General features: G+C 42.3%; 1 protein-coding gene across 9 annotated transcripts; it reads right to left on the reverse strand.

Annotated features, from left to right (window-relative positions):
• Positions 1-24,350: 24,350 nt before the first annotated feature.
• On the reverse strand, positions 24,351-116,500 carry ARMC3 (armadillo repeat containing 3). Of its 9 annotated transcripts, none has more exons than XM_077154026.1 (21): positions 116,124-116,495; positions 113,006-113,054; positions 111,707-111,844; positions 111,125-111,185; positions 96,385-96,502; positions 85,719-85,844; positions 79,856-79,924; positions 79,449-79,624; positions 77,693-77,887; positions 70,182-70,365; positions 63,344-63,496; positions 63,137-63,242; positions 52,249-52,498; positions 51,075-51,211; positions 50,274-50,442; positions 49,102-49,202; positions 48,295-48,396; positions 47,832-47,927; positions 30,156-30,356; positions 28,354-28,516; positions 24,351-24,666 (listed from the first exon to the last, which is right to left on the reverse strand). In XM_077154026.1, exons 3-21 carry the CDS (start codon positions 111,808-111,810, stop codon positions 24,457-24,459), a joined length of 2,721 nt encoding a protein of 906 aa, XP_077010141.1. In that variant the 5' UTR covers positions 111,811-111,844; positions 113,006-113,054; positions 116,124-116,495; the 3' UTR covers positions 24,351-24,456. The 9 variants fall into 9 exon arrangements, with proteins under 9 accessions (XP_077010141.1, XP_077010187.1, XP_077010174.1 ...); XM_077154072.1 differs by lacking the exon at positions 111,707-111,844 and adding an exon at positions 95,503-95,653 and having other exon boundaries at positions 116,124-116,494; XM_077154059.1 differs by lacking the exon at positions 111,707-111,844 and having other exon boundaries at positions 116,124-116,494.
• Between the last annotated feature and the right edge of the window lie 27,679 nt (positions 116,501-144,179).

Raw genomic sequence — 144,179 nt, forward strand, 5'->3', positions numbered from 1 at the left:
GTGGTACTCGTGACCTAGCTGCTGGGGCATTCCTCGGACACGAAAGACACGCCGGGGCGTCTTCCTGACCACAATCAGTGTTGTACCTCAGCCTGTTTCTACTGCCATTTACAAGTTTGCAGGACTAGGGGGCAGTGAGGGGCTAGAAAGTCATTTAGACACATATATAGGTAGAATTTGCTACCTCTTTTCCAATTAGAAAATCCTGTGCTAAAATGAGCAATTTAAAATAATGAAGCTCCGAGAGGCTAAAAAGCCTCATGCATTGCTACTGAATTGTTGCATTTAGATCTTAACCTTTGGCTTTACTTTGTTTGAAACATCTTAGGCATACAGATATCTTAGACATATTTGGCCTACAGAATAAGAGAAAAAGGAGCTGTGTGTCTCTTTATTTGGCTCTAACTCTCCCACTGGGAAGGCGATCCATTTCTTAATTTAGTGTCAACCTCGTTTCTAGTGATAATTGCTCTACTACAATAAGAGGCTCAAATGGAAATTCCAAGCATTATTAATGGATAGTCTTTAATTCAGAAGTTCTCAAAATTGAACCTCTCCTTCTGTGATACTTGAAGGTGCTGGTTCATTTTTCAGGAGTGAGTAGTATCTGCTGTGTCTCCTGGGACACAGCTACCAAGAAAAAAGTCCAGGCCCGCCCAAGTGGAAGAGTTCTTTAGGCTCCAGGCCAGCACTTCTCATAAGTGTTGCCCCCAGACTAGCAGTAGGACCACCTGGTCTGTGTCAGAAATGCAGATTCTCAGGCCTCAGCCCAGACCTCAACCAGAACAGGTGGGTCCAGCACTCACCAGGGCACAGGGGTGCCAATGAACAAGGAAGCTGCACAAGCCCTGCTCTGCTCATCTAGTGTGTGGGCAAGTGCTTCGAAGTGAAGCTTCCTGACAGCAGCGAGCAGACTTCAGCTTCCTGCCCCGGGCTCTGTCCAGGGATTGGTGAATGGCAAGGTCCTCTTTGGGGATAGAACATTGAAGGCCACTTCTCTTGTAAAGCAGCTTGGGTTTGGGGCGCTCAACTGCTCGGTGTGGTTAACCATGTCAGTGAAGACCTAACTATTTACAATTAGACAGCAGGGACAACAAATTGGGTGGTGAGCTGCCAACCTTCTGGAGAGATAGCTAAGCATGCTTATGGCTTACAGTTGGGTACCCAGCCATGATGAAGGCATACACTGCAGAGACATACTTCCAGATATGTTTGCATGGCACTTTATGCCTTGATCTTCAATAATCTGATGCTCCAGACAGAAGTCTCTTAGCACTTGAACCACCCACTCTTGTCTACTCTCTATTTCCGAGTGTGCCTTAGACACAGCCCCCGGGGTGCTCCCTTCAAAGGTACGTCCATGTCTGCATTTTACCACGGTTCCTATAACATCATGACAAGAACCTTAAAAGATGAATGTGCAATTGAAATACAAGTACTGACATCAGAATTCTCATAGATCTTTCTGGGTCTTAACCTCCGGCAACAACAGAAAGAATGTGCATACCCAGCCTGGCCAGGAACAGTCGTTGCCCTTCCTTGAAATTTCCTCTGGTTGACAAGATGCACCGTTACCCAGGAAAATTTGGGGCCAGTGTATAGCAGCCCTGCCCGCCTCCCCTGGACAACCCTCCACTCCCTGTGCCTGGGAGCAACTGCCACCTCCCTGTCCCCGCATGGCCCGTTCTTCCTCCTGGGCAGGTGTGGGAATTGTTCTTTTTTGGGAAATGTTGGCATGTCTCTTAGTTTCCCTATTGTCAGGGACCTCAAGTGAAATAGATTCAAATAAGGCAGCATGTATCAAATAAGACCAACAGGTAATTTCTGGTTGCAAGAACTACCTTAAAAATCTTGCATATGTATGTCCTGCACTGTCCAGAACTTTTAAGCCTCTATTAAGGGTACCTTAAAAAACGTCTAGTTGGAAATATCATCCCCAACTGTAGCTGAGAGGCTTCCCCGTCTCCAAGAAGGAGCACCGGTGGTGAAGGGAACCCTCCGTCCACCTCATACCTGTCCTAACATCTGTTAAAACTGCGCCGGTTCAGTAGCGCGTGGGCCACTGGTAGGAGAGAGGTCGTCGCAGCCTCCATAATTTTTCTCATGCATTAGGACATGCACAAATTGTCTCGTGCATGTCCTCCTAGAAAGTAACAAGGATCCATTTCAACTTTGTGAGGGCTCACTGTCCGACATGCACAGGAGTCGATGCCCTGAGACTAAGACTTAGAGAAAAGAAAGAACTTTAATGCACCGCAGTGGAGACAGGAGTGACTGCTCGGATCTGGTCTCCGAGCTGGAAGTGCTTAGAGTTGCTATTAGATTAGACCCAGGGAGAGGGATAGAGATATTGGCACGTGGTGACTGGCCAGTCAGCATTCAGGGTACGGATTGGACCAGGGCTCTTGTGATCGGCTGTGCACACATTCAAACCAAAGGTTGCAAATTGGCCGATCAAGCCTCTGAACTAACTGGGATAGCCTTATCTGGCTGTAAAGGAAGCATCTGGTTACTGCAAGGCTGTAAATCACTTGGCACATAGAGAATGGAAGGAAATAAGTTAGGGAAGTAGGCTACAGCGCAGTTATCAGTTAATACAAATAATAACCATAGTAACAAGCAAAGGAATGGACATAAGCTAAACAAACTGGTTGTGAGGGGCAAGGAGAGCCTCTGGTGATAGAAGTGTTCTAAATCCCTCAGTTAACAAAGCAACTACAAGGACAAGGAAAAATAAGCTTAAGACAACAACTACAATTACAAGCAAAATCCACTGTAATCAGCGGTTACAACCTGAGTATCTCCCTAAAGGAAGTGGGAGGTGATAATGGGATGGGTTGATTTCATAATAGTTTTCATCCCCTTAGAACCACTCGTGATTCTTAGGAACAAATTTTAATCAGAAATCGGAAGGAACTTCACATTTAAAAATGTTTCATTACTTGATAGGTGTAAATGTAATATTACTTGATAGCGAAAACTTACAGAAAAGCACAAAGAAAAGGCAAATATCACTGGAAACCTTGCCATCTAAGAGAGACACACTGTGAATATTTTTTTTGTATATTGTTCTTTGTCTCTTGGAAAGAATATTAACTTTAGACACTGTGCTTTCCAGGCATGAAAATAGTCACCTTAAAATTGTGGCAATTTAAAAGTTCCTCCAAGGTCGACTATCTCAGGGCTGAGCTCAGACCTACGGGGGAAGGGAGGGCAGGGGAGGGGCTCAGGACCACTCACATGCAGATGCCAGAGCAGCGGCCCAGAGCCCAGAGTGGCGGCAGAAAGCTCACCCCAGAGTCACATTTCCTTCACCAGGGTTCAAAGATAGCCCCTTCATTGCTTTATGCCAAATGCACCCTAAATTTCAGGAGCAGAGTGGGGTTCCCCATGTCCTCCCAGGACTGCAGCCCACTCTACCTGCTTTACCCTGGGGGAGGGTGTGGCCATTTCCTGGACCTTGGACTTAGAGAAGGCAAAGCCTGAGTGGAGGGCAGGGAGGGTGGGCACAAATCCACTGGCAGCTGCCTGGCTGTTATCCTGGCCTGCTGTGGGCTGCAGAGGGGACACTGATAGCACCTGCTGACCCTGCCGTCCCCAAGGCACAGCATGCAGGTGCCTCATGTCTTACCATCCCCTTTGCCAGAGTGGACAGTAAGATGCCACCTCTGAAGTCAACACACCTAGTGGGAAGCAAGGCCCTGCCACTCTAATCAGGATAGAAGTCCTAGCTGGTGAGGGGTTACCGGCCATCCAGCCTCAGGTTTCACCTGTCAAGGGGAAGTGACCTATTGTCTCCCACAAAGGATTATGGAGGATTATAGAGACGCTGGAATGAGCAGCGTCTGTGAGCATCTGACAGCGCCCAGCAGGTAAAATGGCACAGAGGTGTGGTGGTAGCCCCTCAGGTGGGGTCTGGTGCCCTTTTCTTCCTCTAAAGTCATATGCTCCTTTGGGTTTTCATCTGCCATGTTGATTTGTTGAATCCTAAATAACCAGGCCGTTCTGGAGACAGGTGACACCTAACCTCGTGCGGCATTCATCCCCGGACCATGATTTCTATTCCAGGTATGATCTTTTGCCATTTTCTTCCTGTACCAAGATAAAGGCACAGGAGCTGTTGGTCCTCAGGTTGGGCAGAGAAAATCCGTGTTCCGCATATTTAATCAATTTATATTCAGATGGGGATGTGCAAGGCCAGCTCCACAGAAAGGAGTGGCATGGCCAGCTGGCCCCAAATACATGGCTGGGAAGTGGACAAGTTAGCAGAGTTCAGTCCAGCCAGCAGCTTTATGAGCAGCTGTACTTCCCAAGCCAGAGGACATGGCTGGACCTGTGAAAACAGAAATCCTTTAAAGATGGAATTCAAGATCCAGGGCCCAGAAACACTGTGCCGCAGAGAAGCCAGCCTCTCTCATTTGGCGTGAGAGTGCTGGGGCAGGGAGCTCACCTCACGAGCAATCTGTGCAGGCTGATGGCTGGGGAAGATGCCTGTTTAAGCCTAAGAGGAGGGAAGAGTGAGCATATTCTCCAGGGGACAATCTGCCCACGGGGTTCAGTAACATGCATTTTGGCTCTGGACACAGGCATATGTAGTGGACTAAATGCTTTTGAAAGAATTCCCAAATTATATTCCATCACTGAGAAGCCACTTTCTCTCCCTGAATGACACTGTGGAAGATGCCACCACTATCCCCAGGCCTCGACCCCTCTCTAGCAACACTCCCTTTGCCCTTGAGTATATGCGTTTTTCCCACTGAAGGGGGTTGCATCTCCCCACCCTTTGCTTTCCTGTTTGGCCATGTGACTGCTTTGATGAACAGAATGAGGAATGGGTGACAGTGTACCCGATCAAAGCCCAGGCCTTAAGAGGCTCTGAGGTTTGCATTTGCCCTCCTGTGACTCTGTTGTCCCCGCCAGAAGACCATGTATCAAGAAGGCTCTCTGGCCCCAGAGGAGTAGAGAGTTACTCCTACTCCAGTAGGGCTGGGTCAGTGAGGCCCGCCTACAGTGGCTGAGCCTCAGTTTACCCACAAGCATATGAGCTAAATAAATGTGCACAGGTTACCTGCCACTGAGATACAGGGGCTGTTTGTTGCACAGCAATGGCTGACTGATACACCCACCCAGCATGAGGCTAGAGTTGGGAAAGCAGAGAAAATGAGAAGCAAAAGAAAAGCCCATTCCTTCTACTGGAAGAATGTGGGTAGTTGGAGAAGAAGTAAGGTAAGGAAATCAAATACCAGGCTTCTTATTTTCTCCTCGTTCTTGAGGAAGAGGAGTCGGGAAGGCTGAAAACAGCCCTGTAGATTTTGGGAACCTGTGAACATCGGAGCCAGTGGCCCATTTTCTGGCAGGCCATGAGCCTTCTGGAGATGCTGCCTACAGGCCAGGGAGCTCTCCCACAGCCCAGCCTCAGGGGCGGGAGGCGTCCAGGGTGGGGAGGCAGGGGCCGGGGGCAGTTGCTGCTCCTGGCCCTCCACAGCCTTCCCGGAGTTCTAGGGCACCTGGGACTCACTGTTTGCCCCAGTATGGGGACACAGAGGTGCTGAAGGGGTCGGCAGGCTGGCAGAAGCCGGGTGTAGAACAGAGAAGCCAGAGAACACAAGGAATTTGTGCCCAGAGGCTGGTGGTTGAGAGCCGGTGCCAACACGCCGTTTCCTCCACCCTCAGAAATGGCCGGGAGAGCAGCCAGGCCTCAGGGCCCCCGTGCGGCCCAGGGCCACCAGACACCATCTTGGGGAGGGGTGGGGGGCGATATGGGAGAGAAATCCAAGACCTTGAGCATTTACTTGAAAGAGACTGAGTCACCCAGAAAGACATATGCAGTGACAAGAGGCAACTTGGACTCCCTCTCTGCTCCCCTGGGGATGGTGTCAGTGCCCTCGGATGATTAAAACAGTTCCCGGGGGTTGTTTTTTCCTCCTTAGAACCATACTCCTTACAGTATGTTTTCTCTATAGTCCCCAAAAGGCATCGAATGTAAGATTTTCATTCACGAAGAGAGTCTAAAATGCTGTAACCTGCCAGGGACTTCGGCACACACCTGCTCTCTGCCGGTGAAGACAGCTCCCTCCGGCCGCCAGCTGTGGGCAGCTCTCGCAGACTGGCTGGGGTGGGGCAGGCTCTCCTGTTAGGAGAGACTGTGTGCTGTTATCCACATGCCATGGAACCAAAAGGACATTTTCACAGCAGGGAGAACAGAAGCAGAGTCCCAAGTGGATTTCGGATTCTTGTGCCAATGTCCTATCTCAGTTCCCCCACCCTAGTCTCACGATCCAGTCAAAAGCAGTGCCTTGCATATCAGCCTTTATTTGGCCAGTGTCATCTGAGAATGCAATGGGGTGATTTGTGGTGGAAGAGATGTGCTAACTGGGCCCAAAAGCCACCCAATACCCTAAACGTCACCTGCTCCTGTGAGGTTGGAAAGCCTTCTGAGCCTTCTGGAAAGCTCTCCTTTCAGTTTTGGAATGCCATTTCTTGGTTGCAGCTGGTGGTGCTCTTAGAGCAGACCAGACACCCTGGGAAAGAAAAGGGACGCCCTGGCATGTTTTTCCAGCCTGGCTGGGACTAGTTCGCCCTCCTGCCTGCCTGCTGAGTCTGGGGGCAGTTCAAAGAGGCCAGGGGCTTAGCAAAGACAGGACAACCCCTGGACTGACTGGATTCTCAAGGAATAGCTTCACACAACAAAACAAACTACCTGTCAGCTCTACCTGTTTGCCAGAGCTGCTATGACACAGCACACCTAGCATGGATTGACTTAAACAACTGGAACTTATTGTCTCATGGTTTTGGGGGTGAGAAGTGCAGCATCCCGGCATCAGCAAGGCTTGCTGCCTCCCGGAGTCTGGGAATCTTCAGTCTCTCTCTCCTTGTGTCTTCTCTGCTGGTTTCTGCTGACCTCTGGCTCCTACCGCCTGTGTTCAAATTTCCTTTGCTCATAAGGCTTCCCGCCACAAGGATGAAGTCCCACCCTGGTTCCATTGGCCCCCTGTGAATAGGATCTATTCATACGGGAGTCCACACCCTAACCAGTAATAACATCTCCAAGGTCCAATTTGCAATGGGGTCCCACCCACCAAGCATTTGCCAAGCACCTGCCAGGCAGCCAGCGTGCTGGGGTCAGGGGGTACATTTGCTGAGTATTCCCTCAGAATCAGTTTTCCAGGCAAAATGTGGCATAAACCATGACACCTCCTTCTCCACACAGTGGTTTTTGACTTAAGATCAGCTCTTGTTGTGGACACCTGAGTTTTGGGTCTTTAAACCGATGCTCCATTTTAGTTTATGATGGACGCAGTTCTTGTAACTTGCTGCAAAAGAGTGGTACACTGAAGGGATTTGAGGCACGTGGGTCCCACTGAGATGTTTGGCCTTGGCAATTGGGAAGGGGTTTTCAGGGGCTGGCAGGATCTCCTCAAATGTACCGGAAGAAGGTGGCATGGGGCCGAGGACTGGGTCCTGGGAGGCATTTGGGTGAAATACAGGCCCTGAGCTGAGCAGCCTCTGCACAGACTGCAGCCGCGTTACCCCTGTGCATTTGTCTCCCTGAACTACAGCCTCCCTGTCTGTTCCAGCCGCTAATTACAAATGCAGAAAATAGCTAATTTGCAAAGGCATTGTAAAAAATGGAAAATCTGCGTAATTTAAAAGCAGCTCTCTGTTGGGTTGTTCATGTTTTACACACTCCAGAGAGAAATTGCTCTCTCCCGTTTTGAGAAACGTCCCTGGGTTCAGCCAGTTTCTGGTCTGGCCTGACAGGGAAACAATGTCCTATAAAGCTGCAAAGGAGGAGGAGCTGGCCCCAGGGATGGGATGGGACACTCCGCATCTGCTTCTGCCCAGGGAAAGGCTGGCCTCTGTGGTGTCGATCCAGGTTGACAGTCTGCAATGATTTCTGCATTATTTGACCACTTCAAGGAAATATACAACATGGACACTGTATAAAGAGTCCAACTCAGACCACAGTATCAATTATTTTCTTTGCAACTAGGCCAGTTATGAAATAATACGGATTATTACGGATTCTCTTAGTAAGGAGATCCACAAAGGTAGGTGCTCATGCTGGGTGTACACTCACGCTCTCTTGTCTTCCTCTCCTCCCCACCTCCTCTGCCTCAACTCGTCCTTCTAACATCTTCCAATTCCGACTGATGAGGACCTTAGAAATCACCCTTAGTGGTAGCAGCGAGAGACAGCAGAAAGCGGGGGCAGTGGAGTGAGGGGCTGTCCGGCCTTAGCCCCCTTCTCCTAGGTGTGGAGTGGGAGCTGCCATTTGGCTCATGGGTTGCTGCAGCCACTGAGTGGGGTGGGGTGGGTGGTGCCACCAGGCCTCAGGGCCGAGACCCGAGCCTTACGCATGCACAGGGCCAGCCTTCCCTTCCACACCCAGTGAGTGTGCTAGAATGCTGCTTGCATTGCTCACGGCACCACCACTCTGCATGAGTGAAAGCAATAGTGACCCTGTGTTCTATTCTATTCCTCGGTGCTCCATCCGTCCCGAGTAAACGCCCACCCGGCCGGGTCTACGCCATGTGTGCTCATGTCTGTACAAACTTAGGAACTTTAGTTTCCATAACCCATGACACTGTCTTTGGAGTGAGTCAAAGTGGCGAACAGGTGGTCCCAGGGCCTGAACCCCTCCATCCAGGCTACGGACCAGGGGTCTGGGTGAGGCTTGGCCCTCATCATGGAGGGAAGGGCAGGGTCCCTGGCCCTGCTTTCCAGGGGTTTCTGACTACTGTGGGAATCCGGCATTGAGGTGCAGACTCCTTTGGCCCACAGAACCCAGGAGGTGTGGGTCTTTGTTTCCTGTGGTTCTTGTCACCGAAATGCCTTCTCTCCCAGTTCAGGAGGCCACAAGCATGAAACCAAGATGTTGGTGAGGTTGTATCTTTCTGGAGCCTTCTAGGATGAATCTGTTCCATGCCTCTCTCCCTGACCCAGGGGCTGCTGGCAACCATTGACCTTCCCTGGCTTGTAGCTACATCACTTCAATCTCTGCCTCCGTTGTCACATGGCCTCCTCCCCATGTGCCTGCATGCCCAGAGTTCCTTCTACTTACAAGGATGATACCAATCAAAAGTGGTGGGTTCTCTGCCTGCTGTGCTCAATGACCAATTCTTAGACACGGGGGTTTCAAAGAGTGAGGTTACTGGCAGGTGCGGTGCAGGAGATCAAACAGCCTATTGGCCTAAAAAAATCTGTCTCCCCAAACTGCAGTAATTCTGATAGTTTTATAACATCAAAAGGACGGGCAGGTTTTAGGATGATGAGCACACTGCCCCAGATAATTAGAGGTGATCTAATTCCTGAGCAGGCACAGATTGAGCACAAGCTTATTCACAGAAGGTATATAGGAAAATGGCCCCAATATGATGCTGGGCCTGATTTTAGTATTATAATGAGGTACAGGTGACGTGCAGGTTTAAGTCTAAGCTACTGCACATGTCAGGCGGGCCCATTTTGGTTGGGTCCAGCTTCGGTTCTCAAGATAACTTTGGACTTGGGGTGGGTTAGCTCTGGGCTGACCTAAGGCCCTTCATTAATAAACCTCAGGGGCTGTCTTTGGTGATCAGAAGACTCCAAAATTGGCAAACTGGATAAAATGGGTTCAAGGGAGGGTCAGTCACAAGGTTTTCACAGTCACAGGATAAAAGTGCTGTGGTTATACAGTTATCATCAGAGATCAGGCAACTGGGCCACAGTTCAGCAACCTCAGGCATTTCCCTTTGATCATTTTACAATCTACGAGAAAATAAGAAAATAAGAAGAGCATCTCTATAATGATCCAGCCTCCGTAATTATTTGTTAATTCTTACCCCTTGGTTAAAGGCCACCAACCCCTGGATTTAGAACCCACCCAACCCAGTGACTGCACCTTAAATAATCGCGTCTGCCAAGAGCCCCATTCCTAATAAGGTCCCATGCCGAGGCTCTGAGCAGACAGGAATTTGGGGAGACACTACTGAGCCTACTTTGTGTTAGAGAACATCCCAAACAAGAAAAACTGGCACTGAGGAAAAGGAATCAAAGCATAAAGCACTTCCCCACTCAAAGAGAATGATCCTCACTCTCCCTGGGTATGCTTACAGTTCCCTAACCTTTTCCGTGTAAAGGAGAAAACTGGCAAAACAAGAAACGGAGCCTCTTTCTAAAGGGGAAAATGTTGACCACTCACCCTCAAACATAAACAATGAAGGAAATTAAGTAAACCAAAGGAGATTTGTTACTCTTCACCTATAGAACCAGGTCCCTCATTTTTACCCAGGAGCTTTCAGTGGAAAAGAGTATTTTTCAAATTGTATTTATACGTTTACTTCGTGGAATAGGTGTAGCTTCGTTTTATTCAATCGGTAGGTAGTTCAAGTTCAACCCTGCTCTAATTTGCCAGCTGCCAGAATGCAATACACCAGAAATGGAGCAGCTTTTCAGAAGGGGAATTTAACTAGTTGCAAGTTTACAGTTCTAAGGCTGAGAAAATGTCCCAATTAAAACAAGTTTATAGAAATGCCCAATCTAAGGCATCCAGGAAAAGATACCTTGGTTCATGAAGGCCGATGAAGTTCAGGGTTTCTCTCTCAAGTAAGAAAGCACATGGCAAACACTGGGTTTCTCTCTCATATGGAAAGTCACATGGCAAAAATGTGCTTTCTATTTCAAGAAGCTTCCTGGGAGGGGTTTTCCTTTTTCATGTCCAAGGGCCACTGGCTGGTGGACTCTGCTTCTCATGGTGATCTCATTCTCTGCTCTCTCAGAATCTCCTTTCTCCAAAATGTCTCCTCTTTTACAGGATTCCAGTAAAGTAATCAAGACATGTCTCCATCTAATCTAGCTAAACAACCACTCTTGATTGAGTCACATCTCCAGGGAGATGATCTAATTAAAGTTGAAAACATACAGTACTGAATAGGGATTAGAAGCACTGGCTGCCTTTACAAAATGGGATTAGGATTAAAACATGGCTTTTCTAGGGTACATACATCCTTTCAAACCAGCACATTCCACCCTCTGGACCCTAAAAAAGACATGCTTTTCCCATATATAAAATACATTAATTCCATCACAATATCAGAAATCCTTGAACCATTTCAGTAGCAATACAAATGAAAAACGAGGTTAGAAACAGTACAAACTCCTATCAAAGTTAGTTACAGGCTTGGTCTGTTCTAAGGCAAAATTATGCTCTGGCTCTGGACCTGTGAAACTTAGAACAAGTTATTTGCTGCCAACACACAAAGGAAAAACAGTCATAGGATACATATACCCATTTCCTTAGGGAGGAAGGAACACAGAGGTCACCAGACCCAACAGTTTCGAAAGCCTGCAGGGCAAAGTCCATTAGATTTCAAAGTCTGAGAGTCATTTATCTTTGGGGCTTTAGAAAGCGGCAGTCTCACCCTCTCCAAGGGCCTACACAGAGGCCTGCCTCTCTCTGAACGCAACCCTGGGAGACACTGGGGAGACCACCTTTTTCTTGGCTCCACCTTCTCCAAGGATCGGGGCCACACCCGGGCTCTCTGCCATCTCCGGGGCACACACTCAACCCCTCCATGTGGTGGCAGCCAGGCTCTCCCTAAACCCCAAGGAATGTGCTTCACCCTCTCCAAGGCCTGAGGCGGCATGACTCTTCCACTACAACCACGTGGAAGGCCCATCCTCTGTCTTTGGGGTAAACTCACCCTCTCCACGGGCTTGGGTGGGTCCACTCTCCTGGCCCGAGGCTTCTTGACTTCAGACCTCAGCCTCCACGGTTTTGCTTCTGAAGTTATTTTTCCTCCAATGTGTCCCTTCTCTGAACCCCTCAGTCCAGACTGGCAGTGATTCTCTTTATAGAGACCCCGTAACGGTCTCATTGGCTTTCTTTGCAGTAGCCTTGGATTGTGCCCGTCAGACATAAGGAGTTTCCACAAGTCTTTCCTGGATAACTCCAGGTCCCGTCCTGGCTTTCTCTGAAACGGCTGACTGGTTCCACATTTGGTTAAATTCCCCCACAGGGCTCTATTCTCTGGGGTTTCCCCTCCTGGAAGGACAGAATTTTCCAGAACATCAATTTCTGGTTTCTTTGTACCCAAGAGTTCAGTTCTCAGCTTATCTCTTTCATGTCGCATTTCACTATCAGCTGTGAGGAGAAACCAGGCTGCACTTTCCACATTCAATTTGGAGATCTTTTCTGCTAAATATCCAAGCGCATGGCTTTTAAAATCTGCCTGCCAGCCAAAACCACTAGTTAATTTTGCCAGATTATCTGCTATTGTAAAACAAGGATTGCTTTCCTTCCAGTTTGAAATAACACATGCCTCATTTCTGCCTTCCTTCCAGTTTGCAAGAACACGTGCCTCATTTCTGTCTAAGGCCTTATCAGAAGTGTCTTCAGAATCCACATTCCGGCCAACAGTCTCTTCAAAGCATTTTAGGCCTTCTCTATCAAGGTCCTCGCAACTCCTCCAAAAGCTTCCCCTTATCCATTTAAAAGCTGTTCCAACATGTCTGGTATTTGCAAACCACAGTAGCACCCCACTCTCTGGTACCAAAATCTGCTCTAGTTTGCTAGTTGCCAGAATGCAACATACCAGAAACAGAACGGCTTTTGAAAAGGGGGATTTAATGAGTTGCAAGTTTACAGTTCTAAGGCTGAGAAAATGTCCCAATTAAAACAAGTCTATAGAAATGTCCAATCAAAGGCTCCCAGGTAAAGATACCTTGGTTCAAGAAGGTCGATGAAGTTCAGGGTTTCTCTCTCAAGTGGAAAGGCACATGGTGAACACAGGGTTTTTCTCTCATCTGGAAAGCATGTGGCAAACACGTCATCAGCTAGCTTTCTCTCCTGGTTTCCTGTTTCATGAAGCTCCCCGGGAGGGGTTTTCCTTCTTCATCTCCTTCTCATGGCTATGTCATTCTCTGCTCTCTCAGAATCTCCTTCTTCCAAAATGTCTCTTCTTTTATAGAATTCCGGTAAACTAATCAGGACCCTCCTGGAATGGATGGAGACACGTCGCCACCTAATCCAGCTAATCAACCACTCTTGATTGAGTCATATCTCCAGGGAGATGATCTAATTAAAGTTGCAAACATACAGTACTGAATAAGGATTAGAAGAAGCAGCTGCCTTTACAAAATGGGATGAGGATTAAAACATGGCTTTTCTAGGGTACGTACATCTTTTCAAACCGGGACAAACCCCATTTGAAAAAACATAATTGTAGGCATTGAACAGAAGTTTGGGAGCTTTCCATGAGCTTTGATGCTCGCATTTTCATGTATTGGGGCACAGACACTGCAGGACCCATATGCAAAGCTTTCTGAGTGTCGCGGCAGGAAGAGCCCCCTGTTGCCGCAGCTTTGAGCTTAATACAGACGGTCCAAGCCCCACCAAGAGGGCGCCCCGGGCCATCTGGATGTCAGGACTTCACCTAAAGCGAATTAAAAAAAAAAAAACCACTTTAAAAAGCAAATTGTACTTCAAACTCCCATCAGTCGTTCTGGTGTCTCATCCTTCTCACTGGGCTCCTGACCTGGCAGGCGCTTTCTGGGTGATTAGCAAATGTGCATTTCAACGCCCCCCACTCCCCACCCCCAGACCAGCCCTCACCCCCTGCCTCGCCCCCCTGTGCTCTAAATGGGGTGTGTTCCGCCCTGCCCTGGTCTGCGCCTCCATGGGCTTACTTCCGGTGCTTCCTGCATTTTGTACTTAAAATGTTGCTGCGGGGTAATTTTCTTTAATAAGCGTCGGTGATTACCTGAGAAATATGTCAGAGAAGTTTATCAGATCAGACAGACTCAACTCTATGTCTGGTTCCTAAGAGTGGCTCCTTAGGGGTAGGGGGTTGGGGGTCCTGGGGCACCCATATCCTCCCAGGAGGCAGCCAGCTGGGAGAGGGTCCTGAAGGACGGCTCGCCATCCCCCTGTGCCCAGCTCAGACCTGATTTCCACAAATTCCAGGGGGTCTGGGGTCGCAAGATCTCTCTTCGGTCTCAGCTAGTGTTTGGGGGCTGGGGTGACACATCTTGTCTGGTCCCGTAAGACCCAGCGAGAGGGCTCAGCGCCTCAGGGAGCGTGACACTTTTGAGTCCTTTTGGGGACAGAGTGGCTGCCCGGATTTGTGCCCTGTGCCTTTGGGCACCGCGAGCGTGGCCAGGTGGGGTGGGCTTTGTCTGGAGCCCGGGGGCCTCTGAAGGACAGTGAAGGGACCAGAGGATACAGTACACCACGTGGCATCCAGGATTGTGGGCTCAGCATTTTTTTAAAGGCCCTAGAGGATTAAAGTGTTAATCATGCTTGGAGCATCCTTCTGTGGTACTGGGAGCGAGTGTTAGTTGCTTCTTTATGCTGTCTACATGCACATAACATTCTCTAGCGACCAGAGTGCATTACTTACAGAACAGTAAAACGCTAGTTCTTTTTAAAGCCCTGCATTCTGTCAAGAGGTAGCAGGAGCTGCTGTCCGGAAGGGCCTGGGACGGAGCCCCCTTTGGCTGGAGCCCTGTCCCCAGCTCCAGAGCCCCGGCACCCCCAGCATCCCCAGGCCGTGCACCCAGCAGCATGGGGCCCCGGGGGAATGTCTGCTCCTCCCCACGGGAGACCCTCCCTTTCTGCAGGATGCAAGGAGCGCCATCCCTGCCCTCCACCCCTACCCTGTGCCTGCCTTGCAGGGCTGTGAGGCCTGAGTGAGTTCGCAGCTGTCCTTGACTATGGTACCAGCTCCTAGCATGGTGATTTATGGGGCTATTTGGTGGCAGGTAATTGCCCATCAATATCCTATTTATCACCCAGCTTGTCACGGGTTGTGGCTTGTGTTCCACAATGCCAAGGCTTTTGAGCATGGGCCAAAGACTTAAAGCACAAATCGAGGCCTGCCCGGAATCAGTAGGTCCAGGCTCTTTTCTCCACAATTGGAATCGTCCTGCTCTGCTTTCCTCTGACCAGGCGGCACGACAGCAGCGTCAATCCAGGGCATGGGGGCTGCTCACTGTAAATGACTGTGGACATGTGGAGGCCCCTCCTGCCCCCAGCTCTTCTCCCACAATACCCTTCCAAACGTCTGCACTCTCTGCTGGAGGCATGAAGAGAATTCTCCATATTCAGCCCCTCGAGTTAAAAATACACTTATGTAGGTTAACTGGAAAGAAATATAACAAAACACAGGTACCCCGTGGTTGATGGAAAAACTGGTCCTTTCGTATTTGCTCTATTTCTGTATCATCTACAATGAGCAGGTGTCACTTTTATGTTGGAGTAAAACAAAGGGAAAAATACAAATGAATGCATTTGATACATGTTCACTGGTATTTGAAATTCCACTATTACAGAGTCATTTATTTGGCTTATTTTTATTCTTTTAAAAGACAGATTCTCTTAAGAGGTGTCTTTTATAGCAACGCTGAAGGATCCCCCTTCTTCGGAGAAGCCTATGGAATTGGGCACCAGGCTGACCAGGTTCGGAAGTGCCTGGGAGAAAGGGATGGATGGTGGGTTGGAAAACCAGCCTTGCCTACGCCCCACCTCCCACCCCACAGCTTACCGGGGCGCAGCCTGGTGACCCAGCCCCTCCTAAAGTACAAACTCCAGGCACCACTCTTGGCAGTGTGTAAATTCCTGAAAGGTGCAGCTGCTGTCTGGGACCAGATCTGGAAGCTCTTGGCCTTCCAGCCCGATCCTGCCCTTGAGGCTCAAGGTTCCCGACCAGAAGCCAAAAAGCCGCCTCCACCGGCCCCGACTGTGCAGGAAGGAGAGGCAGAGGGCCCTGGGGTTTCCCCACAGCAAGTCCCCGCTCCTGACACGAGGTGTAGGAAGTGGTCTTCCTTTTAAGAAAGAAGCCTTTCATCCCAACTCCTCAGCTTGTCACAAACCATTTGGGCAGCTTTTGCTACTCCTGTTTTCGGGTGCTAGAGTGGGAGCTGGGAGCCCATCCCTGCACTCCACAGACCCCAGGGGGGAAACTAAGAGCAGAAGACTTCCCAGGGTGTCGGGCAGGCAGCGGGAAGGACTGCTCTCTGTGCATCCCTGCCCATTTTTATTCCATCTGAAAATCTGTGCCAGAGATGCTGCTGAGGAGAGCGAGCATTTACTAGGCACTGCCTCTGTGCCAGGGAGTGTTTTAACCGCAGCAGTCCTCGTCATCCGTATCAGCCCTATGAGAAGGGAGCTATTAGCACTGCCGTTTTCCAGACAAAGAAATGGAGGGTCAGCGAGCAAGTTGCCCAAGACCATTCACACCCCACCCCAATTAGAGGGGCCGGATGTGGCCCTGAACATGTGGGGCCGGCCCTGTGCCCAAACCACCAGGCACGGGGCCCCCCATCACAGTACCAGCCGATGGTCAGGTTAGGTTTTGCTTCCATGTGAGCAGAGAAGTCTTTTCATTTTTAGAAATTATAATGGAATACCTTTCCAGGCATTATGCTAATTATAATTACTAACCAGCTACATCAGTAACTAGGAGACTAGGGAGTGAGTGATTCTGCAGCTTGAAAGCGGAGGGTACACATGAAAACCACACAGACCAGCCTGAGAATAAACACAGCACACTAGCGGGCGGGGGCCTGCACACAGCCCCGCATCTCCATGCTCTCGAGGACGGGGGTTGTTGGTGGTTAGATATCATCCAATGGCATGAGCATATGAAGAAAAGGGGGGACAGCCAATTTGATCCTGTCCCCCACTCAGCAAACCATGATACCCACATCGCAAAGCTTTAAGCTGGTGGCATCCCTGCAGCTGGAACATTCAGTAGACTTGGTGGCCTCCTACGGGGACAGCTCAGACCTTCCAGACAATCCAATCACAGACGCTGCTTTATTGAATCCATGCACTTTTTTAAGTTTGGTTGGTGTTTTTAAAAGATTGGAGAGCAGTCCCTGGAAAAGCTCTACTTCGGAGCACTGGTCAGGAGCCCGTCTCTGCCTCACATCCCAGACTCAGCCCAGGCTCTGCGTCCTGCCGCACGGGGTCCCCACTGGCCAGGCCAACGCTGGCCTCCGGAAGCTGCCCTTGGGCCCCAGCCTGGTGGACGGCGAGCTCGGGCCTCTCCCTGCCTGCCTCCCCAAGCGGCCTTAGCGCTTGCACGATGGCAACAGAGCGATGGGGAGACTAGAACTCAGCCTGAAAGGAATGAGATGGCTGGCGGTGAGAGGTTACAGAGGCTTCCTGTTTCCCAATTTCTGTCCTGTAGGATTTCACGTCTGCCAGCTCGCCCTTGGAACGGAGCCCCAGGCCGCTGGTTTGCGTAGAGCACGTGAGAGCATGCGCAGAGGGAGTGGCTGCAGGCACTTGTTAGGGGCAGTTAACTCTCCCAGGTGCTGGTGCAGCTGTGCCCTCGGCTCCTGCGCCCAGCCGGGCCCCTGCTGCTGCTGAGTTTTGTGACACTCCTTTTGGGAGCCAGGAGTTTCCTTATTATCTCTGAGAGGGACCCTGAGGTCTATTGTGGGCCATTCTCAGCTCTCTTTTTATTATTACATTTTACTATCATCTTATTTAGGCAGGGAAAATACTAACCGCATAAGGAAAACCTCTTCCTTTCACCCAACAGTTATTATTATTATTATTTTTTGCTCTCATCCTAATCCTCAAAGAAGTGAGTGATTGCACGTGAGGGACACAAGCAAAGCTCTCTATTCTGTAGGAGACTAGGTGCCAGTGTGTTTATGTCTCTCTCTCTCTCACTTGTAGTGGTAAAATGATATGAGAAGGCAATTTTCTGGGAGGCTAAATAAATGAAATCACACAGCTAGAAAATTGTATATGCAGGATAATGACAACCAATGAGCTGGCAGATAAATGACTTGATAAAACAGATAATATGCACTGCTCGGGGGGTTTCCAATTTTTTCTGAAAGTAACGACTGTGGAATCAAAGGGAAAGACAGACACTTGCTAAGATTTTTCAAAGAGAGAAACCCATAAATAAACTGATTGGACTTCAGTTGATTTGAATGTCAGATCTCTAAGTACTTAGAGAGAGCGCTGTTTGTTTCAGCTGTTCTCATCACCATGATTAATGACTCCTTAAAAGTGCCGGATGCCATTTGTGTGCCAGCTGTTCTTCTGTAAAACAAACCGGGGACTTCTCAAGATAATCAGAGTCTGACTGTCTGCGGGCCTGGGGGGCTGGTCCCTAAGAGCTGGGAAAGGGAACTGGTGGCTCTGAGCTCACGGCTGAAATAGACCTGAAGCAGAATGCTCATTTCTGGCGACTTGTCAAAACAAGGGCTGGTTCCTCCCAGGCTCTGGTTAGTGGAAAGCTGTCAGCCGATCTGGAGCCATATATATATTGCTAGCAGGTCAAAAAGAACCCAAGTAGTCGTGACTACACAAACTATTAGTATTTGTAAAGGCAAGCATGCAAGATGAGTCATTCCAAAGCCCTGCCAAGCCCAGCCGAGCAGTGGACCCAAACCACAAGCCGTGAGAAGTGACACTGGGTCCTTTCTGAATTAAGCAGCTAAATACAGGGTACACCCCGTGGTGGACAGGGGGTTGGTGAGGCGGAAAGAACCTATGCAGAGTGAGGAATGGATTCCAGCCATGAGTTCGAGACACGGCGAGGACCGCTGCATTTCCACTTTCGGTTGTGCAAATTCAGCGGCAGCTGTGCACTCATTGTTCCACTTACCCTGAAAGATGAAGGAAAGTCAGTGCCTAATCAGCCCGGCGAATGATCTCCTCTACCACACGCCCACTTTCAAGTTGGCCAAATAGGCCTGCTAGCGTAAGGTATAAAAATGGTCAACAAATAGTTTGAGTGTTGCTCAGGCTCAAATCTTGTGCCAGTACCTCTCGTAGTAAGGTATATGTGCCTGAGAAGTTTTTGGTCCCACTGGAGGAGATGAGAGAATGCAGCTGATGATTGTCAAATGCTTGCTATGCTTAGCCCTGTTCCAGCTCATTGTGACGTGATGACTCTTTACACACAAAGAAACCAGGGCATTTGTCCAAGATCCCACAGCTAAGAGGGGCAGAAGCAGGACTCAAGCCCAAGTGTCTCTTCTTCCAAAGGCAATGGATTTGCTGAGCCATTACCCCATACAGGCACATCAGGAAAATAGCAAACCTGGGATGAAAGTGTATGAGAAAATGCTAGAAGGAGCACCAAAGGCAACATTACAGAAGGTCACGAGTAGGGTAAGAGGCATCAGGGAAGCTCTGAGGAGAGGGTAAGTCTTGATTTGAATTTGGTCTTGAACTTGTAGACAAAGGATGTGCAGTATGGTGTTGAGGATAACAACCATATGTTCTCACAAGTACTCCTTTAGTGCTGCCAGAGAAAGGAAACTGTCCTCATGAGCTGCTGAGTCCATCAACTTCCATGTCTCATACAGAAATATATTATTAGGGATACTGGCTAGGGTAAGCTCACCCTGACCATGGCTCTATCAGTCACCCCCTTTAATAGATGAGACATTCCATACAGCCTGTGTACTGTCAGGATCGAGGAAGCTGTTGGGAGACAATTTCCATGGATCTCTTTTTTTTCTGCTTTAAAATCATAAGCCTAAGCAAAGCTTTGCTAGAGATCTATATAATAATGCTAAGGCATTAAAAATAAAGAAGGGTGCTTCTCAGCCGTGTGTGTTGAAGTAGATTATTCTGGGGTAAGAGGAAAGAAAGTTTTAGTTTTTTAAAAGTCAACTTTTGGGTAAAAATTTCTAACTTGAGTGATTGTCTTAGCTGACTGCTGGTGAGCTCCATCTGAATATGTGGGAGTGGCGGTAACATTTAATTTCTCAAACCGTATTTCCCCCACCTTCTAGTTGGTATGAAACGATGCTCAAAGAGCCTGTGATGGGATATAAGATTGTGTTGTAAATTGATTTTTCAAATCAACTTTGTATGAAATCACCCTTACAAGATCTTATCCTTCTTTACTGCCTAAGCCAGGACTAGAATTGGTTCTCCTAAAAGTTGGGTATGTTTTTTTTTTTTAATTAGAAATGTCTTCTATAGGTGGCCTTTTAGATTATACCTAAGTTCATACTTGGAAAAAATCATCTGCTATTGTTTCACAGTCATGATTGGTTGGTTAAGCATTGCCCAGTGCAATCACATCTAACATTTACTTAAATCTGATGCCAAACTGATTTCCTAAACTTCAACAGGAAACTAGTGTTGCATGAGCTATTAATATATGTTCCATTCAAATTTTTAATTTCTGGAGGCAGTGTAAACTAATAGACTTAACAATGTTTCATTTGTCAATCTGCCTTTATGTTCCAGACAAAAATGCCAAGACATTACTTAGAAAATGTGGCATGGGTACGCTGACCATTTGGCTGCATTTGCCAACCAAACATGTTGGCTGTTTGACCCCTGGCCTATACTATTGTCAGTTTTCTTCAACATTCATAGTTTAAAAAGTCTAGGCAGTCTTTTATTCCTGTAAAATGGGACTTTTTAATCTTATTGTTACTTCAAGTTAATAAATCAAGATTATGGTCCTCACACTTGGGCAACATTAACAAAAAAAAAAGAAGGGTGCTTTTAAATACTAAAATTTAGACGGGTGATTTGACACTATTGTAGTGCTCTAAGAATAAACCAACAATGACATTTTTTTTACAGTTTTTAGCCACATATAGTTTATTCTACTCCTGGCATTCCAGTTAAGAACAAACAGTATTTGAATTATGGTGTTTTCCTGAGTTTTTTGAGGGAACAGGGGCCCTCTCCTCCTACCCTCTACCTCTTATCTTCAGGCCAGCGTTGCTGGCAGGGGAGTGCTGGGGTGATATCTCGCTGAGAAACAAGTTACTGTTTATAAAAATTCCATCTCAATAAAAATAAAAGGCCAGTATATGATTTTGCATATCATTTTGAGCTTCTAGCTGATTCCTTGACAAGGAAGTAATATACTTGAAATCTGATGTGCCCTCACGGCGAGTGCAGTGCAAACTCAAACCTCCATCCGAGAGGCCTGTCTGGAGGCCACGACACCCATAAAAAGAATTCTAATTACCTGGCCGTGTCTCCACTTAATGAATAGCTATTTTCTGAAGTTAGACACTCATTTTGATGAAATGTTTTGATCTCCAGGAGAAAAACATTCGCTTGTGATTCTGACAGAGGAACAGCTAGAAGTTACTTTGCCTGCATTGGCTGACCCTCTGCAGATGGTAGCTTGCACCTCCAAGGTCCCGGCCACTGCCCCATGTGGCCCAGGCGCTCTCTGATCAAATGGCCTGCCACCCCAGGCCAGCATCTCATTCCCCAGGGAGGGCCCTAGCACGTGCTCTTCCCACTGTCACGCCCAAGGAGGTCACGTATCCCAGAGGGAGCCTTACAAAGTCGAGGCACCCCTGGGCCGGGTCTGTGGGTGCTGTGGGGGGCACCGAGATGGGGGAGTGTTGCCACATTTAGATGCTCTATTCAAATACATTTGTCTTTGCCTATTTTACAAGTGGATTGTCTTTTATTAAAAAAGTTATTAATAAACACTTTTCACTTATTAATGATATTAACACTTGTCTGTTCCAAACACTGCAAAATTTTCTCTTGGTCTATAATTTGACACTATGCTTTGCTTATAGTATATCTTCCTGATCAAGAATTTGAATGTCTTATGGAGTTAAATTTATCAGATATGTCCTTTATGGTTTCTGGTTTATCTGTGATATGTAGAAAAGGCTTCTTATTTCCAAGACTATAATTCCCCATTACCAAATATGCTATTATTTTCCCCACTGGGCAGAAAAGTCTCTTTTTGCCAATACTAAATTTATCAACCTATCTAATCTGTGTCTGGGTCTTAATTTTTCAATTTTTATGTCTGTACCATACTGATCAACTGATTTTTGCTTTTAAATATATATTCTGATAATGGATGGAATGAATGCTTCCTTATTCATCTATAGCAAAATATTCTTGGTATCCAAACAAAATCCTTCCAGATAAATTTTAATGTTGATTTATCAAGTTCCAGGAAAACATGTAATGGAATTCTGATTAGACTTGCATTAAATGTATATATTAATCTAGGAAGGACTGAGATCCTTATACTGTCGAGTCTCCCGCCATGTGTTCCCATCATGGAACATGGCATGCACATCCATTTATTCAGGTCTCATTACGATTTTGTAGTTTCTCTTGCATTTTTTTATTACACTTCTTTCTAGGTATTTTATAATTTTTGTTGTTATTGCAAATGGATTTTCTTTTTATAACAAATGGCAGGCTATTAAATGTCATGGCTTTACGTCTAACTGACAACACAGAATGGGTGAATTTCAAGGACCTGAAAATACAATTTCAAACACATTACTCTTCAATAAAATCTAGTATGGTTGATACAGACCGCCAGACTATGCAATATGGCTGAGAGAGACACTATTTACAGAGAATTGTCTCAAAGATCCAAAAAGTCTTTGGCATGCACCAGAGGGAAAAAATACGTCTTCTCCCTGGACCCATCTCAGAAGCTATGTGTAGACCTTTTACTGAATTCCACTTCGATGTTTGGCCATTGGCACATGAAAACTCTTTTCAGGACTCACTGGGAGATTGTTTCTAAGGATATCTTCTACATTACATTGTGTCATCTCTAGGAAGCTCCCAAGGAGAAATTCCCCTGGTCTTTGTTCCTCCTGAGAGATTGTTTTGTGCTTTTATCTAGTGGATGCTAGAAAACTTGGTGGTCCCAAGGCCCAAGCCTTCCACCTGGGTTGCTGGAGAGCTTCGAGCCAAATGTCCACTCCCCTACAGCAAATGCATCAGGTTTTCTTGGGGCCAATTTGAAGTCTAAGCTTATTTTCGACCTTGTTTAACTTTTTTTTCCCACACTTATGCCAGATTTTTATTTATCTTAACTTTTTACCCTTTATATATCTGTGTAATCTCTTCTAAATGTTTTCTGGATCAAAACAGCCTTGAAAAGGATTCGAAGGTCTGTATCCCACAGTCCGTGTTGTTGTGATTTCATGAAAACACATGAGAAATATAATTACCACATCATCTGAAATAAAGAACTTTATTCTAAAGTAAAGAATTACATCTTTTTAAACTACAGCTCAGTCGACACAGAATAATGGTCACCTTAATTTCTAAAATCCAACTCACTTTAAAATACTTTCTTGGAAACTGGTGAAGCAGGTGAACTTCTGACTTAGAGCCTGACTAGGAAAGAGCTATCCCATGAGAGTCATCATATTACTAGTGTTTGTTTTACCATTTGAAATGCTTGTGCCCTGTTTTGAGTTCAGTACCTGTCTTAGTTTGCCAGGGCTGCTGTAACAGAGCCATTCCTAGGGATGTGCCATTTCACAGTTTTGGACACTGGAAGTTCAAAACCAAGATGGCAGCAAGATCATGCTTTCTCTGACACCCACAGCACTATGGTGGTGGTTGGCCGGCCATCCTTCAGGCAGTCCCTGTTGCCATTACATGCCATTGCTCTCCCTGTCTGTCTCCTAATCCTGTGTCCAAATGTCCTCTGCTATAAGGACTCCAGATGCACTGGGTGAAGGTCCATGCTCATTCAGCTTGGCTTCATCTTAACTAACGATGTTTTTAAAGATCCTCTTTACAAAGGGTTCAGATCCGCAGGACCGGGGCTTAGGACTTGAACTTGTCTTTGTAGGGGATGTGATTCCACTCAGAAAAATCCTGAAAAGGTACTTCCTCTACAAACTTTACTCTATTTCTATTTTTCAAAGGCTTCTCAAAAAAGAATTGTTAAATTATATGAAATTTAAAATATTTTTTTCTCCCAGCATTAAATATGTCAATGCAAATCAGAACTGTTTCCAACTGAAGGTATATTTCAAGTTAATATAGGCAAAGGAAAACACTTTATTTTAATTTTTTTTTATTTGCATGGGCAGGCACTGGGAATCAAACCCAGGTCTTCAGCACAGCAGGTGAGAACTCTGCCACTGAGCCACCACTGCCCACCCAGGAAAACACATTTTAATGGAGATTTTTTAAAGAAATACTTTTAGCTTTTTAAAAAATATGAACAAAATTTTTTTAGAAAGGCGTTTGTGATACTGAAATAGGTCTGTCAATATTCAGGCTATCAATACTCTTACTTTGTGAAAGTAGAACAAGGTTAACCGAAGACATTGCAAACTACTGAATGTATCGAGCCAGGTGTTCCTGAAGGCTTCAGTGCATAAACAAGGACAGTCCTGAAGCCACAGTGCCATCCCGGGAACAAGAGCTCAGCGTTTTTACACGCGATTCCTAAAGGACACAGATGCGCCTTAGGACGCTGTGGGTGGACGGATTTTGACAACCTTAAGCTTTGCATGAGGGGCAGTGAGCCTAATAATGGCCGAACGAGGCAGCAACCTCTTGCAGAAGTCTGGAATCAGAAGCACAACCAAGTTCAATCCAAGTTATCTCATGTCTACACAGAGAGAACATTTCAAGTACTTTTATTTAAAGGAATGGACCACTGATGAACAGCATGTAATGTGAACATAAGGAATTTCTTCTTCGAAACCCTGTTGTGTTCATTTGACAGCTTAAAGGAATCGGTAAAGTTCTGCCTCTCTACTTTTTACCTTCATCAGTTCACCAGGATGGAACATGAGGTCCACGATGAACACTTCGGGAGGAGGTAGGCACCCAATCATCCCCTTACGAGATCCGTCCATCAGCTTGACTTCATTCCAAGCTCTGCCATACTCCCCCCGGGCCAGAGAGCAGCCGATGCCAATTCTATCCGCCAGAGCCTGTGGGAGAAACACAAGAGGAGGCGGGCGGAGAAAGATCCTTAGTGTTAAAACCCACCTTGGTTGAAGGTGAAATACGCAACTCATGCCCAGAAGTGCTTAGATAGGAGGGTGTAAAATATGGACTATTGTGACAGGAATCAGCAAAATGGAATAATCGCTTCCTTGCTCCTAGAGAGTCTGCAGACTGAAGGCCTCTGTAGGGCCTTCTGGGAAGTGGCATTTTTCAGGCAGTTATACTGAAATGGTGATAGGCAACCAAACGGACAATGGTGTTGAGAGAAGCTATTCCAGGGGCTGTCCATTATGAGTGCATTTATCAACCTTTCCACACGTCGAGGCTGCTCTTTGGGTGTGCTGTGCATGGGGCTGAGTGGAAGGACCAAACTTGTGAGGATCTATCTCCAGCCAACTTCGTCTGTGTGGTGCAGACGAGGGCCTGAGCAGAAAAGCAGAACAGCAAGCCAATGCTCCATCTCAGGTTGCCCCCTGCCACCCCATCAGGGGCTGCCATGCTCCTTGGAAGTTGCCTCTGCAGTTCAACCCCAGATTATCCCTGATTTTGAGATTATCAAAAAGATAACTTTAAAATAATCTGGAAACTTCTTAGGCACATCATGTGGGTAAGAGCTGGCTTGGAAGTCAGACTGCTGGGGTTTGAAATCCAGTTCAGCTGCTTCCAGGTTGAGTCACCTCAAGCAGATGATTCAGAGGATAAGAGCGCCACTGCCTCACAGGGCAGCGATAATGACAAATGCGTTAAAACAGAACAGGTGCTTAATGAGAGTAAACATTAGACGAGACTAGAGGACAAGAATCAGGTGTTTTACCATCAGCATATTTAAATATTAATCTATCTTGTTGACTCTTTACTAGGTACCGCTGCCCTGGGCTGTCTGGGAACGGCCAAGCTGGCTAAGCCATGCTGTCATTTTCGGGGTCTTTCCCTCTATCTGCTCTGAGACTGCTTGGGGAGCAGTCAGCCAGCTAACAGATGCCGCGCCTGGACACGCGGCACCCACAGTCTAGTGGGGTGGAAAGGCAAAAATAAGTATGTGATTCCAAGATTTCTGCCCAAGAAGCACTTACTGATCTTTTACTCCACAGCAAAGCAGTTTATATCATCAAAACAGCCCTGCGAAATGGATACTACCGGCTACCCCATTTATAGACAGTGAAACTGAGGGTAGAACTCTTCCCAAGGTCACAGGAAGTGGGTATGAGAAAGGGGAGCCAGGGAGCCTTCTCCAGAGCCTGCGCCCTTAACCTCGCAGTGACACCCCCTGTGACGGAAGGTGAGTCAGACCCCACCCAGGGGTCTCTACTTCCTTTGTGAGGTGGGACACAGGGTATTTGCTTAGAGGAAAGAGGGAAGGATGAAGAAGGGGCCGGGAGAAGGGACAGGTGTAGGTGCAGCTGTGGAGGGGACAGGGAAGGCCTGTGAAAAGGAGCTGGGAGAGGCAGCCAGGCCGCTTGTGTCCACTGCCTCGGGGGCGCCAGGATGTGCAGCTCCCCTGCTCGAGGCTTGTCCTGCAGCCCGAGTGCAAGCGGGGAAAGGGCGGGCGGCTGCATGGCTCTGGGGTTGGCTGGCAAGGCAGAGGGGTGCAAGGATGGGGGGTAAGGAGATGGGGAAAATTGGGGAGCAAATTATCAGGACTGTGGACGATTTACTGAGGCTGCTGGGGGCGGGGGCAGGGTAAAGCAAAGGAGGTGCCCACAAGCTGAGGACCTGGAGGAGAGGAACAGCGTGTGCAGGAAGATGGGGAGAGCGGCAGATTTAACCCCTTAGTGTCGGCGTTGGGGGTCTCAGAGGTGGGGGCTTCTGGGTGGAGGTGTGAAGGTGTGGGGGGAAGCCGATGACCTCAACTGGGCCTAATGGGCTTGGGGCACCCATGGACACTGAGGTGGAGCCAGCCAGAGGGCAATCAGATCTGCAGATGTGGGATCGGGAGAGGTTTGTGGGATGGGGAAAGATCTGGGAACCTGAGGCAGTAAGGTATATTTCAAGGCCATATGAGAGGACAACCTCACCCTGTGAAGCCCCTAGGGGGTGAAAAGAAGGTGCCTGGTCAGGCTCTTGTGGAATCCCAGCATTTAAGAGAAGGGTAGGAAAAAATTGGGATTGAGAGGAAGAGGCAAGAAGAGAGGGAAAAAAATCAAAGAAAGAGAATGGTCAATGACAAATCCTTTAGACATATCAGGACAGACAAGGCAATCTCTATGTTCCTTTTCAAGAGGGTTGGACTAGATGCCAAGCTGCAATGTGCCAAGGAGACAGGGAGCGATGTGCCAGGGACTGTCAAGGAATGCAGAGAATGTCAAGGAGTTTGTTGGAAATGAGAATTGTCTAGGGAGAGAAGCAGCGTGGGAGTTTCTCAATCGGCTGGTCGTGGGTTCAAATCCAGCACCCACTCTGGTTGACCTTGGGTAAACTTGTTGTCTTGATAGCAAAGCTGGTGATTTCAACCTCTGGCATTTCTGAGACCACCTACGTGTATTTCCCAAGAGCCTGGGGGTCATGGTAAGAGGAGTTATCGTGGAGTTGTTACCGGTAATTCTGAGGAAAGATTTATAGTTTCTTTTTAAAGACTGTAGACTTAAGCATATTGGGATGCCCGAGAGGAAATAGCTGGAGAGATTTAAGACAGGGATGAAGGAAGAATTGATAGAGCAAGAGGAAACCCAGGGAAGCGGAAAAGGCTGGCACTTGGACTCTAAACAGAATGAGCTTGGAACAGGCGGCAAGACATGTGGATACAATGAAATTTATAGGTATTTAAGAGAGGCAGGAATTTCACATAGCCTATAGCTCAGAAAACATTTTCCCAGCTTCTAGTGCGGGCCAGACTCCTCAGATCCGGGGCTGCCGGGCCCGCCGTTCCGTCCCCCTGCTCTTCCCGCAGCGCTCCCCACCTATGCCATCACCCCCAAACCCGCAGGCCGTGTGGTCGTTCTCAGGCGTCCTCACGTCACGCCCGGCAGCCCCCAGCCCCCGCTGCGGCTGCCTCCCGGCTCGGCCTCTCCCCACAGCCGCACACGGCGGCCTGAGGCCCGGCCATCCGCACCTCCCCCGCCTCGGCCCTGCGCACTTATTCCCCAGCCCGCGGCCTGGCAGGTCCTTCAGAATCGTGCCGCGCCTTCCTCCAGGGCGACCCCTGCAGCCTCCCCGCCACGACCCTGCTTGGAGGTGGACGGTCCAGCCTCTCCTCCCCCCAGACCTCCTCCTCCTGCGTCTCCGCAGGGACCGCGGCCCCCGGGCGGGCGGGACTTAGCATGGGCCGTCTGCTGGGTTTACGGGGCTCTCCCCTCCCTCGGCCCGGCGAGGGCCCCGGCTACACCCCTGCCTATCCTGAGCCTCCCCCACGCGCCTCTGTCGCCTCTGCACCGTCCAGCCTGACTCAGGTCCCCCTGGGGTGCAGGACTGTCACTTCGGCATCTCTACGCTCCCAGCCCCGGACCCGGGCCCGGCCACAGGAGGGCACAGCCAGTGTGCGAGGAGCGGGCGAGCGCCTCAAGCCGCGTGGCAGTCATATGCATACAGATGCTACAGCAAACATAAATAAATCTAAATTACAGGATTAAGCCTACGCATTTAATTTAAGCCTTAGTAACTGGCTAACTCCAACATGGCAAAGATAAAGCATTTTTGCCATTTAATAGTGAATAAGGTAAAAACACGCTGAATACCTTGAAAAGCAAAGCTCGATGATAGAAGATTCCTTTCCTGATCAGTCCAATCGGTACTACATTGGATTTAAGCTGAAATTTTAGTTCACTTATGTGAAGTTCCCAGCTGAATTCATATAGTTTATCTCTGGCAATTGGGCCACCCATTTTTTCTGCCACATACCTGTGTCAATTACATTGAGATTAAATTAATCAAGTTTAAGATCTCGCAGTGGATGCTTTAAGTATATGTACAATTATGTGCACTAACTCCATTCCTTCTGACTTTTATTTTACTTTTTAACTTTTGCTTATTATAAGCCAGTTAACTACGCATACTGCATTTGAACTCGGTATATAAACTGCAAGTTCAGCAATTCCATTCAACCCAAAGGAAAGAAGCAGATGCTAATTTTCCCAATATTTATAATGAAATGCAAACCATTATTACATTAAACTTGTGCCAGTGCAGTTTTAAAATTATATCTTACACTTGAAAACTATTTTTAAATGTTTTACTCTGAGGTCCAAGGTTTTGAACTACCATAGGCATCTGAACTTGGAGACAAAGACCAGCACACAGAGTGTTTTCCCATCAGAGCCACAACAAGTTTCAAATTTTATGATTTTAGTTTTTCTTTTATAATTCTTTTTTTTTTTTTTTTTAACTTAGAGGAAGACATGGTATTTACATGCCCTGAAGTTAGCGGAGAGAGGAAGTGATGAAAAGGGGAAAAAAGAAACCGTTGGGGAGGGAATGGGCCAGTGTCAGGTTTTTGCCAAAGAAGTTGGGGGACACACAGCCACAAAAATCCTTTGTCAACTGAGGCCACGGCCCTTTCTGAGTAAAGGCAGAATCGCCCACTTTAAAAGAAGGGTGGCTCTTGCTGGTGGGAAGCTAAGTGGTGATAGGCACAGGTAAGGCAGGGGAGGACGGGTGGGGAGGGGGCAGGAAGACCCATTGAAGCGGCCCTCCTGGGAGGAGCTCAGGCCCAGTGGCAGCTCCTGACTGCAGGGCTGGTGTAGAGTATTTCTGATGGGAACAAAGCAGGAGAAGAGATGACAATGCTGAAATGAGCTCAACTGGGGTCGATGCTTCCTCCCAGGTGGGGCTGGCAGGCAGCCGGCAGTGGGCAGCGGACGCCCATGTCCAGGTCTGGGTGGGGTCCCACAGGCTCCCACGTAGCTCCCCACCCGGCCGCTCCCCAGACCAGACACGGGCCCAGCCTCCACCATGATCCCAGGCCCTTACGATCACCGAGTCAAATGGAGTAGGTGCTCTAATGAGAAGGCAGCCCGTGGGCTCACAGAGGCAGTCACCTCTGAGGAGAGTCACACCACCGCCCAAAGGAAACTAGAATCCCAAAGATCCAGACCTAGAACGAGAGGTGAGGGCTGTTTGCATGCCAGAGCAGCTCCTGAGTTTGCAAATACTTCAGTGTAGGGATTATTTAAATTGTCAGCATCCCATCTACACAAAGAATGACTTAGACTTCAAACTGTTAGCTCATTCGTAACTTCTCCAGGATGCCATGCTTTGAATGGGGGCTTAACTAGAAAAAAGGATTTGAGTATTTTTCTCTAAGGAATTGGCACATCCTAGCTCTGATTCTTAATGGAAAGAGGACTTAAAAGAGGCATTCAGAACTTTTTCAATTCATTGTGTCTCTGCTTCAGAATCAGACTTACGGTGCTTTAGATGTTCAATTTTATTAGGGTATACTTACCTGAAAATTGCCTAAAAGATGTAAACCACTAAAATGAAATAAATAGTAAGTGTTTAATTTGGAAATTTAATGTCCACGTATAGACAACCAACTTACTTTGCAAGAGTCACGATCTGTTCCCTGATATTGGTCACTGGCAGAATTGTTTTGGTCACTTCATACACATAAAAAGAGAATATAGGGTCAGAGGGAGGATACCACTCCTTTTCAGGGCTTCCTTCTCCAATTACTTTGGGAACCAACATAACTTCTTCCTCCTCCTTCAGTTTTTCGTCTTCTTTTTTTCCTCTGCCTTTCCTTTAGGAGTAAAGACCAGCAAACAAAATCACATCTACTTAACAAATGAACAAGCACCACTGAGGTCTGGTTAACCTGAAGAACATCACGAAATAAGGCATTTCACACCTCAAGAACAATATAAATGCACATGATCATTACAGGGTTTTATTGGAGAGCATCTGAATGATGCAGGAGAAGCCCATTTGCAAGAGAACACCACACGACTGAGGTACGTGATTAGAAGCCTATGACACTACCGCATAGCTGCACAGCATATGTCTGGCACATGGTAGATATGTAATAAAATATTTACTGAATTGGAAAAAACAGTTGCCTCTTTACGGAGCCTGCGTCTGTCATATATCATGTCTTGTTTCAGTTGAAACCTTCTGCAAGATTCTGCACTATTTTTCTTCCTCACTATTTTTAATAAAAAATTATCCAAAACATGAAAACAAAGCAGGACAGCACATTATTTCCATGACATACAGGGGTGAAGACTCACTCAAGATTTAATTGGGGATATATTTAGTTCTTTTCTTAACAAAAATGAAATATACTCAGTAAACAGTTCAAAATACTATTAATTAAAAGTTCCACACTTGGAGAAGTTATTAGATGGTATGTAAATGTTCGTCTGATAGAGAAGCCAATAATTTCTGCCCAATGAAAAAGATACTCTCAATGATTATTGACAGTTTATTGTCCTGTAGAATATTAACCAGTTTTAATGTAACTCAGAAACCCTTACCTAAAAGATTCCTTAATTAAACTGCATATAAATACATATTTCCTCAAGTGTTCCTTGAATCAGACATAGATTTTACTGTTCCCTCATTAATTAATGGGCTGAATGAAAACAAAGATATGGGTTCTCATCCCAGCTAACACGGAGTAAGTGCATGCCCCCTGCCTCCCCCACCGAGGGCAGCCATCAGACCCGGACGGAAAGCATGTGACAGCTCTTTGAAGACCCTGAAAAGTAAACAGTAGCAGAAGAAAACCAAATGAGCTGATGGTGAGTTTATCTTTTTATTTTCCTCCATTAGTCCCAAATCAGGCAGTTGGCATCAGCGCAGATGGAAGGAGCTCGAAGAGAAGCCGTTGTGAGAAGCAGGGAAAAGGAGTGGAGAAGCCCCTGATGGTCTGGTTCTGTTTTTCCTTAGTTTTCTTCCTGCTCTTATGCCCTAGTCCCTAAGGAGTTCTGAGACAGTGTGGCAGTGGTGGAGTTGGGGGTCTGTTCAGTCCTCCTGATATTTGGCTGTAGATGAGGATGCAGCCATACAAATATGAGGCAGGGCGGGGTGAACAAGTTCTCTGGTGGAGAGGCCAAAAGGGGTCACCCCAAGGAACCGGAGAAAGCCAAGGAGAGCACGGAGAGGGAGGAGCTCAGGAAAGTGGCCCCTTGAAGCAGGTGACACACTCTAGGCTTGGCTGTGAGAGCCTGCGTGGACTTTGAGAGGCCAGCTATAGGATATGCCCCCATGCAAGTCCAGCCTGGAAGCTGGTGCCCAGGAAGGACCCATCCAAGTAGCACAAGAAGGGCTCCAAAAGGGGACAGACATTGGAACCCAGCCTTTAGAAAGCTGGTTGGTGTTTGCAGCCTGAACCCAATTGGGTCAACCGGTTATGAAAACATGTGCAAAAATGCAACCTTCTTCTTAGCATGGAAATAAATCCCATAACATAATATTTCAATCCAAAACTACACAGAAAATGAATACACAGGAAAATCTCAACTCACGCAGAATAAGGCAATTGGCGTAAATCAACACCAAGTGGCTAACAGACAGCTGAGACCAGACATATTGAAATGAATGGACAGCTAGAGAGTTTTGGCAATAAATAGAAGATAAAAAGAAGAACAAAATAGAAAAACAGAATTAAAAACAAAACTCTTTAGATGGGTTTAATAGCAGAATGGAGATAATGGAGGAAAGAATCAGTGGACTTGGAGACAGATTAGTAAAAATTATTCAACCTTAACAATACAGAGAAAAAAAAGTTTGAAAAAATGTGGCTGAGTCTCAGGAACCTGTAGTACGATAACAAAAGGTATAACATTGGTGTAATCAAAGTCCTAGAAGGGAAGGAAAAGAGGTATAGTACAAAACAAATATTTGAAAAAAATGGGCTGAAATTACTTCTCCAATTTGGTTAAAGGTATAAACTTACACATTCAAGAATTTCAATGAATGCAATGAGATATCTACCAAAATATCCATACCCACACACATCAAAATAAAGCTCTTTAAACCCAAAGACAAAGTAGATGAAATGATTGTCTATAGAAAATCCCATGGAATTTAACAACACCTCCTGGAAGTAATAAGTAAGCCCATCAAGGTCTCAGGATGCAATATCAGCATGCGAAAATCAACCACATCTGTCTATAGTGACAATGAACATGTGGAAACAAAAATTAAAAACACAGTATCACTTGTGATTGCTCCAACTCCAAAGAATAATTAGATACTTAGGTATACACTTTTAAATATATGTATAGGATCTGTTGAATGTTAAGAAATTTTGATGAAAGAAATCAAACAATGCCTGAATAGTGAGATATACTGTGTTCAGGTATTTGAAGACTTGACATATTGAAGATTTCAATTCTCCCTCAAAATGATCTGCCAATTTAATGCAATTCCCATAAAAATCCCAGCAAGGTATTTTTGTAGACATAGAAAAAAAACTATTCTAAAATGCATAGGAAAATCACAGGACTTGAATAGCTAAAACAATCTCGGCAAAGAAAAATAAAGTAGGAATCATGTTACTTGAAAATGTAATTTGTTTCTTTACTGTAATATCTTTGGGTTTAACATTAGGGTAATGTTGGTCTCATGAATTGAAAGGAATTTCCTTCTCTTACATTTTTTAGAAAAAAATGTATAAAATTGGTGTTAATACTTTAAATATTTGGTTTTATAATTTGACAATGAAATAATCTGGGCCAAGGGTTTTCTTTTTCTAGAAGGCTGTAACTATGAATTCAATTTCTTTAATAGTTATATGACTATTCATGCTTTCTAATCGATCTTCAGTAAATTTTTGTAGTTTGTAGGTTTTTTTTTTTAATTTTTTTATTAATCAAAAAAAAGAAAAGAAATTAACACAACATTTAGAAATCATTCCATTCTACAAATGCACTCAGTAATTCTTAGTATCATCACATAGATGTATGATCATCATTTCTTAGTACATTTGTATTGATTTAGGAAAAGAACTAGCAAAACAGCAGAAAAAGATATAGAATGTTAATATAGAGAAGAGAATTAAAATAATAATACTAATAATATATATATATATAAAAAGAAAAAAGAAAAAAACAAAAACAAAAGATACAAACACACAAACAAACAAACAAAAAACCATATTTCAGGTGCAGCTTCATTCAGTGTTCCAACCTAGTTACATTACACTTAGGTATTATTGTGCCGTCCATTTTTGAGTTTTTGTATCAAGTCCTGTTGCACAGTCTGTATCCCTTCAGCTCCAATTACCCATTATCTTACCCTGTTTCTAACTCCTGCTGGTCTCTGTTACCAATGATATATTCCAAGCTGATTCTCGAATGTCGGTTCACATCAGTGGGACCTTACAGTATTTGTCCTTTAGTTTTGGGCTAGACTCACTCAGCATAATGTTCTCTAGGTCCATCCATGTTATTACGTGCTTCATAAGTTTAGTCTGTCTTAAAGCTGCATAGTATTCCATCGTAGGTATACACCACAGTTTGTTTAGCCACTCGTCTGTTGATGGACATTTTGGCTGTTTCCATCTCTTTGCAATTGTAGATAATGCTGCTATAAACACTGATGTGCAAATGTCCGTCTGTGTCTTTGCCCTTAAGTCCCTTGAGTAGATACCTAGCAGTGGTATTGCTGGGTCGTAATCCATTCTGCCATTCTATGTCTTTTGATTGGGAAATTCAGTCCATTAACTTCTAGTGTTATTACTGTTTGGATAATATTTTCCTCTACCATTTTGGCTTTTGTATTATATATATCATATCTGATTTTCCTTCTTTCTACACTTTACTCCATACCTCTCTCTTCTGTCTTTTCGTATCTGACTCTAGTGCTCCCTTTAGTATTTCTTGCAGAGCTGGTCTCTTGGTCACAAATTCTCTCAGTGACTTTTTGTCTGAGAATGTTTTAATTTCTCCCTCATTTTTGAAGGACAATTTTGCTGGATATAGGAGTCTTGGTTGGCAGTTTTTCTCTTTTAGTAATTTAAATATATCATCCCACTGTCTTCTAGCTTCCATGGTTTCTGCTGAGAAATCTACACATAGTCTTATTGGGTTTCCCTTGTATGTGATGGATTGTTTTTCTCTTGCTGTTTTCAAGATCCTCTCTTTCTCTTTGACCTCTGACATTCTAACTAGTAAGTGTCTTGGAGAACGCCTATTTGGGTCTATTCTCTTTGGGGTGCACTGCACTTCTTGGATCTGCAAATTTAGGTCTTTCATAAGAGTTGGGAAATTTTCAGTGATAATTTCTTCCATTAGTTTTTCTGCTCCTTTTCCCTTCTCTTCTCCTTCTGGGACACCCACAACACGTATATTTGTGTGCTTCATATTGTCATTCAGTTCCCTGATCCCCTGTTCAAGTTTTTCCATTCTTTTCCCTATAGTTTCTGTTTCTTTTTGGAATTCAGATGTTCCATCCTCCAGTTCACTAATTGTAGCTTCTGTCTCTTGAAATCTACCATTGTAGGTATCCATTGTTTTTTCCATTTTTTCTTCTTTGTCCTTCACTCCCATAAGTTCTGTGATTTGTTTTTTCAGATTTTCTATTTCTTCTTTTTGTTCAGCCCATGTCTTCTTCATGTCCTCCCTCAATTTATTGATTTGGTTTTTGAAGAGTTTTTCCATTTCTGTTCGTATATTCAGCATTAGTTGTCTCAGCTCCTGTATCTCATTTGAACTATTGGTTTGTTTCTTTGACTGGGCCATATCTTCAATTTTCCGAGCGTCATCCATTATTTTCTGCTGGTGTCTGGGCATTTGATCAGATTTCCCTGGGTGTGTTACCCAGCTGGTTGAAAGCTTTTTCTGTGAAATCTCTGGGTTCTGTTTTTCTTTTCCTGCCCAGTAGGTGGCGCTCGTGGCGCTGGTCTGTCTGCACGGCAGTCGGCCCGGGAAACCGCGCGTGGAGGCGGGGGTCGCTGGCCGCCGTGGCTTGGGAGAGTGCCGGTCCTAATTGCCCAGCTGGCCCGAAACGCCAAGCGTGATGGGAGGGCCCCGCTATCCAACGTTCCCAGTCAGACCGGGGAGCCACGTGTGTGGAGGGGACCCCAGTCGCCAGCCACCCCGGCCGGGAAAACGCGTGCCCCTCGGGTATCTCACCGCAGCAGATTCTCCCGGGCGTTCAGCAGTTCCAGAATGGGGTACGCTGTCTTTTTGGTCTCTGTCCGTGACTCCGGGAGCTGTTTCGTATTGTTTCTGTTTCTTTAGTTGCTTTTCTGGAGGAGGAACTAAGACCCGCGCGTCTTACTAAGCCGCCATCTTCTCCGGAAGTCTAGTTTGTAGGTTTTGATGAATTGGTCTACTTCATCTCAATTTCAGAACTAAAGTGTTCAAACCATTCCTTTATTATCTTCTAATGTATGCGAGTCATCAGTGATAATCCCTTTTCATTCCTAAACTTAGCCATTCGTTTCTTATTTTATTCTTTGTCAGTCTTATTAGAGGTTTATTGACTTTATTGACCTTTTTAAAGAATCAGCTTTTTACTTCATTGAGTTTTCTGTTGCTTTTTTGTTTTAAATTTTATTAATTTCTGCTCTTTGTTATTTTCTTACTGATGCTGTGCTGGGTTTATTTTACTTTCTTTTTTCCTGATTTTTGAGGTAGGAACTTAATATTGAGCGGAGACCTTTCCCGTTTCTAACGTAAGCATTTAGTGCTATCAATTTCCCTTTTGCCACTGTTTGTGCTGCATCTGCATATTTTGATACGCTGTATTTTTTAATCTCTATTAAATTTATGGATTATTTAGAAATGTGTCATTCAATGTTTATGCATTTAGAGATTTTCTTGTCTTTCTGTTATTGATTTCTACTTTGCCTCTTTTATGGTCAGAGAACATATTCTGTATGATTTTAACTATTTTAAATTTGTTGAGGTTTGGTTTATGGACCAGGATACAGCTTATTTTGGTGAATGTTCCATGGAGCACTTGGAAAAACTGTTTATCTTGCTGTTGGGGTGATGTGTCCTATGTATTATGTCAATCATATCCTGTTAGTTGATGGTGTCACACACATTTATAACTTTGCTAATTTTCTGCCTAGTAGTTCCATCAGCTGCTGTGAGTGGAGTGATGAAGTTCTTAGTTATATTGTGGATTATTCATTTCTCTTTTCAGCTCTATTGGTTTTTGCTTCTTGTGATTTGATGTTCTGCTGTTCGGCATATATACACCAGATCTCTTGTTTTCCTCGTGAATTGATCATTTTATCATTACATAATGTCCTTCTTTGTCTTTAATACTTTTTTCTCTGAAGTCCACTTTATCCACTTTATCACATAGTAAGATAGGCAATCCTGCATTTATGGATTAGTGTTTGCATGATGTATCTTTTCCATCCTTCTACTTTCAACCTACCTATGTCAGTGAATTTTAAGTTTTTCTAAACAGTGCATAGTTGGATCATGCTCTCTTTTCTCTTGTTTTCTTTTTGTAATCCATTCTGTCAATCTTTGTCTTTTGATTGGTTTAATTAGGCCATTTATATTTATCATTGATATGTTAATGCTTAATTCAGTCATTTTATTATTTGTTTTATATTTGTTTCTCAAGCCTCTTGTTCTGTTTTTCTTTGCTTGTCTTCTTGTATATAGTTGAACATCTTTTAAGATTCCATCTTGATTTATTTAAAGTATATTGAGTGTATCTCTAATAAAGGTTTACTGTGTTATAGCAGTATTACAATGTGTGTGTGCACGCACGTGTGCGTGTGTGTGTGTGTGTGTGTGTGGCTTACCACAGTCAACCGATATCAAAATTTTACTATGTGGAGTATGGAAATCTCAGTTCCATTCAGGTTCCTTCTCTCTTTTCAAATATCACTGTCTTGAGTATCACATGTCATTTATAATTTTTTCAATCATCAAATGTGAATTATAAAACTCATGAGGAAGAGGATAGTTTATTAGGTACCCCTATTCCTACTCCTTCTGTTCTTCCATCTTTCCTTACTAATCCTCCCAGATTCTTTAATCATTTATTTTGTGTTTCAAGAATGCTTTTTAGCCAGTCTGTAATGGTAGGTCTGATAGCAATAATTCTAATCTGAGAATGTCTTTATTTCCCCATTTATAATTTTGTCAGAGAATTTGCAGTTGATTGTTTTCTTTCAGAACTTGAAAAATGTTGTGCTATCCCCTCTGGCCTTCACGGTTGCAGATGAGGGATCTCCGACACTCAGATTGGTGCTCCACTATCAGTTTTTTGTGGGTACTTCCAAGATTTTTCATTTGTCTTTAGATTTCAGAAGTTTAGTTGTCATGTGTCTTGGTATGGACTTCTTTGGATTTATCCTGTTTGGTGTTTGCTTTACTTCCTAATCCAAAGGTTTACATCTTTTGCAAAATTTGGGAAATTTTCAGCCAGTATTTCTTAGAATCCCTTTCAGTCCCACTCTTTCTTCTCTTCTTCTGGGACTCTTTAATTGTATTGGTCAGGATTCTCCAGAGAAACATATCCCACAGGGGACACACACACATACATATAAATATTAGGAGATTTATTATAGGAATTGGCTTATTCAATCGTGGGGATTGGCCAACTTAAGGCAGGCCACAAGTTGGGACCTCTGATGAAGATTTTGATGAATTCCTCAGGAGAAGCTGCCTGGCTGAAGTAGAGATAGAAATTCCTCTTTCTGAGTGCTGAAATCATCATTCTCCCTTTAAGGCCTTCAACTGATTGGATGAAACTTCTCTCAGTACTGAAGGCACTTTCTTTGGTTGGATTTAGATGTAATCAGCAATACATGCAATCAACTGACTAATGATTTGAGTACTTAAAATACCCTCACAGTGATGATGAGGGCATGGCTTGCTTGACCAAACAACTACAAACCATAAACAAGTTGACACATGAGCTTAACCATCACAACCCACCCCTTGTCAACTCAGCACCCGTACACATCCTTACACCATATTGAATCAATAAAAACAGTAGCACTAATGATTTTATCTAACATAATTCAACTGTCCTCCATATAACCAAAAACTAACTTTATCCCCAGAACAGGTTGTAAGTCCTTGGGAAATAGTCACTCTTACACTGATATCATGTAACTTAAATACTATGACATAAAGTTAATACAATTTATATGCTAAGGGGATAAGATAGGGAAGAAAACAAAGATACCTCCTTTATGTGTATCTATATATATACACACACACACACATATATATATATACAAGCATATTCATAACCATTACAGGTCTCATTTCTGTAACTGGTCATAGTTCATAATTGTCACTACCTTTTTCCACTGCCCATTCCATATTCACTTTACTCTCAGCAAGCACTTCAGCTGGTCATGGTTCATTGGCTGGTGGGGTGACCCCAACCTTCACTTCTAAAAGCTCAGGGCCATTGGTAGTCCTGTCTGGGTTCGATTGTTGTAGTTTTCTATTGACTTTAATCACAGGGCATGGTAACACTAAGAGATGCCCTAGGAGATCTCCTGTATTCCAGGTAAACTGTTCTTTACCTCCAATGTGTAGTTGCAGTCCTATTTCTGCTTGATAATCAGAATCAGTCACCCTTGCCAGTACAGTAATCCCATCCTTTGCACACTGATTCAGAGGCATGAGGACCCCAAAGTGGCCAGATAGCAGTCTTAACTTTTAATTCAATGGAATTATTGTTGTATCTTCTGGTAGGAGCACTCCTCTTTTTGGAACTAAGACTTGTAGACCAGCAGAGCTTAAGGTTTCAGGGACAAGAAGCAAAAATTCTCCTAGTGGATCGCTAGGGATGATAGTGAGTGGTGCCCCTCCCATTTCCACCCTTGATTCCTGAACCCATGAATCCTGGCTAGAGGAGAAACAGCACCATACAGTGGAAACTGATTCAGAGCATTCATAGCCTCCTGCAGAACACTGCCCAATCCCTGCAGGTATTGCCACCTAGTTGGCACCATAACTGGGTCTTCAAAATGTCACTCCACTGTTCTATCAACCCAGCTGCCTCTGGATGGTGGGGAACATGCTAAAACCAGAGAATTCCATGAGCATGTGCTCATTTCTGCAGTTCATTGCTGTGAAGTGGATTCCTTGATCAGAAGCAATGCTGTGTGGAAAACCATGACAATGGATAAGGCATTCCACAAGTCCATAGATGGTAGTTTTTACAGGAGCATCATATGCAGGAAGGCAAACCCATATCCACAGTATGTGTCTATTCCAGTTAGAACAAATTGCTGCCCTTTCCATGATGGAAGTGGTCCAATGTAATCAACCTGCCACCATGTAGCCAGCTGATCACCTCGGGGAATGGTGCCATATCAGGGACTGAGTGTGGGTCTCTGCTGCTGGCAGATTGGGCACTCAGCAGTGGCTGTAGCCAGGTCAGCCTTGGTGAGTGGAAGTCCATGTTGGTGAGCCCATGCATAACCTCCATCCCTACCACCATGACCACTTTGTTCATGAGCCCATTGGGCAATAGTAGGAGTAGCTGAGAAAAGAGGCTGACTGGTATCTACAGGACGGGTCATCTTATCCACTTGATTATTAAAACCTTCCTCTGCTGAAGTCACCCTCTGGTGAGGATTCATGTGGGACACAAATATCTTCATGTTCTTTGCCCACTCAGAAAGGTCTATCCACATACCTCCTCCCCAGACCATTTGTCACCAATTTTCCAATCAATTGTTCCTTCCAAGTCCCTGAACATCCAGCCAAACCATTAGCACCAGTCAGTATACAAACAAACCTCTGGTCAGTTCTCCTTCCAAGCAAAATGAACAACCAGGTGCACTGCTCGAAGTTCTGCCCACTGGGAAGATTCCCCCTCATCACTGTCCTTTAAGGACATCCCAGAAAGGGGTTGTAGTGCTGCAGCTGTCCACTTCCGGGTTTGCTTGCATATCATGCAGAACCATCTGTAAACCAGGCCGGAGTTTTCTCTTCCTCAGTCAACTGACTGTAAGGAACTCCCCAAGAGGCCACAGCTCTGGTCTGGGAAAGAGAAGGCAATGGGGCAGGAGTAGTGACAATGGGCATTTGGGCCTCTTTCTCATGTACACTTATGCCTTCAGGATTTCCTGCTTGAGCCCTATCTCTTATATACCATTTTCACTTTTTTTTTGTATGCTGTATGGTGGGAGTCACATTTCATTATTTTTCCATGTGAAAATATTTTTCCTTATTGCAGCACCATTTGTTGAATTTTTGTTTGTTTGGGTTTTTTCATTTGTTTGTTTGCTTGTTTGTTTGGGAAGTGCACAGGCCAGGAATTGAACCCAGGACTCCTGCAGGGCAGGTGAGAATTCTACCACTGAACTACCCTTGCACTCCTATTTTATGATAGAGTGCTGCTGTGCCCAAGTTTTTGGTTTAGTGGGTCATATAACACCCAGCAACTCAGGTTTCATGGTAACTTGGTGGCCCATGGTTAAGCATTGAGTCTCTACTAAGGCCCAGTAGCAGGCTAAAAGCTGTTTTTCAAAAGGGTAGTAGTTATCTGCAGCAGATGGTAAGGCTTTGCTCCAAAATCCTAAGGGTCTGTGTTGTGATTCTCTATGGGGTCAAATAAAGGCTCCAGATAGCAGATGCTATTTGCCACAGACACTTCCAGCACCATTGGATCTGCTGGATCATATGGTTCAAGTGGCAGAGCAGCTTGTACAGCAGCCTGGGACATGTCACAGAACCTCCTCTTGTTCTGGACCCTACTCAAAACTAACAGCTTCTCTGGTCCCTTGGTAAATGGGCCAGAGTAGCACACCCAAATGAGGAATATGTTGTCTCCAAAATCCAAAGAGGCCAAGTAGGCATTATGCCTCTTTTTTGGTCAGAGGTGGGGCCAGATGCAACAGCTTATCCTTCACCTTCCATTATATTGATATCATGCTGACTGGAACTAGTGAGTAAGAAGTAGCAACTACTCTAGACTTATTAGTAAATCATTTGCATGTCAGGGGATGGGAGATAAATAAAAAAAAAAATACAGGGGTCTTCCACCTCAGTGAAATTTCTAGGTGTCCAGTGGTGTGGGGCATGTTGATGTATCACTTATACTAGTGACATTTTGGGCCTCCTGGAATTAGTGTCACTTCTGAGCCAGTGTCTAATAATCCCTAAAATATCTGCTAGGTTGAGGTTGAGAAAGGCAGTTCTAGGTAGCCTTCTCCTGTTAGGTAGGGGGGATGTAATACACCCCGCTCTGGGGCTGTTCCTCCAGTTCTGGGGTCCCAAGCCAGTTTGCTGCCCTATTTCAGAGTTCTCCTTGGTTGTCTCTTGTATTCTTTCCAGGGTTTAGAGTTGCATTTAGCAGAAAGGCACCGGAAGAAAAGGGTCTATGCCATCTTGTCCATATTGGAAGTTGCCAATCGATTTTTTTTTTTTTCCATGGGCAGGCACCAGGAATCGAACCCAGGTCTCTGGCTTGGCAGGCAAGAGGTCTGCCGGCTGAGCCACTGTGGTCCACCCACCAATTGATTTTTGACAATGGTGGAAAGAGAATTCAACGGAGAAAAGACAATTTTTCAACAAATATTACCTGAAAGATAGGATGTCCAAATGCCAAATGAACACCAACCTAAACCAACACTTTATACAAAAACAACTTAAAACTGATCACAGACATAAATAAAAAACCTAAAAATAGATCATTTACAGAAGAAAACCTTCTTGATCTGGTATTAGGCAAAGAGCTCTGAGTCATGACACCAAAACCACAATCCATATGAGAAAATATTGATAAATTGAACTTAATCAAAATTAAAAACTTTTGTTCTACAAAAGATAAAGCTAAGATAATGAAAAGACAAGGTACAAACTGGGAGAAAATGTTTACAAGTCACCTATCCAACAGAGGACTTATACCCAGGATATGCAGAGAACTCTTATACCTGAACAGAAACAAATGATCCAATTTAAAAATGGGTAGCACAAGACTTGAACAGATACCATCAAAGAGGATATAAAGATGGCAAATAAACACAAGAAAAAAAATCAACATTCTTAAACCATAATTGAAATGCAAATTAAAACTATGTACTAGAATGGTTAACATTTATTTATATATATATATATTATTTTTATATATATATTTATTTATATATATATAAAGCTATATCTTTATATATATAAAGAGAGAGAGAAAGTGTCAAGGACTGGCAAGGATGTGCAGAGAGAGACCATGTCAAGCGCTGGCAAGGATGTGGAGCCCCTGGAACTGTCAGACGTTATTCGTGAGAATGGAAAATGGTATAGCTACTCTGGAAAAGTTTGGCAGTGTCTTATAAAGTTAGACATGGAGCTACTAAGTGGCACAGAAATCCCACTCCTTAAAGAAAGTAAAAGTGCGTCCATGCAAAAATCTGTATATGAATGTTTATAGCTGCTCTAATCACAAATGCTCCAAACAGGTCAATGGATATTCTCTAGTATTTCCATGCAGTAAAATAAGACTCAGGAATTAAAAGGAATAAACTACTGATACACATAGAAAATGGAATGAATTGCAAAGACGTTGTGGTGAGTGAAAGGAGCCAGTCTCAAAAGGTTGCTTTCTGTATGAATAAACTACAGCAGTGGAGACAGACCAGTGGAGAGATTTCTGGGGAGATGTAAATGTTTTGTGTCTTGATGGCGATGATGGTTCACAGAGTGATACATTTGCAAAATGCATAGAACTGCACCCAAAAGTCAATTCAAGAGTATGTTAAGTAAAAAAATAAAATAAACTTTGTTATGTATGCATTTTTTATTTGCATGAGAGTTATGATTTTACTTTGACACAAATCATATGTCATAACTGTAGATGGAGAAAAAGTTTGCTATTGATTCACTTCCTCTGACTAACCCTAGTTACAATGCTATTAGGGTTTGCTGAGCCAGAGATTCCACTTCCTTCTCCACGCCCCTAACTTACCAGCTTGCCATAAACTTGAACAGTTGAAATGTCAAAGGAGGCACTCGTGATTTTGTAAAAAGGCCTCTGGGTCCGCCCATAATGTCTTATCTGTCATTTGCACCTCGGTAAGGTTCACATTATCTGACCTTTGCCAAATGATCACGCTAGCTGAGAGCAGGAATTGAGAAAAGAGAGTAGAGACAGCACACCCTCTAGTAAGTGGGTGCGGGGGTGGGGGTGCTGGACTGGCAAGCCCTCTGCTGAGCAGCTGTGCAAGGGAGCCACAGAACGTTTCAAAAGGAAGATGAAGAGCCTCGGGGCTCGACAGCTGGGCCAGGGCACAGCCTGACTGTTTTAGCTTTTTTCAGCATTGGCTTCTTTTCCTTACTAATTATCATGGTGCAGGTATAATAAGTAATACTTTTAACTAAAGGATTTAAGTAGCAAAAGGGCACATGATAAAGATGCATTCCCCTTTTCTGGGCTGGAGATGCCTGGCTTACCCGCAGTCCCAGGACAGGGGCCCCCCCGAGCAGCACGGCAGAAGCAGCCTCTGATGCCGCCAGCACGCCTGGCGGACCTCAGTTTTGCACTTCAGTTCCTCCAGTTTAGCCAATGATATGTAAATAAACACTTCATTTTAGGGTTGTAAAGAACTGTTTCTTTACCTAAATAGCTACTGCATTCTCCCTTTAAATATGGTGCTCCCTGCGAAATGTGCCAGCATTTTAGAGGCCAGATTTCTTATGGTCTTTTTATTATAATAGAGTCTGACAATACTAGAATTAAGCAGAAGCTTTTCTTTTGCTATTCCCTGGGACCAAAGAACTTATAATAAGGCATCTGTTACCCGGTAATGAAAACCAAGCAGATGGGGCTGGGCCAGCCTGGCCTGTGAATCTCCTAAGTCATGAATTCAAGTACAGAGCATTCTACCCCTTTACCAGTAAATTACAGGTGGAAATTAGTTATCTTTAAATCTTACTTGAAGCACAGAGTGGGGTGGAGGTGGGGGGGATCAGCTGAAGTCCGTGTGCATTCTTTTTTATTTCTTTTAAGAAAACAGTGGAAAAATAAATCTCTTGATTGCTGTTTGCAAACTGCAGAAAACTCAGTTGATCACAACTAATACCAGAAGTTTTATATTGGCTAATTAAACATTACATTCAGTGAAGCTACGTAAAAGAGATAGCCTAACCATGTCTCATGAAATGCACCAGCCATATATCAGGATAAAATCTCTAATAAAAAAATTAAGATTCCCTAAGCATGTCACTTTAACTCCTTCCTGCTTTTACAGAATAAAGTGAACATGTGTTGAGATAAAGTAATATTTTGTAAATTCGGAACTGGCATTAGGCAGGTCAGTTGATACAGCAGGAAGCAGGGGTGGGTTTGCCAATTCTCTAAAACTGTGAGGTAGCTCTGCAAGGCTGGGGAGCTCCCCTCCCACGGCTTCTCAGAGCCCAGGATGCAGAAGCAGGGCTGCCCGGCACTGAGTGAGCCCTGGACCAAGAAGGAGGAATCACGGGCCTTGGAGAAGATTCTGTCTGGTGCCCCAGGCTAACGCTGAGGGGAGGGCCGTCTTATTGAGTGATTAAAAGGAAATAATTTCCTGGAACTCCTGAGCGGTGGTTTCCTGCCACTATAAATACAATTGTTTCACTTGGACTTCTTCCCCTGAAGCTGCCAGGGGCGTTCATAAGGACTTCAGCACTTGAATTTCATTTCTAAGTGAAAGTGGAAGCAAACACTTGGGAATTACTAAACTAACTCCTTGAAAATTAATCCTCAGAAAGAATATACATTTATGCTCAGAGACAGCTGAACTTTTTCCTCTCTGGCAAAACTACCTGAGAAAACAGGGAATGACTGGGAATTCAAACCCCTGAGTATGGTTTTCCATGTTCATGGGGGGTAGGTGGGCAGAGTGAATTGTCAGGGTCAAAATCATATACTGCCATTCTCAAAGTTTAATCAGGTTATTCTTTTTGTTACCACCAACTATTTGAATATATAAATTACAGGGCATTATTGGTGGCATATATGGAGATAGGCAAGTCATGAACCCAGCCAACAGGGAGTTTACAATTAGAGGGGGAGATACGGGCATGTTAAAAAAAATACTAGGCAGCATGCAATAAATTCCAGATGCATGATAAAGATAAGAAACACAGGGAATTCTGTGTTGCAAGAAATCTAGTCCAATCAGGTGGCCTGGCCAGCTGGAGGGAAGGGGTCCTTGTTCGACGTGGGCATGGGATTTGTCCCAGACCCAGAATGGTAGAGAGTACTATGTGCCTGTGTGCACGTGGGCGCGTGGGTGCCTGTGTAGGAAAGCATATGTGCATGGATGTGCATATGTGCGCGTATGTGTGGACATGCATACCTATGTGTGCCCCATGTACATATGCACGTGTGTGTGGCTTAGTTTATTGTCTGCCTCCTCACTAGAATGTAAGTTATGCGAAGGCAGAGAATTTTGTTCACTACTCTATCACCAGCACTGGGACGATTCTTGGCACACGGTAGGTGCTAAATATTATCGTTGCATACAAGGATAAATTCAAGACAGAGAAGATCAGAAGGTATTTAAGTGTGACTAAGAGACAAGAGCTGCTTCTGAAAGTCTTTTGAAACTAGTTAGTCAAGATTTGAGGGGGGAGGAAAAAGACAATTAAAAAGCAATACCTTTTCTGAAAGACTGGAAGCTGGCTGGTCCAGACTAAGAGCTGGATTCAGTGTTGGGATCAGGGAGAAAGTGGGCTGTGGGCAGTTCCCATGATGTGGTGACCGTATGGGATGGTGGAGATGGTAGCATAGGGAAGAGGGGAGGAGGAGGTTTGGGAGCTGCGGAGAAGGAGGACTTCAGCTGGGAACATACTGAGCTTGAGGCGCTCTTGGGAAGCAGATGGAGAGAGCCAGAGGCACCTGGACGCAACCCAGTGGCCTCGGGGAGGGGTGTGAACGGCAGCCTGGACTTCGGTGGGAGCTGAGGCCACCCTGAGAGGTGACGGACAGCCTGGGCCTTTGCAGGAGCTGGGGAGAAAGCGAGAGGGGCTGAAAAGGAAGGTGCTCATCCACAGAACACGGTGACATGGGTCCAACGGGAAACAGCAGTGAGGACTCCCAAATGTGGGAGAAGATGATTAATACCTAAGATCTCAGCACACCAAGCCGGGGCTGCCCGCAGGTCAGTCTGTGCTATCCACAAGCCAACAGCCTGTTCTCCATCACAGAAGGGCTGCCCCCTCTCTTTCCCTCAACAGTGCAGGAGCTGTTAGAAAAATGAAATAATAAAGAGCCAGAAGGGGGAAGAACCAAAGATCAAAGCTGATGTGTAAGTCATCACATCAGAGGGGATGGGGTGGTTGGGTGACAGGTGGAAGGGGGCCCCGTGGCGCTGCAGTTGGTGGCCGGCCCCGGGGGCCAGACATCTGCCTCTGAGCCCAGGAACAGAAGCCACCCCCACCCACTCCCTCCGTGGATACCAGGAGACACTGCCAGGCTTCCAAATGGTAAGATTCTTTTGGAATTGGGGTCAGATTTGGTCCCACCACAAGCCAGTCACATGGGATCTGCAGTGGTGGGGGAGGCAGGAAGGAAAAGAGGCCAAAGTTGGATGACAAAGCAACCTGTGAAGGAGGTCCCAGGCAGGTGGAGAGGGAGAGAGACCCTGCGGTAATGACCTTTATTTCTAGCTCCTGTTCCCGGGAGCTGGCTGCATTTCCTGCACTGGGTTCAGGGGGGTTCCTTCCACCTCCTCGCAGGAGTTCAGTGGATTTTGGCTCCTGCAACCATGTTTACTACGATAAAAATAACAATCATAGCCCAAGTTTGTTGAGTGTCTGCCATGTGCCAGGTACTGCTCTCTGCATTTTATGTGCATTAACACTGAATCCTTGCAACAACCCTACAGCTGGAGCCCATTTTAATCTCCATTTTACCGATGAGGAAAATGACACAAAGAAAGGGAAAGTGACTTGCTCAAGACAAAGTGGTTTTTCAGCCTGTCGAAAAGAAGCAACCATCTCCTGCAAAAGTCCAGAATTCTCTGCTCCTGAATAAATATCAAGTGCTCGCGAATGCCAGCCAAATGCTGCGCTGACCCTGTCTGCAGGACTTCAGAGACCCTGTGCTTTCATCCAAAGACAGGAGGAGAAATTTTGTCTGGATAACTTTTAAAAAGACAGGGAGACAGAAAGAACGTTGCTCCGTAATTGCATCTCACGAGTCTTGCTTAGTTCAACATCCGGATTCCAGAGGAAAAACTCCGTTCGTAGTTGAAAGCCACCTCCCCTCGCACTCCCTGTCACCACCTTTCTGGGTAATAAAAAATAACGGGATTAGGATTAGGAGGAGAATATAATACCCATTTCCCTACCTTGATCCTTTTTCTTTAGTGGCACTTTTGCTAAGAACAGTATTTCGTCCAGAAGTTGGTTCTGATTTCTCTTCGGTGGGAGACACAAATCCGGCACTAAAATGACAACCACTTCTTCTCAGTTTGAAATAATGCACAACCAGTTTCAATCATATGGAAAATACCAGTGGACTACATTTGCATGGCAGCCTATCATTTATAAGGTGTCCTTCCATCACCCCTGCGGGGCCGGGGAAAGGGACGTCAAAGCATTGACAGAAAAGGAAACAGAGTCTGCTGCTCACAGACCCCCACGTCTCCAGGTCTCGCTGGCTGCCCACAGCGGACAAGGTGAGGCAGGCTCCCTGGCTCCCTTCCCATAAAAGAATAAAATGCAATTTGCCCAAATCTAGAATCTAAAAGTTGGCTACTTCCAAATTAAGGGATGAACTATTGGAGTACAGATGAATATGAATTTTCTCACTTGGCCTTTTCTTTACTCGTTCTTCTTAAGGAAGAGGAAGAAGAAATACTCCGTCCATAACCAGTATCTGATGATCTATCTTCCATAGAGAGTGGTGGAGAACTAAATTTGCACACATTGGAAAAATGTACAAATTAAAACAACTTAATTTACCGTATTGGCCTTATCTCACACAACACTTTTTTTTTTTCCTGAAAATCATATTGTTGAAGGTAACTTGCGACTTGTTATTTCAAAGGCAAAAAGAAGAGGTGAATATAAGACAGAAAGAACTTTATAAAGCTTTCCAAGAGCTAAGACAGGAAATATTTTTATAATATATATATATATAATACAAATAATGTACATATATAGATGTCTATATGACCGTTGCATGAAAGAAAGCCAAAGCTTTACTTCTGTGCTCTACTGTTGACTTAGTTCACAGAGAATGCTGAGTTGCAGTGATAGGACAACACACAGCTCTGTAGGCTCGTAGACATACTTCATTTGGTTTGTTCATACTTGTGCTTTCCTCAATTAGCACGTATCACCTGGAGAGTAAGAGGTCCTGACTGTGGAAATACATTTGGAACTGACTGGAAACATGCAGCCAGAGGAAAGGGGCAAAGCATACGCTGAATTCGTAGAGAGGTGGTTCTGTTTTCTTTACGGGGTCCAGGCTACAAGCTTAGGGACCAGGACTCATCGTCATGCTCACTCTACATGCAGGGGGAAGAAGAGTTAACATGCCGAGAATACTGACATATTCTCATGTTGATGGACGAACAAAAAAGTACATGCTCCCCTGTCCCCCCAACGACTCACACTTCAGAGGATTTGCTGTTAATTAAGAGGACTGCCCGTAGATCACTTGGTTCTTGTAAGGAGAGCTCCTTCAAAGGCAAAAGCTTGGTGCCAGGATTAATCTGTAAGATAATTTAAGGGATTGAAAGTAACATCTGCAGAGGTGTTCACTGATAAAATATGTCTTAACAATTTGAGACGTCTAATGTACACACACACACACACACACAGGTCGGGGGGAGAGAGGTAGACTCTGGACTGGAAGGGCAGAAGCAGGAAGCTGAAGGTCCAACGGACTGGCGGATACCCTTGCCCTTTCTCGGTCTCGTTCCCCTTTGCCCAGCACCTCTACTGCTTTGTTCACACCACATTCATCGGCCTGGCTCCTGAGAGAGTGTGAGTGTGTAAGCCCCTCCAGACGCCTAAGGGAGAATTTACTGTCTGTAAATAAGTAATACTGAAACAGCCCACCATGCGCTCCCCGCCCCCTCCACTCCTCCCCCTTGCATACTTTCTGTCTGATCTCGCGGACTTTGGGCAGCCCTTGGTTTTTTTTTTTTTTTTTGAAGTCTGTGGCTTGTATCTGTTGCCTAGTTCTGCTTAAAATAGGGTTTGTGGGTTTCTTCTCTTTTTTGCCCACTCTCCTCGTTGCTTTTGGATGATTCCCAGAAGGGGAAACATTGACTTAAGCAACCACATTCAAAAAGTCCTCTCGATTATCAGGCCCAGCTTCCTGTCTCTCTCAACATGAGCACAACACTCCACTATAAGGCATTTTAGAAATCACAATCCTAAGTGCAACTAAGGAAAATAAGTCTTCATTAAATTTTTGAACCCAGTATTACAACTTGATTAATTTTAATTAGATGATAAAATGGAAAGCATTTCTATTTCCATGCTCATTACTAACACTAAGCCTTAGAAGTAGTAAAACCCCAAACTAAAAATGCTCCTTCTTTTAGACCTTCTACGAAATTTGAGGCTAGCATTAGAAAGCCAATTTAATTACAATTAATCATATTCTAGCTAAAACAGCACAAGATGAAAAATTGTACAGCTAGACAAAGGATCAAGTGCTGAGTTCTAAATTTCTGTCCATAAAAATACAAATGGTTATGAGCTTGCAGTGTAATGGCATTATGATTGAAGAAAAAAGTTGTTAAACATACATACAAATAAGTGCTGCCACTTACCCGGCCATAATCATAGAATCCATCAGTAATTATGTTACTTGATGACAAATAGCCAGTCTGACTGTATTTCAGGGAAAGGTTGTTGTTGAGCAATTTGTTGTAAGCTATCTCACTGTATTTATTTTTTCGACTTACTGATAGATTAATTTCTTCGAGGATATCTAAAGCCCTGTCAATAAGAGCAAAGAGCGTTATTTGCTTTGGGTAAGCAATCGCACGTGAAGTTGACATCTCTATCCCTACTGAACGAAGAACTGAGATGGGGAGCTGAAAGTCTCCTCTGGCCTTTTGGACAACATAATACTGACAGAACTATGAGAACAAATCAGCCCTTTTTAAGGACATATGGCATGGAGTAACTCATGCCAACCGTTGAAAAGGTGAAACAGAAGCTCAGACAAATAAAAGTTCTTTGCGAGATTTAGCCACGGCCCCCAGGGCTGTCAGCTAAGCAGGCAATACATGTGGAGAGCAGAAATGGTCACAAATGAGCACACTGCGGAGGACTCCGTCGGAATTCCCATGGACGGGTTTGGGGTGGGTGGAAAAGACAAATGCTGTCACGGCATGTCCATTTATCTGGGCCTGGAAGGTGGAGCGACAAAGGGGATTGCGTTGGCTTTGGCAAAGGAGAGCGGTTGAGAAGCATCTCTCAAGATGGGAAAGAGGAAGAAGTGTGGGCCACCACCTTCGCCAAGGAGGCAGAGGGTATGGGGAGGCCCTTCAGAGGTGGGGAGAGCGGAGGACAGCGGGGAGGCTGTGCCCGCCACCGATGCCAGGACCAGGGCGCGGCCCGCTCACCCCAGGCGGCACAGCTCCACCGCCACGAGCTCGTCACTGGCGCAGACCGCCACGGCCCAGCTGGCGTGCCGCCTGACGCGGTCGTCCTTGGAGCGCAGGAGGTCCACGAGGGGCTCCAGGCCGCCGGCAGCTCTCAGCTAGAAGCAGGAGACAGGCCTGGGTGTGCCGAGAGCACGGAGCGCAGGCATTCATGCTTAGAAACATCTCACTCTTCGATTGTGGGAGGTTTTAACCATGTAACAACAACTGAGAACGTGTCTATACGTACATTTATTAAATTCAGGATTTAAAGAACTGGCCGACTGTAGGCTGGTATAGCCAGCAGCCTAACTCGAGCAAGCTCAAATGAACGAAAGGTGCTCGGTGCAGTGCCTGCTCTTGGCGAGAGCTCAGGTGAGCTGTCACCTGCACTGGGAGAGAGGCCTGAAGTCAAGGGTGTTTGGGTGGACACCGTAGGGCCAAGTCAATAAGAGAAAAATGAGAGAGGAAGGGATGCTTGCAGTTTCATATTCATTGTTTATGATGATTTAATCGGATCAAGCACAAGTGCTAAAAATACTTTTATATGATGGATTTTAAAAATGCAATCCTGTGCTTTAAGATTAGAACCATAAGACAAACACTTGTATATAAACCACGTGCATAATTTAAAGACCCCTCGCTGCGGCCTGTGGGTTACCTACCCACCAGCTTAAGAAAGAGCTCGTCCTTCTCAGACACACCCACTCCCCTTATACTCTACCAGAGGGGACCGCTGCCCTGAGTTGGGGGTTAACCTCTCTCACTTTTCTTCGTAGGTTTTAATTTACAGCCCATGGAGCCCCTTTGCCCATGCCTGAATGCCATAAAAATGGAAAGCTATGGTCTGTCTCTGCATCCTGTTTTGCTCAGCGTTATCCCTTCAGCCTGCGCCCAGATCTGCAGCTGCAGTGGATTCTTTTTCACTGATGGGAGAGTTGTTCTTGCAAAACCACCACAATTGATCCATTCTCACTCTTATCAGCCGGACAGTGGGTTTGATTCCCGTTGCCCCGCTGTTGTAAGCAGTGCCCTTCCCTACGCAGAAGCCGGGTTCCCTTAGGCACAATCCCCAGAAATGCAATCACCGGGTTTCTGGGCATCTTTGCCAGATGGCGGCCGAACCGTTTGGAGCAGGGGTCCCCCAGGCGCTCACCTCGGCGCGGGCCCCCGCGTCGCAGGCGGTGGAGGCCACAGCCAGCGCGGCGCGACTCTGGACCACGGCGTTGGCCGAGCGCAGCGGGCCGATGATGGCGCGCAGCAGGTCGTGGCTCTGGACGCTGCCGCGCAGCGGCTCCTGCGTGGCCAGATTGGTCAGCACAGTGGCCGCGTTGGCGACGGCGCCGTCGCGTTTGCTGGACAGCGTGCTTATCAGCGGACCAATCCCGTCCGCCTCGGCGGTGGCCCTGGGGACACAAAGGACCGGCCAACGCCGTCAGTCTGGGGGCAGGAGACCACCTTTGAAGCATACAGTTAAGCTTACAAAACGAACGAACACATAAATGAAATTTGAGAAATCGACTCATTTGCGGCAGGCGTGAATGCACAATTGAACCTCCTGGGATTTAAACCTGCGTCTGGGAAAGTTTTCAGGTAGGAATGAATTTAGATCATCCTTTTCCTCCTTTTATAGCTTTGGGTTATAGGAAATTGTATGGTTATGTCTTAGAATCCCTACTACAGCTGTTCTTCTTCTTCTTTTTTTAACTGAGTGATACTTATAAGGCCAGGAAATTCTATTAAAAAGTTCCTAACCACTAGGAAAATAGGAGGAATGACTGAGCATTGGAACTCTTGATTTAAGTTCAGATTCTTTAGCCCATCTTCCCCCTTTTCACATTAGGCTGTTAATTGTACGCAGAAGTTAATGTCTTTGAGAACAGCAAACCATTCTGCATGCTAATATGGCTTTTACAAATCAAACATCAAAGGTCAAAGTCATGATTATTGATATAATTTTAGTAATGTAGGCATATTCAGCTGTTAAATTTCCTATTTCTAATATAATAAGACTAGAGTTCTACATTAATATATTAATATTTTTTTCACTGTTGGAAAGCCTAATCTTCTTTCAAGAACACAGTAGTTTCTATAGTTCTTGCTTTATAATTCCAAAAGCTCAGCAAATAGTAAAAATAAAAATGAGCTCAATTTAACGGATGGGAGACAATTTAATGATGTTCTTTAATGTTTGGCATTGCTTCAAATAAGAGATGCTGCAGGCATTACAACAGACTGAGTATCTTGATTTGACAGGAAGACCCAAAATTATGCATTAAAATTCCATTTAAATCATCATTTATAGAGGCAAACATGGTGATGACATATTTGAGACTCCTATAACATGAGCATGACTTGCATGTATTTGACATATTTTTGCATTTAGGATCATATAAATAACCAAAACTGAAAAGAAAAAAACTGAGGCTTCATGATTTAGTCTGCCACCCTGTACCCTGATGAGATCGTTCTGAGTTTGTACTGTCACTTAAATGCGCTGGTTGTGAAGGGACACTGACACCCCCAAGAATAGAAGTTACGACAATTATCCATCCAAGGGCAGACCACACATGAGACTTCATCAGGAGCCCGGCAGCCCTGCATTCAAGGCACCTGTGACTGTGGCATCAGCGGAGTGAATGAGCTTGAATAGCAGGGACTGGGCAGGTACGAAACGACGAGGCTGCCCGGAGAATGCAGCGCTCAGCTGCAGCTCACCTTAGAAGGCCCGTCTCTTGCCCCAGTTTGTACAAATCAGCCACAAAACACACCGCACTCACACCCAGGCAGAGCCAGCGCCGGGTTCCTTTTCTGCACAGCCCCCCGTCCTGTGGGCACATTCACCCTTTTGTGCGGCCTCCTGTTCTTTCCCTGGGAAAGCGCCCCTTAAAATTAAAATCTGATGAGATGGCATGTAACCAACGTTTACTTAGATAAAAATGTCGGGGGGGGGGGAAGGCTCTACATCACACCACAGGGCCTACACGGAGTTCCCTTCTCTGGAGGAGAAAAATAAACACTCTTATGCTCATTATAGCAATACGATTATCAGTTGACATGGTGACCATTTAGTTTAATGAATAAGGGGAAATTTGGATGTTCTAATAGATTGTCTTACAATCTATTACAGTTTAAACATTCAAAAACAACAACAAAAACCTCAGCCAGCAAGGATTTGAAACTATGCATATTTTCTAATTATTTAATGTATACTTAAATCTTTTTTTAAATCATCTTTTTCCTTTGGACATAGTTTTCAGACACAATGCAATCAGTCCATTAAACCGAACACTTTGTATTTAAATATATAATTATATGTATCATTTATTTTTGCAATTCGTTGTCACTTGGTGGTTTTTCCTTTGGCAATACTTAACTCTTAAAACTGCGCGGGAGTAAAGGAAGATCTCATGTTTCAACCCATGCATGATGGAAGCCTAAGGACTGTAAGTCAAGGCATGTTACTATGTCCTCAAAGGCTTGGACTTTTGTGCGTATCAGGGAGTTTTTGAAAAAATCAACTGAATCCACAGGATCACACTCCCCTGCTTTCGTCTTTTCATTGATAACTCGGTCCACCAAGATAAACTCACAGCGGGCACCCGAGCTCAGCTCCCCTGCTCTGGTTTTGCTTCCTCCTTTTCTCGTAAAAGGCACATTTCACCTTGGCTCATCTGTATCTCGACTCTTTTCTTTGTTCTTTATGGAGGCAGTAAAGGGAAGTCCATAAAAAAATCTAGCTGCTCTGAAAAAACAAAGATTTAGGCACACAATGGAGTGCGGCTTTCCTAAATCGAGCATAACTGTCAGTCCAGAAAGACAAACCATGTCGGGGCAGCCGGGAAGAGCGCCTTGTCTCGGGCGCACATATCAGCCCTTAAACTGCAATGTGAGGCTCAGCTTAAGTGTAAGCAGTATAACTGAGATTACATTGTGGTGATGAAATACCAAGCCATTGTCCTTACTTTAAAAAAAAAAAGGTAATTTCTCTTAAAGAAACAAAGTGGAGAATTACATTTTGTTTCTTTCACCCTCAAGGCATCCTGTTTTATTTCCCCCTGTTTCTACACAAGCTGAAGCCTGTCATATTTTTAAAATGCATTTCAGTTTCCTAGATAGCACAGCAGCTTCCAAATGAATGGGACAGAAGTCAAACTGCTTTGTTACAAAACCCAGGATTATAGGCCATATGCCATCACAATAATTTGAAAATATTTTCCGTTGCTTACTCCCATCAGTCCCCATCCAGCTGGAATTTAATCAAGTAAGAGTTTAAAATGGGAATTCAAAGGAAGGAAAACAAACTTAACAAATATGGGAATGTGTATAAAAGCATCTGTTTCTGTGGTCGGAGAGGTGTAAACTGAGGTGATGCCCGACACCCCTGTACATCCAGCCCTGACCCAGCCCTGCTTCCCTCCTCCGCCTTTCTCCCCTCCCCCCACCCCCCACCCAGACCCCTCCTTTCCAGTCCAGCACCGCCTCTTGGAAACACCTTCCCAAACAGCTCTCTCCCTCCCCTCCCCTTCCAGGCCTTTCTCCACCTTACAGCTGTAATCATCTCTTAAAGTTACAGCTCTCATCATAAGGCTCCCCCCTGCCAGGCTGATGCCCCTGACCCTCAGCTCGGGTTAGAGCCCCCAGGCACCCCGTGGCCCCCTCGTCTCCAGCTCAGGACCCCATTGCCTCTCCCGGCTCCGGCCTCTGCAGCCTCCATCGGGCCAGACCTTTCTCTCCTCTCACGTGTCCCCTGACCGGCTCTCCCCTCTGATCTCTCCCATGCATCTTGCAAAATGTTTCTTCCTCGAGGAAGCATGTCTTGACCCCCAGACCAGGTCGGGGGGCGTTTCTGCGCCCTCCCCCGTCTGGGCCGTGCTCCAGCCTCGGGGCGCTCTTCACCCTTCAGCCTGCCCAGCGCTGCCCCCGGAGCCCCCCCTCCATGCCCGCCTCCGCCTTCACCTGCTTCTTCGAGGCAGAGCCTAGGCTTCTTCCATCCCCAGGGCTGGGAAACCCACCTGTTGTGACTGAATCAACTCCAGGGCTCATGAAGCCCACTGGGCGGGTGTGCAGGAGGAGGGAGGGGAAGAGGAGCCTCCCCCAGCCCTGGGCCTGCAGCCGGGGGGTGGGGAAAAGTGGAGGGGTAGGACCCGCCAAGCTGGGCCTCTGCTCGCCTCACTGACAGCCGCCCTGGAAAGCAGCTCATTTCCCGCCCTCCCCCAGCGCCTCCCCAGTTGTACGGTGAGGCCATTTTTATGTGGAGTTTAGGAAATGAAATTTCGCGCATTGGGCCACTTCTTAGGAATTTAGATGAAGATGTCTCCACACTGCCATTGCAGGTGTCTTAGATGGTGTCTGCTGGTGCCATATCACATCCTCGAATGGGATGCCTGCTGCGGCCGGGAGGTTGGCACCCACTCCTCTGCACAGTAAGGCTGGCCGGGCTCCATGGGAATCCACGTGGCAGAGCCCGGACAGGTGGTGGGAAACCCACCAGGCAGGCAGGCCGCTTCTTCAACAGCCCCTATAGCCATCCATTCATGTCTTGGCGAGTCCTGTCTCCGCAGGGAACACAAGTGGGGCAGACACACAGCAAGTGGGCAGGAGAAGTTGCGGTGCAGGTGATGCTGTCGGCTCCCACGTCGGGGGCCTGACTTAGGAAAGGTTCAGCCGGGCTTGCAGCACTGCCACCGGGACGCCCAACATTCGTCCCCTTCCTGCTTTCCACAAAGACAGTGACCCAGGAAGGGGGATGCGTTCACTCAATGGGTCCATCCGGAGTCCAAGACAGCCATCCCCCTGCCGCAGCCCACAGCTGCAGAATACTGGGATGAGAGCCCCCCCAACTCTACTGGACTCCAGGATTGGCACAGCTAGCACACTAAGTGAAGGACGTCTTCTCCCTCTAGAGCAATATTACTTAGAGAAGCATTTTTATGTGAAGGAAGAATTTACTATTAAGTACAGGTGAATTATTAAAATGAAGGGTTTTTCAGTAATATATAGTTTTTAAAGTGAAGCCAGCCACAGAAGCAAATGTGTGAAGTTGTGCCTCCTACAGCAAAATAAGAAAAATGCAGGAAAAAAAAAAACAAAAATTACGTGACACCAAATTATGTCACATTGATGTGTCTCAGTAGATATGATTTTGAAACTCTTCATAATATGCTTTTTTGCCTGAGATGCTGTGACATCATAAAGAGACAAATGCATCACAGCCACGAACACCTACTGCGTGAACCTAGCATGGCCACAAACAGCATGTACAGTTTCACGCCTGATTCTGAGGCAGTCAATCAAAGCCTGGGGAATTCAAATGTAATTTTCTTACAAGTGACATGGAATCTTTATTAGCCTATCTGTTCAACTGCAATACTTCATTTCCATACACGCTACCTTCTGCTTCAAAAGCTGGAATGCCCTGCCGGTAATTACCTACCTGCCATCAGGCAGGAACAACTGTCTCGGTTTTCTACAGCAGGCTTTTCTCCTAAGGAAATCGAATCATGGCCAAGGCGTTAAAATAGTCATGTGGAATGACTTTCACAGTGACCCAATGTTTCCGATTAGCCTGGAAACCATATCACATTTACATACCTGCACGTCACAAGGGACAGGCCCAGTGAAAACAGAGACCCCCTGCTGTTGACTTTGGGGCATGGGATGCTCAAAAATGATAGCACAGACCGTCCCTGGTGTTTCCTGGGATGGGCCTTCCTGACAGCCCCAAACTGCTTTCCAGGGAATCAAAGCTGCAAGGACAATTTGCTAATTGAGCATTTCCTGCGATTCACTTAGCCTCAGAAAACAATAAGCTAATGAAATTCAAACTCTTTGTCAAGAAAGGGGGATGCAAAATTGACCTGTTTTATTGCAAAATTCAGTTCCTTATCCTATATATTTTCTTCCAATGCCATATAACTTTTCTCCCAATCCAGCACAGCCAACATTATAATAAGATTCCATGAAGTTGTGAAAGAAATGTAGGCTGTAAGAGTTAGAAATGAAAAGTACCTGTCTAACTCAGCAAATTTGGAAGAAAATAGTAGAAATGCAGGAATAATTCTTAAGTCTGCAATAAAAACCCTTCCCATCTATTCTATCCATTTCAGAAGTCTTTTAAATGTATAAATGTATAAAACTCTACATTCCTTGAGATATCATCCTTAATACAAAACTGAACATGCAAGCCCAGCTCGAGTTCTCCTGGGAGACATTCACATTGCTAGCCATGAACTCAGAGGATCTAGTGGAATAAATATGAATTCTGGAAAAAAAAAGCTAAGAGCAAAAAATTTACTCTAGACACAATAAAATAAGATTTCCTAATTTATGTTGTTGAATCAGTTATATTTATTCTATATGATTATATAGCACAGCAGATATTCAACCACCAGTATAATGCGTGTGTCAAAACTTAGATTTCACCTTCAAATGGGACAAAATAGACACAAGTGTCTGTTAAGCACACATTTGGCAGAAGAATTCTGTCTTTAAAATACCTATCATGGTATTTTAATAATTTTTCAAAACATCACTTTAGACGCAGTGTGCATTTCATTGAAATACAGAACAATCTTCCATCGCTTTCATCGTCCCTCCCCTAACTTGCTCCGTGACCGCCACTAGGGGTCAGCAGGAAGACGCGATTCTTCTCCCAGCAGGCGGGACGCGCGGCTCAGACAGCGTTTTGTTTAGGCAACAAAGGCGATGCGTGCCACTCCAGCATTACTGAGTGCAACCTCGTAACCTCAGACATGAGTCTGCATTTTAAAGTTCTGCCGGTCCCTGTGGATTATTTTTATGGACACCATTTCTTGAATAGATGTGTTCTTGTGCTTATTCTATGGGAATGTCCAAGATGGATGCCCAAGGACAGGGCTACAAAATCTGTTTCTCAAAGGGTGAGAGTAAAGATCTCCAGCCACCCCAAAGACCGCCACCTCTTCTGCGGGGGACGGCAAGGAAACAGGCGGCACTGGGCGACCCTAAGAGCGGCTTTTCCCCTTCCGAATGACCACCGTTCTCTGCCCTGCAACCTGCAGGCCTCAGACATAGGCACTTGTAAGGAATAAGCATGAGTCTCTCCTGGAGCCTACAGAATGATAAAGGAAATTAAACAAAATGGTCAAGATAAGTAGGCAAATGCCTTACTTCTCTCTAATTCTGTTTAACAGGATGGGGGAGGAAAACGAGGCATGAAAACATGCTCCAGACCCACTAGTGAGACTGACTACAGAGCCTGAAACCACTCTGTCCCTGCTCGTTCCTGGGAACCCGGTAGAGACCCACGTGTATTTGGTCACTTTGAACAGACGGAGTCCTGGCTTCTTTCAAGTACGGTATGATGCTCAGTTTGTGGCAAAACTTTTCAGTTTTTCTCTGCAAATGATGTGTCTTTCTAAGGCTGGGTACTCCATGAATAATTATAGTGGGTGTTAAAATTATTCAGTGTTTCACTTGCATATTAGTGAACAGAAGTGTTAATACCAAAAATGCAAAATGACAGGTCATGCAGAGTGAGGGCGTTCAAAGACCCCAGAGCACCAGAAGGCACATGCGCAGCCTCTGGGGGCATTCTCCCTCTTTCTGGAATCCCCTTGGGCCATGTCCTTTCCCGGACCTTCACAGGCCACCCCATAGCAGGATGCCCCAGAGGCCTTTGTCTCCAGCATCGCGGAGACAGCAGTGGCCCAGCAATCCATCCACTCGTGTTTTTTGTTAGTTTTTAAGGAACCACTATCTGTGCTGCCATTTAGAACTTTCTTGGGCCACTGCGGCTGTGAGAAGTCAAGAAGGGGAACAAACCAAAAAACCCACAAGGAAATGGAGATAGATTAAAGGGCTCTGAGATTTAGGGAAATCACTCTGTTTTTCCCGAAGATTAAGTATGAAAAAAAAAAAGAATGATCAGTGTGGAAACAATGGAGACCCGATTATGTATTTTCTACAGCAAAATAGGTTGGCCTCTGGAAAAAACAGAAAATAGCCTCGTTGCATCCAACATTCATTTAGTTCAAATCAGCTTTTACTTACTAACCCATGTATATTAAAATAATTGCAATAACGAAAATAAAATAACGATTACTTTTTACGTTATTTTATTCATTGTATTTTATTTTCTAAAAATAATTGTATCTTTTGAATAATATCTAGCCAATAGTCATACTAATTTCCTAATCTTTTCATAATTTACCAATGGCCAAAGTTAGTTAGCGGGGAAAAAAAAGGAAAATTAAAACCACAGAGTCCCTTTATCGCAGGGAATAATGTAAAAACTCTAATTCTGATCAGATCCAACAGATGGCAGTGATGTTATAAATTAATATTTTAAGATATTCTTATAATATGTAAGATCTGCCCCTCAGAAAAATGTGACCTGAAAATAATTCACTAGACATTTGCATTTATAATGTATATCTTTGATGAGAATAATTGGAGAGAAGAGTACAAGGTAAATATAAAGTGAAATTTAATGGGAAAATAATTCTTTCCTAACTCAAATATTAACAACTTTCTCCTTTCCAAAAAGTATTATAAGTTGAAAATTGTCAGAGACATTCACACTGCACCAAGAAAAGATAATAGTGTCCAAATTAACTAAATTAAACTTTTATATAAGATTCATTATTGCCTCATGGGTCTCATTTTCATCTGTTTCTTTGTGTGGGGGTTGTATTAGCCTTTTCACCTTTTATTTACTCACTTTAAAGGAATTTTGCTCTTCTTTCTCCCTCTACCATTCTAACTAGTGGATCTGGCTGTTTTTGCCTTCTTTTACTGGGCCTTCAAATTGTTACTTTTATTGTTGTTCATCATCTTACCATATTTTTACCCACTGATTTTTGACAAGGGTGTCGAAGCCATTCACTTGGGAAAGAATAGTCTCTTCAACAGATGGTGTTGGGAAAACTGGGTGTCCATATACAAAAGAATGGCAGACCCCTACCTCATACCATCTACAAACACAACTCAAAATGGATCAGAGACCCAAATATAGAACCAGAATAAAACTCCTAGAGGAAAATGCAGGGAAGCATCTTCAAGAGCTTCTGTTAGAATGTTTTCTTAGACTTTACAGTCAAAACACAAGCAACAAAAGAAAAAAATAAATAAATGGGACTGCATCAAAATAAAAAAGCTTCTGTGCACCAGAGGACTTTATCATAGAAGCCACATATCTGATAAGGGTTTAATACCCAGAATATATAAAGAAATCCTACAACTCAACCATAGAAAGAAAAACAAACCAAATTTTAAAAATGAACAATGAATAGACATTTCTCCAAAGAAGATATCCAAATGGCTAAAAAGCACATGAAAAGATGTTCAACACCATTAGCCATTAGGGAAATGCAAGTCAAATACATGATGTTATACCATTCACACACTCCTAAAATGGCTATTATAAAAAAATATGGAAAATTACAAGTGTTGGACAGGAGGAGGAGAAATAGGAAGATTCATTCACTACTGGTGGGAATGTAAAATGTTGCAGCCACTGGGGAAGACAGTTTGGCAATTCTTCAGAAAATATAGAGTTCCCATATGACTCGGCAATTCCATTTCCAGTTGTATACCCAAAAGAATTGAAAGCAGGTTGATTTCTGAGCTCTTGATTCAATTCCATTGGTCTATATGCCTAATCTTAGGCCAGTACACCAAGCTGATTTGATTGCTGTGGCTTTGCAAAAAGTTTTAAGATTAGGAAGACTGAGTCCTCCAGCTTCACTCTTCTCTTTCAAGATGGCTCTGATTATTCGGGGCCCCTTACCCTTGCATAAATTTGATGACTGACTTTTCTACTTCTACAAAGGCGGCTGTTGGGATTTTTATTGGGATTGCAGTGATATGTAAAATCACTTCAGGTGGAATAGACACCTTAACGACATTTAATCTTCCATCATGAACATGAAATGCCTTTCTATTTATTTAGATTTACTTGATTTCTTTTAGCAATGTTTTGTAGTTTTCTGTGTACACATTCTTTACATCCTTGGTTAGATTTATTCCTAGATATTTTATTCTTTTAGTTGCTGTGGAAAATGGAATTATTTTCTTCATTTCCTCTTCAAATGATGTGTTATGAGTGTATAGAATCATTACTGGTTTTGGGTGCTGTTCTTGTCCCTTGCCACTTTGCTGAATTCACCTCTTAGCTCTAGTAGGTTTGTTGTGGATTTTATTGTGTTTCATTGTATCTTATTTGTTGTGTTTTTATTGGCCATTGTTAGATTTTTTGTCATCTTATTAGGCAAAATATTTGTGTGGGAATAGAGAAGGAGAAAGAAAGGTCAGGGAATTGACTATGTACATTGATGGGGATATTTGTTTCAACTTAGAAAAGAGTAATTTAGCCACAATGCCACAAAATAATGATATTTGAAAGTTAACAACTAAAGTACCAAATGAGATAGATGGAGAGCGAACCATTGTCTATGAAAGTTGCCTTCCAGACATTCCTTCTGCTTTATAAAACAATCTTATCATCTGCAGAGGAAAGAATTTAGATCTGGGAGTCCAACAGACCTGGGCTTAATTTGCAGCTCAGCTATTCCAATAAAGGTCAACTTGCAGGGCTTCAGTGTCCCCATTTCCTGGGTGGATTATGGGGGGAATTAAAATTCTAAATGAATATACATCATATACCTGACCTGTTTGGAAGACAGAAGCCCCACCTTTCCTTTCTTCATAGTATTCTCCCATAATATGCTGTTTTAAAATTGACTTTGGAAAATGTTTCCACATTTATCTAACACATATGTCCTTTTAAATGGATCTTCTAAGACCTTTCCTAGATTTTATATAACGCTGTCTTTAAAGTTTCCATCCGTACCTGGACTTATTTGTTCTGTGCCTTCCATGTGAGAACCCTGCCGTCCAACTCAGTGGGCTGAACATAATTGAACATTAGGGAAACAGGCAGTTTTCATAGCGATTCTGAGGAGTAGCCCCAGCCAGACCACGTGAGAGACCATGTAAACTATCTGAGAGCCAAAACATGATGTTAGAACAGCAATCAGCGCTGAGGGCAGCTGTGGCCTTACTTGGCATTGGCAGGATTGCAGGTGGTCAGATTAGCCAGGGTGAGAGCCGCCGCCTCCCTCACCTCTTCGTTGTCACTTTTTAGCAACTGAATTAACTGGGGAATCCCTGTGGGCAAAGACAGGTGGAAAAGGGTTTGAGAAATGTTCATGTGAACCGGTAGAGAGAAATTTTTAAATGTCCAAAACGTTTCTTTCCAGCTTGCTTACCCTGATTATTGAAAAAATCCTTGCTGCCTGAATTCTCACACATTGCTGAAATAGCTTGGGAGGCGGCAATTTTAGTTCCATCATTTTCAGAACCCAAAAGAGCTACGAGGCATTTTTCAACCTCTTGTTCATGAAAAAGTTTTCTGTTTTCAGCTTTTCATAAAACAAAGAAAATGAAAATTCAGAATTGTGCTGCAAAAAAAGGAGCAATGAACAAGATACTCATGAGCAAAAAAAAACTGCTTACCCACCCAAAGGATGACAGGGATTCAAAGAGTTGAAACTGAACAAGGTATATATGCCTGTTTGCTCTTTTGAGCAAACGGGCCAGGCGACACGAATGTGGCTTTTGCACTCTCCCCTACTCCCTTATATGACAAAACTAGGGCGATAAAAATTCCATAACAAGACTCAGGAGTGTCCTCAATTTCACAGGCACTGATCTAATGCCTGTTGGGTGCCTGCTGGGTGCTCAGTGTTCACACATGCTATCTTGTCATTTAGGAAAAAATCCTGTTTATTTGACGGTTATTTTAAAGACAGATGTCTAACATGAGCAGGCTCGTGGGCTGTGTGCTGGAGACTTCGGGAGAAGAGCAGAGGAGAAGAGAAAATTTTTAAAAGCACAATGCTATGACCCTGAGTCATAAGGAATTAATTTACAATCTTACGCCAGAATATCATAATTATCTTTTACCTTAAGGCCCAATTCATGCTAAAGTAGCACAAATTAAAATAACTATTTTCAGGGATAAATTGTCATAAATGTAATCTAAAAGCACATTAGCATAGTTTTCTTTATTTGAAGACAAAGATATGACTCTATTACATACCATAATATTCACCCAATTATAAAACACTGAATTGGAAACCAAAATATCTTGCAGGTTCTTTTTTTCCCTAAGCACTGGTTTTTTCTCTTGATTTAGCTTGAGTTTTCATACTTGATAATCTTATACAAAAGCAAATATTGCATTAAACCATATTAGAAAAGTAAGTTTCCATAGTTTTGTTGTTCTATAATTAGTTATAAATAAATCAGTTATTAGATTTTAAAAGCATGTTCTAGAAAAAACACTTTAAAAGGAAACTCCTGTTTAATGCTGTAAAGTACCAGGATGAGTTTCTAAAGAAATTGCTTACAAACGACTCCGTGCCCACATATTCATAGTCCTTCAAAAAATTATAACATAGGTTTGATTATTCGTTAATTAATTTTTACAAAGTCAATTTGCTTGATTAAAATAGAAGAAAGCTTGCTGTGCTCTCTTAGGATGCTAACATTTAAGAGGAGCCTAGTCTGTCAGAATAAAAATCTCTATCAAAAATGCTGATAATCATTTAGATGATAATATCTACAAGTGGAACTAATTACTTATATATTTTTTAATACGTTCCCCCCCCAGAAACATTTCAGAAATCAAGAGCAACCAAGTTTACGGTTTAAAGTTAACATATGATTTCTCCCTTCCTTGAAAAAGTTGCCTGCATTCCAAGAGGCAGTTTCACTGACATGCCATCTCTGCAGACACTGGCTTTTCCGCTCGGATTCTGGGAAACACCCCCGGCTGGCACAGGCTGCTTCTGCTCATGCAACTTAAACCAATCATGAGGCATGTCCTGTAATCCTATCACTTTAATCCCTTGTTCTTTTCACTTGAAATTAGAATTCAGGCAGGCCTTAGCTGTTTTTCACAAAAAAGGCTGCGGTTAATACTTAAATCTCAAGTTTGCGTAGCCCTTGCTAGTTTCCACTGGACAAATAATATCTGAAACTCTTCTAGCGTCTCTGATCTTAAATGCTTTGATTTATAACTAAAAGTTCCCTGATACCTCTAAAACAACCCTCCTAAACAGAATGCTCATAGCCTGGATTCTATCAGGAAAATCAGCCCAAAGAATTCACTGGAAAGGCTAACTTTACAGTATGCAATTGTCACATTCAGAAAACACAGTGTATTCAATTATTGGGAAGATTTTCTTAAATAATTTAAATAAATACCGTGGGCAATTAGTTTCTCAACCATGCTAGGAATGGTTTCAAAATCCAGCTGTGTCCAGCAAACCTCAACAGCATGGACCGCGGCATGGACAAAATAGATTTAAAAGATGAATTAACATATTAAGCAAGTACTTTCCTTGTGGCTACACCGAGAAGTTTTAATTACACAGATAACAAAGATGGTGAGCCAGTTATGCTTCTAAGAGAGTAATGTCCTTTAAGAACAACATTTGTTCAGCATCACTAAGCTAAAAAGCTTGAGATTCTGTAACTGAAAATAAATCTGCATCTAATGATGCTTTTCTTCGCCCATCCAGGAGGCTGCTATTGTGTCAATTTTGCTCCTGCTGAGACGTGAACCGCAGCTCAGAAGCTTCGCAGCCTCCTCCTCCTCATGCCAGGTCAAGGGCGACCTCCACTGGGCTTCCCACGTGGGCTGGCAGGCTAAACTCCACAAAACCCCGCTTATGCACAGGGGGTGAATTAGGTGCTCATGCATTGCAGCTGTGTCCCTGATGGATGCTGAAGATGCATTACTCAGCCTTTTGGAAATTGAAAAATGTGAAGGTGATCAAAAATAAAAAGTGTGGAAATTACATCACTCTTCATAGCAAGCTACAGTGCACCATTTATCGGACCTATGTGTGAGTGGAGTTTCCTAAGTGGAAAATGATTTTAAAACTTATTCATGACTCCTTTCAGTACATACATAGTAGGTGATAACAGCTTGGTAAATCCTCGTCAAGTGTTTGGCATTTCTGATTGTGACTAATGTAAAGTCAAACTTGTGTCCAGTTAAGGGGCTGGGGCCGTAGACAGAGAACCTCATGGGCCACTGGCGAGATCATGAGGAGTGGACAGGAAACTTACAACACCTGAAAAGAAGCCTGCACCTAGAATCCAGCCAGGAAAACAGAGGTAAGAGGTAAATAAATGCACAAAAATCTAAGAGAATCCTCAGGAAATGGGGGCTAGACCAGCTGTCCTCAGTGCAAGCTTGAGCCTCATCCCTGTTCTGAGCCTGGTAGGGAATTCCTCTTCTGGTAAGCTTGGACTGGAGAGATTTCCCAAAGCCTGTCCTGCCAGTCCCAAGAGGGGCCACATATGGGGATTATCAGGATATGTGGACTGGGAGGAGACCTGAACCTTTGTGGAATCTTTTATCTTTTTTGAGGCTCCAAGAATGGATTTTTTAGACCAGATACCAACTAGGCTATGAGGAAACTAACCCATCTGTGCAGCCACTAGATCTGGTAAGGAAGTGCTTGCGCAGTTACCAAAGGAAGAAACCGTTTAAGAAGAAGAAGGATATGGTGGAAAGGATGGAGAAAGCCTACCAATTAGAAGACCCAGTGATAGGTCTAAGTGTGAGTGTGGACAGGTGGCTGGGCAGCAGTGGGATGGGACACAGCTGAGGCGTGGGTGAGTCTGGCGAGCTGGGGCAGGGGTAGGCTTTGCCCCGTCTGGAGAACGGGCTGGCTGCAGTGCCGTGGACGCTGGCTTTTGTGCTGCGCCTGCGGTTCCCGTCTGCATTGCTGCTTTAGTCCGCCCCCCGGGGAGGCGGCTACGAAGGCTGCGCTGTGAGGGGGGGAGCCTGAGGAAACTGCTGAAAAGTTTAGCAAAGAGGGTGAAAGCATGAGCAGGCACATTTTTAAAAATTTCTTAAGGGGCAAAAAGAGAAAGCAAGTATTTTACTGACTCCTCAAAAAGCAATGGTGACCGACCTTTTTTTTCCATCTAAGGTAGCTATTTGGAGAATATGGATACCTAGAATTTCCAAACACCTTTAAACTGAGGACTTAAACCAGAGCAAATATGTGCAAAATTACAGTCCAGTGTTAAGCCATATGCTTCCAAGCACAATGGGTGGGGCAACCCAGAGCACAGAGCAGGGCAAACTAACAAGCAGTGGCCCTGTGGTTCTGTGAAATGGGAGACTCTGTATGGCAAGACTAGGATATCGGGAGCTTATCCCACTTTACTGTAGCCCCAAATTCTCAATGTGGTGTCCATGGACCCCGAGAGCCTAGATGGGCTCCAGGCTGTCCACACAGTCCCTGCAACCGCATGCAAAATGCTGTGCCCACGTGCAACCAGTAGTGGATATAAAGCAATAGTAGGTCTCAAATACTTTATAAGAGAGCATCAAACAAAGCAAGTTAGTTAAAATTAAATCACAAGGGAAAATTGAAAGAGATAATATAGATAATATAGGGGGGAGGGGAGCTTCTAAACATACCACTATTCCTCTGTGACAGGCCAAGCAGACGTAGATACATAAGGACAAAAGGACTGAGCAATACAGTTAATAAAGCTGAACCAAAAGGTAAATATCAAACTCTGTATTCTACAGGAAATACATCTTTTTATTTATTTAACAAATATTTATTCAGCTATCGCAGTCATTGTTTACCCTTATCTTCTAGAACACTGCCTTGCACAGAACATGTGCATGATAAATATTTGTTAAATAGCAAACAAAACCCATATCTTTTTAACATTTCAGAGCACATTTGCACAGATTGATTATATACTAGGTCTCAGAGAAAATGCAATAATATCCCCACAGCAAAATTTGCTTTGAAAAAAAAAAAAACACAGCAAGTCAAAAATGTTGGAATTTAAAGGACCTTGAGCTCTGGGTCATGCTGAGAAAGGGGATCTAGGGTTTACTTTGGTTTTTCCTTCAAAGAGTTGGCCGAATGTGCTAATCTGGTCAAAAGGCCGACTAAAAAACTTGCTTCATAAGCCTGACATTGGAAATAATCATAAAATGATTAATCTTTGTTATAGAAAATGATGGTGCATGCATTTAAAATGCTGTTCAGAATACTATCCGCACAGCTCAGGGAGGGTATGACAAATAAGAGACACTGCAGAAAAGGTAAAGAGGCAACCGTGGGACAGCCTGTGGACCACGCCCAGGGGGAAACTGAAAGGGTCCTTCCATTCCAAAGGGGCATGGTTAGAGGGTACAGGATGACAGGACGTGAGCACAGATGGCAGGGACGAAGGAAGCCCTGGGTTAGCCACTGGGTTCTAAAATCAAGTATAAAATCAAGGGCAGGGAGACACCATTTGGACCTGAAGTATAGTCATTTTATAATCAACACAAGAAGCAGAATCATAAAACATTCCATGCCAGGGGGATGGGAGGCCTGTCTGATCTGATTCCTTCACGTTACAATGGATAGAGTGTTACCTCCTCCCCCCCGGGCCTGCCCTTCTCCCTTGCATGCATTCTCCAAGCATCTTTGACTGCCCACCGTGCCCCGAGTGCTGTGTGCTAGGTGGCTGTCCTGACAAACCCCCATGGCGAGGCACCACCACCTCTCACTGCGGTCTTCCCATGCTCGGCACCCTCTAACCGGCTCACTTCTCAGCACGAGTGCTCTTTCTTTCCCAAAGTGAACATCCTGAATGTCCCCTGCCAGCTTTCAGTCACTTCACTGGCCCTTGGATGCCATCAAGACCAATCCCAAAATCCTCCCCAGGGCTGGTCGTGCCCACAAGGGCCTGAAACCTGCTCACCCCTGCAGCCTCACCGCTCCCCACTGCCGGCACTGCACTCAGTCCACTGGCAACACCGCTGGGTGTTTGTGTCCAGCCTGTTCACTGGATACAAAATGGGGGCTCAGTGAGTCATCCTTAAATGAGCTCACAGGTGTGTCTAGAGAGGCTGCTGCCAGCACCCAGGTGCCACAGTGCCGCACGTGGACCTGGCACTGGCACTGGACCTCCCCACTACCATGTCACGTGGTGGGCTGTGAACTCACCACACTCACTGCCTGAGGAGGGGCTGGAGCCAACATGGAAGGACCGGCCACACTAGGCCGCAGAGATGCTGGGATGTGCAAACCCTTGGGGTTGACCCTGCCTGTGTTTCCACTACCCCTCCCTGGGTCTCAGTTAGCTACGAGGGACTGGGGGAATGGACAGCAGAGTGCACCAGCTCTGGCAAAAAGTCCCATTTAATAGAATACCCAAAACAAACTTTTGCCAACATTAAAAGCTCTAAGTTCATAGTCCGTCTTTAGGTTTGGCCTCTTTACTGTAACTCGTGGCCTCTGTGGGGAGGATGCACTGCGCTGTGAAATTCTGCTGCTGCAGCCAAGGTTTGCCTTGCAGAGACCCAGCGCGGGTTGAAAAGGAAATGTTTCCCATAACACACTCATAGACATATATAAAGATGCGAGTGTGTATGTGTAGAATATAACTCACCTAAAAGAGTCAGGGCCGTCATCATTTGTAAGGGAAGTGGTGCAAAAGGGGGGAAATAAAATCACATCTTTTATTAAATAAAATACTCCAAATATACATAAATTAAAAGTCTAATTTCATCTTCAGGGCTTGTGATATAAATAATCTCTCATATTTTATAGATTTATGTCAACATAGCTTGTCACCAAAATGGAAATCTTATTATGTGTACAGTATGGGTGTATTGCTTCTCAGAACTATATAACATAGCACCGCTAGAATCCAGCTGAAACTTAAAAATAACTATAAGATATATTCTACATGTAGATTTATTTATACAAGGGTTTCTGGATCACAAATAATGCATACATTCTGTATAATTCCAAAATCATGAGAAATAAAGGCTTAAAACTTAATTTAGGAATGGATTGTTAAAAAAAAAAGATACGATGACAATTAAATTAAGAAATCTCTATTTTAATTCATTGGCACTGAGATGAGTTTGGCCTTAAGTAATAATTATTACACTATTCTCAGGTGGTTATTTAAAAGCACAAAATACCCTAGTTTGTTAATATTAATCAAATTCACAACTGCAGGAAGGAATATGCTTAGTTTATACAAAATGAAACATACCATCATAAGCTGCTTTAGTAATTGCTTTTGCTGCATTTCTCTGGATATCAGGACTTGTAGAGTTTTCTGCGAAGGCGAGGAGCTTTCTGAGGCCGCTGGTCTGCTGAATAAACGTCACGGTGTCCGCGTCTTCGAGGCAGTTGGCCATCACTGACAGTGCTTCCGTATGAAGGTCATTCAATTCCTAAGAATAAAAGCAAGCACAGCTTTAGCAAGGATGACTTCTGCTTTCCAAACTTTGCTACAAGAGAGACAAAGGTCAGCCAGAACATCATGTAATTTATATTTTTGTGACAGAGGCCTGAGTAAACAGGAGTTATGTTTATCAAAGTAATATCACTCTCCATAGCCTTTTGCCCCATCTTTTCTCATTTTCTCTACTCCAAAAGGTTTTTATGGGTAAAAAAATAACATTAGAGAGGAAACTTCCAGCAATCTGTAGTGGACTGAAGTTGTTCATACAGTTGTCCACTATAACAATTTTAAAATCTGGACAAAATATTTTCTTTCATCAAAACCTATTTGAATATGCTGGAAAGTATCCAAAAGCAGACAGAAGCTGCAAGAAAATCTATTCTGTATAATCGCATTAGGCAAGAGAAAGTACTGTGAGCATGTGGCCTTCTTGCCTGAGGACTCTCCCCAACCAGCATAGCAGTGGAAAACTGCAGCGTTTCCTGAACAGCCAGAAATCTAAAGGGGAAATTCTAGAATTAGGAGAACCAAATAAGGAGATAATCTAAAATCTGAATTTAAACTATAGACAAATCTCTAGCTGGCCACTGAACTGTATATTCATGAAGGAGATTCAAGGGACTCTGGTAAGAAAAAAAATGGGTAGGACCTAGAAAGGGGCCTATGTCCTACCCTTCCATTAAGTGATATTTGTTAATTTACTGCTTTTTAAGGTGAGCCCTTTTTCCATCCCTGGGCATCATAAAGCTGAAACCTGATTGGTGTGAAGTGTCAGAAGTCAGAGTCTGAGCCTGGGGGAGGACCTGGAAATCTAGAGAGGAATGCTCAGATGCCAGGGAACAAGAAGAAAGGTGCGCCCCCAAATCCAAGTTTAAATTCTGCCCAAGTACATGGCCAGCCATCAAAATACAAAATCACTGGGGAGAATCCCAGGGAGAAAGGCTGAAACTATAGGAACTGAGCAGACCGGTCAGCTAACACACAACCCGCGGGAGAGAGAATTTGAAGTTAATGGTCTGCTAGAACCGAATGTCAGCAGTCCTCAGAAGAGCCACAGGGTTCAGAGTCACCAGCATGTGTCATCTACAACGTACAGGGGTAACCAAAAATCACTAGACATGCAGAGAAACAGAGTGTACCAAAAGGGGGGCTGATGTAACCTCACTCTGCACAGGCTCAGATGTTGTCTGATTTAGTTAAGACTTCAAGCCATCTATTCTAAATATATCCAAGGAGAAATGCTCAACAGCTAAATGGAACTTAAAAAAAAAAGGAAATTTAAGACACAAAAAGTATGAAAACAAAAAAGAGAAAATTATTAGCTGTGCTCAACAGTAGATTAGAGAACCCAAAGAATCAGAGAACTTGAAGACAGATCACTAGAAATTAATCTGAAAAGACTGAAGAAAAATGTACAGAGCCTCAGAGACTTGTGAGAAAATAGAAAGCATAGTAACATATATGCTATTGTGTCCCAGAGGGAGAGAAGGGACCAAAAATATTTTTAAAATAAGTAATGGCCAAAAAGCATCCTATATTTGGTGGAAAAGATTAATTTACAGATTCAAGAAGCTCAAGAACCCCAAACAGGATATACAAATTATACCACTTCTATGAAAAGAAGACTAAAAGAGAAAGAGAAAAAGAAAATGTTGAAAGCAGTCAGAGAAAATGATACATTACATGGAGGGAAAAACTGGTATGATTTCAGGCTGAATTCCAGAAGATGATAAAATAAAATCCTTAAAAGGAAAAAAGGGTCAACCAAGAATACTATATTAAGCAAAACAAACCTTTCAAAAGTGAAGGCAAAAGGAAGGCTTTTTTGGATAAACAACAACCAACAACACCAGAGCTGCAGAATAAAAGATGCCAAAGGAAGCCCTTCGGGCTGAGGGGAAATGGCCCAGTTGGCAATGTGAGCAGAGAACACCAGAAATGATAGGTAGATGGGTAAGCATAAAAGTCTATAAACGAATAGAGATAAACAGACTCCACACACATACACACATATATAATTCCTCTTTCCTCCTTACAACTTCTTAAAAACATATGGCATATGGGGCGGGCCATGGTGGCTCAGCAGGCAGAGAATCTCACCTGCCACGCTGCAGACCCGGGTTCGATTTCCTGTGCCTGACCATGCAAAAGAAAGAAAAAAAAACACATGACATATGACTGCTCATAGAAATAAATTATTACACTGTATTGCTAGGTTTATGATGGACATAGATATAAAATACATAACAACAGTATTGAGAATGGGAGAAGTAAGGAAAAATACACTGTTGGAAGGTTCTTATATCTCACTTGAAGGAATTCAATATCAACTCTAAGTAGATTGTGATCTTATGAGCCAGTTTTACTCTGACACTAAAGCCAAGACAGACATTGCAAATCAAAACAAAAAGGAAACTAAAGACAGACACAAAAATCCATAATAAAATATCAGCAAATTGAATCCAACAATATAGAAAATGGACGAATATATCATGAGCAAGTGGGGGCTTATCCCAGGAAAGCAAGTTGGTTTAACATTTGAAAATAAACTTAATTTATTATATTAATAGAATAAAGGAGGAAAATTTAATGATGACCTCATTGGTTCAGAAAAAGTATTTGAAAAAATTGGCACCCAGACAGAATAAAAACTGTCAGCAGATTTAAAATATAAGAATATTTTATCAATCTGAAAAACCTACAGCTACAATCATACTCAACTGTCAAAAATTAAATGCTCTCCTCCTAAGAATGGGGAAAAGACACAGATGTCTGCTCTCACTGCTTCTATTCAACATTGTATTTGAGGTCCTAGTCAGGGAAATTAGGGAGAAAATAGATAAAAGACACACAGACTGGAAAGGAAGAAGTAAAACTGTATTTACTTGCAGATGAAATGACCACGTATACAAAAAACCCTAAGGAGTCTACAAAAGCTATTAAACCTAAAAACTCAATACATAAAATTATAGTTCTATGTGCCAGCAATTCAATTTAAAATCCCTTCCCAAAACATGAACTTCATGAAGATAAACTACAAAAGTTTTGCAAAATCTGTACACTGAAAAGTACAATACACTTTTGAAAGTTATTAAATAAGGAAGGCCTAAATAAACAGATACAGCATGCCTGGGGCTGGAACCCTTGATGTTAATATGTCAATGCCCCCAAACTGATTCATAAAAGTCATGGAAGACATGGAAGAGCTCCACCAATAAATGATGAATTTGGAAGAATTCTTGAGATACTGAAAGCAGAGAGAGTCAGTCTGGTGGGGAAAACACATCCCTAACATGTAGGAGAAGACAGGTGTGACATGGAAAGCATGTGACAGAGTGACAGAGGTTGCTCCAAGGTCAGAGTCCACGGGCAGGAGGAGGGGCCCCTGAGACCACAGGACCTCACTGGGAAGAGGGCAGCTTGGCCCTTCCCGCCTCCCCTGTCCCTCTGCAGGGCATGGCAGAGAAGCTACCACAGGCTGAACCAGGGAGTGTGGAGGCCACGCTGAAAAGGCACAAAATCACAGGATGCCAGTGATGCCAGCAGGAAGGGGAACCCCAAAGCCAGAAGGTAAGCTACTGGCAAGCCTGACGGGTAGCACCTCCTGTTCCAAGACAGTAACAACTGGAGATACACCCTGCAAGTTTATACGTGTCGGCAAATGAGGCTTAGCAACCACAAATATTGCAAACAACAAACGGCAAAGATACATGTAAATCCAACAGGATTCATAAATCAAAGACAATGAAATTTTAAAATAAGCATAACTGACATCCTAGAGAGATCCAAGAGGATATTTCCATCCAAAGAATAAACTAGACATCTTGGAAATTACAATTATTCATTGAAATAAAAATTTTAGCAGATGGTTGAATATCAGAATTAACAAAGCTTTAAAATAAAATAGTGAGCTGGAAGATAATGAAAGATTCTTCAAGAGTGCATGCCACAGGACAAATAAGAAAATAAGAAAGAGATGAGAGAAAAGTAAAAAAAAAAAAAAAAAAGAAAAGAAACTATGGATGATGGATTTTGTAGATCCAACATCTTTCTAAAATGAATTCTAGATAGAATGAAGAGGAATAATCAAACAAAAAATTCAAAATATTGCCCCAACAGATGAAAGCCTTCAACCGGAAAGGGCCCAGCATATGGCAAGCAGGATGAATAAAAAATAGGATCTACAATTTGATATATTGTGATAAAATTTCAAAACACCAAGGAAATAAAGCAAATCTTGAAAGTTCCCATAGAGAAATAAATCACTTATTTATGAAGGAACTAGAATGAGATTGGCATCAGAATTCCTATTGGGAATAACAGATGCTAGAGAGCAATATTTTCATAATCCCAAAGGAAAATAGAAAAGAAAATTATATCCCTGGCCCAAATAGTTTTCAAACAGGAAAGCAAAATGAAGATATTTTTGAACATGCAGGCACTCAAAATGATTGAGTCACAGACTATCTCTAAAAAATATCAGAGCATGTGCCCCAGAAAAAAATAATAAATTAAAGAAAGATAAAAAAGATTTAAGAAGGAGCAGTGAATAAAGAAACCATTGGTCTAAAAAATATTGTTTATGCATAATATAAGAGAACCAATAATAACCGGGAACTGAAACCCCAGATTATTTTAGCAAGGACAATGGTAGAGTGAGAGGGGGACAGTTTGGCGTTTCATTGTTGTGGTTGAGGGGAGGAAAACAAAGACATTTGAATACTGACAAAAGTTACAGCCCAACAAGAAGTTATAATAATCTTGAATCCTTATGCTTCTAACAACATAGTTCCAGCTGATTGAAATATAAGGAGAAATTGACACTATTCTACAATTAGAGAACATCAGCGATAAAAAAAAAAATTATGGTTTCCAGGAAAGATAAAACAGTTAACCTAGGAAAGAAGGAAATCGTTTAACACAAGACTTCTCACTGCTCTACTATGTGCAAGAAAACAATGCAGCACATTTCTCAATTTTCAGAGGAAAACTGACTATACCCAAATTGTCATTCGAACGAGATACTAAAATAGATATTGTACAAAGTGAAAAGCGAATCCAAAATAGATTCACAAGTTAAAAGCAACAGAAGTAAGCAAATTTGATGGTGCCACAAATACGAATTCACACTATGACTTTAAAGGATAGGGAAAATAGCTACATCTAATCTTATCATAGAAGAGAAAATCTTAGTGGACAAAAATATATGAAAAGTTCTCAGTCTAACTGTTATCAGGGAAATGGATTATCAACAAAATGAGAAATCAGGCCCCTTCCCACAAGACTGGCAAAACTTTATAAGAAGATTAATAAGATCGGTTGTTGGGAAGCAGACAAGGATGCAGCTACTCTCTAATTCTGTTGGTAGGACAACCAATTAGAAAATCTAATTTAGCGCAGTACTTGGCATTATCTACCAATGTTTAAATGTATTTATATCTTTAATTCTGTAAATGAGCTTTGAGTATCTATCCTCAAATACATGTACAAAATCCCCATATACATGTACAAAATATGCAACATTACCATAGCAAAAAATAATAAGAATGTCCATTAATAGGATAAAAACGAACTAACTTAAATATAGTTTACATTAAAAACAATGTTTTAGTCATTTTAAAGACAATGAGGTGGTACCATTTACACTTACATGGAAAGTTTTCCAAGGGCCAGGAAGGAAAAAAATCAAGTTGAAGAACAATATGCATAGTATGATCCTATTTATTGAAGAGAGAAGATAAAAAGGATGGGCCCTGCATATTTGCACAGGCACGTGCATGTGAGCAGAGGCCAAGCAGGAGACTAGGAAGGATGCACGGTTCCAGTGGTTACCTCTGGGGAGGGCAGGGGAGCTGCAAGTAGGGATTAAGGAGAAGCACTTGCACTTTCCGTGCTCTATGATTCTGTAGTATTTGAATTTTTCCAACTCGTATGCATGTATTGGCTGTAAAAAAATCTGGCTCTTATATTTCCTAGTTCTATGAGCATGGGCAAATTACTTAACTTCTCTGAGCCTCATTCTTCTTGTCTATGAAATAGGATTTGTGACACAAAGGTAAGTAGATTACTGTCATTTTTCCCATTCTGCAGATAAGAAAATTATTACTATTATCATGTCCTTCAAAGGAGTTTTTTTTGAGAATTTAATAAAATCACATGTGCAGAGCACCTACACAAGACCCACCACACAGTAAATGTCCCCACCCCTTTTCCTCATTCAAAGAGACAGTTGAGACGTTGGCCAGGTGAGATGTCAGACAGGTGAGATGTAGGACAGGTGAGAACTCTGTGACACATCAGACAAACAAAACCTGTCCTGTGGATGATCACTTCAACCTCTGTGACACCGGAAATTTAGGTAACCTCTCTGAGTGTCAGTTTCCATGTAAAATTGGATAAAAGTTGTACAGAATTCTATACCCCACGTGTAAAAGGGTCCACGCAGGTCCCAGCACGTAGCAGATCAGGGCAAACCCGAGGCGGCAAGTCCACGCACCTGCAGAGCGCGCGGGCTGCTTCCCCAGCTCTGCACTGTCAAGCTCTGGGGTTCTATTTTGTAGGAAAATAATGTTAAGGACTGGGTAATTGGGAAAGTTGCTACTCAGGGGTTAGTAACACCTTCAATTTGTCCCTGCTGCCTGAATTTCTAAGAGTCCCTAAGAGTAGATTTCTATTATCAGAGTCAATTTAATTTACTGAAATTTTACGTTAGGGGCAGGTGGCAGTGATGACAATAGCACATTGCTTCTTCCCCTCTGGCTCTCTCGCGAACATGTTGGAGACTTTGAATCGCATCCAGTCAACTGAATGGTATTCGGTGAATAACTAGATTACTTCTGGTGACTTGGGTGTCTAGAAAAAGCTATACACAATCTCGAATTGTCTAATTCATCCCTAAGGAACAGACTAGCTACTCAGGACATTTGGCTCCAATATGTCTCAAAATGTTTCTAGGAGGCAAATGTTTCTTCCTGCTTTACGTTAGAGAAAACCACAGCAGACAGAGGTGAAAAGACTAATTCTAGTGTCCCAGATAATCATGAGGACAAGCATATACAGGAATCTAAAATTCTTCCTATACAGGAATCTACAAAACCATTTCTGTAAATATATATATAAATGCCCTCCCAATTAGTCTGATTTAATCAGGCTAATACACTTAATGTAGCCACAAGCAACTTAGTCCATCACACACAGTACCATGCTTCAAAGTAATACAATTTCATTTTTTAAAAACACTCTACAATTCCTATTTTATAACAACATTCAGGAGAGACACAGTTTCATCAATGAAAGTGGTTGGATGTTGCAAATACCTTAGTTTCTAGGATCTTAATAAGATGGTCCAGTCCTTGATTCTCTCTCAGCATTGCTCGGGACTCCTTATCATTTGTAACCACGCCTAAGGTTTTTAGAGCCAACAGCTGAATAACTGGGTACTCCGACTTCAGGAGATCTAAGATGGGCGGGATGGCATTTAGTTCTTGAAGTGTGGCTCGACACTGAAAATCCTGCCATAAAACACAAACAGTCAGATTAGTCATTTTTAAGTGAAATATAGTCTCAAGAACAGAGACTTTCTCTTCTCTAACAAATAACATAGTAAATTATAATTTTCCCATCTTTTATTCTGGAAGACACCCTTCCAAAAATAACTCACAAACACAAACACAAAACCCTCAACTGATAAGGCCAAATATTCATTTTAACTGTGCAGACAATGTCAGCAAAAGAAATATACACGATTTGGTTTTTGTAGTACCTATTGCTTCTTTATTGTATAGCAAATTCTTGTCACTGTAAACATCATTACAATAAAATCTATGCACAGTAAAATCCCTTCCTGCTCTGATAATCCTGTCACAGGCAGTGTTTGATGGGACGAAATGGTGAACCAATTCCTCACTATCTGCATTCGCAGGGCCTGTGTGTGAAGCGCGCATGTGCTCCCGGTCGGCTGGCCGAGCTGCGCTCACAGTCGTAGCAGGTTCAGTTCAGAGGCAGAACCTCTGTCTGAGACGTTTACATTCTCAGGGGTCATTATGGCCCCGGTAAATTCTGCATCGTGTCTAGTTCTGTGAGTGAGCAGGACATGGGGGGTGGTGGTGGGGGGGGTGAGCCGTGGAGAAGACAGGGCAAAAGCCATGAAAAGCCTCAAAATTGGGTGGCTAGATAGGGATATTTTAAATCAAAACGTGGTCAAACATTTTAAAAATAGTATTTTTTATTAGAACATAAAAAAATAGTATTAAAGGTGGAGAACCGGCCCTGCTCACACTTATTCTTCTTTATCCATATCTAACTAACCCCTAACATTCAGCTTCCTTTTAAGACATAAAATTGGAGTTTGCCATCATTAACGTGTACTTCTGTTCAAATAGTGATTGTGGAGGTAATTCTTTTCCTATTTGCTTGATAAAAAGGAAACACAGGGAGATAACTTTGGAGTCTTGGGATTAAAAACACAAACATATTCATAGGGATATTTAGAGCTGTCGGGAAGGTGAAGCCCAAGTAGCAGAGAAGGGAAGGTGGGCTGAGCTCCCCCTTGGGTGCCCTAGGGCGCAGGCTGGGGAGACGCCAGGGAGGGCAGCTGGGAGCCCACTTGTCTCTCACTTAGCCATCCTGCTCCCCCTCACGCGGCATCAGTAGCTCTCCCTTCCTTCCTGAGAGGCTGGTTGGGGAGTGTGGGGTGCAGAGGCAGGATGCAGGCAGATACGTGGGGTGAGAGGTGGCAGTTTCTGTCCGGAACCCGGGTAAGGGCCAGCGTGCCCAGGTCCAAGGAACATTAGATATTCTGTTTTGGAAGTAATAATTTTGTCTAGCATAATCCCACTTTAATCTGCACGCCCCGCCATTCTCTTAAAATAGGAATCCGCCTCTGAGATCCCTTTCATGGCAGTGAGGCGGTTACTATAAAAAGAGACCTTGGAAGGTATCGGGACTAAACCGCCATTCCTTTCCCCACGTGGTGAATATTAAATAATACAAAGTAGACTAATCCAAAGTGGTGAGTTTTTTTTTTTACCCCCCCCTACGCGGCCTGTGCCGCCCACGCGGGCCTGCGCGCACCTGGGCCAGGTTGCAGATGCACTCGATGCAGTTCTTCTTCACGTCGGGGTCTGGGCTGCCCAGCAGCCGGAGCAGCGGCTCCAGCCCGCCCTGCGCGCAGATGTGCGCCTTGCTGGTGTGCTCCGCGGACAGGCTCGCCAGGCAGAGGCTCGCGAACTCGTGGACCACCGCCTCCTCTGCGCACAGGGGAGCGGGCGGCTGAGCGCGCGTGGGGGCCGCCTCCACGGCCGCGGGGGAGCAGCCTCGGGCAGGCCCTCCACACCGAGCTGCTTGGCTTGAGATATTCTAACAGCGGCTCACAAGTCCTACTTCACAAACGGTTTTCAAAAGGAGTCTAATAAAATGTAAACATAAAGTCAGTAAACAAACGGGTTCGTTGTTCGCAATAGACAGGGAACCAACGTTACCTTCCGGAGCGAGCTGCGCGATGACGGAATTCATGACATCTAGCTCCCTTAGCAATTTTTTAACATCATCTGCGAAAGAAAACACGGAACGTTGGTGCTTGTTAATACAATGGCAAAGGCACAGATAGGGACCTCGAGGTCAAAATCACCCAGAGAGTAAGTGGGAGGGTAGGGGTAGGGGTAGGTAAAAAATCACCCAGAGAGGGGGGTCTGCCTCTCTCCGGGTAGACTCTAGGTCGTGTCCCCGACAGCTGGGTTGCACTGCCTTCCAGTTTCACTAGAAAAGACCCCCAGAAATACATGTCCCTAGAACACACACCAGTCAGGTCGAGTTACTGTGCCCTACCCATAAGCAAGTTTGTTGTATAACAGTAATTCTTTCTTTGCTTTGTTGGTGCGGGAATTTTTAAATTCTATTTTAATAAAACCTTAGGCAGAATGCAAATAAGCATTATTTCAGCCGGTTTCAATTAACACATCTTGATGATTTACATTCTTTTTGAGTATTAAGAAATGCCAAAAAAAAAAAAAAATCCTTAAAGTAAGTCAATTGGCTTTTTAAGAGTTCATGTTTATATTATTTGCCTATTTAAGGTTAGATGGGGGTGGGGATGGGGTAAGTCCTTGCTTCTTTCATCCTTAGCTCCCTTCTTCTGAGAAATAAGGTGCAGTTTTCCTTTAGTTCTGAAATTTCTCTTCTTGGCCCATTATCTTATCCATAGGTCAAAATCAGCATTACCAGAATTTTGGAATGTCCACATTGCAGCAGCTGAGCTGGAGCTGGCCTCTGGATGAGATCTTCCTCTGTAATGGATGGATATACTGGACTTTTACTAGACACCTTGACCTCAGGGACTCAGGGCCAGTCTCCAATGTGTCAAAACTTTCATGCTTTCTGTCTCTGTCCAAAATGCTGAGTCCAAAATACCTGAGTGGGTTTGATGTACAGAAAGAATCAGGCTTCTGGAAGGCTTCTGGAGGTAGAGGACAAAACGGAACACAGAAGTGGAAGCTCTGGCATACCACCCCGATCCCCCCAAGTGTGGTCCACACCCCAAGATGCTCCTTCCAGAAGAGGCTGGTGCCCTCTCCTCTCTCCTGCAAGTCCAATCTGTGTTTTCTCTGTATCCTTGTGTTACATGGTCCAAGAAAAAACAATTCTTGGCTTTTAGATCTCCAAAATGTTTCCCATGTAGCGTAAAAATAAACTTCCTTGTCCCTGGAAATGCCTTGCTGCAGGAGTGCCCCCTGCACTATCCGCTGCTCTTGTGGCTCTGTGCACGGCCTCAGGGGACGCCATAACTTGGAAAACCTAAACAAGCTGAAGTTCCTGTCAGAGGATTCCTGGTAATGTGAGATTCCCCTGCAGACCTGAATCCAGCCCAAATTGTTACGTGATGTGCAACAACAATCCAGCCAGTCTAGCCACTGAGCCATTTTCTTATGGCCCAATGCCTGGTTCCAATTCCCTGGCATCTCCTGTAAATTCATGGTAACGTCAATCAATCTGTTAGTCTGCTTTTTGGCACCAGACTGTTCAAAGGTGAGGTTAAATTAGCAAAAATAATGGCCAAACTGTGACGTGCACCATCCTGAACACAACGTTGGCCTCTGCCGTCTTCTGCCCTCATCAGAGAACGCTCTCAGAAGCAGCAGCTCCATACTCCTGGCCACGCCTACTCCTGGCCAGGCATCTGGACATGCTCTTGCCAAGCAGGGGCACACCTACAGTTTTTGGGAGCTCTACACCTGTCAGAACCTTTGCTTCCAGAGTACCTTCACATACTTTGTTTTCATTGCATCCTCATTCACAATGTTCTAGTTGCATCATACTGACTATCTCATTTATTCCAAATCCACCTTCTCCTACAATGACAAGCTCTTGAGATTGCTTTGAGCAATGGAAAGTCTGGGCCTCAAATGAATTCTCTCTTCAGCCGCCTTTACTAAATGAGTTTCAGTTACGTAGCCTCATGAAACTAAATACTACATGGCAGGAGAAAGAAGACAGCAGCTCCATTTGATAAAGATTTCAAAAAGAAATGTAAATACCTGTCTTGAATGACCCAGACTTGGTAAAGACACATATCGCAAAAAAATCCATCTCCTTGACTGCTCAAGGAAATACCATGCAATGGGTTGGCTTAAACAATGGGAATTTATTAGCCCAGGGTTTTGAGGGTAGGAGAAGTACAGATCAAGGTATCATCAAGGTAAAGCTTTCTTCCTAAAGACAGGTGTTCTGAGGTTGGCTGCCAATGAACCTGGGCACCTCTGTCACACGGCAATGCACATGGTGGCCTCTCCTGCCTCTCCCTTCTCCTCTGTATTCCGTTGATGTCCAGCTTCTGGCTTCTCTGTCCGAATTTCATTCTGCTTTTAAAGGACTCCAGCAATAGGATTCAGTCCCATCCTGATTCAGTTGGGCCACACCTTAACTGAAGTAGCCTCATCAAATGTAGCCTCATCCTTTGGGTTCACATCCATGAGAATGGATTGAGGTTGTAAACCACCACACCTGGATTCTAGTGCTGACTCTGCCATTTAATAACAATGTGATCTACTCCAAGTACTCAAGGTCTTTGAAACTCGGTTTACAAAAAGAAAAGCAGGACTGTTGTTAGGATCAAATGAGGTAATATGTGAACTATGGGCATTATCTGTAAATGGTAAATTTTTTTAAAGTCTCAACCCCCAGTTTCTTCCTTTCATCCCAACGTGGATCCACTCTTAGGGTGGTCTTCTCAAAACACCACATGTCCACACAGTCCCACCACTCATCCTCTTCTGCTTACAAATCTTCAGTTACTCTCCATTGTCTAAAGAATTGAGTCCAAATTCTTAAACTTGCTCCTGAGCCTTTCCAATATTCAACCCCAAACTTCTTTCCACTCTTATTTCCTGTAGCCCACAAGAAAACCAGGTGAACATACAAATCTCTGAAGAAGCATCAGTTCTTTTAAGGCTGCCTGAAGATGGCAGTTCAGCCGTGCAGCTGCAGAAGGTGCGTTTGCAGATCAGTCTGGAAACATGACTTTTCACTTAGATCAAATGACTACTTTTCAAAATAATTTTGCTGATAATTTATTCCAAATGTTCTCAAGCAATTAAGAAAAGCGAAGCAATAGCCATGAGTGTGTTGGCCCTGTTAATAAAGAAGAATGTCATAAGCAGGAAAGGATTCCAGTTTTCCATCCTGAGTCATCAGATATTTCAAGTAGAAAGGTAGGCGATTCCAATCACAGTTTGACTTTGTCCATCCAATTCATGGAATCAGTCAAAACTTCTGCAACTCATTCATCGTTCCTGAGACCCCCATGCCCAGTGGAGACCTATCCAGCCATGAAGCAGGCAGCATCCCTGCCCCCCGCCTCGGCTTTGCAGCTGCAGACCTGCAGCCTCCTCCCAGCTCTGAGCTCTTGGGGACGGTCCAGCAGGCCTAAGGCACCCACCTCACTCAGTACCTGGATGTCCCAATAAGTCTTTATCTTTTTCCTTCATGGCCTCCTTTAGAAACCTGTTCTGAAAAATTACAGAAACAGTTTGGAGGATTGCATAGGCTATAAAACTCCCCAGATACTGTAAGACAGGGGTCTTAGATTTCCCAAGCAGCTGTAACAAAGTACCACAAACATGGGGGCTTCAAACCACAGAAATGGATGGTCTCATGGTTCTGGAGGCCGGAGCCCACAGTCAAGGTGCCGGAAGTGCCGTGCTCCTCTGAAGTCTGTAGGCAGGAATGTGCTGGCTGCTCTCGGGGCTTCTGGCCGTGCATGGCTCGGTCTCAGGCTCTGGTGTCACCCAGCCACCTTTCCCCCATTCTACCTGGGTCTCCTCTCCTCTTCTTAAAAGGACAACAGCCACATTGGGTTTAGGGCCCTTCTTACACCAGGGTGACCTCGTTTCAACTTAAGTAGTTCCACCTGCAATGCCCTTGTTTCCCAATGAAACCACATTTGGAGGCTCTGGGATCAGGAACCCAATGTATCTTCTCTGGGGGACAATTCAACCCCTAGCAGTGGGTGCTAGTCAAAGTGGAGATGAGAAATTAAGAGCAGAGGAAATGAGGAAAAATGTCATGGGGGTCTAGACATTAAATTAGAAAAGATAAGTGTAAACAGGAAATTATAACTCTCTACTTTTCAAAGGAGATGCATCTTTCTCCAGATTCAGCACACCGATCACCAAGAACCATCACTCACCTGGAGACTGGAAAGTCTTCTGAACCCTGTTAAGTCTGAGAGCAAAGTTTTCGTTTTAGCCCAGATTTTAGCTTTTAACCTCAGTTCTGCTACTAATCACCACCTGACTAGGGGCAAGTAACCTAATCCTCAGAGGGCATGTCTTCCCTATCTTCAAAATGAGGGCACTGTCAAAGGTATTATAAAGCACCTTTGGTTCTCTATTCAGTGGTGTGTGAACAGAATTTAAAAATGAGAAATTTAAAGTTTTTCCCTTTCTCTGTTACAAATACATTCAATAAGACCCTGAAGCAAGAAAATTAGGTGATCCCCAAGACAAATGAAGGGAAGCCCCCAGTGCAGTTGTGCCCCTGATTTAAATCCCCTCTCCCTAGGAGGCTGGCGTGAAAAGGGGAATCAAAGCTGGTCAGGATTAAATGAATTAATATGTGAATGACACTTAGAGCAGTGCCGAACAGGTCCCCAGTGCTCTGTGTGCTGACACAGGCTGTGGGGTGTGTGCTGACACAGGCTGTGGGGTGGGCCCTCCCCTCGCACCGCCCTCCCCTCGCACCGCCCTCCCCCCACAACTGCCCTCTCCACAAGTATCCAGAGCCCTGCCTGCAGCACCGCTGCCACTACCGCCCCTGGAGTAGTGGCGTAGTGGAGTAGTGGGCCAGAGCCCCTCTACTGAGTCCCATCAGCCCCATCCCTGCAGTCCTGTACATGCAGCCCCAAGCTGAGGAGGTCTCCCCCTCCTCCCCTCCCTCTTCCCCCCACCCCTCTTTCCTCTCCCTTCTCCCCTCCCCCTTCTCCCCTCCTCCTCTCGAGTACCTGTCACCATGGGGTGGGAATGGGGGTGGGGGTGGGGTCCATGGAAAGTGATGGTGGCAAGGGAAGAGGGGAAGCATGCTGGGGTTTTTGCGTTAAGAAGGAGAAAGTACCCTGAAGCCAGGTGCATGCTACTCCTACAGCCTGAGCCACGCTGCAATTCAGCCCCCACTGAGACCTCGTGTGAGTTACAAGGCTCCTGTGGACTCATTCAAAAGGCGACTCCCATTCTAACAGGAAGATGCAGTAGGAATGGGCTACGCATCCTGCTCCGGAGGCCGAGCCTGCCTTTCCTGGCACGGTTTGGGCGACTGTGACATTCTCATAGCCGTCAGCATACTGTGGCTCATGCTATTACACCACGAGATTAAACGCATAAACATATCCCAGGCAAGGACTACATTTAACTTAAGATGCAAATTCACATAGAATTGTATTTTGGCAAAATACAGTCTGCAGTTGCAAAAAAATCAATTTAGGAAAATTTTACTCTGGGTTTCATTCATTATGAAATAAATCGGAAGTGTCGATTACACAAATTACATATAGGTAGGCAAATTACATTACACTAATTTAAAAAAAGCTTAAGAGATGATGCTTGTTTTCCCAACATACTCTATCACCAACTTGGGGAGGAAGAGTTAATGCCTGGCTGTATTTGCACGAATTTTTATATTTTGAAAATATCCTTACAGTATGAAATCAGATGAGTTGAATTATACTGATTCACATTTTTTTAACATTAAAGTCATTTTAAATAAGATGAAAACAAATCCCTTAAGATTAATTTAAAAGAAGGATTATGCATTTCCGGGAGATGACTTGATTATTTCTAAAAGCTGAGAACTTACTATTAGAAGCCAGGACTCCAGATATCATGGTGGCATTTCTTCTTACGGTTTTGTCTTCATGGGTGAGCAGTTTAGTTAGAGGTTCCACAGCTCCGAGTTCAAGGAGAGTTGCTTTGTTTTCCTCGCCTGACACCACAGAGAAAATAAATCCATACGCGGATAGCGTGCATTTCCTCAAAACTCTTTTCCTCTCACTTGCCTTCGCAGAGCCTCCTTGCCACGGCTCTCTAGAGTAAACCTTACTGTCCCTCCCCCGGCCTGAGCTTTGTGAATCCGGCTTCCCCTGTCCTCTAGCCCTGCGCTGGGACGTGGCCACTGCACCACCACTTGAGCCTGCCTTCTCTCCTCCCCACCTCTCAGACCACCCGAAGCCCTCCCTGCCCCACCCTCAGAGCCATGTAACAGGCACTCAGTAAATGCTCATTTGCATGGCTGATTAATTACGGAAGTAACCAACAGGGATACTGGGTGGGGGTGGGGGATCTCATTTTCACCCAGTGGGGCCACAACTCTAGGCACCATGGGGGGCAGGCACAGGTTATGAGGACCCTTTGGCTGGTACCAGAAGTCCCCAGACTGCACGTTCAGTTAAGGCCAGAGACGCGTCTGACTTTAAAAGTGGTTTATCCACAGCCTGATGAGCCAGAGGGTATCACTCTACAAAGACCAGGACAGGGTTTAGGTCTGGTTAACTTCAGCTTTTCAATTTCCCTGGTCGATTAAAATAGAGTTTCCACTTTCAGCATTAGTTTGAGAGTGTAGTAAAGTCACTTTCACTCTTTATGCCCCACTTTTTCTTAAGAAAAAAGATTTTGAATTTTAAGTGAACACGTTCTGAAGACGCAACTTTCAAAACACAGAATTTCTATGGCCCCTGGAGTCACCTTCCAGCCAAATGGTCAAATCTGTCACCTGAGAAGAATACACCCAAATATGCTTTGTTGAATAGTACAAACTCCCTTCTTAAATCTGCCACCATACTTGTGTCATACACAGAAGTTTGTAAAGATAATATTTTAGATGAAAATGTTTTAGCATATGAATTTTAAGATAAATTTTAGCATTTTTATGCTTGAATAAAATATTTTTACATATCAGATTGTTATAAAAGTTAATTTATTGTCTTCTAAATTTGCATTCTGGGATTTTAGAATATAATTTGAATTATATCTTCATTAAAACACATTTTTCATATTATTTTTAAATGATAGTATATAGTCTCATTTGACCAGAGGAAAAAGATTTACAAAATCAATAACTTGGGTATTCTTTATATCTATCTTTTATTGTGCTGAGCAGTTTTATTGCAGTATAACTGGCAGGCAATAAACTGCCCATGATACAATTTGATGAATTCTGACATATGTAGATACGCCTGTGAAACCATTACCACAATCAGGAACATATGCAACAATCCCTAACATTTGTAATCCTCCCCTGTGTCATTCACTGCCCACCCCTCATCCACTCCCAGGAAACAACGGCCTGCCTTTGTCACTATCCATTATTTTGCATTTCCTAGAATTTTATATAATAGAATCATACCATACACTCTCATTATTCTCTGTTTTGTTCACTGACCCTGATTATTTTGAGATTCATTCATACTGTAGCATGTATCAATAGTTCATTTCTCTTTATCGCTGAGTATCACTCTATTGTGTGGATACACCTCAATTTGGCTGGATCACATGGTAGGCATATTTTAACATTTTTCAGAAAAATGGTTAAACTGTTTTCCAAAGTGACTGTACCATTTTGCATTCCCACAAGTGTTGAAGAGGGTTCAGTTTCTTCTCATCCTGCCAACACTTGTTACTGCCCATCTTTCTGAATATAGCCATCCTAGTGGGTGTGAAGTGATATCGCTGTACTTTCGATTTGCATTTCCCTAAAGACTTATAATGTTGAGCCAAATGTGTTGTTCCTGTTTGCCAAACATATACCTTCTTTGGTGAAGCATCTGTTCAAATCTTTTGCATATAGACATATTATATATTTAAATTGGGTTGTTTGTTTTATTATTGAGCAATGAGAATATTTTATATATGTTGGATATAAATCTTTTTATGAGATAAATGATGGTCATTTTTTCTGTCTTTCATTCTCTAAACAGTGTCTTTTGAAGAGCAGAAGTTTTCAATTTTTCAAAGTCTAATTTATCAATGTCTTCTTTTATGGATCACACTTTCATGTTCTATCTAAAAAAACCTTTGTATAACCAAGGTCACAAAGGATTTCTCCTAGGTTTTCCTAGTTCTGTGGTTTTCTATTTTAAATTTAGGTCTACTATCCATTATATGAGTAAATTTTTATATGGTGAAAAGAATGGATTAATGTGCTTTTTTTTCCTTTTTTCAGATGGAGAGCTCCTTGTTCCAGAGCCACTTTCTCCCCTGAACTGCCTTTGCTGTTTGTTGAAAAATTTGCCCATATATGTGAGGGACCCTTTCTGGATTCCATTCTGTTCCATTGATCTATTTGTGTATCTTTACACCAATACCATTGTTTTGATTATTGTAGCTTTATAAGAATTTTAAAATTAGGTAGTGTAAGTTCAGCAACTGTTCTTTTACAGAGTTGATTTGACTCCACTGTGTCCTATGCATTTCCATATGAACTTTGGAATTAATTCGTCAATTCCTACAAAGGTCTGCTGAGAATTACATGTAATCTATAGATTAATCTGGGGAGAACTGACATCCTAATATTTAATCTTCCACAGTATATATTTCCATTAATTTAGATCTTCTTTAATGTCTTCCACAATGATTGACAGTTTCCAGGGTTCAGGTATTTCACCTAGGCATTTCATACATTTTGATGCTGTAGTTTTTATGTTGATTTCTGATTGCTCATTGCTACTATATGGAAATTCAATTAATTTTTTGCATATCCATCTTATATCTTGCAATCTTGCTCATTCATTAGTTCTAGTAGGTTTTTTAAAATAGATTCCATACGAGCTATTGGCAGGGCTGCATTCCTTCTGGAACTTCTAGGGGCGGACCCATTTCCTTGTCTTTGTCAGCAGGAATTCTTTGGCCCTGGCACCCTGTGCCCTTCCACCTTCAAAGCCAGCGATGGCATTGCTCTGGCCTCTGTCGCTGAACCTCCCTCCCTGTCTCCTCCTTCGCTTATCAGGATGCTCATGATTATACCAAGGCCACCCAGAGAATCCAGCCTAGTCTCCCCATCTCAAGGTCGGCTGATCAGTAGCCTTCATTCCACCTTGCCATGTAATGTAACATGTTTCCAGGTTCTAGGGATTAGGCAGTCATCGTTGGGGGCCATTATCCTGCCTCCTGCACGTGGTAAAATGCCTTGACTAATTTTGAAATGTCAAACCAACATTGCAATTCAGGGATTAATTTAACTTACTCAATGTAATTATAATCTTTTACATATAGTTGGATTCAATTTGCCAAATTATTTTTAGAATGTTTGCATCCATGTTCATGAGGCATACTGACCTGTAGATTTCTTTTCTTGTAATGTCCTTGTCTCTTTCAGGTTCCAGGGTAATGATGTTTTCAGAAAATAAATTTGGAAGTATTCCATCCTTTACAATTCTCTGCAAGAGTTCATGTAGAATTCTTCCTTAAATGTTTGTTAGTATTCACAAATAAAGCCATCTGGACCTTTGTGAGAACATTATAAACTATAGATTCCAACTTCTGTAATAGATATATAGGACTATTCAGGCTATTTGCTTCTTCTTGAGTGAGTTTTGGGAGTTTGGGAGCAGGTGTCTTGCCATGAATTTGTCCATTTCATCTAAGTTGTGAATTTAATGGCATTAAATTGTTCATAATATTCATAGTGTCCTTTAATGTCTATAGGATCTGTAGTGATTCCTGCTTTAGTTTCCCAGATACTCTGACAAATGTCACACAATGGGTTGGCAAACAATGAGAATTTATTGTCTCATGATTTGGAGGCTGGAAGGTTCACTCTTCCTTGGGTCAGCAGTGTCCTGGCTGGCTGGCAATCCTTGGCACTCCTCGGGTTTCCCATCATGGGGTGATTTCCTCTCGGTTCTCTTCCAAATTCCAGGGCTTTCTTTCTATGAAGACCCCAGTAACGGGATTTAGACCCACTCTCATTCAGTGGGTCACATCCTCACTAAAAATAACATCTCCAAAGGGGCCTTTTACAATGGGTTCACACTCACAGGAAGGAGTTTCTTTTTTTTCAGGGTTATATAATTCAATCTACCACATAGCTCCTCCCTCATTCCTGATATTTATCACGTGTCTCTCTCTAATGACTAGAGACTTATCAATCATATTACTGACCTTTTCAGAGAATGAATTTGGTTCCACTGCTTTGTCTAATTTTTTCTATTTTGCATTTCATTGATTTCTGCTTGGATATCTATTAAATTCCTATTAATATTGAGTTTGGGTATAATTTGCTCTTTTCTAGTTCTTGAAGCTGAGATCATTTATTTGAGACCTTTTTTCTTTTCTAATGTAGGCATTTAATGCAATAAATCTCTCTGTAAGTACTTTTTTAGTAATATCCTGCACATTTTTATATACCGTGTTAAAACAAACAAAAATATAAAAAAAATATACTGTGTTTTCATTTTCATTTATTTCAAACACTTTCTAATTTTCCTTCTTATTTCTTCTTCAGTCCATGGGTCATTTATAAGCATGCTTTTTACTCTCTATTTAATGATTATCCGAGTTATGTTATTGATTTATAATTTAATTCCTTTGTGGCCTGGGTATATACATTGTATGAATTCAATCCTTTTACATTTAAGGAAGCTGGTTTTATGGTCCAAAATGTGACCTGTGTTGGTTAAATGTTCCATATGTGCTTATAAAGGGTGTATACTCTGCAGCTATTGAAGGGAGTGTTTTTATAAATATCAATTAGGATAAATTCACTGATCATACTGGTTAAATATTTCATCTCCTTGTAGAATTCCTGTTTCCTTGCTCTTTCATTTGTTGAGAGAGGGGTATTGAAATCTCCAACTATAATTGTGGACGTCTATTTTTCCTGGTGTCTCTAGCTTTGTGCATTCTGAGATTCTGTTCTTAGTACATAAACAGTTAGGGTTTTCATAGCCCGCAGACTAATTGATCCTTGATCATTATAAAATTACCTTTTTCATCTCTGGCACTACTCTTTTCTCTGTCTACTTGGTCTGATATTAAAATAGTCACTCTAGCTTTCTTTTTCCATTCTTTTACTTTATGTGTCTTTATATTTTAAGTGCATTTCTTCAAGGCAGCATATAGTTGGGCCTTGTTTATTATTGCAATAAAACAATACCTCCCTGTTAATTGAAGTTCTTAGACTATTTATATTTAACTTGATTACTGATATGGTTAGGTTTCAGTCTATCATCATCTTAACTGTTTTTTATAGGTCCCATCTATCCTTTGTTCCCTTTTTCTCTTTTTTCTGCTTATTTTGTATAAACTAAATTTTTTTGTGATTCCTTGAATTACCATTTGGCTCATTAGATATTACTATTTGTTTTGTTATTTGGTAGTTGCATTAGGGTTATAGTATATATTCTTAACTTGCCACAGTCCTTTAAAGTAGCATTTTACTACTTCACGTATGGCACAAGAACCTAACAACAGTATATTTCCATTTTATCCGTTGCTGCTTTGGTGCTGCTGTTGTCAAACATGTTACTTATATGTATGTTACAATCCTCAATACATGATTATTTTATCTGAATAATCAATTCTCTTTTAAAGTGATTTAAGTAACAAGAAAAATATCCTGTTAAAGTTGCCATTTCTCATGCTCTGCCTTTGTTCCTTTGGGTGTATTTGCATTTCCAGCTGGTCATCTCTCTGCTGTCTAAGTTCTTCTTTACCATTTAGTGGTGCAGCTCTGCTGGTAACGAGCTCCTCCACCTTTTGTGTGCCTGAAAACTTTTTATTTGACCTTCATTTTTGAAACACCCTTTGGTCGGGTACATGTCAGACTGTCAGCACCCTGTTTGCTGTGCCGAACTGTCAGTCAGAAAGAGAACTGGTGTGCAGGTATCAGGGCTGGCAGCAAAGTGCGACTCACACAGGCATGGATGGGGAAATGTTTCACTCACAGGGCAAAGAGACAGAGCAAGTTCAGTTTCACTGAGGGGCTCTCAAGCCATGGCCAATGCAGACATGTGATCCAGACACACCCCCGGTGCCATAGGAGGCGGACTCCACTCCCTCTCTGCTGGATCAGATCCCGCAATGGAGCTGGGCCAGGTGCCATGAAGTTTACACACTCACCCTGGGGATGTTCACAGGTGCTCAGGGCAAAAGGGGAAGGAACGCTGGGGCAGACCACTATGCGAGATGCTCCAAGGAGTCAGCCTTCGCTCATTACCCATCCTACAGGCCCAGCCGACACAGCGGGTCCTGAGCACCAGGTTTCTATGTGGACCCCAGGGACAGGCAGCAGGCCACACTCAGCCTCCGTAGGATGCAACTCTGGGTTGACGTTTCTTCTTCCATGAGTACTTTAAAGATGATGCTTCACTGAGTCCTCATTCGCATCATTTCTGACGGCAAATCTGTCATCCTTATATTTGTTCCTCTGAATATAATGTCCTTTTCCCCCCATGGCTACTTTTAAGACTCTCCATCACTGATTTCAAGCAAATTGATTATGCTGTGCCTTGGTGAAGCTTTCTTCATGTTTCTTGTGCATGAGTTTCATTAAGTTTCTTGGATCTGTGAACTTACATTTTTCATCAAATTTGGAAAAATTGTGGCCAGTATATCTAATGTCTTTTCTGTCCCTCTCATCCTTTTTCAGGGACTCCAATTTTACATATGTTAGCCTACTTGAATGAAGCCTATTCACGCTGTTCATCTTTCTCTAATCCCTTCTCTCATTATACTTCACTTTGCTTATCTGCCATTAATCCAAACTCATGTATTTTCATCTCATGTTGGAGTTTTCACCTCTAGAAATCACATATGGGTCTTTTTTTAACCCTTGAATATTTTAAACATTTTTAATTGTGAAAATATATACAAAAAAGCAATAAATTACGAAGTACATTGTAAGAAGTAGTTATAGAATAGATTTCACAGTTTGATATGGGTTACAGTCTCAAAATTTTAGGTTTTTTCCTTTTAGCTGCTGGAAAAGGAAACTAAAGACTAAAAGAAATATCAATATAATGATTCAGCAATCATACTCATTTGTTAAATTCTATCTTCTTCCTTCTCCTTTGACGCTTCTCCAGATCTTTAGGGGTATTTGAACTATGCCCACTCTAACTTTTCCATATTGGACAGGGGTGTTGATAATATGGGATAGGGGGTTGGAACTAGTTGATGTTCTTAGAGAGGCTAGTCCCTCAGGGTTTCAGGACTTATCTGAACTGGGAACCCATCTGGAGGTTGTAAGTTTTTGGAAAGTAGTATTAGTGTGCATAACTTGTGTAGAATCTCAGATAGAGCTGTAGGTGTTCTTTAGGGTTAACAGCAATGGTTTTGTTTGGGGGTTGGCAAACTGTGGTAATTAGCAATATCTAGCTGAAGCTTGTGTAAGATTAGCCTCCAGAATCATCTCTCAACTCTATTTGAACTCTCTTAGCTACTGAGATCTTATTTTGTTACATTTCTTTTCCCCCACTTGGTCAGGAAGGCATTATTGATTCCATGGTGCCAGAGTCATGTCCCATGTTGCCAGGCAGACTATCACCCCTGGATGTCATGTCCCATGTAGTGGGGAGGGTAATGATTTTTCTTGCAGAGTTGGGCTTAGAGAGAGAGAGAGAGAGAGAGAGGCCACATATGAACAACAAATGATGTTTTCTGGAAGCAACTCTTAGGCATAACTATAGATAGACTTAGTTTCTACACTACAAAAATAAGCTTCATAAGAGCAAGCCTCATGATCAAGGGCTTGGCCTATTGACTTGGGAGTCCCTAATGTTTGAGCTAGTATCAAGGGGTTCCCAGAGGTAATGCGTAGTTTCCTGTCTTTTCACCTGTTCCTCAAGGGACTTTGCCAATATTTTTTAATTATCTGCCCAACATACTCTGGGATCTATCTGAGTATTACATTAAGCTATACAGAATTATAAGCCTTCATTCCCATTCCGGGCTCCATGTCTTTGTATTGTTTAAATGAGCTATTATTTGGGTCTTTTTTTTTTTTTTTATATCTTCCTTATCGTTACTTCTTTCTGAACATTTGGAATACAGCTGAAATAACTGTTTTAATGCCCTTGTCTGCTAGCTCTAACATATATGTCAATACTGTGTCAGTTTTGATTTATTGATTTATCTCTTTATTATGGGTGGAATTTTCCTGCTTCTTTTCCTGCTGAGTAATTTTCAATTGGGTGCCTGACATTCTAAATTTAGGTAGTTGGGCGCTGGATATTTCTGATTCTTGAACTTTGTTCTGGGACACATTTCAGATACTTGGAAACAGTTTAATGCTTTCAGGTCTTGCTTTCAAGATTTATTAGGTGGATACCAGCATAGTGCTAGAAGTAGGATGAATTGTTTTTTATTCCTGGCCCTGTGCAAGCATCAGGAACTGTTACCTCTAATCCTTTTGGGTAGAACTTTGTCTGACCTTGAGTGGTTCCCTCACACATGCATGCTGAATACTCAAGCAGGGTCCTCTACAGGTCCCCTGAGCTCTCTCTGTGCACAACTCTCTCGTCTGTTACTCTGCCCTGCAAACTCTAGCTGGACTTCTGTCTTCCTGGACTCTCAGCTCAGGAAGTCCAGCAGGCTCAGCCCAGCTTCCCCTTCCTATCCTGTGGTCTGGAAACTCCCGAACACCACCCAGTTGGGGCAATCATGGGCCTTTTTGCCATGGCTTCCTGCCTCTCAGTGGTCATTGTCCTTCATTGCCTGAAGGCCAGGGTCTTGCCAACTGTTAGTTCACATATTTTGTCTGCTTTTTGAGTTGTTTCAGGAAGGAGGGTACATCTGGTCCCTTATTTCATCTTGGCAAGGAGGCAAAGTCCATCATTAATCTTAAAAAATATTTCAGAAAATACTACTAGTATAAAGCAGCAGACTTACAGCAATTTCTGTATTGATTTCACATGAAATGAATGCCAATCTCTTTATCTCGTGTCATGTGAAGAGAGATGATGTATAACTAGGTGCATATGATAGCCAGATGATGGAGAGAAGGGTGAATCTGTAAATCCAAAAGGGCCTCTTGCTGCCGTAGATGCATAATGCAAAGCCTACCTAGAATTTGACCCACGGATCCACTCAAGCTACTCCCGAATCTCCCAGAACCACTCTGGGTTTTTATCTGGTTTCCCAATGATGACCAGAAGAACACAGCAAGTTGAGAATTGTACCATTTGCTAATTGAATGATGGACTATTCTCTCACCCAAGTTCCAAAACACTGTTTAAAGTAACATTTCTAAAAAGCCAAATTGCTTCTATCTTAAAGTATTTTGTTAAAAATATCAAGTTGCTCTAAACTTACATATAATCTCTTAAACATTCTTAATTAAGATGTTACATCGTATATAAAGTCTAAATCTATCATAATTTGGTTTATGTCATTTATAATTTTTAATAAACTGTTTTTACAACAGTTTTAATTCTACAAAAAGTTGTGCAGATAGTACAAACAGCAAACAGTTCCCATATCCCCTGCACCCACTTCCCTCCACTATCGACATCATACATTAGTATGGTGCATTTGTTACAATTAATGAGCCAATATTAATACAGTATTATTAACTAAAGGCCATACTTTATTTAGATTGGATTTCCTTAGTTTTAAACTAATGTCCTTTTCCTGCTGCAGGGTCCCACCTGGGGTACTGCAATCTCATTTAGTCATTTGTCTCTTTGAACTCTTCTTGGCAGTGACAGTTTCTCAGACTTTCCTTGTTTTTGATGACTGTCACAGTTTTGAGGAGGACTAGTCAGGTATTTTATAGAATGTGCCTCTACTGGGATTTGCCTGCATTTTAAAAAATCATTATTAGATTTGGGTTGAGTTTTGGGAAAATACACAGAGCTCCAGTGTCATTTTCATTGCCCCCTGTCCACCTGACTCCTCGCAGGGGGCGCTGGCCTGGGTCACCTGGCTGAGGTCGAGGGTGTCAAATGCCCCCACCGTAAAATTACTCTTCCTGCCCCATTTCCACATGGAACTCTTTGGAAAGAAGTCACTACGTGCAGGTCACAAAGAGTGGAGGGTTGTCTTCTGCCTTCTTGAGGGTGGAACATCTACATAAAATATTGAAATTCTTCTGTATGGGAGACTGGTCTTTTCTTTCCCACTTAAAAAGTTTATTCAGTCATTTATTTATCATTAATATCAGTATGGACTCATGGATATTTATTTTCTGCTTTGAGTATAATCCAGTACTATGCTGTTTATTTTGTTGCTCAACTTGTTCCAGCTTTGACTACGGGGAGCTCTTTCAGTTGGCTCTTATGACATTTACAATTTTTTAAACTACAATAAAACCTTCAAAATGACTGTTCTATCCAGTGGCTAAATTATTCCTTAAAATTAAGTTGGGCACTTAGGGAGCTACCTGACTCTCAGGTAATGCAGTAAGTGGCATTCCAGTGTTGTGAAAGAATTCATTGGCTGGGAAATAAGGACTGGGGGGGAAGGGCCCATTACATATTAAATATTTTAAGAAACTAATGAAATAGAAAGATAAAGTGAAATAGCCAAACCTTTTAAAGCAAATCTATAAATAGCTTCACAGGCTTTAGCCAAAATTTCTTCTTCTGGAGAATTAAGCATTAACACCACAGTTGCTGCTTTTTTGCTTTCAATTGTTAATGGATCAAACTGAAATGCAAAGAGGAAAATGTCAGGTTCACATAAAAAATGAATGGTGTCTTAAAACATAGTGAGAACATTATCTTACAAAAAGGATGTGGTCACTGCCTTCTAAGTACATTGTAACATTTTTATTTTAAAAGAACAGAACACCAAAAGATCACTGATAAGAACATCCATGGTCTGGAAAATCAACCTGGTGGTGAAAAGAGTCTTAATAAAGCCATGTGGAATCCAACAAGTCACTCAAGCTCCTAAAATTTCAGTTTCCTTCTCTGTATAATGAGAACAGAAAAACTGATCTTAAACTATTGAGGATAAGATTAGAGATCATTTATGGTAGGCACTAAGTACTTTGTCTTGCACATAATAGATGCTCATTAAATGACATAAGCTAATTCTTACTCAATACACAGAATCCTTGAGTGCCTGGATATACTAACAGCCCTGACAGTTTTGACACTCAATAGCTACTTTTCAGTCACCACACTCTTTCTGGTAAGGCAGAAATTACATCTATGAATCAATTAAAAAGCAATATGCGGGCGGGCCACGGTGGCTCAGCAGGCAAGAATGCTTGCCTGCCATGCCAGAGGACCCGGGTTTGATTGCCAGTGCCTGCCCAAGTTAAAAAAAAAAAAAAAAAAAAAGGAAAAAAAAGCAATATGCAACAGTGCAAAATAAAATGCAAAATTGGATGTTTGGGGATAAAAAAAAACCTTGAAGTTTAGTTTTAGGTAGAGGAGAGATAGTTTGCTCCACGAAAAGAAATAAGAGAATTTTGTGTGGATGGAAGAAAGAGACGACGACAGGAGGTGCTGGCCTGAGAGGACACAGCCAGGCTAGAAGTTCCCTTTAGAGGAGGAGTAATTGTCGGATTGCAGGAGGACACAGTCTAGCATCCAAATTAAAGCTGTTTTTGCCTATGTCTCTACATTAGAGGCTCTTAGGGTCACAAACTCCTGCAACTTGTTCTCATGCCTCTTGGACCCTTTTAGGGGAGACCAAACTTCAGTAAAAGTCCACGCCCCGCTGCAGCCTGAGGTGGTCCTGAGTGCTCATGACACAGGCCAGGGAGCACGTGTGGCGTCCAGGGCTGGAAAGCGGCCCGGGAGACCGCGAGGCGATCCGGGAGGCTTCCGCAAGTGTTGGGGACTTGGGGCTTGAGAAGCAAACTGATTTAGGTTTCAAAAGGTGGCCCAGAGTGCAAGAGGCCTGAGGTCATCTGGCCAGCTTCCGTGGCTCAGGATGATATGACAACTGAGATGTCTTCCAGATGGAAAATTCTAGGTTCTGCTAAGCACAAAACCATACGGCAGAGACAATATATTATGGTAAGGCTGGGGTGGGTGGGTGGGGGGTATTTTGAACCAGAATAAAGGGAGAAAGCTTCAGTGAGATGATAAAATTTCAGATATGATTTAAAGAATGGATAACGTAGGTTACATAGAGAGAAGAAGTGAGGATATTAAAATGGAAAAAATACAGCGAGGAAGGTTTGAAACGTGACGGAAAGTTAAATTTACAGTTGATAAAAAGGGAGAGGCTTCACTATAGAAAATATACAACAGGAAGTAGAAATATTTTTGAATAATTAGGAATGATGGATAATTAGGAAAACAAATGGCTTAGGCCCTCTTTCTCCCAACTCTATGGAGGGTTATCAATAAAATTCAGGAAGAAAGGACTGTAGCTCTAGACATGCATATCTGGCTTATTCAAATGCAAAAGATATTTTTAAGCACTCACAAACTCAAAAAGTTTATCAATCATATACTCTTAAACATATTACTCAATCAAATAGTTCAGTCAAAATTGGGGAGGACATAATATCGCCCAATTGTGGTGATCAGTAAGTAAGAGTAAAATACATAAACTTATTGAATGCTGAGAGTGATGCATATCACACCATTATTATTATTTTTTAATTTGAAAAATTTTAGGTTTACAAAAAAATCATGCAGAAAAAAACAGAGTTTCCATATACCATTATTAATACCTTGTATTAGCGTGGTACATTTATTGCAGTTATATCATTATTCTTAAGAAATAATTCCTACAGTAATGAAGACTCATTGCAAGAAAAAAAAAGCTAATGAGGACCTGCAGTAAAGAGAATTTTGGTAAAGGGAACAGGAATGTGCCTAGTTATACTTATCTTGTTTACATGGATAGAAAAATACAGATGTAAATATGCATATTTGTGATGGTTTGAAGCTCAGTGTGCTCCAGAAAAATAAGTTCTTAAATTGTAAGTAGGATCTTTTGATGAGGTTGCTTTCAGTTAATGTGTGACCCACCTCAATCAGGATGGGTCTTAATCACATTGCTGGAGTCCTTTATAAGAGAATGAAATTCAGAAAGAAAAAGAATGCCATGGAAGCAATAAGCTGAAATAAAAAAACCTAGACGAGAAGGGAGGGACCAGCAGACACCAGCATGTGTCTTGCTGTGGGACAGAGGAGCCAAGGATCACCAGCAGCCAGTCACTGGGAAGAAAGCATCACTTTCTGATGCCTTCGTTTGAACATTTTCTTGGCCTCAAAACCATGAGTGAATAAGTTCCCATTGTCTAAGCCAACCCATTTCATGGTGTTTGCTTGAGCACCTAGGAAAGTAAAGCAGATTTTGGCACCAGGAGAGTGGTATGCTGCTAATGCAAATAGCAAAAATGTGGAATTGGGTAATGGGTAGAGGCTGGAAGAATTTGTGAGGTGCTTGGTAGAAAGGCCTAGATTGCTTTTAAGAGACTGTTGGTAGAAATATGGGTGCTAAAGGAAATTTTGCTGAGGTCTTAGAAGAAAATAATGTGTTCTTGGAAACTAGAGGAAAGGCATTCCTTATTTTAAAGTGGCAGAGAACCTAGCAAAATTGAGTTCTGATGTCTGATGAAGGCAGAACTTGAAAGAGTGATGAACCCAGTATTTAGCTGAGGAGATTCCCAAACTAAATATGGAAAGTGCAGCCTGATTTCTCTTTTCATTCCATAGAAAAGGAAAGAAATAAGTTGAGAACTAAACTCCTGGGCATGAATAAACCAGAAATTGATGGTTTGGAACATTTTGAGTTTCTAGAAAGCGAGTTTCCTGAGAACAGTGTTCCACATGAGGGTTTAACTGAAGATGGAACCAGTCAGCCATTTCAGGGCAAGTGGGGGCTGGAAAGGCAGTTTTCCAGGAAGGATCTGTGCAAAGTGCTATTGAATTATGGTTGCGATCCCTGTGAAGTTCATGCAAAACGGACACATTTTCTACAAGATCTGCATGAACAGAACCACTGCTAGCCTGGACAAAAAGGGACAGAGAAGTGGCAAGCTGGAGGAAAAATCACTTCAAGGGCAGAACCTTGGAAGTTAAGGTCTGGGCCAAAGACGTCTTCTCGGGCCAAGACAGCAGGCCCACCCATGTGTGTGGAAGGGTGAATCTGCCTGGTGCTCGGAGGAGGTGGATCTTCTGCCCTACTTTTCAGGAAGATTGCTGCCACCCTAGTGCTCCAAGAGGGTGGAGTCTGTGCCCCAGAGATTGCAGAGAGCCTGAACACTATCCAGATGCTTAGAGGATAAGGCCTTCACCCCAGAGTTGAGGGACAGCATGGCCACTGGGGAAGTATTTAGAAAGGGTGGGGCTGCCACTCTATCAAGCCCAAAGGGCAAAACATCATTCCATAGATACCTCTCAGATCTTGAAATCTACTGAGTCTGCTCTGCTGGGTTTTGAAATTATTTGGGACCCAACTTCTCCTGGAAATGTTTATCCTATGCCTGTCCTTCCTCTGTATCTTGGAAGCACTAACTTGTCTAGGTTTCACATTCGACAAATGGAGCAGAATTGTGCTCCAGGATGAACACCATAACCAATTTTGATGAGACTTTGCACTAAGCAGTGTTTTTGAAATTATATAAGGCTTTTGGGCTACTGTGATAGAATAATTGTATTTTGCGTATGGAAAGAATATGTTTTTGGAGGGTCCACAGGGTGGAGTATGTTGGTTTGAAGCTGTGTGTACCCCAGAAAAACATGTTCTTAAATCCAATCCATCCCCAAGGGTGTATACCCATTGTAGGTGGGACCTTTTGATGAGGTTACTTCAGTTAAGGTGTATCCCAACTCGATCAGGATGGATTTTAATCCTATTATTGGAGTCCTTTGTAAGAGAATGGAGTTCAGGCACAGAAAGAGAGTCACAGAAGCAAGAAGCTAAAAGCAACAAAACCTGAGCGAGAAGGAAGTTACCAGCAGACACTACCATGTGCCTTGCCGTGTGACAGAGGAACCAAAGATCATTGGCACCATCTTCAGGAAGAAAGTATCACCTAGATTTGGACATTTTCCCAGCCTCAAAACCATGAGCGAATAAATTCCCATTTTTTTAACCCAACCCATTTCATGGTATTTGCTTTGAGCAGCCTAGGAAACTAAAACAGTATTTAATAGACCATGGACAGGCAGTAAAAGTTCCAAATTACCAGAGGGAATGGGAAACAAAAGTTGCTTGATTCAAAAAAAGAAAATACAAAATAAATACAGCATGAAAACAAAAGCAAAGAAACACAAAGAGACAAAAATGATAGGAATACAATTAAATAAGTCAATGATAAAAATAAACCTCAACGGCTTAAATAAAATCTTCACTAACTAAATTAATCTTCATTAACTTCATTAATCTTCAGATTAGTATAAGATAAAAACTTATGTCTTCTGTATGTCATTAGGTATTTCTTCCACTTGACCTACCACAATATTAGTTCAGAGCCTCCTGACAAAGAAATGGAACATTTCCAGCACCCCTGAAGGTTTCCTCACACCCTTTGTCCAAAAATACTCCCCCAAAAGATAACCAGTGTTCTGGCCTCTAAAATCATTCATTTATTTTGCCTATTGTTTAACTTTATATAAATGGAATCCTATAACATATTCTCTTCCTGTCTGGCTTCTTTCACTTAGCATAATGCTTTTATGATTCATATTCATTCTTGCTTGTGTTAATAAGTCATACTTTTTATGGCTATATGGTATTCCATTTGTGTGACAATACCAGTTTGGGCCATTTCCAGTTTAAGGCTACTGGGAATAAAGTTTCAGTGAATTTTCTTGTGCCTGTCTTTTTGTAGATATATACCCAAGAGATACTTAAGAGTAGAAATGATGAGTCAAGGGTAGATATGTACTTAGCTATCATAGATTCTGCTAAACAGTTTGCTGAAATAGTCTTCTCAGTTTACATTCTCACCAGCTAGAATTTAGAGATCCGATTGCTTCAAATCTTCACCAACATTTGGCATTATCAAGTCTTTTTAATTCACCTTTCCCCAGTTCTTCAATAATATATTTAAATCCATCTGCTCTTCCAGCTTGTTGTAGTGGGAGAAAGGACTTGCTGTTTCCTACTACTACTATATCCCTAACCAGACACAGAGATGTCCTCATTACCTTTTTTTTTTTTTACATGGGAAGGCACTGGGAATTGAACTTGGGTCCTCTGGCATGGCAGGCAAGCACTCTGCCTGCTGAGCCACCATGGCCCGCCACTCATTACCTTTTTAATTGAAGTTCTTTTCCATCGCATCTACTAATTCTGACACAGAACCATGCATCATCCAGCTTTGTCTTTTGCTCTTTTGCTAGATGGCCCATTTCTTTGCTCCTCACAGAAGGGTTTCCTTTAGCACTAAGGTGTCCAGGCTTTGGGGATTTCTTGGTAGCCAACCAGCAAACGGTGAGTGATAGTTTGTTCAGCCATTTTGTCAACTTTAATGGGATCTCAGTCCATTTACAACCTCTACTTTCTGATACTCTATCAGCTTTCTTATTTCATCTCTTCACTTCTTATACTGCTTAGATTTTATGGTTCATTAATTACACTCCTGACAAAAACTTAAACCTCCTTGTTTTCCCATTTTGTTTTGTTTTTATCAAATCAATTCAATACCATTTACTTTCTTTGCACCCAAGCATTCAAGCACTCTTAAAGAATGCCATACTACGGGGAAAATTATTCTCACTCTAAATCCATGATCAACAATTTCAAAAGGGCCCCCAATAATACCTACAAAGCATACTACATTTCTCTTGTAAACCCAGTTTCCTACCCTCCAAAAATTATTTCAAACCATCTCTCCCATACTTGATACTTGAACTTTTAAATTCCTTTTTCTGTCTCTTTCTTCTAACCCACCCCAGCAAACTTCTCAGAAAAAATAAAGTTATCAGATGGAAACTCCATCAATCTCCAACTCTCAAATATGAAATCTACCTATCTCTGCACATTTTCTTCCTTCCCATTAAATTAGAGAAAATTTTTCTCCTATTAAGCCAATCCCTTAAAGTGAGCTTGAGATTTTTAACCCTCTTGTCTTAATTCACTCATTCATTCAGTAAACACTGATGCCTTTGAGTTGTTTCAGTTTGGAGCTTGTGCCAGTTTGAAAGTATTGTGCACCTCAGAAAAGCCATGTTTTAATCCTGAGCCAATCCTGTGGGAGCAGTTGTTTCTTTTAATCTTGATTCAACACTATAGGTTGGAAACTTGAGATTACCTCCATGGAAATGTGGCACGCCCAATTGTGGGTGCAACCCTTTGATTAGATGGAGATGTGACTCCACCCATTGCAGGTGGGTCTTGATTGGTTTATGGAGTCTTTTAAAGAGGAAACATTTTGGAGAGAGTCAGAAATGACAGAATGGCAGGGCCAACAAAACTTCAGGGCAGAACTGACACAGATACTGACATTGGGAGAACAGAGACACAGATATTTAGAGATGCTTAGAGCCCAACCGACATCATCACGAGATGCTAAGCAAGCCAGAAACTGGAGAGAGCCAAGGGAAGCCAAGAGATGAAAACCAGCCCGGAGAAGCAAAGTGAGGAATCCCCACAGGAACAGAGGCTGAAAGAAACGGAGCCCAGGAGCAAGGGATCAGTAGATGCCAGCCATGTGACTACCCAGCTGACAGAAGTGGTTCCAGACCCATTGGCCTTTCTTGAATTAAGATATCTTTTTCTGGATACCTTAGTTTGGACATTTTCATAGGCTAAGAACTGGAAGTTGTAACTTACTAAATTTCCTTTATAAAAGCCATTCCATTTCTGGTATATCACATTCTGGTAGCTTACAAACTAACACAGGACCCTTATGAATAAACCTGCTATGAATATTTTCATACAAATTTTCTTGTAGACTTCAGTTTGCATTTCTCTTTGGTAAACATCTAAGAGTACAATTTCTGGGTTGTCTGGTAAGTATAATTAACTTTATAGGAAAGTACAATTTTTTTCCCAAAGTAGTTTTACCATTTTACATTTCCAAAGCAATGTATCTGTATTAACCATAGTATCTTTTCATTTTTCTCAGTAATGTTTCATAGTTTTCAGCATATAGGAATTGTATTTATTTTGCTAAACTTATCCCTGAATATTTCATTGTTTTAGGTACTATGCAATATGATTTTTTAATTTTCATGTATCTCATTTTTTCCCATGCATTTTAAACATCTGTTTTTTATGTGAATATAATTTAGGAACATTCATTCTCTTAAAGAATGAACTTTTTTTCATCATTATGCCCATTTTTTAAAAATATTGTCTTGAAATATACCACATCTGATATTAATATACACACTGAAATTATATACACTTATTATTAGTGCTTGCATGTATATCCATTTCCATACTTTCACTTTTAATTACCTGTATCTTATATTTAAAGGTTTCTTGAAAACAGCCTATAGTTGGGTCCTGCTTTTTAATTTAGACAATGTGTGACTTTTAATTGGAATATGAGATCATTTACAGTTAATGTAGCTATTGATATGTTTGGGTTTTAATCTACCATCTTGCTACATGTTTTATCTTTGTAGCATCTGCTTCTTTTTCCTACCATTTTCTTAGTATCCCATTTTATCTCCCCCATTATCTTAATTGATTTTTCTCCTGGTTCTGGTAGATATTTTCCTCCTCCTTTGCATAACTAATACTTTTTTGGATGCTAGATATTATGAAAATTATGCTGTTGAGTGTCTGGATTTTATTAATCTTCTCTTAAAGGATCCTAAAAATTATTCTGCAGGCAGTTACTTTACTTATGGACTCACTTGATCTATTTAAAGATTGTTTTGTAACTTTGTTATGGCAGGTCTAGAGAAGACTTTGCATTGAGACTAGTTTAGCCCTACTACTATTACTAAGGTATGAGCCTTTGGCAGTTCTTTGTAACCCCCCAGTGTTCAACAAACTCTCTCTACTACTTCTGATCAAAATTTAAAGGTCTCCTAGAACTGGGTGAGCTCTGGAAATTCAGTTTACAGCTCCCTGAGGACTGTTCCTTGCCAGACCATGTGCATTTGCACCCACCTAAGAAAGTAAGTATTCTAGTTTGCTAGCTGCCAGAATGCAATAGACCAGAAATGGAATGGCTTTTAACAAGAGGAATTTAATAAGTTGCTAGTTAACAGTTCTAAGGCCAAGAAAATGTCCCAATTAAAACAAGTTTATAGACATGTCCAATTTAAGGCATCTGGGGAAAGATACCTTGGTTCAAGAAGGCCAACGACATTCAACGTTTCCCTCTCAGCTGGAAGGGCACATGGCGAACATGGCGGCATCTGCTGGCTTTCATGTGGCTCTACCAAAAGGGACTCTCTCCAAAATGTTTCCTCTTTTAGAGGACTCCAGTAAGCAACTCCACCTTCAGTGGGTGGAGACACACCTCCAGGGAAATCATCTAATCAAGATGCTCCCACCCAGCAATATTGAATGAGGATCAAAGGGCATGGCTTTTCTGGGGTCCACCACAGATTCAGACTGGCACAGAAGGTAAGTACATAAGTAATTCAGTCAGGAGTCATAAGGCCCATTAATCTGATTTCTGGAGCTATTTCTTTATGTGGTTCCATCCTCCCTGGTACCCCTAACTGAAATTTCAGCCATCTCAGCCTCCCTGAACTCTGATTTCTCAAAACTCTCTTACATAAAAACAAAAGCAAAAACAAAACTAATTTTCCCTTGATGGTAATTGTTCTAGTTTGCTGGCTGCCAGAATGCACCAGAGATGGACAGGCTTTTAATAAAAAGGGATTTGTTTCATTAGTTCTTCAGAGGAAAGGCAGCGAACTTTTATCTGAGGTTCTTTCTTACGTGGGAAGGCACAGGGTGATCTCCGCTGGCCTTCTCTTCAGGCCTCTGGGTTCCAACAACTTTCTGTGGGGTGATTTCTTTCTGCATCTCCAAAGGCCTGGGCTGAGCTGTAAGTGCAGAGATGAGGTATGCTGAGCTGCTTGGGCTGTGCTACGTTGTGCTCTCTCATTTAAACACCAGCCAATTAAGTCAAACATCATTCATTACAGCAGGCACGCCTCCTAGCCGACTGCAGGTGAAATGAGCAGCAGACAAAGTCACTTACCATCAGCTAATGTCCACAGCAACAGAACTAGGTAACTTCTCCTGGCCAAGTTGACAACTGAATCTAATTACCACATGTCCACCCCTTGTCAACTTGGCAACTACACGCATCACCTTAAACAATATTAAGGTGCAAAAAATTCTCTTCTGGCTGTGGACCTATGAATCTCAAAACAAGTTATCTGGAGCCAATATATAAAAGAGGACATTCACAGGATACAGGTTTTCATTTCCATAGGGAGAAACTGGAAGGAACACAGGGGTCACAAGACCCAAACAGTTCTGAAAACCTGCAGGGCAAAGACCACTGGATTTCAAAGTCTGAAAGTTATTTATCCTTCACCTTTAGAATGTGGCAGTCCCACTCTTTCCAAGGGCCTATGCAGTGGCCCGCCTCCTTCCGAATCAACCTCAGGGAACACTGAGGAGTCCACTCTCTCTAGGCATTGGGGCTACCGCTGGGCTCTCTGCCATTTCTGGCACACATGATCAACCCCTCCATGCGGTGGCAGCCAGTCTCTCCCCAGTCCCCAAGGAGAATGCTATACCTTTTCCAAAGCCTGAGGCTGCACAATTCTTTCACTGCAACAAGATGGGAGACTCAACCTCTGCTTTCAGGGCAAACTCACCCTCTCTATGTATATGGGTGGGCCCACTCTCCTGGCTGAGGTTTCTTGGCTTCAGGCTTGAGCTTCCATGGTTCTCACTCTGCAAACTCCAGTTTGTCCCTTTGTGCCCCCCTTTGTCCAGATTGGCAGTGGTTCTGTTTACACCAACAGTCTCTTCAGACACTCCAGGACTTCTCCATCATTCTCTTCACAGTTCCTCCAAAATCTTCCCCTTAGCCATCCAAAAAACTGTTCCAACATATCTGCTTTTGCAAACTACAGCAGCACCTCACTCTCCAGTACCAACATCTGTTCTAGTTTGCTAGCTGCTGGTATGCAACACGCCAGAGATGGGTTGGCTTTTAATAAAAGGGGATTTATTTCATTAGTTCTTCACAGGAAAAGCAGCTAACTTTCAACTGAGGTTCTTTCTTACGTGGGAAGGCACAGGGCGATCTCTGCTGGCCTTCTCTCCAGGCCTCTGAGTTACAACAACTTTCCCGGGGTGATTCCTTTCTGCATCTCCAAAGGCCTAGGCTGAGCTGCAAGTGCTGAGATGAGGAATGCCGAGCTGCTTGGGCTGTGCTACATTGCGCTCTCTCATTTAAACACCAGCCAATTAAACCAAACATCGTTCACTGCAGCAGGCATGCCTCCTAGCTGACCGCAGATGTATTGAGCAACAGATGAGGTTCCGTACCATTGGCTCATGTCCACAGCAACAGAACTAGGTACCTTCACCTGGCCAAGTTGACAACTGAATCTAACTACCACAGTTATCATCCTTGGGTACCACACTCTCTCTTCCTCCCTTTCACAATCAAAAATCTTATTGACAATTTACTTTTCTCCATGTCCTTACACCTAGTCCCTGGTACACAACTCCGACCTAACTCTCACCCTCATCAGCTCATGAAAATAGCTCCCACTAGGCCATCGTCAGCAATCTCCACATCACCTATCACTTCTCGACAGGGTCATTTCATCTCTAGTGGATTAAAACCGTCAAATGATTCTTGAAACTTTAGAAGCTTACAACTTATTTAACTGCCAGACCTCCAGCTTTCTGGATAAATTCTCAAATATTTTTTATGCATGATAGTTTGAGGGTTGAAAATCCCTGGGCTTTCTCTTTTTACCCCGTAATTATATTTCTCCGGGCTTCTCTATTTCAGCACTTAATACACTGTGTTGTTTCTCTCATTTACCCAGTTGTTCAGGTCCCAAATTTTGAAACATCTCTCCACACCTCTCTTTCTCATGCCTGCATTCCATCAGCAAATCCCGTCGGCCCCACCTTCAAAATGTAACCTCTTCCTGGTCACTTCTCACCACCTCCATGGCTCCCCCGGGACCTAGCTCCATTTATCCTAACTACTGTATAGCCTCCAGATTGGTCTCCCAGTGCTCAGTCTTGCCCCACGTCATAGCCATTAAGTGATCCAATTTATTCATTGTAAGTATAAATCAGATTTCACTACTTCTTTACTTGTAACCTTCCAGTGGATTCCCCTTCTCTCACTTTAGAATGAAACCAACCTCCTTAAGAGCCTAAAAGGCCCCACATGGTCACCCAACCCCACAGCCCTGACCCCTCCTCCTGGTCCTTGCTTGCTCCTCTCCAGCCACTCCAACCTTGGCCTTCCTCAAACACCACGAAGGAAGGCCTTGGTTATTGTCCTCTGGCCCCAGACATCCCCCTACATATGTGCTCGACTAACTCACTTATTTCATTTAAGTCTTTCTCAGGCATGACCCATCAGAGAGACCTGCTCTGACTTTCACCCATCACTTTCCACCCCACCTGACTTCACTTCTCTTCACTGATCTGATCACTGCCTGAATCCTTTTGCTCTTGGTTACTGTTTCCCCCACTGGAATGTAAGCTGCGTGGGGCCTGAGCTCTGCTTCCTTCCCATCCATAAACTCAGGGTGTGGAAGGACACGTGAATAGTGGTTCGGCAGATGACCATTTTCTTTCTCTATCCTCATTACCTAGAACAATGCCAGGTCCTTGAAGGACTAGATTAGGTGCCTCTGAAAACTTCTTTCTCACGTGTGTGGCCTTAAAGTGCCTTACCAGGGACCTCAGAGACAGAGCAGGTCAGCTCCAGGCCACAGCAATAAAGGGAGTATTAAGGAAGTGAGTCATACGGATTTTTTGGTTTCCCAGTACATAGAAAAGTTATGGTTACCCTGTACTGTAGTCTGTTAAGTGTGCGACGGCATTATGTCTAAAAGTACAATGTACAGACCTTAATTAAAATGTGACACAGAGACGCAAACATGCACACGCTCTTGGAAAAACGGCGCCCATACACTTGCTTGATGCAGGGTTGCCACAAACCTTCAAAAACCCCACAATGTCTGAGAAACACAATAAAGTGAAGCATAATAAAATGCCATATGCCTGGACTGTGCTGATGACAGGTCAGAAAGCTCTAACGCTGAGGTTCACAGAGTTATCAGTGGGTTTCAGGGGGTACGTTCTCCCACTGTACACACAAAATATTTTGTGTAATTTTTGTGGGGAGAGTCCCCAGTTACCACCAGACCTTTCTAAGGCTTCCTGCTCCCCAATTCCTTAAGCATCACAGCCTTAGACCCCTACTTGGATAGCTTCCCCAACTTTGCAGCCAGTTACCAATCCACCAGCCCACATTCAGATCATATTTCCCCTCTATTTTAGAATTTTCATCCCAGAAACCTCTGAGTCCTCTCATATGTCAATATTTTTAAAGCTGCCTTGCAGCCTTAAAATATTGATATTTCAATGTTTTTAAAGCTGCCTTGCATAACTTGCATGTAAATCAATATACTATTTTTAAACATGGATATGTCAAAATAGCCACAGAATGATTACAATTCTCGGAAGAGGAAGGTCCATTAAAAAACATTTAAACAAAAGCTATGGTGAATGACATTTGACCTTTCCTCAATGGTTTAGAAAACACTGCAGCATTTCACCATATCTTTTATTCATCAATAAGAAAAAAAGGGATATGGGCACTAGAAACCTACAATAGAAAGAGCTGTTGAAGGAGGAAAAATATCAACATTTGGCAGAGAGTGGAGGAACCTGGCGTCACATTTGTTTCTCCTACAGAGCCTACAACATTATAGTAATTTTTTATTAAAAAAGACACTGAGAATAAAATGATAGCTACAACAGAATGCCACATAACTAAATAATACTGTGCTGTAATTACATATCCCATCTGCTCTCCCATGGGGAAGTCACAGTCGCCAACAAGCTTGTTGTGAAATTATAATTTCACGCTCTGCACAAAATAAATGATGAACCAAAATTATTTACAAAAAGAATGAAAGAAAGGGGAAGCTTTTTTGGCTAAGCGTTGACTTTTAAGCCCCGTCAGTTAGAGAAGCCTCAGACTTTGAGATACTTGTATATCTCTGTTAAGGAAATAAGACCATCTCAGCGCTGCCTGGTAGAACTTTCTCTCACAGTGGGACATGCCCTGTAATCTGTGCTGTCAGCCCAGCAGCCACAAGCAGACCTGGCCACCCAGCACCTGAAATAGAACCAGTGCGACCGAGCAATTGCATTTATAATTTTGGGGGGGTTGCACAGCACTGTGAATGTACTAACTGCCACTGAAATGTGCACTTAAAAAAGGTTACTTTTATGTTACATTGATCTCACTTTAATCGACAAGAAAAGGTACTCTTAAAACAAACAGGTCTTAGGTGGGCAGTTATATGAGTTTTAACAAGTGTGTTACCCTCGTCACCAGCACCCCAATCAGGAATAGAACGTTGCCATCGCCCCAGGAAGTTCTCTCCAGCCCCTTTTCTTATATACCATTAACGTCCAGAGGGAACCATTATTCTAATTTCAATTCACATAGGTTAATTTCTCCTGTTCTTGAACTTCATATAAATAGAATTAACAGTATGTGCTCTTTGTGTCTGGCCCCTTTAATACAACAAAATATTTTTAAGATTCATCCATGTTATTTTAGACGTCATATGGCATGTATGAGTGTACACATGGATGAGTACACTGCACGTGGGTAACAGTTCATCTCCTCTCCTGGTGAGAGGCATTTGAGTTGTTTCCAAATTCTTGCTATTATGAATAAAGCTACAATGAACTTTTTTTTTTATTGGGCGGGGGGGTCTATTAATTTTATTTGGCTTCTGCTATTATAAATTAGAATTTAAATAGTCATATGTGGCCAGTGACTAGGCATCAGAGGTCTAAAAGAGCACGAAATCACGCAGCTGATCCCAGCGGCCACGGGGGGACCACAGGAGGCGAGAGACCATGAAAGAAAGAGCTCTGTTGACCTCTCACGGAAGGTGTTTGCCAAGTCAGGGGGAACTGGCTACACAGGGGAAGGAGAGACAGACCACAGCAGGACAGAACTGCGCTCACCTCATCTCAGCTTTTGGTGGAGAATAGCCAGACATCAGTAAAAATCTAAGCGTAAAGGTTAAAGAGAAAAGTGCTAAAGTGGACTTTAGTTGACTTTACAATCTTAACGGAAGCTAGCAAACTTGTAGCACAAGGAAAGCAAGCTGGCAATTGTTTATACTGTAATATATGTCTATTATTTATGGATCTAGACTATATTTTTAAAATTAATTTCTGGGTTTTATTTACCTGTGATGAGGAAGAAAGGTGGGAGAATAAGCCCTTCCGATTCTTCACTTCTAAAACATGTCTGAGACAAAAGAGTGAAGGTTGACTTTTGAGCCTGATGAAGAGAATCCAGAAAACAAGCCCATGCCCCCGGAGTCCTCCCAGTCTTCCAAGGAGCTGGGTTTGGTTGCCCAGGTGGGTAAGCATGTTCCACCTTGCCCCCACCCTGGCTCATGCCACCACGCTGCACCCCTCACACACAGACCCAATGTAAAGAGAGAAAGCGCTGGTCCATTAACATAAATGTCCAGTTCACTTGACACAGCAGCCTTAAGATACCAGCGCCAGGTCAGAATCCCTTGTGAGCTGAAGACACTGTGGATTTAGCCACTTGAATATGAAGAGAATAAAATGCCCAAGCTCATAAGCTGGAAGAATGGACTGCAAAGCACAATGGGCTCCCGGCGCCGCTGTTTCAGCTCCCTTGGCAGTGCGTGCAAAAGCCCGCACGTCCACAGAACCACGGACAGCCGCCTCGGCCACTCCACTAATGATAACCCACCACCCTCTCGCCTTGTGTGCTGCACTGAAGCTGCCACATACCCCAGAAGAGGCCATGTTCTCTCCATGCATTCCTGTGGGTGCAGACCTGTTGTAGGTGGGACCTTCTGATTAGGTTGTTTCAATTGAGATATGACCCACCCCATTCAAGGTGGGATTTAATCCTCTTACAGGAGTCCTCTATAAAAGGATAAAGGACACAGATAAAAGCCCCCGAGAGAGGAAGCCGCTAAAGCCAGAAGCTGAAAACCACGTGACCTTCTATACTGAGGGGTCACTCTGTGTGGACACAGAGGCTTCTGCACATATCATTTAAATTCAGACAATGACCTCAACCAGTTTGCTATTAAATTCCCATTTAAGAGGTAGAGAGAAACAGAAATAACTTGACCAAATTTGGCAACTTGGCCAAAATAGCAGGGTTCATGAGAGGCAGCTGGGCCTGAGGCCACGTTCCTAACCCCCACCCCTCATCCTCACCCCTGCTCCTGCCTTATGCTCAGGTTTCTCCAAATTTTAAAAGCCTGCTGGGCTGTGGGCTGTAATCATTTATTTTTATTTACATTTTATCTGAAGACTAATCACATCAAACATCGATGTCAAAATGTTTCTGAACTGAAAATTGTCAAAGGTTATCTTCCATTTTTAACACAATTTTTCAGCCATTCCTAACAATCTTTAACAAAAGAGAGGAAATGAAACTGTCCTTTTGTTGTTGTTTTTTTTGGCACGGGCAGGCTCTGGGGATCAAACCCGGGTCTCCGGCATGGCAGGCGCGAACTCTGCCACTGAGCCACCATGGCCCACCCCAAACTGTGTTTTTAAAAGAGAAAGAGACGCACTTTATGGAGAGGGGAAAGCATCACTTCAGCATTTCAAATATGGAGAACATGATGGTCCCGGCTTCTTTCCACCCAGAAGTGGTGGCCAAATGCCTAAATCATCTTCAGACAACCTGATGTGCGTCTCTAATAGCTACTGCGTAACCTCTAGTTATTTTGGAAAGTCACTCAGATAATTACCTTAATGAGCGACTGGCAGATGTAATGAATTTAAAAGTACAAACCAAAGGTATTTATTTATTAACAAGTTTTATAAACATGCCATCCACATACTGGCAAAGCTAATAATTGCTCTCTAATTATAATAATTATGTAATGACAACATTGTAAATGTTTGTTTGTATAACATTAGATTTCTCTGACTAATCTTATCCTTAGTCAGACTTTGGACTTCTGCCACTATGTATTCACATATACACTGTTACATGCCAAACTGTTCTAACAATTTATTTAAAAACTGGTTGTTAAAGTGCAACCAGTATTCAAATCAGAAACTTACCACATCCTTAGGAGGAGGTTCTACTTCCTTCTTTATCTTTTTACCCATTCTAGAAAAAGATGCAATACGTGGTTAGTGTCATTGTATATTATTATAAATGCTCGAATTTCTCAGTTACCTATGTCCTTGGCCGAAGATTTTAATTCTGGCCTAACATTTTCACCTGTTCTAAAAAAAATGGGGTACATGTATATATTATTCATATGTGCAAATACATTACCTATTTCCCTATTTCCAACTCCACCATTTTAACTGAACCCATTGATAAGATCCTTTCAAATTGGGCCTGGCCTCCAGTTTGGAAAGGAGGTGATCATATCAGTGGCATAATTTTTATATAACTAACAAGACATAGTTTGCCATGCTAACAACTCATGTGTGAGGGGTTCCGGAGCCTAAATCCAAGTTACTTTTGGGATCTGTAAGAAGGAAAGTGTGACAAAGGCAGGGATTTTTGTCTGACATACCCCAAGCACTCAAAACAGTTTCTGGTGCACAACAGGAATTCAATGTTTATGGAGATTATTAATTCCATTTTTTTTTCCCCTGGGAGTAATGATTTTGTGAATGGTTTCCAAGATCCTACCAGCTCTCAATTAGCATTTGTGTCATTTTCCCAGGTAACAAAAAGTTTTCTCTAATATAATCTATAGCTAAATTAAAAAGGTAACTGAGAAATGTAGAGATGTATTGCGGGGAAATTGGGTTATTCCTTACAAGACCCATTTCCAGCTGCCCTCATATGCCCAGGGCTCTGAAGGAATGAGTCAGAGAAGCAGTACACAGAGCTGATATGTCATGCACTACAGAGTTTTCCAAAATGTTGGCTCCGGTTAGAATGACCCTAGAAATCTTTCTCATTTTCTGCAATAAGAGTTTATGTGGTTATGTTTGCACCAGAGAAATCCCTGACAGTATATTCTAGCCCCAAAGAATTCATTAGGACCTGGGAGATAGACTGTCCTTGGGAAAAAAATTTCAGTATCAAAGTTGATTCAAATGGCTTGACAGGGGCAAAAGCAACTTTTAGCATTAGAGATGCTGACCAGAGTTTAGCATGTATATTAAGAAGCCACATGTTCATGGAAATTCATAGGGACTTTCTGAAAGATATCTATTCTAGTTCTCTAACTCGAGGCCACTTAAATTTAAGGTTTCCCATGGCCTGGGCAGCATAACTCTGTGCTGTACTACTTCACACTGTATCTTCAGACAACGTTTTCAAAATGTCAAAATGTACCCACATCCCCATCAAATATAATTTTGATCATAAAGTTTTAAAATTTGCAATCAAAATCACTCAGCAATTAGTTTGCAAAACTGGACATTCTTGCAAAATGAAAAAATTATTTTCATAAACAAAGAAATTTGAATATTCACAAAACATTTAATTTAACTTTGATTTTTCAACTTTTGTGTTCATATTTTAGAGCCTTTTTCTTTTTTTCAAATCTCAGACATCTTTCACAGGTGCTTGAAAAGCTCCCAGGCCATAGCCTCCTTGCCTGTAATGCTTCAAGCAGATACATGAAAACCACTGTGAACAAATGAGAACCTATCCTATAATTAGGTCTCAAGGAAAAGAATTTCATATTTCTTTTTTTGTAACAAATTCCAAGATATTTTTTTTTTGATTTATAAAAGAATTCCTTATGGAAAATATTCAAGAATCAATTCAATTTCATGTACATAGAGTTATTATAAGTCATCTGATTTTCACTCAGGAGCTTATTTTTCCTATTTCAGGACAGTACTTTTGAACAACTGCATAACAAGGAATGCAGAGACTGGAATAACCTTAATATAACAATATCGGAATAGCAGGGTTGTCCTGGGCAATATTGTGAATTAGGAAGAGTTTGCATGTTTCTTACGATGCTGGGTATAATATGTAATAAGCTGACATGGCCTCAGTGTCAATGAGCCTCAGAGAAGGTCCTAAGAATTTTTGTTAAAATTTTGTAAACTCAATATTTCACTTAAAGTCAATATGATACAACTAAAATATCTTATACTTCTTTATTCTTTAAAGATTTGTTTTCCTTTCATGCCCACCCAGGGATGAAAAAAAAAGATTTGTTTTCCTTTAAGGTGACAGAGATGTCAAATTAAGAATATAAATCCCTTTGACTTTTTCAAGCAATTGAACTAAACCTGTTTCCTTGACTGTTTCCTCACTCTGCCCACTGATGTTTTTAATAACTTTTTTATCTTGTAGAGGCAATAGATTTCAATACAGAGAATTTGAAAAGCAAAGACTGATGCAAAATAAAAATCATGCAGAGATAATCTCAGGAAAATCAGCACTATTAGCATTCTGATATAGTTTCTGTGGATGTGTGTGGTGATTTTACCGTCCTATCTGGAGTTTTTCTCTTCTATTCCCATCCTTCCTTCCTGGGACAATTTTCTTTTTGTGTTATTAAATAATAATACACAAGTTGGTGAAATATCAGGCATGTCTACCCAGTGTGGATCCAATCATCTCCAACGGATAAGGGCATCATGTCACTTTAAATAATATTTTAAAATCCAATATTTATCAAACCAGTCTCCTGAGCTTTTGTTTCCAATTTTCTGGAATTATGGGCAAAGATATAAATTTCTTTTTTCATCCACAACACAACTGTTGCCTTAGGATAAGTCCTGGAAGTAAAAAATTGGGTGAAAAGGAATGGTTTCTACAGTACTGGATATGGAAAAAAAATCCATATTAAATTGCATTTTCTTGATTATTGGCGAGGCGCTCACATTTCCCCCGGAGTTTGCTGATCTCTTTCTGTGAACTTTTCAGCCTATGATTTTAGGGGAGATTTGTTCTGAGAACACTTTAAGGGGAGGAGGCGGGTTCGAGCAAGTCAGGACCCCCTTCTTGAATTGCTCACAATTAACTGAATCTTAGGTGCTCAGGTTCCCTCTTGGGATCTCAGTTTGTGCCCTGTTAAATGGGTGGTGGCTGGGATGGTCACGAAACCCACCCCGAGCTCCATCAACTGGGCAGGGACCGACAACTCTTATTAAGGGGTTCCAGAAATCCCAGAGACCCCACCCGCGAGGCTCCTTCTCGGATCCCAAACTTTGCTCTGGGGGCAGGTGAGCAGCCGCTACCCACCTTTACCTGCTAAGGGACTCCACCGAGCTCCTCTGCCGAGGCAAACTGCAGCGCCAGGCGCTTCCACGTCTAACTGTTGTTCCTGGTTGCTAGGAGACGCCTGCGCGCCTGCGCCCTAGCGCGCGCCGCGCGGTCCGCTGTTGTCTCTGGTTGCTAGGAAACGTGTGCGCGCCTGCGCCCGGGAAGTGGGCCCCGCCGCCAGAGGCTCCCGCTGCCCTTTCCCGGCAGTGGTCAGCGTCAGAGGAGCTGCGTGTGGCCTGAGTTCCCCGTGTCCAGGGGATTGGGGCCGAGCAGGAGCCCGGACTCCTCCTCTTCCCGGGTGTCGTGGGTCGGGCTACGGGAAAGTGTCATGCGGGGGCGGTGCAGCCTCGGCTTCGGGCCCGGGGACTGTGGGGGTTTCACACGCAGAGGTCTTGGCCTCGTGCCCACTCCAGGCCTCGGCCGCGCGCCGGGTGCTGACCACCTCACTCCACCGCCTCCTGCCGGACGCCCCCCGCGCAGCCCCGCCTCCCCAGTTGGCGTGCACTGGGGCGTCCCGTTTAGCAGACGCCAGTCTGTCCTGCAGAGCCTCCGCTTCCTCCTCTCTTTCCTCTCTCTGTCGTTCTTCCCAAAGAACCTGTTTGCCTACTTCCTCCACTCTCCCCTAATTCCCACCCGCGCTAAGTCAGCAGTGGCTTCTGCCTTCCCGCCCCCCTCCCCATCTGTTCCCTCTTGTGACTGCCGCCAGCCTAATCCAGGTCACCGTTTTTGGCCTTCCAGCTGATGACCTCAGTTACTCTCTCCTAACAGTTCTTTCTGCATGCCAGACAGGTTAACTTTCCAGAGATTGTAGCTCTGATCTTGTCTCTTCCCAACTCAAGGAAAAGTCAGTGGCTTCCTAGGATAAATCTCAGCCTAATAGCCTAATACCAAGGCTGCCTATTCCATCCCTAATCTATCCTTACAGCCTTACTTCTCATCACTCTTCCTTACTGTTACACAAATATTCGTCATGGTTTTCTCCTCTCAGTTGGGGCAGCACTCAGTTCCATCATTATTTCATCTGTTCACTATTTGGCGCCTGCCATTTGCCAGGTCATTTGCAATCCCTGGAATATTCTTCTTTCTTCTCCACGTAATTAAAACCAGCTAAAATGCCATCTTCTTTTTTTTAAAAAAAAAACAAAAAAAAACCTCTTTGATCTTTTCTAGCAGAAAGTCTCCCTGCACCTCAATTCTCTGGCACTTGAGAACTCCATCTCTCTCCTGTCCCTTTCGTCCCTCTGGGGCCTTAGAATGCTAGATGCAGCCTTTTTTTTATTAGAGAAGGTATACAGAAAAATCTTAAGAAAGTACAGAGTGCTTTATTGTTAACACTTTGCATTAGTGTAGTAGAACTGAGGTCTACAGGTTTCACTGTTTGTATTGTACAATTCTATGATTTAAAATAAAATTTTATTTTGGTAATATGTACAAAACTTAAAAGTTCCCCCTTTTAACCATATTCAAATATTGAATTCGGTGGAGTTCATTACTTTCACGATGTTGTACTACCATCACCACTACCTATTACCAAAACTTTTCCTTCTCCCCTATGGGAACTCTGTCCCAATTAAGCACTCACTAACTCTCTGTTCCCTGACTCTATACTGGACCCTTGTAACGTGTATTCTAGTTTCTGATTCTGAGTTTTTGCATATTATAATTATTTCATATAAATGAGGTTTGACAATATTTGTCCTCTAGTGTCTGACATGTTTTGTTCAACGTGAAACCTTCAAAGTCATTCATGTCGCAGGTATCAGAACTTCATTCCTTTTTATGGCTGAACAATATTCCATTTTATTAACCATATTTTGTTACCCATTCGTCTGTGATGGACACTGGAATTACTTCCATCCTTTGACGATTATGAATATTACTGCCATGAGTATCAGTGTGCAAATAACTGTTTGAGTCCCTGCTTGAAAGTGTATCTTTAGGTATATACCTAGAAGTGGGGTTGCCAAGTGGTAATGATAATTTTATACTTAACTATCTCAGAAAACACCAAACTGTTTTCCGCAGCTGCTGCACCACATTACATTCCACCAACAATGAACAAGTGTTCCTATTTCTCGACATCCTCTCCAACACTTTTAATTTTCTGGTTTTTTGTTTGTTTTTTTTGTTTGTTTGTTAATAATAGCCATCCTAGGGGGCATGAAGTGGCATTACATCGTGGATTTGATTTCCATTTCTTTAATGGCTAATGATATTACTTTGGAGCATTTGTGTGTCTTCCTTGGAGAAATGTCTATTCAAGTCTTTTGCTCATTTTTAAAAATTGTTTTGTTGTGCATGTGTAGAAATGCTACTGATTTTTGCATATTTATCTTGTACTTCATCACCTTGTTGAATTCATTTATTGGCTCAAACACCTTTCTTGTAAATTCTATGTGATTTTCACTATAAAGCATCGTGTCATTTGCAAATACAGAAAGTATTAACTTTTTCTTTTCTGATTTGGATGCCTTTTATTTCTTTTTCTTCCCTAATTTCTCTGGCTATAACTTCTAATACAATGTTGAATAATAGTGGTGGCAAAGGGCATCCTTATCTTGTGATGGAAAAGCTCTCAGTCTTTCACCATTGACTATGATGTTAGTTGTGGGGTTTTCACTTATGCTTTTTATCATGTTGAGGAAGTTTTCTTCTAGTCCTCATTTTCTAATTTTTTTTATTTTTTTAACCAAGAAGGGGTACTAGATTTTGTCACATGCCTTTTCTCCATCAGATGAGATGGTCATTTATTTTTTCCTTAATTCTATTTATGTGCTGTATTACGTTAATTAGTTTTTTAGTGTTGAACCACCCTTGTAAACCTGGGATAAATCCCACTTAATCATGGTGTGTAATTACTTTAATGTGCTGTTGGATTAATTTTGCTAGGATTTTGTTGAGGGTCTCTGCATCTTTATTCATATGGGATATTGTCTGTTATTTCTTTTCTTGTAGAATCTTTACATACAAGTGGCTATGGTGCTAGGGTGGTTTTGGCCTCATAGAATGAGTTACTTCTCTTGAGTCACTACTCTAATTTTTTGGAAGACTTTGAGCAGGATTGATATTAATTCTTCTTGGAATGTTTGGTAAAATTCACTAGTTGAGCTACCCAGTTCTGGATTTTTCTTTGTTTGGAGGTTTTTGATGACAGACTCAATCCCTTTATTTGTTATTGGTCTTTTGAGATCCTCTATGTCTTTTTAGTCATTACAGGTAATTTGTGTTTTTATAGGAATTTGTCCATTTCACCTATATTATCTAATCTGTTGGTGTGCAGTTATTCATAGTTTCTTCTTATAATCCTTTTTATTTCTGTGGGGTTGGTATTATTATCCCTTTATTTCTGAGCTTAGATATTTGCATCTTTCCTCTTTTTTTTGCTTTGTCAGTCTAGCTAAAAGTTTGTTGATTTTATTTACAAGAGCCAAATTTTGGTTTTATTAGTTATCTTTATTGTTTTTTTTAAAATTCTGTTTCATTTATCTCCACTCTAATCTTTATTTTCCCCCTTCTACTTGCTTTGGGTTTAATTTACTCTTCTTTTCCTAGATACTCCAGTTGTGAGGTTAGATCTCTGATTTGAGATCTTTCTTCTTTTTTAATGGAGGCATTTTGATAAAGGGATCAATTTTACAAGAAAACATCATAATTATAAATATATAGTCATCTAGCAGCAGAGCCCCAACTATGTGAGCAAATATTGACAGATTTGAAGGGAGAAATAGATGGTTTTACATTAATAGTAGGAGACGTCTGTATACCACTTTCAATAATAGGGAGAGCATTAATTAGGAAATAGAACACCTGAATGATACAGTAAACCAACTAGACCTAACAAACATATATAAAACACTTCACCCAACAGCAACAGAATATATGTTCCTATCTAATGCACTTTCACTGGCATAGACCATACATTAGGTCACAAAACAAGTCTTAATAAATTTTAAAATATTAAAATTAAATGATGTATCTTCTCTGACTACAGTAGCTATAAGTCAATAAAGAGGGAGAATTGGAAAATTCACAAAATGTGGAAATGGTTCAAAGAAGAAACCACAAGTGGAATTATAATATATTTTGAGGTGAATGAATACAAAAATGCAACATACAGAAACTTATGAGATACATATCAAAGTCAGCACTGAGGGGGAAATTTATAGTTCTAAGGAATAGATGATTCTTCTAACCACTACTTTCAAATACCTTCTTGAACTTTTCTTGCCCTTTAAACTACCTGGTGTGATGGTTTGAACTGTATGGACCCCAGAAAAACACACTCTTAAATCTATTCCATTCCTGTGGGTATAAACTCATTGGTATTAGGACCTTTTGATGAGGTTGCGTCAGTTAAGGTGTATCCCACCTCAGTCAGAATGGGTCCTAACCCTTTTACTATGGTCCTTTCTAAGTGGAGGGAAATTCAGACAGAGGGAGAGAAAGACACAGGAAGCAAGAAACTAAAATGGAACCCAGAAGAGAAGGAAGAGCCCAGGAGATACCGCCATATGCCTCATCATGTGAAAGAAACCATGGAACACCAGGAGCCAGTCCCAGAACACAACAGTCTTTGGGGAGAAAGTGTCATCCTGATGATGCCTTGATTTGGACATTTTCCCAGACTCAAAACCATTAGCAAATAAATCCCATTGATTTAGCTGAACCGTTTCATGGTATTTACTTGAGCAGCCTAGGAAATTATTATACTGTGTAAATCATATGTAGAAATTCTTTATATTAAATCACCTATGCTCTGCGGCCAACTGGTTATTAACAAGAGTACCCAGCACATTAAATGGGGAAAGAATCATCTCTTCAACAAATGGTGCTGGGGAAATTGGATGTCTACCTGCAAAAGAATGAAACTGGACTCCTCCTCACATCATATACAAAAAAAATTAACTCTAAATGGATCAAGAGCCAACAGAAGAGTCAAAACCTTAAAACTCAGAAGAAAATATAAAAGAAAAACTTCATACTCTTTTGTTAGACAACAGATTCTTAGATTTATACCAAAAGCATATGCAACAGAATAAAAATAAATAAATTTCATCAAAATTTTAAAATGTGCCTCAAAAGACACTTCCAAGGTGGTTCTGGGTCAAGATGGTGGCTTAACAACGTGCGCGTTTTAGTTCGTCCTCCAGAACAACTACTAAATAACCAGAAACAGTACAGAACAGCTCCTGGGGCCACGTCAGTGACCAGACACACAGCGTACCCCAGTCTGGACAAGCTGGACTGGCTGCAAGCACCCCCCACAAACTGTGAGTTCCCAAAGCTGCAGCAGCCAGTGCCCCTCCCCCACAGGCCGCTTCCCAGAGGGGAAAGGAAGGGACTTTACCAGCAGCAGAGACTGGGCACAATCAAACGCCAATTGTGGAACTAATTAACAAATTCTGACTACAAAAAATAGGCCCCCAGCTTAGGTGAACCTGATCAAAGTGGAGGTTGCTCATTTTTGCCCCGGCACCAAGGGGGCAGGACTGACAGAAAAAGGGGGAAAAAAAAAAAGAAGGAAACAGAGGTTTTTGTGGCTGTGTATCTACAAAGGCTTGACTGCCTCTGGATACAGTGGCAGGACTTTTCAGGCTGCAACTGCCCCAGGCCTAGGCAGAAGTGAGCTCTTTTGGGGGCTTGTCTGGAGCCTGTGCCTTCCCCAGGGGAGGGATGAAGTCCAACTCAGGTGGAATCCCTCCATCAAGGAATTCAGATCCCAGGGCTTGGTAATTTGAAGCCATTAAAACCAGCCTACAACCTCTCCTCTGTCTCCACCACGCCCCCAGCAGGGAGAGTATGCCAAAGTTAAAGGTACCACATCATCTTATGCTGGTGGGACCTGCAGTCAGACAAGCGCCACACACAGGGCAGGATAAGAAAAACCGAGTCCAGAGACTTCACAGGAAAGTCTTTCAACCTGCTGAGTCTCACCCTCAGGGAAAACCGATGCAGGTGACTCTTTTCTCCTGATAGGAGGCCAGTTTGGTCTGGGAAAATCTGAGTGGGGTTTATAATACCTACGTAGACCCTCCTAAGGGTGGGGAGGGAAAAAGGCATCATACAAGCAGGGCAAGAAACAAGAAAACAAGAGCAGAAAAATTCTCCTCTGTTAAACAAAACTTAAGCTAAAGGTCCAGATAAAGCTGAACGGAATGTCAAAGAACAGATAGACAACAAATTCATCCAGCAAGAAAATCCTAGATAAAAGAAGTGAAAGCAATCTCCAGAATAAACTAATCAAGGTAATTAAATGCCTAGATGCCAAAATATAACAAATCACACTAGGAAAATTGAAGATATGGCCCAGTCAAAGGAACAAACCAACAGTTCAAATGACATACAGGAGCTGAAACAATTAATTCAGAATGTACGAACAGACATGGAAAACCTCATCAAAAACCAAATCAATGAATTGAGGGAGGATATGAAGAAGGCAAGAAAAGAACAAAAAGAAGAAACTGAAAGTCTGAAAAAGCAAATCACAGAACTTATGGGAATGAAAGACACAGTAGAAGAGATGAAAAAAACAATGAAAACCTACAATGGTAGATTTCGAGAGACAGAACATAGGATTTCAAAACTGGAGGACGGAACATCTGAAATCCAACAAAAAACAGAAACTATAGGAAAAAAAATGGAAAAATATGAGCAGGGACTCTGGGAACTGAAAGATAATATGAAGCACATGAATATACGTGTTGTGGGTGTCCCAGAAGGAGAAGAGAAGGGAAAAGGAGGAAAAAAACTAATGGAGGAAATTATCACTGAAAATTTCCCAACTCTTATGAAAGACTTAAAATTACAGATCCAAGAAGTGCAGCATACCCCAAAGAGAATAGATCCAAATAGACAAACTCCAAGACATTTAATAATCAGAATGTCAGAGGTCAAAGAGAAAGAGAGGATCTTGAAAGTAGCAAGAGAAAAGCAATCCATCACATACAAGGGAAGCCCAATAAGACTATGTGCAGATCTCTCAGCAGAAACCATGTAGGCGAGAAGACAGTGGGATAATATATTTAAATTATTAAAAGAGAAAAACTGCCAACCAAGAATTCTATATCCAGCAAAATTGTCCTTCAAAAATGAGGGAGAAATTAAAACATTTCCAGACAAAAAATCACTGAGAGAATTTGTGACCAAGAGACCAGCTCTGCAAGAAATACTAAAGGGAACGCTAGAGACAGATACGAAGACAGAAGAGAGAGGTGTGGAGAAGAGTGTAGAAAGGAAGACTATGAGTAAAGGTAAAAAGAAGGAAAATTAGATATGACATATAAAATCCAGAAGGCAAAATAGTAGAAGAAAGTACTGCCCATGCAGTAATAACACTGAATGTTAATGAATTAAACTCTCCAATCAAAAGACATAGTCTGGCAGAATGGATTAAAAAACAGGACCCATCTATATGCTGTCTCTACTCAAAGGACACGAGGCCAAGGACACAAATGGACATTTACACACCAATGTCTATAGCAGCATTATTAACAATTACCAAGAGCTGGAAACAGCCAAAATGTCCATCAACAGACAGTTGACTAAACAAACTGTGACATTTACATAAGATGGAATATTATGCAGCTGTAAAACAGAATAAAGTTATGAGGTATGTAACAACAAGAATGGACCTTAAGGACATTATGCCAAGTGTGATTAGCCAGAAACAAAAGGACAAATACTGTATGGTCTCACTGATATGAACTGACATTAGTGAATAAACTTGGAGTATTTCCTTGGTAATAGAGACCATCAGGAGATAGAAATAGGGAGAGATGTTGGGTAATTGGAACTGAAGGGATACAGATTGTGCAACAGGACCAAACATGAAAACTCAGAAATGGACAGCATAATACTCCCTAACTGTAACGTAATCATGTTAAAACACTGAATGAAGCTGCATGTGAGAATGATAGAGGGAGGCGGGCTGGGGGCATAAATGAAATCAGAAAGAAAGATAGATGGTAAAGATCGAGATGGTATAATCTAGGAATGCCTAGAGTGTATAATAATAGTGAAATGTACAATGTACAAATTTTAAAAATGTTTTTGCATGAGGAAGAACAAAGGAATGTCATTATTGCAGGGTGCTGAAAATAGATTATAATTAATACTTTAAAATGTCACCTTACATGTGAGACTAAAGCAAAAAATGTTTATTTGTTACAAAATTTAGATTTTGACTAGAGCATTTCCTAATATAACTCATGTAGATGGTTTTATTGAATGTCATAAGTACTTGGAATCTCAGGTAGGACATGAGATTTTGTTGGTTTGTCCAGAGTGATGCCCTGATGAATCCCAGAGTGATTTGATCAGTTACTGGAAAAGTATTTGCAAGCCCCCTTCGGGGAATGGTGAGAGTAGGGAGAAATTCAACTTCCCATGTTGAATTCTTAATATTCTCACAAGCAGTGTGGACAACCAAAGCTATAGGCTGAGCCCCCAGTCTTGGGGTTTGTTCATATGAAACTTAACCCCACAAAGGATAGGTCAAGTCTACTTAAAATTTAGGCCTAAGAGTCACCCCCAAGAGAGCCTCTTTTGTTGCTCAAATGTGGCCTCTCTCTCCAGCCAACATGATGAGCAGTCTCACCACCCTCCCCCTGTCTGCGTGGGACATGACTCCCAGGGGTGCGGACCTTCCTGGCAACATGGGACAGAGATCCTGGAATGAGCTGAGACTCAGCATCAAGGGACTGCCCTAGAATGAGCTGAGAATTAACATCAAGGGATTGAGAGAACCTTCTCAACCAAAGGGAGAAGAGTGAAATGAGACTAAGTGTCAATGACTGAGAGATTCCAAACAGAGTTGAGAGGTTATCCTGGAGGTTATCCTTATGCATTAAGTAGATATCACCTTGTTGTTCAAGATGTAGTGGAGAGGCTGGAGGGAACTGCCTGAAAATGTAGAGCTGTGTTCCAGTAGCCATGTTTCTTGATGATGATTGAACAATGTATAGCTTTCACAATGAGACTCTGTGAATGTGAAAACCTTGTGTCTGATGCTCCTTTTAGCTACTATATCAACAGAAGAGTAGAACATATGGAATAAAAATAAATAATGGGGGAACAGATGTTGAATTTAGTTTGAAATGCTAGTAGTAAATGAAAGCGAGGGGTAAGGGGTATGGTATGTATAACTTTTTTTTCTCTGTTATCATTTTATTTCTTTTTCTGTTGTCTTTTTATTTCTTTTTCTAAATCAATGCAAATGTTCTAAGAAATGATGAATATGCAACTATGTGATGATATTAAGAATTACTGATTGTATATGTAGAATGGAATGATATCTTAATGTTTTGTTTGTCAATTTTTTTAATTAATAAAAAAAAGTTAATAAAAAAAGACACTTCTAAGAAAGTGAAAAAATTTACAGAATGATAGAAAATAGTTGCAAATCATATATCTGATAAGGGTTTAATATCCAGAATATATAAAGAACTGCTACAATTCAACAAGAAAAAGACAAATACTCCAATTTTAAAATGGGAAGAGGACTTGAATAGACATTTCTTCAGACAAGATACACAGATGGTCAATCAGCACATGAGAAGGCACTCAACATCATTAGTCATCAGCAAAATACACACCAAAATCACAACTGGACACTACTTCACACCCACGAAGACGGCTATTAATAAATAAATGGAAAAAGTGTGGGCAAGGATGCAGAGAAATTAAGAACCCTCGTATGTTGTTGGTGTGAGTGTGAACTGGCGCTGTCACTGTAGAAAGCCGAGTAGTGTAGTGGTACCTAGGAAAGTGAAACATAGAACTACATATGACCTTGCAATCCCACTTCTTGGGATTAGCAACTCCCAAATAATTGAAAGCAGGTAATTGAACATATAGTTGCATTCCAATATTCATAGCAGAGTTCAACAATGGCCGAAAAGTAGAAGCAACCACAAAACAGATGAATGGATAAACAAATTGTGTATAACCATACAATGGTATATTATTCAGCCATAAAAAACAATGAAGTTCTGACACATACTACAACATGGATGAAGCTTCAAATCATTATGTCAAGTGAAATAAGCCAGACACAAAAGGACTTATATTGTATGATTCCACTTAACTATCTAGACCACATAAATTCATAGAGATGGGAAGTAGCCTATAAATTCCAGGGGATGGGGAGAGAGGGAAATGGAAAGTTATCGGTTAATGGGTGCAGAGTTTCTGTTGGAGTGATGAAAGATTCTTGGTAATAGTTACTGGTGATGGCAACACAACATTATAACTATAATTAGTACCACTAAAGTATACACTTAAGAATGGTTAAAATGGGAAATTATGTGTTATATTTATATGGTACCACAATAAAAAAATTTCTCTACATTTTCTATGGGTCTCCGTCTCTTTACTGGACCTTGAATCTCTAGCGTCTCCCTCTCTTCCAGCTTTTCCCCTCTCAGTCTATACATACAGTGACGTCTCTCCTATTCCTCATACAAACACGCACACAAACAAAAAAAACCTTGACCCTGAATCTCCCCCAGCTATCATTCTATAATTCCCTTTCTCTTCTTGGTCATGGCTGAATTTGATAGTTCCACATTCTTAACCTTTCATTCACTTTTCAAACTACAGTAATCTAGTTTCATCCCATCACTGAAACTATCCAAATACAATGAAGATCCCTTAATCTTCATCTTCGTTGATGTTTTTATATAATGTTACTGCTTCCTATAACACCATTGATGATACCTCATCCTTGAAACTTCTTCAGTTGTTTCATTGTTCCTACTTCTCTTGATCCTCTTCCTGCTTACATGGCCCACGTTTCAGTTTGCTAAAGCTGCCAGGATGCAATATATCAGAAATGGATTGGCTTTTACAAAGGGAATTTATTAGGTTACAAGTTACAATTCTAAGGCGGTGAAAATGTCCAAATTAAGGCACCAACATGAGGATACCTTCTCAGAGGAAAGGCAGCCAACAGCCCGGACACCTTTGTCAGCTGGGAAGGCACATGGCTGGCATTTGCTGGTCCTGGCTCCTGAGTTGTTGCTTCCAGCTTCTGATTCCAGTAGCTTTCTCTCTCAAAGCATCTACAGATTCTTTCTTAGCTTCTCCAGAGCAAACTCTGGATTCATTTCTTAGTCTTCTGAGGGCATTTGTCTGTATTTCCAAACATCTGTGTTAGCTCTTCAAACATCTGGGGACACTCCCCCTCTCTTAAAGGACTCCAGGAAAGGATTAAAATCCACCTTGAATGGGCAGGGTCACACCTCCATGTAGATGACCTAACCAAAAGGGCCCACCCACAATATGTCAGCCCCCACAAGATCAGATTAAAGGAACATGCCTCTTCTGGGGTACATTACAGTTCAAATCAGCACAACCTAAATTAGAGGTCTTTCCAATGTAGCACTTAAGTATTAGGGGTTCCCAACCCTGTGTCCCTGGCTCTCTTCTCATACTGTGTGCTTTTCCAGTCTGAGGTTATTTACGTTGGTGGCTTTAGTACCCCAAACAGAGCTCCCTTTCAGACTCTGACAGTGACATCTGGATGTACACAGGTGCCGCAAACATCAACACCCCTATCATGTCTCTATAGATTCAAGCTCCTACAACCTTGCAGAGAATAACATCTCAGGAATGGAGGGGGAATGTGACCCAAATCAAAATTTAAATGTGCTAGGACATCAATTTCCTAAGAACATATGCTGCAAATGATCTTTTAAAAGCTCAAGTGTCCTAAGTTGTTAGTGAATATCATTAAAGAGAATGAGTTTTTTTTTAACTTTGAGTATGATATTTAATGAAGAATAAACAACTCCATTTGTTCATTGTGAAAGCAATAGCTAGTCATAACATTTTAGAGTTGTTCATCTAGTCCAAATTAATTGCACATTTCATGGATAAGGAAAGTGAGTCCCAAAGAAGCAAAGTCACTGGCTATTTCATTGCAGATTCAGCATCGGACCCCAGGTTTTCTGATTTCCTACTTAATGCTTTTCTCAAAACATGATGCTCTAATGCATGTGGATACATATTAGATTACAAATTGTTCTGTGTACTATTTCAAAAGGCTGTTAGTCAAGTACAACATTAAGGAAGCTTATTTCTGGTTCCCACATGCTGAGAAGCTCCCCTAACTTGTACAAATAATAATTAAAAATTTGTTCATTAGAATACTTTCATCCTCTCCAACCTTGCAGAAGTACTCAGAAGCCCAAACACAAGTAGATAATACGAAATAAAAACTTCCCAAAATTTACCTTACGAAGTTTAAAAATCAAAACAAATATTAAAAAAAATTCTCTAGAAAAAGTGGAGGGGTGAGGATGAAGGTGTTTAGTACGGTATACACACCCTCTGAGGATAGAGTAGCTTGCTTTAATTATTAATTAATATGAAATGATAATGGAATAATATGTATTAGTTAACATTTCCAGATATCTTATATTTTACCTACAAATAGCAACATATTTTAAAATGCTGAGTCATGTTTTCATTTAAAAATGTGTGTAAATAAAACAGTAGGATATTAGCAAACAAAATGCAAAAATTCATTGAAAGTAAGATTTTTTTCTACTAGGCTGATGTTTGACTAAAAAAAATCCCCCAAACATTTGAAATTTGAAAAGAATGGCTATTTCAATATCACCTAAACACATATAATTTTAAAAACTTACTCCAAATTACTGCCTAAAATGTTGATAATTATAGAAACTGAGAGATGGGTATATGATATTGCATTATTCACTTATTCCTTTACATTTTTTTCAGTTAACAAGGAACATCTGTATTTTGATCTTTGATTCAAGACAAGTTTGAATTTTTAGCTCCTACAGTAGAGCTGGAAAATTGAGAAAGTACACAAAATTTCTATATAATAATGAAGACAGTTCTCATATTGTCCTTTATGATTTTTAGTATCTTAGGGTTAAGTTCTCTTATGACATCTAAAATTTATAGGTAAACCACTTGCCCAAGGTTATTCAGCTTAGATATTGGACTAGGATTGAACCCAGTGCTCCTGACTTGATCTAGGTTTTTTTATAGACATCACTATATTTAGATAAACAGAAAAATGAAAATTCATCTATATATTTTTGAGTCTCAATGTTCCTCTAGTTTTGTATATTTTTAAATTTTTGTAATGAAAAGGTGAAAAGATTAAAAACAATGCTTATTTCTAAAGATATTATAGTTGTTGTATTCCTAATCTTTGTAGAAATAGAGTTTAAAAGAACCATATATAATGAAAAATGTTCCTAAGTATTTGATGTCCTCATAAGTTTAAGACTCTCTTGGAATATTATTGGATATATAGATTCAAGGAAAATGTCCATAAATGGCCGGAACCAGGATGGATTTACCCCTCCTGAACCTGCACCCTAGGGTCCATTCTGACATTAATGTGGTGGAACCTTAACTTTTTCTAAGTCTCAGAATTCATAATTCAAATTCTTGAGAAAAATAATTGACCATACACTAGACAGGCAAAGGACTATCTGTCTCATCCTGGGTCAATTGCCCATTTCTGGCCCAATCAGTTGAGGACTGCGGAATCAAGCTGTAAAAAAAAAAACAAAAAACACACTCCCCACCTAACCTCATCATTTTGCAGGTTTAAAGTGTTCTATTTACCGAGGTTCACCCCCTCCCACCTGGATACCCAATGTGAAGTACAGCAGTCACCCAGACCTCTCCTCCTTCATTCACAGTCAATTGTTGGGTTCCTCTAAAAGTCCCTTGAATTTATTCTCCCTTTCCCATGCCTCTATTTCAAGTACAAAATGTCACCATCCTTCACCTGGATTCCTCCATCAAGCCTCCTCACAGGTCTCTCTGCCTCTAGCCTCTTCCTCAGCCTCAATCCATCTTCTCTAGAATCATCAAAACAATCTTTGATAAGATGCACACCAAAGCTGTTTCTCTCTTTGCAGGCTCCCAGTTGCTCCATCACATACGTGGAAGTGAGCAAGATTCCCAAATTAGCTTCAAGCCTCTTCTCCTTCTACAACGCTTCTTCTCAAATCACTCAAAAAATACCACAATTTTCCAAGCCCACCGTGATCTCTCATTCCCTTCACTCCCAAGGTCAGCCTGAGCCCCATCTATTCATCTTTCAAAGTTGGTCTGAGTCGTGATTTCCTACAGGGAGCCTTCCTTGGCTTCTCCAGACAGAGTGAAACATTTCCCGTTTTGTGCCATCGCTGTAGCTGACGTCTTGTGATTTGTTTATTCACACCTCCCCACCTAACCTGCTTCTCAGTGTTTTTCAGAGAGCTAGCCTTATGAGCCAGGCAATTCTGAAGTGGTTAAAGCACAGTTGCCCATTAAGTCCCCACCACAACCCCAAGAGATATGAATGAAATAATTGGCATAAGGTCCCTTTACTAATAAATGACAGAGCCGACACTTGAATAGAGGTCTGCTTGACTCTTAAAGCCATGTTCTGAGCCATCCTAAAATTATAGCACTGTAACAAGTTGGAAAGAATTTTCATGGAACTATTAAAACTGCTTTTTTGATTTTTTTTTTTTTCATATACTTAGTCCTTATTGAGAATTTCTATTTTTTGGTTGTTCTTATTTTTACTTATACAACTGGATGGGTTTTGACCAACATGTATAGTTGTATAAAGACCACCACAATCAAGATATAGAACGTTTGTATCACCTCAAATTTTTCTCATGACCCTTAGAAGTCAAATCTCTCCCTCCACCCCATTCCCTGAGAACACCCAAAATGTTTTCTGTCCCTATAATTTTGCCTTTTCTAGAAAGTCTTATACATGGAACCATCCAATCTGCTGCTTCTGTGCCTGACTTCATTTATTTAACATCACACTTTTGAGATTTATCAGCAGGATTGCATTTGAGTAATTTGTTGTTCTTTGTTGTCGAATAGTATTGCACCACCCAAAGTACAGCACCCCTCACCAGTTGATGGACATGTGGTTTCTTTCCAGTTTGGGACTGTTATAAATAAAGCTGCCGAACAGTCACATACAGGCCTCCATGTGAGCATGTGCTTTCCCACCTCCGTGTGAGCATGTGCTTTCCCACACCTTGCATCTTATGCCATGTGCATTTGAAGTTGTAAGAACCTGCCAAACTGTTTTCAAAGGAACTCTACCCTCTTCGCATTCCCGCCAGCAATCAAGGAGAGATCCAATTGCTTCAGATGCTCTACAATATTTGATATTGTCAGTCCTTTTAATTTTTAATATCTTAGTGGATGTGTATGGTATCTGCTTCTATTTTTAATTTGCATTTCCTTCATGACCAATGAGCTCATTTTATATGCTTCAAAATCATCACTGTACCTTCTTTTGTGATGTGTCTGTTCAAATATTTTGCCTATTTTTAATTGGGCTGTTTGTCTTGAGTTGTAGGAGTTCTTTATATATTGTGGATACATGTCATTTATTAGATACATATTTTGGAAATATTTTCTCCCAGTATGTGGCTTATATTTTTATTTCTTAAAAGTGTCTTTCAAAGACCAGAAGCTTTCAGTTTTGATAAAGTCCCACTTGCTAACATTTAAAGGTGAGTTTTTACTTTGTCGCTCAAAAAAAAATCTTTGCCTAGGGGCAAAAAAGAATTCTTCCTATGTTTCCTTCTAGAAGTTTTATGGCTTTGACCCTTCCATTTAGTTCTATGATTTATCTTAAGTTAATGTTTATATGTGGCATAAAATGGGAATTGAGGATTACAATTTTGCATATGAATGTCCAAATTTTCACTTGAAGCAGACACTGTTCTTATTTCCTATTGAATTACTTTGAGGCCTTTCTCAAAAATCAGTTTATCCTATTTATTTACTATTTTCTGTTCTATGGATCAGTTACATTATTATCACACTCTCTTGATTATTATTGCTTTATAGTAAGTCTTGAAATCAGGTACATGAGACCTCCAAATATGTTCTTTTCAAATCACTTTGGCCATTCTAAGTCCTTTGCTTTTCCACACATTTTAAAATTATGGTAGAATGTCCAATTTCTACCAGAAAAACCTACAGGGATTTTTACTGACACTGTATTGACTCTATGGATAAATTTGGGGAGAACAGACAGCTTCACACTATTGAGTCTTCCAATCCACAGAGATATTTTATCCACCCATTTACTTAAGTCTTTTTAAATCTCTCTCATTGTGTACAGGTCTTGCACCTAGTTTTAAAAGATTTTCTGAGTATTTTGGTTTTTTGATACTTTGTTAATGTTATTTTTTACATTTCTGTTTTGCAATGGTCCTTGCTAGTATAAAGAAACATTTGATTTTTGTTTATTGACCTTGTATTCTATGACCTTGTTAAACTCATTTATTAGTTCTGGTAAGGTTTACTTTGTTTGTGTTCTTTGTAGATTCATTGGAATTTTCAATGTAGATGATTATATCATCTACAAATAAAGGTATTTTACTCCATCTCTTCAGAATTTGGATGTTGTTCATTTACTTTTCTCTCTCTCTCTCTTGCATGGATAAAACCTTCAGCACAATGTTGAATAAAGTGGCATAAAAGACATTCTTGCCTTGTGCCAAATCATAAGGAGAAAGCATTTGGTCTTTTAGCATTTACTGTTGTTGTTTTGTTTGTTGTAGATTCCCTTTATCAGGTTGAGGAAGTTCCTTTTACTACAGTTTTGCTGGTGGATTTTTGTCATAAATGAAAACTGAATTCACACAAGTGTTTTTGTCAGCATCTATGTAGATGATTATGTGGATTTTCTGTCAATATGATGACATTAGACGGAATGATTTTCGAATGTTTAACCAACTTTGTATTCCTGGGCTCAGCCCCACTTGTTCATTACAGATTATAAAAATTTTACATAAAATTGGATTTAATTTAATAATGTTCTGTTCAGCATTGTTACATCTATGTTCATGAAAGATATTGGGCTATGGCTTTCATTCCTTATAATGTCTTTTCTGGTTTTGGTATCAGAATATTGCTGGGCTTATAAAATAAGTTTGGAGGCATTCCCTCTTCTTCAATTTTCTGAAAGTGTTTATGTAAAATTGGTAATATTTCTCCTTTAAATTCTATATAAACACTTCTGGGATATTGGAGAAGGAGGAATACTTCCAACGTACTCGTGTGCATTTCATTTTTCTTAGCTTAAATGTGTAACATAAAGAAAAATTTAATCCTTTTTTCACCAAACCCCAAACAGACTCCCCCAACCCCCCATCCAGTTCATCACAGTTTGACTTACAATGTTATCCTTTCCTACATATGCCGTAAGGGCAAAAGTGGAGAATCACTGATCTGGGGGTGTGTTGGACCCTAGAAATGCCTCTTGGATCTACAGGATTTTGTCCTCAGTGGTCCTGGTCTGGTCCCCGGACCTACGCAAACACACAGATCATCACTGTCTACCAAACAACTTCAATGGGAGCTGTTTCCACTTCCTGTAAGTCAGGGCACTTCCTTTCCCAGTACATAGGTACTTGGGAAGCAAATAAACTCTCAGACCGTTGGGGGTGAGTATGAACCAGGACTAAGGGAGGAAGGAATCCTGGTGGGTTTTCCTGGTACCATCACAGAAAACCCTTCTCTTACATCTGTATAACTACTGACCTTCAGACTTAGCATCTTTTACTCTGGACTGAGTGATAGTCACTATAGCTATTTCCAAAGGCTGGGGACATTTGTCCCCTCAGATCATCTCTGTTTTAAATGTGGTGCCCCTCCTACCACCCGCAAGTACAGCACTGCTGTTAGCATTGGAAGAAAATGAAACCACAAAATAGTATCAACTCTCTCGCACAGCAGCCTGGGCATCTTAGCCTAGCAAACTTCATTTAATTTAGTAGGTACGTTCCAGAAAAGAACTTTTGAAAAGAACTTTTGAAATCAAAGTGTACTTTAAAGACAGTAAGAAAGCTCACTATTTAGAGACATCTGAGGTGGAACCACTTTGTGTAGGAAAAAAGAAAAGATCCCTTCAGTAAAAGAAAGCAATTACTTATTATTTATTTACTTTATAAATCCAAATTGGGTTAGCGTGAGCGGTTGTACAACTATATAATATCAAGTAATTTATCATGCTATCTTGTTCCTTTTAATGTGTTTTTAATTGAGTTCCATTCAAATTGAATTAGTTATATGATTGAGTGCTGTAAATCAATTGAAATTGGTCAATGATCAGTAATGAAACTGGAAGACCTTTTATTATGTTTTTCTTTTTAATTTTTAAAAATATTTTTATGGAGATATCTTTATGCACCATAAAGTCCATCCAAAGTATACAATCAATGGCTCACAATATCATCACATAGTTGTGTATTCATCATGATCATTTTTAGAATATTTGTACCACCACAGAAAAAGAAATAAAAAGATAAGAGAAAAAACCTATACATCCATCATCCCTTTCCCCTCCCTTCCATTGACGAATAGTATCACAATTAACCCAATTTTTTAACACCTTATCCTACCCTCTGCCATTATTTATTTATCTTTTGTCCTTATTTTTTTACTCATTTGTCCACACCCTGGATAGAGGGAGCATCGGACACAAAGTTTCCACATGGTCACATTGTAAAAGCTAAATAGTTTTACAACTGTCCTCAGGAATCGAGGACGCTGGAATACACCAGTTTCAGGTATTTCTCTCCGGCCACTCCAATACGTCACAAACTAAAAGATATCTATATACTGCATAAGAATAACCTGCAGGATAGCCTCTCGACTCTGAAATCTCTCAGCCACTGGGACTTTGTCTCATTTCTTTCTTCCTTCTTTTGGTCAAGAAGGCTTTCTCAATCCCACGATGCTGGGTCCCAGCTTATCTCTGGGAGTCCTGTCCCACATTGCCAGGGAGATTTACACCCCTGGGAGTCATGTCCCATATGGTGGGGGGAAGGCAGTGAGTTCACCTGCCATGTTGGCTTATAGACAGAGGCCAAATCTGATCAACAAGAGAGGTTCTCTGGGGAGTGACTCTTAGGCATAATTATAACTAGGCTTAGCCTATCCTTTGCAGGAATAAATTTCATAGAGGCGAGTCCCAAGACCGAGGGCTCGGCCTATGAAATTTGTTGTCTCCACGGCTTAGGAGAATGTCAGGAATTCCTCAAATGGGAAAGTCTAATATTTCTTCCTTTCTCCCCAGCCCCCCAAGGGCACTTTGCAAACACTTTTTAATTCTCTGTACAGACTACTCTGTGATCTATCAGGGTATCACACTAACCTGTACAAACTAACAAGTTCTCACTCCCTATTCAAGATGCCATGAAATTGTGGTGTTCAAATAAACTGACCAAGTTAAATTAGAAAATGCTCTATAAACAATATAAATTTTGCACAAATAAACATTTCTCCCTTTAGTCTTACACAAAAGTTGAAGTTCTAAAATATAAGCCATATCATTCTTTACCCTAAATTCTGACCTACCTTTGTCCTATCCCGATGAGCTTCATTCATGTCTCTACTCGAAGTCTGATCCCTTTTGCAACATTTTTAACGGTTGCTGTATGGGGCAATGCTGACCTTCACAGCTTCAGCGCTCTAACTCTGAGTCTCAGGTGTGGAAGACCTGTTTTTACCATTCTGTTCAGTGTTGCTGCAGAAGGATACCTCAAACAGTAAGGTAACATTTCATCTTCTGTGGAGCTTACACAGACAGGGTTTGCCAACACTACTGTAAATAGTTGCTATTTTTCTAGGTAGTAGATTGCAAAAAGGCAGTTTCCCCCACTGCATGGTGTTTGTTTAAATGCTGTCTGCTTTTTTGGCTGCCATTCAAGGGAATTCTTTGCCTGTAACTCCTCTTTATCTCATGTTACGGTCGAAGCAGAATCTTGGCACAATTTCTGTGCATTTGTCTTGTTGTACCAGGGAGAAAAAAATTAAGGACCCCAGGGACTGACTCTATTCTGCAAATGGTCAAGAATCAGTGGGAGCCCTGGTGGTGATCCAAAAAGACAGCATGTCTAAGCACCCACTGCATACACTAAGACCCCCTCACACAAAAGGCAGCCTCATTAAAAAGAAAATCTCTCTAAAGCCTGAAAGGTAGAGTTTCAAAGTATATAATTCTCATGGATACTTGACCCCAGGCATTGAAAATCAGCTTAATTTAGTGGACTAGCTCTGTAAGTAGCAGCCATTTAGTTCTTAGTCTAGCTTTTATATTTTTTTGACTCTGAACTAAATTTCTAAAGTCTGCTGTACAGGAATGTCTCAGTTTCCTATGGCTAAAGCAAATACCGTGCAATGGGTTGGCTTAACAACAGGAATCTATGGGCTCACGCTTTGAGGCTAAGGGAAGCCCAAAACTAAGGCAGCAGCGAGGAGATGCTTTTTTCCAGAAGACTGCAGCACTCTGGGGCCAGCTGCCAGCAATCCTAAGTCCTCAGTTTTTCCATCACATGGCAACGCACATGGCGACATTGCCTCCTTTCCCTTCCAGTTTCTGTTGACTTCCAACTTCTAGCTGCTCCCAGGGGCATCTCCTTCTGTGTCCAATTTCCTTTGCATTAAAGGACTTCCACCACATTGGAGTAAGGCCCACCTTGATTCGATTTGGACATGTCTTAACAACTAATGTCTTCAAAGGCCCAGTTTTCAAATAGGCCCACACCCACAGAACCAGGGGCAGCACCTGAACATGCATTTTATGGGGACATGAGTCAATCCTCAGCAGTGAAGGACAGCTTGTTTGCTAGATGCTATGAGGTTTAAGAGAAGAACAAGCATCCCCTTTAAAGAAAAACAGTGACAATAAACTCCTGAGCTAATATAAACCTTTGAGATGACAGTCAGTCTGAGAAGGATGTCTTGGAATGGCCTCCCCCAGCCCTCGTACCTTCTCTGTGCAGAATCTGTCCTCAGGCTGGTGGAGAAACAGGAGCACCTCAGAGCAAACCCTTAGCATGCAGGGTGCCATCCATGCTGCCCTTCTGGGTAGCCACCATGGGGCTGCTGACCTCCAGCTTGTGAGAACACAAGGTGGAGAGGTGTGCCTCTTTAGGGAAGGCTCCCTGAACTGAGAATGACCAGACCACCGAAATACAGCACAGATGAGACTCACCATAACCAATGCAACTGGTCCCGGTGTGGCTAGGGGACTCCCCAAAGAACCGGTTGTTGGCACCAGAGGGGCTCGTTCTGCGCACTCCTCTCTTGGCCTTGTGTGGCGAGATGCAGAGTAACGTGGAGGCGCAGTGACCCGGCGCTCAGGCTCACCCCTCTTCACCTTTCTCAACCAGACTGAGCCTGAGGTTTCGGCTGGATCACGTCTGATCACTGTGAGGAGAGGGAGTGTGAGCCCACCATGCGGGGCCAGCCGTCCCGGCCTGTGCCGGGGCTCTCGTCTTACTTTTAGGGACCCCCCACCATCCACCCTGCAGGAGCCGACACAGCCTGAGTTTGGGTAAAGAAAATTTACTTCCCACTAATCATTGGAATACTGTGTCTAATGTTGGGAAGACGCGTCGGTCTTCTGTGAGAGTTGTATTTTCCATCGCGTATTTTCAAGAAATGACAAGCACAACAAGCTTTAAAAATAAAAAAATACAAATATTTAATGCTCACATCAACTAAAACTTGACTCAACTACTTGTATAATAGAAAAAATTAGCAAAGGAAAATGTCAACCACAGAACCTTTTGAAATAAATAGAAGGGAAGAAGCCCCACTGATGTTTTTATTATAGAAGGGAGATATATATATATATATATAACAACCACAAGTTTTAATTATTAAATATTAAGATTTTTTAGTTTCAAGTAAACTATAATGGCAGTAAGTGAAATTATATAAATTGAAATAGTAATTCACAAGGGGTGAGATTCACAGAATTCTATCTCTTTAAGGGTTAAGGAATCTTTCATTTATCAAGACTTCAAATTTCAGCGCACCTTGAAGAAGTTAATAATTCCTTAAATATTGACTGGGGGGGAAAGGGGAAACTTATTTTAAATGACACCTCTTAAAGATTAAAAAACTTAAAGAGAGATGAAATATTCTTAAATCTTTACTTAATAAAAATTGTATTACAGTAGTCTACTCAATAGGAATTCTTTATGAAGTGTAAATGAGTGAAAAGTCACTGTACATAACCTTTTAAGATATAATATCTGTAAAATTATTCCTTTTATTAGTATGTGACAAAAGACCATGACCAGACAAGTTAAATAACTTTCCCAGGATCAGAAGCTGAATTAGGAAAACATCTTACATCCGTGGTCATTTGTCAATTTAAAAAATTACAAAACAAGAAGACCCAAATTTAAATGGCAGTTTCTTTAGTTGACAAATAAAATATAAGACACGGGTAGCTTTGGTTTCCTCAGAACAAAATGTAGGAGATAACTTCTGAATTCTAGAAAAGATATGATCCCATTTATTAGTTCACAAATTAAGTTCTTTCTTTCAATTCCCACATTACGGAGATACCCGAGACCAAGTTCACACGACTGAGGGACAAAACTCCCGAAACACAAATGACTTTCTCTGCCACATTGATCTAATTTAACTTTGCAACGTGGAGCGAATATGTTGAAATAAACAAGTACAAAAAATGAAAAAAAAATACCTAAAAAGATGAGGTTGTGTTCTATTCAAAATAGGATGAGGTCTCAACTGCAACTTCAGTTTTTATCTTTTGAAAACACATCCCTACCTCGGCAGGGAAGAAAATGCATTGCTGCATGTATCTCCCACATTGAGGAATTTGTCTCCATTGCCTTTGCACCGTCACCGTGTGCTCTCTACCCCCAAGAAAGTGAGAGTGAACAGGGGGTGCCCTAGCAGTCTTGCCAAGTATTTAGCATTAAGATTCTAGCAGTTATTAACCAACACCTGTGACTTCTTTTCTTTGGATCTGCATTGTTACATTTCAAGTGGTCCTTGCAGTTTCAGACTATATTCATCACATTTTTTTGAACATCTTAGTGAAAATAATCCAAGTAAAAACCTATTATTTTAAATATGACATTACAAATTGTCACACTTGGAAATTAATTCAGACAGAAAGTTAGTATACTTTACACTTATTCAAAAGAATAAAACTTTCGTGATAAGAAATATATGCAATTTCTGTTCTCTAATTAATAATTTTCTGTCTTGATTGGCTCCCAGAGTGGACAATAGCAGTTGACACCAGAAGCTCCATCTCCCACCTGTCCTGAGTTCTTCAATTCTCCAATGTCAACTGTCCAAGCAAAACCCACCCTATGGGCTGAAATAAAGGAAATGGCCCATATCTGCCAAAATCATCAGCTGTCACTTATTACTTTGGCCTTGGAAGCTTGGTCACTGGGCTGCATTCCCATTTGCCCCATGAGCCAATAAAGCGCCATGTTTTTTGTTTGTGTGTTTGTTTTTTGGGGGGTAACTGATACAAATACTCAAATATAAATTTAAGTATAAATGTAGATTTACCAGTATTATGATTATTGTAAAAAATTACTCAATAGTGAAAACTACTTTAGAAAGCACTCTCACGCAGACCCAGGAACATTTATACATTAGTAGAGAATCACAAAGTTACTTAAATTTACACATAAAACCTAGGGTTTTAGAGAGATTTCGTGTCTTAAGATAAAAAAGAACTGAATTTTGTAGATAATATATATGAGAATGCTAAGAATAAGCTTTTCTTTCTTGACAATAAATGAGGGACAAACCGAAAATTTAAATGGCCAAGTAAAGATAAATCCCACTGACTGACTCTTGATTATTAAATTGCTCATAGGAATAAATGCTGAAAAAAAAACATTGCTGACCCTACAGACTAAAGGACATCTCAGTCGAATGTGTAAAAAACTTCCAGGTAAACAAAAGGAACCAGAATACAAGTTGCCAAATGGTCGTGAGAATAGTGGTAAGGATGCACAAATTAGAAATCTTCCATATTAATTTCCCCCAACTTGCTCTGTAATTCAAGAGAGATGCATAACTTTCCCTTTTTTCTATTCTAGCAGACTGGGCTGTCAAAGAGGAACTAACTTAAGAACACGCAGAGAAAAAGCCATCAAAACCATCATGTCTTTTCTCTTTTTAGCCATAAACATCTTTATTCATATAAAGCAGAGAATCTTTGTTGGGACCTGAATCTCTCATTTGGAGAGTTCATTGACTTACTTCTGCTTATATTCTTAATGCTTTGTTTCTGTTTTTATTATTATTTTTAAAAAGACTAATTAAATTTCTTTTTCTGCAAGGGTTGTTTTTACCTATTAGTAAATGGGATCCGCCACTTTTTAAAGAAGGAACTAATCACAGTTGGTTGGGTAGATATAAAAGAGTTATTAATGATGTACTGCTACTTTAAAACCTGATTAAATGCATCCCTGGGTGTTCGTAGGAAGTAACACCTACAGAAAGGTGCCGTCTTGCATGTGCCTTTACTGCCTCAGAGACCCAATTCAGGCAGAGACACGGTCCTGCGCCAGGTTAGGGAGCAAGAAACCATAAGAAGGGAAATACGTGCTCCTCATAGAAACACAAATATTTATAAAGGGGGGAGTATGACAGGATATCATCCTACAGATTGTCTTGTTTTTCAGTCTTCCTTTGATTGCTTTGAAGGGATGGTATATTAGTTTGTCAGCTGCCGGAATGCAATATACCAGAAATGGAACAGATTTCAAAAAGGGAATTTAATAAGTTACAAGTTTACAGTGCTACAGAAGTGAAAGTGTCCAAATTAAGGCACCAACAAGAAGTTATCTTCATTCAAGAAAGTTTGATGAGTCTGGTGCAGCTCTGTCAGCTGGGCAGTCACGTGGCTGGCATCTGCTCATCCCTTGCTCCTGGGCTCTGTTACTTTCAGCCTCTGCCCCTTGGGAGTTCCTCACTTTGCTCCTCCAGGGCTGGATTTCATCTCATGGCTTCCCTTGGCTTTCTCCAGGTTCTGGCTTGCTTAACATCTCATGGTGACGTCTGCTGGGCTGCAAGTATCTCCAAACATCTGTGTCTCTGTTCTCCAAGTGTCAGCATCTATGTCAGCTCTGATCTCTCTTTCCAAAACGTTTCCTCTTTTAAAGGACTCCAGCAAACTAATTAAGCACCACCTGGAATGGGTGGAGTCACATCTCTACCTAATCAAAAGGTCACACCCACAATTAGGCGTGCCGCATCTCCAAAAGATAATATAATCAAAATTTTCCACCTACAGTATTGAATCAGAATTAAAAGAAACAGCTGCCCCCACAAGGCTGGATCAGGATTAAAATATGACTTTCCTGAGTACCTAATAGCTTCAAACGGGCACAGACGGATTTCAAATAAAGAGGGGGAGGAACAGCCTTCAGGTTAGGGAGTTTGGATGCTAGCCCCACCCTACCCTTGGAGATAGGGGAATTAGGCTTTTGGTTGCTAATGATTCAGGCTCTGACTTCAGTGGAACTTCAAAGCCTGCTGTGAAAAACCCAAGAGGGCAGATGCAGAAGCAGAGGGTCCCTGGATAACCCAGGGTGGGAGAGCCTTCTCCCAGGGCGGAGGGTCTCCTTCAGGCTGCTGGAGGTGAGCTATGCAGGGATCTCAGCAAGCGAAGGCCCTGCTGTCTGCCACGGGAAGCGGGAGGGACCAGACAAGAATGGCTGCATGTCCATTCAGGAGAAAAGGCTCTAGGGTGCAGGGCCTCCAATCCTGGTGTCAAAGCAGAATGAGAGGTGGGAGAGGTTCACTGGGGAAATGCCTGTGATGGATATCGAGGAGAGGGAATGGACCAAGGTGGAGGACACGATGCAGGTCTGACCCCATGAAATGGAGGGGAGGAAGGAGAGCTGGACGGTGAGAGTCTCCTACTGCGACAAAGCTCTGGGTGAGTCTGGGCCAGGCTGACAGGGTGGCCCAGGGCAAAGAGGATAACCAAGAAATTAGGATTTAAGGGGTGATTTTGATGGCTGAATCATTATATAGATATTCCTTTTTGCTTTCTGGTACATTGAAGTAGACGGAGGGAAATTTCTGAAATATCTAAATTGTAATCCAGTTGCCTTGATCTTTTTTTTTTCTCCTGGCATGGGCAGGCACCTGGAATCGAACCCAGGTCTCCGTCACGGCAGGTGAGAACTCTGCCATTGAGCCACCATCTCACCGCCCTGCCTTACTCTCTAATAATGATTTTATAGCCCCTGTCTTCTGCCCTGTGGTTGTAAAAACCTTCATTTGAACACAGTTATCCAGTTTTTCAACTTTAGAGTCTTGTGATCACTTAAGACAGCCCCCGATGTTTATTATGAACGGTCCCGGGTCAGCCCAGCACTAACCCACCCCAAATCCAAAGTTATCTTGATGACCAAGACTGGATCTAACCAAAGTGGGCCTGCCTGACATGCCCAGTAGTTTACATTTTAACCTACAAGTCACCTGTGGCTCGTTCTGCCATTTTCGTACACACAGCCTGTGACTAAGCAGGTAACCTATCTGCATGTGCTCGAGAATCAGATCACCAATTACAGCATCTGGGGCCACTGTGCTCATTATCCTAAACTCTGCCCACCTTTTCTCTAATAAAACTACCTGAATTACTGCAGTTCAGGAGACAGATTTTGGGCTGCTAGGCCGTCTGCTGTCCTACTACGTACCTAGTAATAAGCTCTTTCTCTCTTTGCAACCCCCCTGTGTCTCAGGAATTGGTTATTGAGCACATCAAGCAAAAGAATTTACGGCCTTTGTCTGGTAACAACAGCGCCACCGCCCCGATTAGATGAGCCAGTTTAGGGCAGTGATGTCCCTGGAGCCAGCTGGGAGCAGTGTGGAGAGCAGGGCCTGGGTAGGAAGTGCATGGTAGCTGGAGGGTCCTGGCCAAGTGCTTTCTCCAGCAGGCTCCCTTGGAAGGGGTTCTGAGCTGTGCAGGAGACCTCCACAGCCACCATGAGGACGCTGCTTTTCCACCCAGGGCAGAACGAAGAAGTAAGCAGAGTCAGGACACCCCAAGGAGGATAACAAAGGAGAACTAACCCGATGAGACACTCTCTTTTCACTAGTTTTATTGAAGTGGAAATTTCCTACAGCAAAGTGTACAGCTCAGAGGATTTTTGCATATGCATGCCTGTGTGACAACCTCCCAGATCAAGGTATAGAAAATTTCCCAGCACTGCAGAAGGCTCTGTTGCTCTGCTCCCAGGTAAACCATCCCAGGTGTGAAGGTGAAGGGCAAGTGTCAGCCTGGCCAGGTGGTGGTGTCCAGTTGTTTGGTCAAGCAAACACTAGCCTATGGTTCCTGTGAGGGTATATCGTGGATTTAAATCATCAGTCAGTTGATTGCATCTATGGCTGACTGCACCTACAATCAACTGAGGGGATTGCTTTCAACAATGACAGAAGTCGCCTTCAATCAGTTGAAGGCCCTATGAGAACTGATGATTTCAGAAGAGACAATTTCCATCTCTTGTTCAGGCAGTCAGCTTCTCATGAGGAATTCATCGAGATCTTAATCAGAGTTCCTAACCTGCAGCCTGCCCTTCAGAATTTGGACTAGCCAATCTCTATGGTCACATAAGCTGATTCCTATAATAAATCTCAGAACATGTGTGTGTATGTGTGTGAGTGTGTTTCTTGCCATTTCTACTTCCCTGGAGAACCCTATTACACCAGGGTGGCCATTATGTTGATTCACAACATTGTGAATAATTTTGCCCACTGTTTAACTTTACCTAGTAGGAATCCTATCCTATGTGCTGCTTTTTTATCTGATTTCCTTCACTCAACACTGCATTTCTGAGATTCATCCGTCATTGCTTACAGTGCTAGATCATTCTGTTTCATGGGTATGATTTTTTCATTTTATTTATTCATTCCATTGTTGGTAAAAAAAACTTTCGTTATTTCTAGTTTGAGACTATTATGAATAAAAAATTTTAATACATGCATTTAGAGCACAATGTTTCATCTGTATGTTACAAATCATATTTTCATCACTATTCCACTCAGAATATTTTCTTATTTTCATTATGATTTCTTCTTTAACCATGGGCCACTTAAAAGTATGTTGCTTAATTTCCAAATACTTCAAACTTTTTTTGTTTTATTCTTATGGATTTCTCATTTTTATTTTCACTGTGGTCAAAGAGAGCATGCTGTTTATAATCTTGATTTTTTGAA

This window comes from Tamandua tetradactyla, chromosome 1 (genome assembly GCF_023851605.1).
Source record: "Tamandua tetradactyla isolate mTamTet1 chromosome 1, mTamTet1.pri, whole genome shotgun sequence".
Lineage (NCBI taxonomy): Eukaryota > Metazoa > Chordata > Mammalia > Pilosa > Myrmecophagidae > Tamandua > Tamandua tetradactyla.

Coding starts and splice junctions, on each gene's coding strand:
- ARMC3 (XM_077154026.1), bottom strand. CDS start 111,810: ATGGGGTGGGTCATATCTCAATTGAAACAACCTAATCAGAAGGTCCCA. Junction 79,925..85,718: donor TGGAGTCCTGGCTTCTAATA/GTAAGTTCTCAG, acceptor TTTCTTTCGCAG/ATGATGTTAAAAAATTGCTA. Junction 28,517..30,155: donor CAGATCGTGACTCTTGCAAA/GTAAGTTGGTTG, acceptor TAATTGACACAG/GTATGTGGCAGAAAAAATGG.